The sequence below is a fragment of the Lichenostomus cassidix genome, chromosome 2 (genome assembly GCF_008360975.1).
Source record: "Lichenostomus cassidix isolate B80296 chromosome 2, HeHo_3.0, whole genome shotgun sequence".
Taxonomy (NCBI): Eukaryota; Metazoa; Chordata; class Aves; order Passeriformes; family Meliphagidae; genus Lichenostomus; species Lichenostomus cassidix.
In genome coordinates this window covers 138,629,722-138,751,617 of record NC_139482.1, presented here as the reverse complement: position 1 = coordinate 138,751,617, position 121,896 = coordinate 138,629,722, and the positions used below count along the sequence as shown (strand labels likewise).

The window sequence follows — 121,896 nt, the reverse complement described above, 5'->3', positions numbered from 1 at the left end:
TCAAAATACTTAAAAATCACAGTTAAAATAAATTAATTTATAATAAATAAGTTGCTCCAATCCATTAAAAACCCAAAGGCCTTTAATGGGTTTCACAAGGCTGAGAAAGAGCAGCTGAGCACATCCTCTTGTTATCTGGATGCATAAATTTAAAACCGTATGCATTCTAGCAAAGGCGGCCTGAGTTTGGAAGTGTCTGGAAGTGTCAGCCAGTGGAGGCTGGCTCAAGGCTGGGATTGGAAACTGGCTTTGTAGTTAAATTCCTAGAAGCAGGAAAAGCATTCCAGATAGCAGATAGTGGTGAAGGACTTTCCAAAGTGAAGAAAATAATCTTATCCATGATTGAATAGCTCTATTAAATGAAGAGGAAAAGCTCAGCACCACCTTGTTATCTGCACTTGACCTCTCCTGAGGCATCTGTGGCAAAAAATAAAAAGGGGGAAAAAAGGACAGATTAAGCAAGCCCCCGAGAGTGCTGCATTTGAAAGCGGAGCTTCGGGACAGGGACACTTTCCACAGAGCCATTTCAGGCAAAGGTCACATGTATGCATATAAAATCATCCCTGAAAGCAGCGCCTTTGTCCCGCAGCTATCTCCCAATGGAGCCATTGTCCTGCCGGGGCAGCTGGCACCCTGAGTTCAGCCCCGCTGCCTCGGGGGCCACGGCCCAGGGTGGCCACCAGCCCCCGGAGCCAGCCCGGGGCCGGGGCAGCCGCGACCTTCTCGGGACATCCCGGGACATCCCCGGCAGAACGCATCTGCTGGAGCCTCCGCCAGCGCCGAGCGCAGCTCCACGGCGAGCTTCAGACATGGAGAAAAAAGACTCGCTGGTACGGTAGGAGCATCTGCCCTCCCCTGCTGCTCTGGGCGCTTGCCTGGCTTGCCAAAGTCGCCCTAAAAAATGTAATTACAAACGATGTCAGGTAATGAAGCAGTATGAATGTGTTTTGGCAAAATGCAACTCGGAATGGGATTTGGCAAGTAGGAAGTCCTTCCAAAGTGCACCCCTTCCAAAGGGGTGGTGTTGGAAGTCTCCTGATCCACAAATAAAAGAGAAAATTTTATTTAGTGCACAGCGAGGAAAATGTATTTTAGAAACCACAGTAGTTCTTGTGTAGCTTGTTTTGCCTCCTGAAGAGATCTCCTCTCTTAACCTTGTTAATATAAACTGCTTTTCATATATATTCCTACCTTAAAGCAATATCAAAATTGGCATGCAGCACAGACGTGAGCAAAGTATCTTGTGTTTTGTTTGTATTTACCTCCTACAGTATTAATATTATGCAAGTACATAAATATGAGTTTAGAACTCCTCCATCACTTGGCTTTTGATTTATAGTAAATTTTCCAATGTCTAGAGCTTCACTGGTAAAGTCCTGGGCTTAAAGATGATCTGTCTCAATAAGGTTCCTGTTACAGGTACCTCTCCCTAGTGAGACATAAAAAAGCTTTTTTCTCTAGGGGAAATGCATGGATTTCTTTAATCAGGGTAGTAACACCTCAAGGATATGTATTCTTTTCCATAACTTCCTATGCCGCAACTGTAAAGTGCTGATTAGAGAGGCAAGTTGATAAGGAGCAATGAAACATTGCTGCCTCATAGTTCCCCTCCTCATAAAGGACTCAATGGTTTTGATTATTCTGATTTTGAAATATTAATCCTGGGTCCTTCTTTCAGGACCTTTCTTTCAGGAAGTTTCTTTTGCTTCTGATTTGCTTAGATTTTGACTGTTATTTGCTTCTAATTTCTGCTGATGTATGCAGGCTTCCTGTCAGCACATCAGTGCTGTGCTGGCTGTTCCTAATTGGCACATCTGTGACAAGAACTCTGAGCTCTGCAGGTGGAATTGGGATGCTGACTTGTCTGATTGAAAAAAAAAAGAGAAATAGGGCATTTCAGGGGTGTCGAGGTTCTGCCTGAAGTTTCCATGAGTGCTCCAGCCCTCTCACTGGATGTGTGGTGGAGTGTTGGGGAGATGGGCTGGGGGCTGGCAGAGAGCGCTGGTTGTGCCTGGTGGGTAGGGAGAGCTAGTGGGGGGTGCCTGTACCTAAAAGAAAGCAAAGGTGACTCTGCCCCTAACATCCCTGTCCACACGGTACCTGCTGGACTGCTCAGGGACAGATACAGAAATTTTTAGATTAAGAGCTCCTCATGAAGTGCAAGGCTGTAGAAATGTTTCCTCCAAGGAGCCTCCTTGGCCTGTATAAGATATTAAGAAAACAAAGGAGTGTTCCATTTGAATAGTAGTATTAATTCTACAAAACCTTAGCTTATTTCAGAGGTTGTAATATGAAGGTTAGACTATGAGTTTAATGTCAGTGTATCAGGGAGGTTTCCAATTATTCATCAAGGATGCCAGCTGAGTTTGAATGCCAGACAGCTTAAGATATGTTAGAATCATTCCTTAAAGGTGGAGCTGTTTATAGCAGTGCCTGCGCTGCAGCCTTTACCAGAGGATGCCAAATGAATCCTTTGACATTAGCTGAACTGGAAGTGAGGGTAATGAATATTTGAGATAGATGAATGAAGGGTGGCACATGAGACTGCTCCTGGCAGCACTGGAACCAGCACCAACTTGTCCGAATTCCTGTGTGCTTTTGGAGGTTATTATTTATGGCACTTCCCCAGATGAATGGACCACTTATGGAAACACGTCAAAACCTTCTATTTCTGACACACCAGTAACACAAATTGGTTTTCAGCTGCTTACAAAGCTGACATCATCCTTGACCTATGCCACACCTTGCTGGATAAGAGGTTTTGAGCCCCCCAGCATGGCTCTCCCCACGCCACCCACACCAGCCCAGCTGGGATGCACCCTCCCTTGTGCTCATCACCGGGTGAGATGACAACTGTGTTTGCAGGGTGCCAGACCAAATGATCTCACAGGCTTTCTTTGTCTCAAAGCCCATGAAACTGTGTGTGCTCCACACAGTTAGAATAAAAGAGAACACAGAAATATAGAAATAAATATATATGGGCTCTATCACTATTGGAGAACTATTTTCCTGTTGTGTACTATTGTTTAAATTCCATGAGAAAGATTCATGGTAAATGGTCTTTTGTCCTAGAGAGCTTCACGTTTCAAAATATTGACGAATTGCGTAGAAGTTCTAGTTGATAGTGCTGTACATGAATAATTGGACGAAAAGAGATTAAAAAGACAAGATAATAGGTATGCTCAGCTCCTCTCCTCTCGCCCTAAGCCAGGAAGAACTTTTCTCCTATTGCAGATGGATTACATCTGTGGTTGGAATATTGTGTCCTCAGATACCTCCTCTTCTAATTCAATTCCTACCCAGACATTCTCTTTTCATTCCTTTGGGGGGCTTCATGCCCTCCTTCCATGCTGTTTTTCTTGTGAAAGTACCTCATAAATTTTATCCAAAAGCTTTCTCCTTTGTTTATCTAATTTCATCATTTCTTGTAGAGATTTTTACCAGGAAGCTGTGTTGAGTTGGCCTTGTCTGGCTGCCACATGCCCACTCTCTCATTCCCCCTCCTCAACAGGGTATAGTGAGAAAATAAGATGGAAAAGCTCATGGATTGAGCTAAAAACAGGGAGATCACTTACCCAATTAGTGTCATGGGCAAAACAGACTCACCTTGGTAAAAATTAATTAAATTTGTGGCCACTTAAAATAGATTTAGATAGTGGGAAGCAAATTAAAAAATTAAAACAGCACCTTTCTTTCCCCTTTTCCCAGTTCTTCTTTCCTGGGTCCTCCACCTGTCCCCACCATGCCAGGCAGCACTGGGGGGATGACCAGTCCATGCCATCCCCTCTCTGCTGCTCCCTCCTGCTCACACATCTCCCTGCCCTGCTGTGAGGCCTTTCCATGGCCGCGGTCATTCAGGACAAACCTGCTTCTCTAAGGTATTTTCCTGCCGCTGCAGGGGAATCTCTGCCTGGAGCACCTCCTCCCCTCCTTCCTCGGTGACCTTGGTGTCTGCAGAGCTGTTTCTCTTACTTTCCCCCTCACTCATCACCACCTGCACAGAGCTTTTTACCCTCTTCTGTTGTGTTCTACCCGAGGTGCTGCCATCTTGGGTTCATGAGGGCCTGAGGGCCTCAGCTGTGTCCTGTGCTGGGACAGGCTGTGTCCAGCCCATGGCAGCCCCAGCCTCTCCAAATAATACACTACTGCAACATTTCTGGAGTCTCAGCCTCTGTTCTTCTGTTTCCATGTATTATTTTGGCTAGTGAAACATTTTAACCTGAAAGCCTTCTAGTTTTGAAGACCTCTCTGGCTTTGCTGTCACTTACCTCTTCAACAGTTTTATCTTCCCTTTTTTTAAAAAGAAGTTCTTAGAAACCCATCGTTGTCCATAACATAATTTTTCCTCTGATGTCATCTGATGTAGAAACCTGCAGAAACACCACTGGTGGGACACGACCAGAGTTGTTCCTGCCATTCTCCTGAAGCCCTCCCTCCTGCAGCACCTCCCATGCCCATCGCTGAAATTTCACATTTTATTCCCTTCACAGATTTTTGTTCCCTGCTGCATGCTGTTAATGGCATGTTCAGCTGAGGTCCTGCCTCTCATACCTGTAGTGCTCAAAGAACTTGGGATATATGGATTGTCCTAGGTAATAATGCTTTCTTTGTGCAGGCTTCCTAATCTAAGCCAAATTTCCAGCTTCTGGCTCTCTATTGGTACATGTGGCAGTGGAGGTGGCTATTGGGATGAGGCAGGATGAGCTGCTGAGGCTGCCAGGCTACACATGCACTTAGCAAGCACCAGCCCACTAGTTCCCAGACACGTCCGTACCCTTGTGTTTACACACAAACCATCCCCCCCGGTCATTCTTTTGCCAAAAGTGGATAATTTGCAAGAGGAAAATGTGTTAACCTGAAGGAAGGATGATTGTACTGCTCTGTTTGTGCCATAGCAAAAGCTGTCAGAGCCAGCAAAGGCAGGACTTCCCAAATGGGCTCCACAGGGAATCACTCCCTCTGCCAACCTGGGACACGATTGGAACACTTCCCTCAGCTGTTTTTCGAACAGCATAACAAAGCAGAGGGGAGGAATACAGCCCAGGGACACCTCATCACATACCCTGAATTTTCAATTACTTGACTCCAGCAAGTGGGCTCTGCTGAATTGCTCCAAACTGCCTTATTTAAGTGCCAGTCCTTGATGCAGGAGATTTTGTTGCAACAGGATGCACAGCACTTGTGACAAATAGCAGTAAAAAGGGCAAAGACAATGAAGTGAATTGCAAGGCCAGATTTACTATCCACAGAACATTTGTGGATTTGAACTTATTGCTGTATATTTCACCCTGCTGAAAAATCTTTTAAGTTGTATTAGCTGTATGTCCCTGGTGCTGTTAATGAATGTGATAGCTTTAAAACAAACCTTTTCTATCCAGTGACAGAGAGTGGGGGAAGAATGGGACAAGGGTTATTGGAGCTGGGACAGGATGGTGGTGAGGAAGCCATGTCATGGCAGCAGCAAAGGGTGACCAGCCCTGTACCAAATTCAGTGCTGGAGCTACCAAAGGGGACAGGGAAACTCTGATTGCAACTGCAAGGACTGTAACAAATTGCTGCCCCTTCAGCTGCACCAGCCCATGGTTTGGGCTCCCAGCATCAGCCTCTGCTGTGAGTGGGATGGTGGGAACTGGCACTCATCTGTATCAGAATCAGTCAAGGATGTTCAGTGCAATACTTAAAGACTTCACAGCCTATATAAAAAGAAAATATGACTTGGTTGAGCAATCTCTGGAGAAAGAAGGATATGAGTTTGTGCCTGCAATCTGGTACCTGCAGTAGGTGACACTGGAAGAGAGGTACGACTTCCTCAGTCATTTGAGGCATTCCTCAAACGCTCTTTGCATACCCAAAATTAATTTTGGCTGACACAATCATAAACATCCAGTGGATGAAAATATGGTAACTATGAGGGTAGGAGAAAATGTCCTGATGAAACAATATTTTGTAAATAATTAAGTTGCCATCACCTATAAATGCTTGCTTTTATGTCTTTCCATGCTGAGGCTGAACAGCTAAAGTGACAGTGAAGACAACAGGCAAACCCCAGAAAAGGTCACCCCTCCAGATGGGACAGAGGGAATGCTGTAAGATTGGGTGAAATTCCTTGGAGGTGATGACCCTTCATCTGGGAGAAATGTACGAAGCTCTTGAGTGCCTTTTGGATATCCAGAACAATAGGATTCCTTTCCCTGCTCAGGGAAACAGCATTTCTTTGTACATTCCTTGTAAATGACAGGATTGTACCAAAGAATCTAAGTCCTCTCTTACAGGAAATAACCTGAAGAGTTCTAGTCTCAGCTGGCTGCCAAGTCCAAAAGCATTAACTCAGGTAATTTGTGCTTGACCACATAAATTCAATGCACCTAAAGATGCTCGACTGTTTTGACATTCCCTAACATATAATGGACTTGTGCAGTTGAGTACAACTGAAAGAGCATAAGCAATAGGGCAGAGATCACAAGGATGTTTTCCTCCTTCCAAACACCACAACAGCAGGAACAAGGAGATTATCTTTTGGAATCTCCAAAGCTCTGTTCTCCTAATATACTTTGTCTCTTTTTGCCCTCAACATTAAGATGTTTTTTTCTGCCCTTCCATTGCTGTGCCAAGCCAGCCCAGCATTCCCCACAGATGGTAGGAGATGGCAGTGACAATCATGGGATATTAGGTACCCTTCACCTGCTGTGCTCTCCTGGCAGTTGCTGTTGGCAGCATCAGGCCTGTTTGTGTGCTGAACCTGCCACTTCTCCAAAAGTTTCCCATGCCTCTCCCATGCCTTTAGTCCTGCAGTCTGACTGTACTTCCACCTGTCCATATACAATGGTGCTTGGAGGCTGGCCTATTTGTTTTATTCATCATGCATCAGAGTAGGAAGCAACAAAAGCAGTTGTTTCCCTAGTATAGCTTTTTTTTTTTTTTTTTAAATTCAATACTTTCCAAAGCCATGCTGATTCATCTGCAGAATCAAGCAGATGCCTCAGCAGGCTTAGACTCCTAACAGGCAGGGGTATGAACATGAGGTTCTAGTCCCATACTGATTTTCAAACCAGCTGTCATGGCTTCAGCTACCACAGAGGAAGTTTGTGCTCCTGATCTGTCTCAGTGCAATGGGAACTCAGTTCGCCCAGGGGTAGAGGGGTAGGGGTGCTCCTCCTCTCATGAATTCAGCTATCACCTGAAGATATTGTTGTTCCTTGCCTCTTTCCATCATCCATCCTGGCTTCTTTGCCCAAAGTATCTTGGGGCTTTTTGTTATAAAGGTGATTTAACTATAGTGTTCCTCCTCTCCCAAAAGGCTGAAATTTTGAGCTTGCACACCTGAGCAGGGACAGCAGGCACTGGAAGCCCTCCCTGCAGCTGGCAAAGGAGATGTCCTGCTCTCTTCATCAGAGCAGTAATTTACTCAAGTCTTTTTTACATGGGTTGGATCAGACATTGCCATCAAGGTTGTTTGATTTCAATGTCTTGGAGAAAGGTTAGCCATGGACAGTGAAGGGATAATAAATTAAATAGTCCCAGCTATTTTGCAGGCTCTCTGTAGATGCCCGGGAATGTCTGTCTACGCCATGGAAACCTTCAACAAGTATAATTTCAAACTGATTTCAGTCTTGTCTGCTGTGAAAAGGACATTTACCAGGGTGGGGAGCCTTCTCTGAAGGCTGAGCAAAGCAGAGCTGCTTTTGCTCTACGGCAGTCAGCAATCATTAAACCAGTGAATTGTTTCTTTCTGAAAGTCTTGTTTTGCTAAATAAAAAAACTAAATTATGAGTTAAACAAAACTCAACCCAGTAAGATTATTTGCTTTAAAATAATGAAGTCTATTAATGTCTAAGTGACCTGAGTTTCCCTTCAGTTTACTTGTCTAATCCATTATGAAAAACACTTTATTCCTTTCCAAAGTTTTATGCTGAGAAAGTGAAAAAAGTATTTGCCTAAAACCCCCTGATAATCCTTATGCAAACCCATGCAGAGTTGCATATTTTTGATTGATAGCATTTTTCTTCATTATTTTTATATTGCATTCCTGCGGACTTTGAAATTTATTTAGTTACACATTATGATATGGATTAAAAAAAATAAATCATTCAGCAATGGATCACATTGTTTTGTTGTTGAAATGTTGCTTACACTTTTCTCACCCGTAGAAAACAGGGAGTACTGTTCCAACAGGATGTTTTTCCCTTTGTACTTACATTTGTCATCTTTGCACTCAGCTGAAATCAGAAAAAAAATGTGACCTTCAACTGAACTTGTGGTGACATGTTTCAACTTAGGAAAATTTGTGATGCTTGGAAAGTGGCCCATCTGTCCGAAATGACCTAAAAAGCAAGATGCGATTGTTTGACGCTTTTGTGCTTTGCCATTACAACAGGCAGCAGCAGATGCATGTTAAGAAATGCAGGGTGTTCAGTGAATGCTGCGGTGACACAGCTCCCCTGGGAGCAGAGGGACTGGGGGGACAGCAGAGCTTGTTGCTGCCCCCTCCCCATGGATGCTCCTTAGTTCCACTGCCCAGCTCGGAGCTCAGAAGCAGCAGCAGCAGCTTGCAGCTCGCTGTACCTCACAGACACAGTGCAGCCAGGGCTGAGGACCAGAGCAGGAAACTCATCCAGTTGTAAAACCTGTCAAAGGAAGGGAAGTTTTTAACCTGTTTTGATTTGCAGCGGATCTCTAGAAGTGGTTGGGGTGAGAGGATGGAAGTGAAAGAGAGGACTTGACAGTCCTCAGGACTGGTGGCAGACAACTTCGTATCTGGATGCTGTTTCTGCTCTGAAGGAAAAGGGCAGAAAAGCCAGTTATTTCCAAGGTAATGGAACACCTCACCCTCTCAAGTCAAGCTTAAGCTATCAATTGTAAATCATAAAGATGTGTCTTTCAACTATAAGATAAATCAGTACACTCTAAAAAGGGCTGCAGATGGAATTAAGTTTGTTAACATGTTAGCTGTGTCCTCATTTGATCCATTTTTCTATGAACAAAAGCCTGGACAGTTCCTGTTGCATCCTCTGCCACATAAATATTCATGGGGCCAGTGAATCCGATCAAGCAGTGTAGGCAGTGTTTAATAATTGTTATTTTTCTTTTTAAGAGGACATTTCTTCATCAGCTGTCCTAATTTCTTCAGTATTTCCTTCTCTTTATGCTGGACTGATTGCATTTAGTGGTGTAGTCCTGCAGTCCTTATGCAAATAAAATAGATCTGCTTGAATCAGGCTCATGCTCATGCTCATATGAAGCAGGTTCAAGCCCCAGAAGGCTGTCAGCTTTTTGCTTTTTTTTTTTTTTGTTTTTTGTCTTAACTGCAACACTGCCAAGGTCTGTTCTATGTTCACGCATTCATTTGCATGCAAAAAAACCAACTTTCATAGGTGCAAACACACATCACCATAACAGCAGCCAATTCTTCAGCCTTAGATACCTCATACATAGAGCCAGGAGGAAAATGTGCCCACCTGAAGGAATGTCCCTATTTGTTGTGTAGGTATCCTCTGTTTCCAGCCTGACCCCAGTTTGACCTTTCTGCAGAAGTATTGATGCTGCAAAGCATGTCCAAAGCCTCAGCTGCAGGCAAGTTGAGAACAATATTCCTAGTGACATATCTCTTTAAACTGAAATCAAAGAGGATTTTGCTGTTTTGAAAATATCAGTGGGTTTTTTTTTTAGATTAAGTAGGAGAAAGATATTAATTAAAATATTTATTTTTTGATCCAAGTGCTGAAAACATGAAAAAAAGTATTTCAAACAAACAGAAACTCTTGTTTGCAAAGAAAACAAAGTAAACCAAACAGTATTAATTATATCCACATTTTATTTGTAGGGGGGAGACTAGCACTTGGAAATTTTTTAATCATATCCAAGCCTTGACCTTGAAAATGTGCCAGAGTAGAGTTTGAGCTGAGGGTAAATGTAATCAAGTCAGAGAGATATATTACAGGGTTATTGTAGAAGTCCCCACAAGAAGTTTTATACACCCAGAAGATTCAAAGCTAATATTCTACTGAGAAAGGTTTGAACATGGTAAATTATGTATATACAAGTTGCAAAAATAAACTAGAAATATGATTTGAAGACTAGAAAACCTTCTTTTTACATCTTTGAGTAGCCTTCCCATCTTTGTGGGGCTCTTTTTATGTTGTTTGTTAGTTTTTTATTTGGTTGGGGTTTTTTTCTCATTTAGCTTTAATTCATTATTTTAAAGGGGCTATGGTTTTTGTGGGATGTAATAAGTTGTATCACTTGCAAAATTAAAATAAATGAACAGTGATTGTGCGTGGCACATGCAAGGTATCATGCATGGTCCTTGAAACGTCCAGACTGCTGTCTGTGGGGGGTAGGTGGGTGGATTTCACACCACTGAAATCTACAGCTCTATGGAAAAGAATGATGGAAAGCTGTTAATGGGAACCTGTGACACCCATATCAAGCAGTGGAAAACAAGCATGAGGACCTGAATACAGACCATTTTATGGGCTGTGCTAAAAACACATACGGGCTCTGTGGCTCCACATTTCACTCATTCATATCCTCCCTGAAGATGTGATTTTTCATCACAGAACAGTCTTTATTCTGCAGTTGCTAGAAGTTTTACATATGATTATCTTAAGAAATATAATTCTCAATGCATTTTAATGAAGTACTTGTGCTGCTTCATAATAGTAATGTTATCCAGAAACTGAATAGGGTATATGTTAGTTTCTTTAAAGGTAAGGAAGCCATAGATGTGGGACTGGCATTGATGCTGCTGCTGTTGTGTACGTGGCTCACAGTGAGAGGTGAAATAGCCTGTGCTGGAGTGGGTGGTGTATCAGCTGTGGTACCACTGGGAAAGACAAGCATTCAGGCACCCAAAGCTTTCTCTAGGTCACTGAAAACTCTTTCCAGCTGACCTAGCTGTTCTGCTAGAAGACATCACCTCACTTAAAAGCCTTGTTCTGCTTGTCTGCCACCACAAATGGTGATTGTATGTGGAGGGTGCACTTGAGCTCAGACCCCTCCACAGGCATCATGGGCAGCTTCAGCAGCTGCAGTACTGTCACCAAATCCACAGTCCTCACTGAACCACTGAGGCTGGTGTATCTGGTGTGGGGTATGAGAAAATTTATTTCTCTACGGCATTATGTCCTCCTTTTTCTCACGAGGCTGCTCACCTGGGTTTCAGTCATTATCCCAGTGAGTATACATGTGTTTTACATAAGTAAGCAGAGCTGGGGACTTGGGTCTTCTCCTGCCCAGTGGTTCCTCTTCTGTCTCTGGGCTGGCTGAACTCAGCTTCAGACAATCATGAACCCAGTACCCCTGTGTTTTGAGCAGGACACGTACATGAGGGTGAGGTGAGGAGGGGTGCTGTATGCTCTGCTGGTCGACGTGCTTTGCTGGTTGTACTCAGAGAGTTTGGGGCTATATCTGGGTGCTCACCCCCCAGCCCTGTGAACCCTGGAGGCATTATATGGGATGTCAGAAATGCTGATGGGCCTGTATATGCTTAAGGCACTCGGTGCTTCAGGGGCTGGGCTGCAGCAAACTGCAATTTTGAAGACCTTAATTTGTCCATGATTGTCCCTGAGGGTCTGGCACTGCTTTATGGATCTTTCTGGCCAAGAAAGTCATCCTCGGCACAGTCCTACAGTGCACCAGGCACTATGATTTGCATACCATTCCCCTCGGGGCAGTGATGAGCAGACAGATAATTGGAGACTGGTGGTGTTTTGAGAAACTGCGGTGAGGAGGGTGTACTTTCATGTGAGCACAGCCTGGTTTGTGGGTCTTCCTAGGCTCATGGGGTAGCAGAGGGCATGGTGGTGCAGCTCCTTGGCAGTCAGTCCTGTGCCTTCTGCCTCGACAAAATGCAGCTGTTATGTGTGTAAGAACAAAAGACTCTTGCAGAAGTTTCTGCAACTCTCAAACATGAATGGATAGTATGACCCTTGCCCATGCTGAGAGTTCCTTTTCCTGTCTGCCCTACCTCTACCCCCTTAACGCATCCATGTGAACATCTGGGTTCTCTCCTAACATTTATGATCACGTCATAACATTTGTTCCCAAGCCAGCTGCCAGCCATTTGAAATCCATCACTTGCTGAAGTGTTTTAACTTCCACAGGTAAAAAGAGGAGTTCCCAGTGACCCCATTTTGGGGTCTTCAGTGATGCTCTTACGAGTTGAGCAGATACAGGTCCATCATCCTGCAGCAACTCTTGTATATTTTTTCCTGCACACCCAGGCTGTGAGATTGCTCCTGAGCTCATCTCTGCTGGAGGACCACTTATCATAGGTCATTGCTCTCCTGCACTGACTCTTACTCATCCTGCCCCTCTTTAGGTCACCAAACTGCAGACCATGGCTGGTTTTGCTGTCCCTCCTTTTACATATATCTTTCCATCTTTCTCTGTCTTGTTTATCAGTCACTGTGCTGGCTGAGTGCCAAAGAGATTTGGTTTTCATTTCTAAAGATCTTCAAAGTCCACCACCATCTCAGTGGTGCCAAGCTGTAGGACAAGAGGCAACAGGCAGAATTTGGAATACAGGAAGTTCCACCTGAATGGGAGGAAGAACTAAATTACTATGAGAGTGACTGAGCACTGGAACAAGCTGTCCAGAGAGGCTGTGGAGTCTCCATCTCTGGATATATTCACCACCCTTAGTAATGTTTGATCAGGGAGGTTGGACTAGAGGACCTCCAATGGTCCCTTCCAACTTTAACCATTCTCTGATTCTGTAATAAAAACGTGGTTTAAAGTCCTTTATACACAGAAATCAGCTCTGCTTGGTATGCTGTGCCTCTGATTTTGTTAAAAAGACTCAGGGTATCTTCAGCAAGGTACTCAGCCTCCCATGCTCACTCTGGTTGCTGGACGTTCATCTGGTTTCACAGTGCTTGAACCTGAGTAGGCTTGATGTGGATACTGCTTGAATTCCTATGGTTTGCCAAAAGGTTTTGTTCCTTGAAATTACTATTTCATGCACTCAAGTGACTGTTTTTCTCAGCCACAAGTATACGTGGATGCTGTGTTTGGGAGGGTGAGAGCTCTGAGACACTTTAGAGAAGTCCTTCACCTTTCTGTCTTTCATGCTGCTGTCAAGCCTACTGGAGGGTTTTAGCCTGGTCTCCCAGTCACCTAATGCATCCAGCATCCAGTGCAAAAGTGGACAGACATAGCTAAAAAGGCTCATTTTATTAGAGTCCACTCTATCCCCAACCTCTGACTCAGCCAGTATACTTTATTTCTCTGCATTCCTTTTCTTGTTAGAAAAACTGCTCAAGAAAAATTCCTTTCAAATAAGACTGTTAAGTACTGCCTTGCTTATATTAACTCTATGGAACAGCATTTGATCCCCTTTCCATAGCATTCTTTTGGAGAAATCAGCTGTTCAGGAGCTGGATGGGTGCCCTCTTCACTGGATAAAAAACTGGCTGGATGGCTGGGCCTAGAGAGTGGTGATAGAGTTAAATCCAACTGGTGTGCAGTCTCCAAAGCGCAGTACCGGGGTCAGTTCTGTTTAATATCTTTAATGATGATCTGGACAAGGGGATTGAGGGCACCCTCAGTGAGTTTGCTGCCCAGCAGAAAAGGACCTGGGAGTGCTGATTGACAGTGGCTGAATATGAGCCAATGTGTGCTTAGGTGGCCAAGAAGGCCAGTGGCATCCTGGCTTGTATCAACAGTGTGGCCAGCAAGACCAGTGACCAGGCACTGGTGAGGCTGCACCTTGAATCCTGGGTTCAGTTTTGAGCCCCTCACTTCAAGAAGGACATTGAGGGCCTGAAGCATGTCCAGAGGAGGGCAACAGAGCTGATGAAGGGTCTGGAGCACAAGTCAGATGAGGAGCTGCTGAGGGAGCTGGGGGTGTTTAGCCTCGAGACAAGAAGGCCCAGGGGAAACCTTATGCTCTCTACACCTCCCTAAGAGGAGGCTGTAGCCAGGTGGAGTTTGTTCCCTTCTTCCAAGTAACACGTAATAGGATGAGACAAAATGGCCTCAGGTTGTACCGAGGGAGGTTTAGATTGGATATTAGGAAAAATTTCTTCACAGAAAGGGTTGTCAAACTGCCCAGGGAAGTCACTATCCCTGGAGGTGGAGTCACTATCCCTGGAGGTATTTAAAAGACGTTTAGGTGTGGCACTTAAGGACATGGTTTAGTGGTGGACATGGGGTTGGACTCAGTGATCTGAATGTTTTTTCCCAATCTAAACGATTCTGTGATTCTGTGACTCTATGAATGTTTGTAACTGGAAATGTTACAGCATGAACGTCTCATACAAAGCGCCATCTGGTGCCTCGCTGAAAGCTTTGCCTCCCCTGTTAAATAATCAGTGTAATCATACAAGCCTGAAAAGCCTAAGGCCAATTTTTATGCACAAAAACTGAGGAAGAGATATTTAATATTCTGATGGTCTTGTTAAAATTCCTTTTTCATGTGTTTCATTTAAACCTTAAAACTTCCACTGAATCGCTGAATTCTTGGGCTGGGAATACATTATTTCAGCTTTAGTCCTTTCTTTTCTGATTAGTAAAATGGCAATTAGTTGCTGAACAAACTAGTTGCCACTGATCCCAGCAGTGAATTTTTTCCTGAACAAAATCATTAGACCTTGTTTATGCTAATAAGTTCCTTGTGAATCTGTGGGATGGCTTCAGGCACAATCCTTGTGACAAAAAGAACATTGTGCATCTGACTGTTCAGTTCAGAGCTACTGGAAAATGTGTCTTACATAACACAGATGAAAAAGATCAACAGTTTCAGAGTCATCATCTATAGTTCTAAAGGACATTACAAAGGAGGTTAATTAATTTAATACACTGGTAACATGGGCTAGGAAACATAAAATAAGCTCTTCCATTTATGTAAAATTGTGATGTTTACAAGCTCCAGAGAGGTTCCATGAATGGAAAAATGAAATACACATGTTTAAATCAGTAGAAGTCATTCATAATGCCGTATTTTTTGGTTTTGTTTGTTGTTGGGTTTCTTTTTCTGAATGGAATTTTTAACATATGTAGGAACTTTCTTTCAAAAGAACTGAGGACCTCTGTGTTAGAAAGATATACAGGAACAGCAAAAGCTGAGAGCAAAAATTGAGAGCATCTCTGAAATTAACACTTCATGTATTAGTTTGGGCACTCAAAATTGGCCACCTGATTTGAAAATTCAGTTGTGTTTTGCCTGAGTCCCTTAGTGATCCGAAGGTCCTAGCTTGGAGGAGAGCTTGGGGCTGCTGATTCCCATATTTTCCTCTGAAATCATGAACTTCATTAGTTAAGATACATAGGCAACACCACTGAGTAATTTTATTTGTGACACTTCAGGTTTCCCTTCTGCTGTGGTCACACACTGCTGTACTTACCTAGTTCTTGGGGATGGAGTTGTTTAACCACAGGATATACCAGAGGCTAAGAGTGAAGAATTTTATAGGAACAGCTAGTAAAACTTTTGATGATTACTTTTCTCTAGACCTCCATGCACAGCTTTTTGCTAGAAAAATAGTGCCTATTGCAACTCTTTTTTTTTCAGCCCAGCTAGTGATAAAGTGAATGTTAGAAGATGCATCTTGAATTCACAGTCTCAGCTTGTGCAAGGAAAAGGAATACAGTGTCCTGGTGTAGGAATTTTCAAGCTAATTACATTGCCTTGAGCCTTGCAATGCAAAGTTGCAGCTGCACAATAGAGCCACTTTCAGTTAAGAAACTGCATAAAAAAGGATCAGGTCCTAGCAAAGGCTGGCAGGCTGAGATTCAGGCAGCAGAGAAGGGGTTTTTTCAGACTCTGTCCTGTAAAGCTACACGGTGTGGGAGGGGAGTTATTTCAGCAGGTAAAAGTCACCTCTAAACAAAGCTCAAAATTGTATGTGTTTAATACTGCAAGATATTCTAAAGAAAACAGTACTGTGTCTCTTAATGCCAGTATAGAATATGGGACAGGTCCCAAGGGAAGCTCAGTCCATCCGAGGGCTTGCAAACCTTGACTCTGTCCCTTTAAATGTAATTGTTAGTAAACACTTCCATGAAAGAAGCTTTCATCAGAGAAAAAAAAAGTGGCAAACTGCAGCGGTAAATAATTTGCCTTGGCAAATAATATTTAAGCCACTGATTTGAACCGTAATTCTGTTCAGCATTATCATTTGCTCTGTAAATAAAAGTGCTTATCCAAACAGCCAAGCTTTCTGTTGTTGATGAAAATGGGGAAATGTGGGGCAGAGGGAACGTGTCACTTCTCTTCCTTTCTGGAAGTCTGGGGTTTCCAGCTATTCAGATGAAACTGCTTGTGTTTCCATCGATACGAGCCTTGCCCTCCCACAGCAGAACAGCGTTGAAAAATATCCCCCCCGTCCCCCGCCCTGAAGGTGCCTCCAGTTTTGAGGCCTCTGCTCTGCAGCCCGGTGACAAACTGGGGGAGCAGAACGAGCCGGGAGCCCCCCAGAGCCTCCTGCCCGTGTAGGGTCAGCGGCTGCGGCCAGAGCCGAGCGGAGCCCCCCGGGTGGCCACACCTGACACCCACCGGGGTCACTTCTGGGGGTAGCATCGTGAGATCTGCATTTCGCAGCCCTCAGCGAGCTTCCCCCCGCTTCTTCTCTGAGCCAGATGGAGACGCATTTGGTTTCCCTTTTAAGCATGTTACTTTTGCGAGGAGAATAAAACGAGCAGGAACAGCTATTGGCCGCAGCGGCACAAGCGAGCCCTGCTCTGCCAGAGGAAACCACATAAAAGCGCGCGGGTGCGCGTTCGGGGGGAGGGCGTAGCGAGGGATGATGCCTGAAGCTTCTTGCACTCGGAGCTGCGATTTGTGAGTGAAACATGATGAAATCACCCCCTGGACAAATCACACGAGTCTGTCAACCTCACCAGGTGGGATTACTCGTAGCTAATAGCCCGAACTCCCCGAGCAAACAGAGAGCTCTGCGCTCACTATAAAAAAAGGCGACGGTGCGGCGCAGGCTTTTCAAGAATTCCCTGGTATGGCTAAGCAGGGCTGCGTCCACTCGCACCAGGTATGGGAGGAGAGGAGCGTGTTTGCTTTTAGAGGAGGAGTAGCCCGTCTCTCCTGAATAAGTTCCTACAAAAAGGAGCGTTTCAGCTTCAGAAAGAGATGTTTTATTCATAAACCCTTTCTGGTTTATGTTACTCTCCAACGGTGACGCTGTCAGCTGCTGCTCCAGTGATGGGAACTGCCGTGCTGGGGAGCTCGAATGTACTGAGGACCATCCCTGCCCTTTATGCATAATGCTCTTAGTGCAGCAGTCCTGCTTCTTGCACAGTTTGCTTACTTTGCTGTTTTACTTTTGCAGGTTATATCCTTATTTGCTTTTGCCTTTGGAGTAAATGTCTGCATGGGATTTACAACAAACCGATTTAGGAGATCTGAAGAATGGGATGAGGGCCCGGTGTCAGGTACAGTAACAGACATAAATTGTACATTACCATATTCCCTTATGTTATAGACGGTGGTTAGAAACCATTCCTACTTTGTAACAGTAGTTTGCTTGTTCCTTTTCCCTCTAGGATATAGAGAAGAATAAATAACTCGCTGAGCCCGAGTCAGTTGACCTTTGGGACTCACCTATAGGTCTCCTATTTACTTAAACTTTTGCTCTGTGTGCATGTGACTATGGAAAATTTAGCTTATTTTAGGACTGAGCACTGTCAGTCTCACAGAGACTGGTCTCGTCAGCTCCTCTGAAGTGTTTGCAGTGTTTTGTACTCTGCACGGTTTCCTTCTAGGTCTAAGAGAAACTCCCTGATGGCTTTAAGGGTGTTGGGTTTATTTTGGTAGCTACTGAAGCGGTTTCTAGAAACTTGATTAATGCTTTCAAGAGGCACTGGTGAGAAAAGCTTTTGAGATTTCTGTGGCTCCTGAGGTCATGCTGGTTTGTGAACAGTAGACGGCAGACATCTGACGGCGGAGAGGGCCGGGAGAGGAGAGCAGGTGTTCGTGCAGATGTGCTGTCACCGAGTCCTGTGTTTTTCTTATGCCTTCTACTTTTTTCTTTGGAAGAAAGCAAGAACATGCCTCAGGAGAAGCTATTATTTGTGTTGTGGGGCGGTATAGGGTTCTCTGAGCTCAAGCATAGCCCAAATGGAAAATGTATGAACCAGAAAACTAGTCTTTTTTAATTAAAAAAAAAACCCCAGGCTTGACTTGTGCCTCTGTTCCTTTGGCAGGAGAAAGGAAACTTGCGGTCATTGACTTAGAGCTGGTTAACGTAACTAAAGTGAATGGGTTTCATTTGCAATGCCCGTCTGTAATGATAGCTTGTGAATTTAAGTTATAAAATCGTTTACCGTGGCCAGAGTTCGTTGTGTTCATGGTAATGTATCTGTGTTCTTCTGTCCTTGTCTTTGAGAAATCGGTGTCTAATCGCAGCCACAATCAGGGTTGCTGGTCACTGAGTAGGGACACTTCAGGTAATCAAAAAGATAGTGGCTGTTGCTTTTGATCTTTATTTTTCAAGCAAATTGTTTTTACTGATATATTTTTTTTAAAATCTTCTAGGATGTTAACTGTAGACCAGATGGGTAGTGTATGCAATAGTGATGGGAAGGATTTGCATTTCAAGTGTTCAACACCTGAGTGCCAGTTGCTTTGCTTTCAGTGGTGACTGTCTCGGGCAGGGTTTTTGCTCATGTGGGTTTTGCTGAAGCCCCAAAGGTCTGATATTGGGGTCCCATTGCAGCTGATCGATGCCCACTCTGCTGAGTCAGCCAGCACTGTTCAGTGCCACCAGGGCTGGGGACAGTAGCTGTGTGCTCCTTCCAATAGCAGGAGGATTAGCTCAGCATTCCAGAAAAGTAGGAAGAAACACAGGATCTCTTGCAGAAGAGATGGGGTCACTTCTGGAAGTCTATTGAAAATTTGCTTACAGGTGGGATTGGCCCAGCACCTGGCATTGAAGTAGTCTGGTCAAGGGTGCAATAATGAGAGACAAAACTAATGAAGGATTTTGTCCATTCTGTGTTTATGTAGCTCGGTTACTTTTATTGTAGGCAAAAAAACAATTATTGTAGGCCGAAAAAACAAAGAAACCCCCCCAAAAAACCGTAATAGCAAAGAACAAAGAAGTATAGTCGCAGTAAATTATAGACAGTAAAAAGCTACACTGGAGATATGCATTTTTTTTTAGCAGACTAAAAGAATTGTGATCAAAGAACCTAGTCACTCTTAATTGCATGACTTCCAGTTAGAAGAGTAGTCCAGTGAAATATATGGAAAAAAAGATTAGTATAAATTCTTTTTTAACTTCACTCTTCTTTAGCTTATTTGCTTCCAAGTGTCTTGGTGTTGATAATTAATTATATTGACAAAACACTTTCTTTACCAAGGATTATTGTATTTGTTATTACTCCAGAGGTATACCATGATTGTAAGCAAATTAGTTCTCATCAAGTACAGAACTCTGCTATGAGCCAAAAACAACGTTTTTTCCTAGTCTCTTGTAAATGCATGCCAAAGTACCACCATAATGCCTGAAACACCCCTTGTTCTCTTTTTACAGTGTACAGATGTATGTCTTTATACACTTGAGGTGTTCAGTATTTGTACCCAACAAATTATTTATTTGAAATAAAGTTTTTACTTAAAATTTCTAACAGATATTAGAGAACCAAAGCTCACATTTCTTCATAACTTTGTAAGTTATTTGCTTTATGAATTTTCTAGCAATCTTTTTAAGCACTTTCAGGGGAAATGGCCTTAGTAATCTCTTGAAGCATGATTCTTGGTCATAAAAGGATAACTTATGCTTTGGAAGGAAAAACACTGGAATTTTTCTGTCCCTTCTCACTGGAGTTTTAAGCATGCCATTAAAAATGGAATCATACCTTTCTTCTGTTGGCACACCTAAAATGTATTTTTTTCCCTTATCTGACTTTTCATTTGGATGTAACTCATTGCAAAAATGAAATGCAAGTTCATAATACGAATATTATCTAGCAGAACTAGTGCTCCAGATGTTTTGTATAAGTATTTGGTTGTTCCTTATTGGTTCCATATGGGATCCATAGGATCCAGAATGGCAAATTGGTACCAGGTAGTCTCCTTCCTATAACAATTCTGTAAGCATGTCTATATTGTGTAGTCCTGTTTTAAACACTACTGCAAATAAATTTATTTTATTATTTTTAAACCTCTTAATCAGATGGAATCAAAGGAAATAGTTTGATATGGCACTTTCTAAGAGAAATAATACCTTTGAAATGGAAATGTAACAACTGCCGTGAACTGAATCACAAAGGCACTATTATTGCCCTATTTAACTTCACTTTCTAACCTATGACACAGAAGAAAACTAGATGGCTGTTTTGACCTTAGTGGCAACAGAAGGAGTGTACAGAAAGCAATGTGAAAAGCTTTATGTATGAAATACAGAAGGAAGGATCATGCTGAGGTCCCTGTGCCTGCTGCACAGTCTGACTGCAGGAACTGTGGAGGGATGCAGGAATTTTTGAAAAGGACTTTAAACTGTGTAAGTTTGTTCTGTACAGGGGTTTCTGTTAATTTGAAAATGCTCACCAGGGATAGAGCTCCGGATGATATATTTTCCTACTATTTTGCATGCGCCAGTACCTGTGCCATGGCATTGTGCACGACCTGAAAATCATGGTCTGGCTGCAAAGGCAAGGTCAAGCATGAGAAACAAAGGAGTGATCTTAATGTATTCAGAGAAATTAACCAAATCCTCGTTTGTGCTGTGATATGGAAAGTGTCTTACATTGACTTAGGAGGTGTGACTTGAATTTGCTAAGTGATTTGGGATAATTTGCTACATCAGTAATGAGGTGGTTGTCAAGAGATATGAAGAAAATAAGACAAGGTAGGTGGGTTAAACCTTTCTTACATGAAACGGAAACCCTACTTGCAGTTACAGAAGATGGAGCTAGAAGGGGCCTTGAACAGCCATGTAGACCTCCGTATCACAAGACCTGGTCAGTTGTTACAGAAGTGCTTCTGACAGATCTTGGCCAAGCCCTTCTTCAAAATCTCCAGTCTCAGAGATTGCACAGCTTCTGTGGGCAGTGTGTTCTGGTGGTTTCCTGATACAAATGAGCTGCTCTGTACAACAGGTAGACACTCCTTGAGCTGCAGTTAACTGTCTGTTATGTAATCTGCAGTCAGATTTACACCTTCTCCTTCCTAAAGACATGTTGTTGTATTGGTTTGTTTGTTTTTTTTAAATCTTCTGAAAAGATCTCCCTCTCAGCCCTTTGAAATGAAAAGGGTAATGTCCCGAGTAACTTCCAGGTAGCTGGAAGGATTATGTGCTGGTATGTAACACCTTCGAACTCCTAATACTCTTGATTCGAAGCTTACTGGATCTGTGATAACATATTACCTAGCTTCCAAGAGAGAAAGTAGTGGAAGAGGTTAGATAACATGAATATATTTTTTGGTAATAGATTTTCAGAAGTATTTGACCAGAAGCAGCTCTCATTAAAAATAAGGACCAAGGCTTCATAGCCCTGAAAATATGAGTGTTAACAGGATTTGAAACAATTTTCATGTGATTGGTTTCTATCATAGCTTTGTGACCTACTTATGTGAGCAAAGAAAATACTGATCTGTGTATTGCCAGCACAGATACACAATCTTTACCTCCTTGGAATTCCAGATGGCCAAAATACTGATGGCTCACTTAGAGCGTGCTTGCAGGGTATGTATCTGTCGAGTGAAACTTCACTGTGTGTATGTTATTTGCCATGAGCATTGCTGACCTGATTGGAAAAAAACCCAAACGTTAAAGCAGAGAGACAAAGTTATCTGCTACTACCTTTTCCAGCAGTCACATGAGTGTGCCTAGACACTGCCATGATCCACGACTGCAACCACGGTATGTTTGGGTTTCTTACCTGTGATCTTGCTGTAGCATTGATTTTCTGACAGGATTACTCCCTGAAGTGGTTTGTGCTGGTGTCCAGCCAGTGCCACTCCAGGGGAAGTGGTGGAGCAGTAGTGCTTGGAATGGGAACTGGTGAGACATCAGCTGCTGCAATGTCACCTCCAGACTCTCCCTTTGTCATCTTTTCCATCCATTCTCAGTGGTTGGTTAATGCCATCTTATTTGGGAAGAGATTTCCCTTCAGTTTATGTGGAAACTAAACTTTCAGCTATGTAAAAGTGCAGGGGGAAAAATACATAAGAAAATATCAGAGCAAGTATTTCCCAAAAGTGCCATTGCGTCAGTACTCTAAAAGTCATACTGCTAATCACAGTGAGGTTTGCCAAACCCGAAACCAAACCATGGCCTAAAAGAAAACAGCACACAAGACAGTTTCAAATACTTAATTTTAATAGGTTGCTCAAGGAACAAAAGGCATTGTGAAATTTTCCTTGGAACACCTCTGTATTTAAAGGATGACATACATTCCTTACTTTATTTCATGAAATACAATTAACCCTAAAGAAAAGCACACAATTTTCTTATTTCATATAAGCTGCTATGTGGAAGTCTCTTATAAGAAAAGCTTTAAAAATACATAAAGTGTATAAAATAGTAAGGTTTAAGAAAAGAGCAGATAATATATCAGCTTTGATACTAATGGCCCTTACTAATAAATTGATTATTGAAGTCTAATACATTATTCATGGTTTTCAGACTGGCAGTCATTCATTTACTTATACACATAATAATTATTAATTTCATAAATACTTCTGGTTTTAAGTTTTTATAAGTTGGTGCTTTGCAGAAGCCCTCCAAAAAGCCTTGCTTTGTTTCTCTGTTAATTTATAGAGCATTTTAAAGTTTTCTTTCACACTTCACATTGATTTGACACCTTCCAGTGTAGCAAACCAAGTCCTGCTGTCTGCATGTAGATTAATTGGAGTCCTTTCCTATGTAAACTGCCCAGCCAGCCATGAAAATGTCACTTGGTTTCTGAAAACAAAGGCCTGCTTCTGTGGAATAGCTACAGCTCCTGGAATGGGGCCTTGGAGACTTCAATACATTTCTGCTAATGATCTCTTGATTGTTACAGAGGTAAAGCCAGGGCTGTTTCTTTGCAGGATGTTATCACAGCATGCTGCTTCCTTTTTTTTTTTTTCCCTCTACCAAAAGAACAACTTTTTGGGAAGTTGTTCTTTTTTTGTTTCATTTCTTCAAGCAATTCTTCTCCTCTCCTTGCTCCCTTCCCTTTACCAGACCAAGTGTCCAAGGTCTTGCTCATTCGAGTGACTTAGGGCTGAGCTGCCTGTCCCATCACTGCTAGCCTGACAGCCTGTTTCTTGTTCCACACAGTCCTGTCAGATTCCCCCTGGATCAATACCTCTGGCTCCTGCAAAAACAGATGCTTTGAACTTCAAGAGGCAGAGCCTCCTGGCTGCCGCTGTGACAACTTGTGCAAGAGCTACAACAGCTGCTGCTTCGACTTTGATGAGCTGTGCTTAAAGACAGGTATGATGGGTCTCCTGTCCTGCACTGCCAGGCACTGCTGACAGTGGTCAGCACCTGCTTGATAAGCCAGCACTCCTTGCCATAACCTGCATTTCCTCCTCACCTTACCTTGGCTGGGCAGGCTCAGCTCAGCCCAAAATTCAGACCATGTTTCCTTGCAAGGAGCAGTAGGAATGTGCACCTATCACCCCTTGTTGCAGGGACAGAAAAAGCAAGGTATTATTCATACCACATAGAAATGCAGATCTTCTGACACTAAATTAAGAGCAATAATCAGTGTTTAGGCGCTGAACTCTGACTGAAAACTGATCTCTAGTTTACAATCAAAAGCCATGGTAAAAACTGGACATTGGTCATTTTTTGTCAGCCATCCTTTTTCATCCCAACTGATAATACTGGAGCAATTCAGGCTCACTTTTGAGGGTGCCTTGGAAGGTGGGAGCATTGAAGGGGTACAGGTCCTCTTGGAGCAGGGGACAGCCTGGACTTGCTACCCAAGCTCCAGACCCTGATTTCCTGGTGTAAGGATGCATATATCACACTGGTAGAAACATTTGACTTCGATTCATTGGACCTTGGGGGATGGAAATATAGCAATGGGTTCACTTTCTTTTTTTGGTTGGTGGTTTTTTTGGTTTGTTTTTTTCCTTTTTGCCCATGAGTCATAGGCAAGGAAAACTTCAAAGAGAGACATGAATTATTTTATACTTCTTAGCAAAATGCATTTAAATTATTGTATCCATCGCCTTCAGTGTTTGCACAGTGGTCAGAGTTGACACAGGTGCCTTTTTATTTTTGGCATTGAACTTAACCTTGCCTTATTGAAGTATTACACTTACTAAGCAGCCAGAAGAAAGTCTAATGATTAAAAATATCATTACCCATGGATGTGCCATGCTTGAAAGTCCTGACTTCCTCAGTTCTGTTTATGATCATATAATTTTCATAGACTGGCACTAAAAAAGGGTGAGCTAATCTGGTATGAAAAACAACTTTGGTCCCAGGCTAAAAATTTCGGCGTTTTAGGCTGATGCTGTTCCACCCCTGGTGTAAATGGCTGCCGAATGAGAGGCTCTTTTTGAAGACTTTCAGCACGATGTCTGCTACCAAAGGGCAGGATTTCAGTTCCTCAGCCTCTTGTCCACAGCAGACTCCTATGTTCACATATGCATATGGATACTTGCATAGCCCCTGGGACTGTTGTGCTAATGGTCATATACTCCCACAGGCATTTATTCAGGCAATTATCACATGTGTAATCTGTAAATATCACATACTTAGAGAAAAAAGCTCCAAGTGATGGAGGAAAGGGGACAAAGGATAAAAGAAATTGCTCTGATGCGTGCTTTTTTACTGGGTGCATGTTGTCTAAAGTGACTTTTTAAAATTTCATGGTTGGGCCTTAATGTGGAAACCATTTGTTTAAAACCATAAGCTCTTTTCCAGAGCAATGTACTACCCTTGAGAGAGCACCCAGTTTAGACAAGCCAGATCTTACTTTCATTTGCAAGATGAGAAAAGCTGAAGTTTAAACAGCAGCCATGCCCTGTTTTTTCTTGAAGAACAGCTCTTAGTTTTTCCTATGTTTGCAGCTGGTGCTGAATCTGCAGTATAGGTGAGGAACTGATGGGAATAAGGCATCACTTTGTATCAACATAGTCTCTTCTCTGCTCTCTTTATTTTCTACTGATTGAACTGGGGACTGTAGTAGTTGTGAGGACAAGCAAAGATTATTCAAGAAATACCAGAATTCTCAGTTTGTGCTTCAGGTCCCAGCATTTATCTAGAAAGAATTTTTTTTTTTTTTGTCTTTTCCACATTTTTTCGGCATTCAGATTGTACAAAGCCTGGAATACAGCACCTGAGGGTAGCAGAAATACAAGTGTGGTGGTGGAGGAACCCTTCTGCACTTGCAAGTGACAAGGGTCCTTTTTGTTTCTGGTTGACATACCTACTTTAATGACTAGAGTGTTGTCATTATGGCGTGAATGAATACTTTTTGTTTTGATTACAATCTCTCATTCTTGCTTTTATTGTGAATATTTTAGCTCGGGGCTGGGAGTGTACCAAAGACCGCTGTGGAGAAACCAGGAATGATGACAATGCTTGTCACTGCTCTGAAGACTGCTTAAGTAGAGGAGATTGTTGTACTAATTACCAAGTCGTTTGCAAAGGTACGTCTTTGGTCTTCCTACCTCTTATCTTTCCAAACCCAATAGTAGGCAGCCCTGTGGGTAAAAGGAGGAACACTCCTTGTTTTGCTTTGATTTGGATTTTATTTTTAGGAGGTGGGGGAAATGGGGAATCGCATTTGTAATTTTCTGGACACTAGCAGAGTTAAATACATACCATTTGTAGAAGGACGTTATCTTTGCCCGTAGAGATAGTGGTAGAAAGACAAGAGGCGCAGAGGTGGATGAAGAAGAGTTTAAAGCAAAGCTCCAAAGTGTTCAGATGCATTTGTCTGCATCGCAGGGAGTGCAGGGATATCTGATGGTCTCAGAATGAACAAGCATTCCTAGATATGTTATCTCTGTCCCAAAGACCTCTGTCCACCCCCACCACAAAAGCTACTGCCCAAACTACTTGGCCTGACATCTTCAGGCTTTGTTTCTCGTTGAAGAGAAGTTGCAAGAATCCAAGGGCTGTTATTCTCAGATGGGTGGCGTGGGCTTCAGATGACCATGACACACCGTGGCTGCAGAACAGCCTGCACTGCTTGGCGGCTGGATGGGCTATGAAGACTTAGTTTTCATGAACTGCTCTGCTCTTTTGGAGTGTATCCTGCCTGTCTAGTGTGGCTGCCATTCACAGCAGGTTTTCTGATCCTTGGTAATGAGCTCTACAGGTGTTTGCTTTTGTACCTCAGCTAGTTCTTAGGTTTTTTCATTCATTAGCTTTACTGGGGCAAGGGTTACGGTTTGAAATTGTTTCACCATTCTAGCTAAATGCATGTGTTCACAAAATTATAATACTCCAGATCCATCCATACACTGAACACGGGATTTTTTTGTTTACTTGGGTTTTGCTGTTGGGAATCCAAACGAGGTATATATTTTCCAGCAAATCCCTGTAGATTGTCGTTCCCCTTCCCAAAGAAACCTGAAGCTGAGACCACTTAAATACTGGTATAGTTTCCAGTTCCTGCCTTTTTTGAGAGCTCCCTCTCACAAGGGTCAATACAGGAGTTTCTATGTCTCCAGCTTTAATATATATATATATATATATATAATCTTTGTTTAATTGGCTAATAACAAACGATCTGAACAACCCTGGAACTCTGACAGGATAAGCCTTATGTGAGAACAGTGTTTCCTCTTTATTCAAGCATTTGCCTATCTGAGGATAGTGTGTTTGTTTTTTTTTCTTGGAAATTGTCCCTCCACCTCCTGTCATGGTCAGTTGGAATTGCTGCAGCACACATTTCCTGTAGTTTTTTTCTATGGTGGTTTTTGTTTTGTTCTGTTGATTGAACTGCCATTCCTTTAATAGTGCCAGGTTCAGGAAGCAGGCTTGTTAGGTAATAATTTGTTCTTTTTCAATTGACCAGTAAAAGTGCAAGTCATGAGCCACTCAGACAGTATTCAGCAGTGAAAACCTTAAGAAAATAGTTGATAACATGAAGTAATTTTAACTAATCTAGCTCTGAAAGAGTATTTAATGCTTTTTTTAGCTTGAGTCTCACCTGATCCATGAGCAGATCATCTCTCTAAACCAGCTGGAAACTATTTAGAGTTGTTTTTCTTCCCCAGAATGAATTTTATTTTGTGTCTTTAGCCAGCTGAATCAGCTCATGTAGACATCAGAACTGATGGGAAGAGGCTAGGAATTCACAGCCAGAACCAGCACTACCTGTTTTTGACAGATCAAAAATAAAAAAATTAAAATAGATGACCACTGTGCCTAAAGCATTACCACTGTCTCCTGCGGTCAAAAGGACACTTTTAACTCCAGTTTTAAGAGCTACTTGTAGAAGTGCTAGTTTGGTTATTTTTATTGAATAGAATATAACCAGATCACTTGTTCAGCTTTGTGAAGTTCTCATTCATGGGACGTATGACAAGTCAGTCCATTAACTGGAGCTAGACTTTTTTTATATATATATATCTATATATATATATTTTTTTTTTCTGTGAAACCTGTAGCTGTATCCACAGATTTTCATATTTTTTGAAACTCTAATGTGACTTTTCTGGTAGGAGAAACCCACTGGGTGGATGATGACTGTGAAGAGATAAAGGCTCCTGAATGTCCAGCAGGGTAAGTGTTTTGCTTGCACCTGCAAAGACAAGTGCAGCAAAGCCAGTGGTCCCCAGCTCTGCCCTGGACCTCTGGCCACCACATTTCTGCACTGGCCCTGTCATGCAGGGTGAATGACTGTGGGTTGGATGCTTTCCTGGGTTTCACTGTTTGTACATTTCGGCTCCTAATATTGTAATGCATTTGCCGTTATTTAGGCTCATAATATTGTAGTGCATTTGCCTTTGAGCTGCTGGGTGAGTGGTGGTGTATGATACGTGGGTTTGAACTCTTGGTCTTCAATCACCTGCTGCTGGTATTGCCTGCTTCATTTACATGCATAGGGAAGGTAGCCAGACTCCTCTAAAGTCAGTGGAAAGGCTTAGGTTGTTCTACTTTCAGTAAAATTCAGGTTAAGCCATATGTGAACACAGTTCAAGCCATTTCTCTTTCAAATGAAATTTTGTGCTTTTAGATTATGTTCTTAAATAAAAGGATTTCTAAATTGCAGTGGGGTACAGGCTTGACTTAGCTTGTATTTGAGCACATGAGTAACATGGAGAAAGTAAGCACTTTTGAAAGCAGTTGTCTCACTATTATCCCTAAAGGTAAACAGCTGCTTGAGTACTGTGTTGGGATGCAGCTCAGCCTGTGCTGTTAAGAGGATGGTTTGGAGAAGTTTCTCCTGGTGACAGTGACAGCTGCTAATCCCTCCAGCAGGTGGCAAACATTAAAAACCCAGGTGTGTCCATCTGTGACACATATCTGCCTGCTTGGGCTTAACTTTCAGTAGCAATAGTAAATCAAAAAGGTATTAAAGGGACATGAAATTCTGTCATCTTTAGTATGTTAAATGAATTGTGAGGCACAGTTCATTCTGAGGTCACTCAAAATGCCACATAGACTTCTGTTTGAGAAAGAAGACCAGCTATCATGAGACATGTGATTTTTAACCCAGACATTGTGTGCTGGGGTGGGTACTTGTGCACACTAATTTTCCTTCTATAAGCACTTGCTTTTATGGGTTATATGTTTTTAGCTGCTTGGGGAAGATGTCTTTTATGCTGGGTATCAGCCCTTCTGACTGAGTGAACACTGGCTGTTACTGAGTGAGGATTATCAGTTTCTGTTGGTCTGTTAAGTATGTTAAAGACTATAGCTATACAGTTTATATAGTAACTGAACTTGTAGATTTCCTGGAGGCTCAGTGAGCGAGCGGAAATTGAAAAAACTGAAGTTTTGAAATGTTGCCTTATATTGCTGCTGCTTTTGCCTTTAGCTTTGTCCGTCCTCCTTTGATCATCTTTTCTGTTGATGGTTTCCGTGCGTCATATATGAAGAAAGGGAACAAGGTCATGCCCAATATTGAAAAACTGAGTGAGTACATCTAGTTTCTCTCAATAAATGAAAGACAGTCTCTTGCAGCCCAGTTCTTTCATTCTTCGTTGAGGAATAGAAGGGTCAGCATGGAGATGAAATGGCAGAGGTCCCCTTTAAATTAGATGGTATCAATTGGTGACTTGAAAGCACCCTGATTAATGCAGCACACAGCTGCTGCTTTGGGAAATGCTGCTCAGAATAAGTGACCTTCATGAGGTTTTATCAGCAAAGAAAAGCATCTTTAGTACATGATACGTATCACGCACACTTACAGGTTAGTTGTATTTTTCATGAAAATTACAAAGTTTTCCACTTGATTCAGAAATATCAGAGGTGTGGATAAGTGGCTGCATGAGCTGTAGTTGGATGTGTCTTAGCTGGCTGGGGACATGCCCTCCACTCACTTCTCTCGAATTTGGCATCCCCCTGGGTTTGTGAGTACTGGATGCACTGCTTATGTGAGCCTCTCTGCTTTGCATGGTAGTTGGTGTGTGTGTGCCCATACTCATGAAAGGTATTGGGTTTTTTTCCTGTATATGTGCTGATCCTCATATTTGTGTAGCCAGCTATGGTTGGGTTCAATGATCTTGAAAGTATTTTCCAACCTGAATGCTTCTGTGATGTGGGGGCTGAGACCACAAAGCCCAGGGTGAAACTGCAGCTTTGGTGTATTTGTCACTTCAAATAAACCTGTGTTTTCTCATGTTGCTTTACTTAAAAAGGTACTTCCAATGACTCTGGATGGAGACTAGCTCAGGAAAAAACCGAGTCTATGGGAATGTAGCTGGTTCTGTAGTCACCTGGCCACATTATTTCAGTTCTTTCGTGTGAAGTACAAAGAGTGCGTGAGCAGATTTACTAGTGCCCTTACTGCTGTTAAGCAGCAGAAAGTTCATTTAAATTAGTTAAAATTTAACTAGTTTCTGCATCATTTTGAGTCACAGAAATTACTTTCTCTGGTTTCATTTTCCATGTCTAAGAGCTTTGCTTCCTCATATTTGCATGTGTATTGATTTTTCAGGATCTTGTGGAACACATTCTCCTTATATGCGACCCGTCTACCCTACAAAAACATTCCCCAACTTGTACACCCTTGCTACTGTAAGTCCCTGGAAAGGATTTTTTCATGATAAAATGTTGCAGTGGAATAGAAATGGTGGTTATGGGAATCAAGATTTTAAAAAATATGTGTCTTTATGTCTGTCCTTTTTTTGGTATTTATTTATTTTAAGTGTTTTCTTCATTTTGAAGAAAGAGTTTTAAAGTATTTTCTTCTACTCTGGAGTGCTGAAATGCAGTGTATCTCACTATAATACACTGTGACAGCTTTCCTGTGCTTTCTTATGCCTGCTTTTTTAGTTATTTGTACTGCTGTGTAATTACAGGTCAAAGTTTTCCTAAGGGGAAAAAAACCACCCCTGAAATCCTGCCCAGAATACAACCAGCAGTTGTTCCTTTGCTGGAGCAGCTGAAGTCAGTGGGGCTGACTTAGCAGTCAGTTTGCACTGTGCAGCTGCTGAGTGTGTCTGGATGCTCTGCTGGCCCTGCAGTGGCAGTGAGAGGTGCCATGGCTGTGCTGTGGTGGCAGGGCTGGCAGCCTGGCACCTGTGTGACACTCCACCTGCAGCTGCAATTGTGTCACCTTCCTTTTTTGGTGCAGCCACCTCACAAATGTTTGGATGAGACAGGAGGGTATGGAGAAAGAATAGGTTGGGGTGGGAGAGGGCCCAGAGAAAGGAATTTTCCACTCTTCTCCCTAAATTGCTTTTACTGCAGGACAAATTGTGATATAAAGCCATGGTTTTGGGTGACTTGGCTCAGTATTTTTTCTTGGAAATAACTTATCTCACAGAAACGCTCATGAAGATAAATATTGTAAAATGGAAATGCTAAGTGTTACTCTTGCAGGCAGAGAATGAATTACTGTGTCCAGAAAGGGTGTTCATGAAGAGGAACTGAACGTACAAATCCATCTTCTTTTGATACATTTTTGCTTTTTCTTTGATGACCTCAAACTAACTTTTAAACAATGTGAAAAACTTGAAAGTACTGAATAACAGGAGTTTTTATGCTTTTTAGCACAATTCAATAGTCTCTTACTGCTTTCATGACTACAGCCAGATTTAAATGTGCTTATCTGAAAGTATAAAAAAACTTTTCTGGTATGTAGTTAGAAAGATACTTACTTTAAAATAATTTAGTGGTATTTGCAAATAGCTACAAAGCATTGCACTTGTGTGCATTAGGGTTTTACTAATTAATCTACTTCTGCACAAAGGGACTCTATCCTGAATCACATGGGATTGTTGGCAATTCGATGTATGACCCAGTGTTTGATGCCAGCTTCAGTCTTCGAGGGCGAGAGAAATTCAATCACAGATGGTGGGGAGGTCAACCAGTAAGTTTCAAATTCCCTCCTCCTTCTTTCATCCTCCCTCTTCTCCCCTCCCCCTGTGCTGTGGAACATAGCCAATAATAATAATTAAAAAAAACATATGTGAACAATTTGTACCTAATCCCTTCCCCCCCACCCTGGCTGCCCCTCTGTCTATCAGTTTAATGTAATGTTTTTAGTTGGCTTTTGCTTTTCAGAATAATAAATCCATTGACTATGGAAAGGTGCTTGTACTGATAAGTATAAATTAGATGCAGCTAGGAAAAGCCCCTCACTTGAGGCAGCAGTGTAACACTATAATTTTGTTACTATAGCATAATGTTTCCTTTTCATTCTAAGTTTCTCGGGTTTTTGTACTAGTAATGTTCTTGAGCAGTTTTAGTATAAATATTTTGCCAGCGTTGCATGGCACAATTTTGTAACTATTAGTTAAGTCCACAAGTAATCACTGTTACCTGACTTACTGCAGAGGCTATGGAAACTTGAGAATTAATTTCTGCCTTGAGTACAGCAGCAGAGGGTGAACTAGGTTTAGTCTCTTAGATAAGTATTGAATTTGGTTTGTCTAGCTCTGAATCCTTATTCTGGGCAAGGAGATGGAGTCCTTCAAAATATTCTGTTATTACAGCTAGGATAGTCTCCTTGTTTCTGCTACACTTTCCCCTGTTAGTACATGTTGTGGTGGCTTGCTTTGACAACAGAAATAAAACCAGTAAGTTTTAAGTGCAAGAAACCAGGGTGCATGCACATTTCATTGCACTGATTGCTTAGGAACTATAGTTTAAATGCTCTCTGACCAGTTACCCTCACAAAAAAGTAGGATGGTAGAGTTGAGGAAATCAGAACGGGTTTGGGAACACCATAATCTGTCATTTGCTTGCTAAATTGATCAGTATCATCCCCCAAATCTCTTAAGAGAGAAATATGCCAAGAGACTAAAGGAAGTTACTTGGATAGTTGTAGGCTTAGCAAGTATGTGTATTGGCTGCGTGTCGTTTAGTCCACAACAAATGTTAGACAAGGCAATTTAGAGCTGCAGGCAGATATGTGTCTGGCTGTAGCTGAGCCAGAATGAGGTATTTGTGCTGTTGCACAATCTTGTCAGTGAGTGTAGGCACTGCCTTGTCTAGCTATCACCTGGCTTGGCTTTTGGCATGGGTGGTGAGGAGTGGAGAGGGTGAGGAACATACCTATTATCTATCCAGATGTGAGCAAAGAATCAGGATCAAAACTAGGAGCAGTGAAAACACAAAAGTGTGTAACCTCTTTATCTCAGCTAAGGCCAGAGCCACACAGTTAAAACCTGCTGCAGCCTGGAGTTGAGCTCATATACAATCCTGTGGCTCAACTGCTGTGTGACAACGCATTAAGAAGCTGGAATTTAATTAAGCATCGTGAATTTAATTCTGCATCTTACCTTAATCATGTTTAGGTAGGAGTTAGTGGAGAACTAACTGTTGGGGCTTGTACAAATGTCCCTACTTTCAAACTCTGATACTTCAGAAGTACAATATGTGTCTTCATCACCTGCTGAGTTGTGTGGGTGGCATTGTTCATTCCCACACCTATGCTACTCCAGCAAATAAAAGACTTTGAGTGAAAAATGTCATCTGAAAAGAGTTCAAGGAAGTGACACAACAGTGGGTGACCTTATGTTGGATGAAATCCTCAGGATGGGGTATGTATGGGGGGTGTTGCTTACCCAAGCAGAGATGATAAATTAGTTGTTTTGAATAATTGTTAAAAAGGAAGCACACATAGTGTAATAAGCTTCAAACATCTTTGGCAAATTGGAAGCAAATGCACAGAGGAAGCGCTATAATATAATCCCTGTACACATAATATGAGGGAAACCCATAAGTTTGGCAAACCTGATAGAGTGGCCACAATGGCTGGGTAAGGAGGTGATAGATCTCTTGCAGAAATACATTATAAACTATGCTCTCTCTGCATGTGCAGGAATTGCACATTTGATAAGACAACTGCAGATTTTTATAAGAGAAGTTATGTATTGGTTAGATACAGTCAGTTTCTAACTCCTTTTGATAACTTTCTTCAAATATGACAATGATGGAGACTGCCCAGAATAGCTGGGTGTTGAAAGATAAGACAGTACGATTAGGGGGATAGGAACGGTTACCTGGTCTGTGTATCATAGGAGTCCTGTCTGTCATATCACATATTCAGCTGGCTCTTTTTAGGGTCTCAAACTGAAGTAGTCAAAAGCTGCAGAGTGGGATATGGTTTGCACAGGATTGAGAATTGCTGTTTTTCTGTGTAAGAAGGAGGAAAAGTGTTTGAGACTCCCAGCCTTGTATTATGGTTAAAACTGCCTAGAAGAGAATGTAATTTAAATTGATAATCTCTGAAATACTTTCCTGCTCCTGGAAACCAGCCTGCTGTATTTGGCTTTATGAAAATGTGGGGGGTTTGGTAGTCTTTCTTTCTTTAGTTGTTCTAATACTTGGTCTTTTGCTGGAAAACAGTCAGATTACCACGGACATCAGTGGGATTTGGCAGATGAGTATTTGAATGGTTTTGCTCCAGGAATTATGAGAAATTAATAGCATTAGGAAAGGAAGAAGCAGAGAGAAAGTAGCTTGGAAGTGTTTCAGGGTGCTGTAGCTGGTTATGTGACTTCCTGATTTAGTATACAACATTGATTTATTATATAAGCTTAAAACCACCTTGTTTTCAAAACAAAAGTGTTTCATAGGAAACAACCACAAAACTGTTCCTCATACTGCAACAGCATCTCACAGAAATGGTGAGCATCAGGGCCCATGGGGAAAAACTAAGTTGACTGCTCATTTTTCATGACACTGACATTCTGTTTTCATCCCAAGTAACTTTAGGCATTAAATTTAGGCCCCAGCTGTCTTTGGCTTCTGTTAAGCAGTAGTTTTCCATGTCTTGGTTTGATGGGGGTTTAGGCTTACAGTACAGACAATACATTGCTTTTTTTTTAGTGATCTTTCATGATCTTTAGAAATAACCCATTGGCCTCTCCAAGGTCATAAGATGAAAGGTATAAAACTGCTGGTCTGTGGTTAATGGGACAGAGAGACTCCTTCAGAAGGCAACCTGGCTTGGATCTGAGTTTGAGTCCGAAAGATGTCTTTGTCTTCAGAAATACCATAATTATAAGAGTATTGATGGATATTTAGGGTGCCTTTTATGTGGCTTTAATTGCACTATCAACCTTTTAAAGACTACAACCCTCAAAAAGGTACCAGCTTGAGATGTTGAGTTAATCCTTAAACATGGCCATGACATTCCTAAGTAACAGACAGCATGTGGTGAAGCTGTCTTTACAGTCTTCAAGGTATGCCTGTGGACATTAGCTGACATCACCCTGCACCTTAAGTTGATATTCCTGATTTATCCAAATTAATATATCAGTATTTAGAATAGAGCCAGTATTGCAATTCTGTTGATTTTGCCTGTCTAATGATTACAGAAGGAGCTTCAGAAAACTGTCATCTGCCTTTCCATCCTGAACAGGTTTTGCAAACACTTTGTTGATTGGTAGGGGAAGCAGGAGAGTTGTCTATAATTCCGTTTTATAAGTATTTCTTTTTATTCAGCTTGTGCCATGAACAAGCAACAGGACTCTGAGTCTGTCTATTTATTTAGTAGACTTCATGTACCAAAAATCTTCTGTCTGGGCAAGAAGGCAATGCTTAGTTGCCAAGTCTGTGAGAACATTTGTGTCCTGTAAGAAGTGTGGAAGGAGGCTACTCCATTTTACCTTGTTGGCAGAACAAATTGCAAACACTGCAGGAGTGGTGTTAATTCTACCTGCTCACACCAGTCTTGTACACATTTCTTTACTAGGAAATGCTGTGATTTCCTCCTTCCCACCTTTGCCTGGATGTGGAAAGGATTTCCCACTCTTGCATTACCAACTCTCCACTGCAGTGGGTGTGTGTGCTTCCTCTGCTCCTGACAGGAATCTCCTTCCCTGCTTGGTCGGTGGGAGCAAGCTTGCACAACTTGTTCCAAGATTGGACTTCAGAGCTGTCCTTCCCATCAGCCCTGACCCAAGATGTGCTGCTGCTGCCAACCCTTTAATAGTGCTACAGAGACTGGGCAGCATTTGCAAAGTTGTGGGCTCTTGTTTATTCATGTAAGATTAAAACTAGGGAGGTGTCCCACTTTCTGTGCAGGTTTTCAAAGAAAGGTCCACAGCTGTCTTGAATAACTCGGGGTGAAGTACCTTTGTACAAATGTGTCCAGTAGTAATAAGAAGAGAGAGCCTTGGACTTCCATGTTCCATATGGCATTGACACCTAACCTATTGCTTAGCCTTGTCTACTTTCACCCATAAGTAAAGGAGAATTGTAGTCATTCAATACAGAGGGTAAAAAAATAAAAGTAATTCAACTTACAGGAGATATTTCCTACATATCTAGGAAAGCATGTGTATAATTTCTTCGGACACTTGCCAGCATACTAGGTTTGAATCTGTGAATGCACAATTTAACAGGTCTTTCTGTATTGGAAAACCTGGATATTGTTGATTTCCTGTGGCATGGCATGAAGACAGAGTGGTTGGTCTTACTATTTTTCAAATATTTATTCCCCTTCTCTCTGCTTACGTGAATTAATGCAGAAATATGGCCTTTATATAGTTTGGAATACAATTAGTCTTGTCCCCTATGCAAGCCAAGAGTGGATATTTGACATAGTTAAATGTATGACTATAAAATTCTAACGTTTTACCAGTTAAACCAAATGTATTTATGTATGGCAAATAAATTACATAAGCTCACAAAGGGTACTGACCTGGCAGAACAATAACCCTTATTTGCTTCTTAATTTCAGTTGTTTTGAATGGACAGGGTTGAGAGGGCATCTGGTAACTTTTTTTTTTCCATTCTGCCCTGCAGCACGACTTGTGGTCTGCCTTGAAAGACAATGAATTTAATTTAAAGACAGTGAGAGGTGTTCACTGGTGATTAGGCTGTAGTAAGAGTTTGCTGACAACATTCCTGGTGGAGTTATTATTCTATAGCCAAAGTAGTAAATAAATTTATGTGCTCCCATCAGTTGCTCAAGTCTGTTGTCTAATTTTGCCTGTCCACTTAGGGGTCTGGGTAACAAAGGGTATTTTTAGTAGAAATAGCTACCATCAGATTAATCAGCACTGTCACAACTCTGAAGCATGCTGGGTATTTTGTTTAGAGCTTGGTCAATGCAAATAGAGATTCTTCCACTTCGATGGCAGCTGCTTCTCTGCATGCTGAAAGACACCTCTGCAAATGTATTCCTGAGTAGCATTTTTAGGTATGATGGTGGATAGTGTTGAATTTTCTTAATTTGGGTTTAAATAAATCAAAGGGCTGATGGTGGGGTTTTTTTCCCCTTCCCCTTAAAAGGCAAAGAAGAGCAGAGGTCCAGTAGTGGTTTGTTGTAAGCTTGAGCTGAATCAGGCTCTGCCTGCCAAAGTCAGGATGGAGTCATTCAGACTTGACTCAGATGTTGTAGACAGATATGGGCCTTTTGATTTGCTGATTTTTTTGACTTTAACAGATCCTTGTCTCAGCTATTGATCTTATTTCAAGTGCAGCAGACACATGTACTCATCTAAACAGCTAATGCCAATGTAAATGGCTGCATTCCTGAGGTGAAGTACTTGGGAGCAGGGCAGGTGCAGTTATTCCCTCTCTGAAGCCAGTCTGGATGCCTTTAGGCTGCCATTACTGCTCTTAGGACTGCCCTGCTGGGAGTGATCTCCACTTACGTGCATCACCCCTGGTGCAGAAAGGTGTGCCTACTGTTTTCAAGTGACATTCATGATGTGCAAGAATAAAAAATAGCTACCACTTTCTCAGAGACATGCTGGCTACCTTGGCAGTGTACCAATGATCCAGTTGTTTGTCTTTTGGAATGACAAGTATTTTACTTGCCTGGCTGGGGAGAGTGTCTTTTGGCACATGTTTAAAATCACTGCCTAAAGTACACGGGGTCAGGGGGGAATTCAGCTGTGCTAAGACAGGAGCAGCATGGGACATCTTCAGCTGCTGAGGTAGAACTTGGCAGGGCTCATTTAGACAGTTCGGGCCTGTGTGGGACAAAGCACTAGAAAGTCAAACTAGAGTTTGCAGATGGTAAAATGAAACACAGAATTCCCTATGCTTAGTTTGTTATATTCCCAAAGATATCCCAGTAATCATTTAGACTTTGCAGGAACACCAGCTTTTTCAAAGAAAAATAAATATGCTGTGCAGACAATGGTTTTGCAAGTAGAAGGAGACAGAGTATAGCAGTGGTGGGAGCTGACACACACTTCATGCTGAATGTGTCTATTTGACCTCCTTTCTCTGCCACGACTGGGTTTTTCTCTATGAATAAATCTGCAATGTGAAGGAAAATGTAATTGCTTGAAGTGTGGGCCCTTTTTCACCTGGGAATACCATGATGCACTAATGAATATGTAATGAATAAGTAACTGCCTTAACTAGATGCAGTGTCCACGCTGGTTATATACCCTGTGCTGACTTACATGGCACAAGCAAGCATCCTTGCACTGCAATCACACCTCTGACTGCAGTGTGTGGGCTCAGCAACATGGTCACTGGGTTGTAGGCACAGTTGCTCATCTTTCCTGTTCACTTACCATCTTTCTGTCCCATCCTGTCAGAGCTAATACCCTGTGATACTGATATTGAAAAGAATATCCCTGTTACTCGATCACAACTCCAAAATTCCTATATAAATTCAAAGCTTTTTTTTTTTTTTGTTTTTGGCAGTTACTATGCAGCCACATCATCTTATCATTGTCACCATGCAAACCATAGTGCTGGTGCAAGGCTGGGGCTGCAGAGGCAGGGGGAGATGGCTGGGAGACTCCCTGTTTGGTGGCAGCTTGAGTGTATGCAAATATGAACCAAGTCTGAAATCAGACTCTTGAGCAGAAGCACCTGAAGATGAAGAGAGGGCTGCAAACACGTGGCTGTTCTGCTCCTGATCTTGCTGCACATATTTAGTAAAACACCATATCTACAGCATTACTCTGGATGTATTCTTCACTGAAAAGAGGATACATTATCAAAAAGCTAGAATAAAATGAAAATAAATGACCTTTTAGAGTTGTGATTTTAATTTTATTGGACTGAGTATAGTCAGATTTGGTGAAATAGAAGACGGAGAGGTAAGCAGTGTGTCCAGGGCAATGGAAAGGCAAACATGACCATTTTTCCCATAAATAACATTACAATATCCAAATTTAATTGCTGTTAACTCTAGCCTCATTGTGCAAATGATCTTTCACTAGATTGTGCCAAATCAATTTCAATTAAGACTGATGTGTGAATAATTCAGGCATGACATTTGAAGGATGCATGTCCAGATGACAGTTTAGAAATGCCTGTTTGAGCAAGGTATAGGGACTTTGAATGTATTTTCAAAGAGTTGATTTAAAGTAAGCCAAAGACTGTAATTATTATGTAAGGGAGCTATATTTTGTTTTAACTCCTCACAAAGTGTATACTTTGCAGTATGCATAAATAACAGGAGAAAATAATCTAGCTCTGTACACAATGCTGGCCTTTAAGCCATTGCCCCTTTTGAAATGAGATTTGACATAATTTGGATAGTTCCTTCAAACTCATTTGCTTTCCTTGATTGTTGACGTTTCTAATGTTTTGACATTCACAATCCCCTGTCTTGTTGTAGGATAGAGTCATAGGATAGAAAAGATAAAGAGGGTGATGAGGATAACCAGGAGTATGGTATGGCTTTCGTTAGAGAAAAGAGCAAAGAAACTCGTATTTGAAAAGAAATAAATAGAGGAATATAATGAATGTTGTATAGAAGTGGGAAGGGAAAGGATTAATAATCTGTTTCAAAGTGTGAGAGCAGAACCCTAACCCCAGTGAAACCAGCAGGTTTTAAACCAAACAAAATCAAAAATGTAACACTCACGCAATGTGTGCCTACATTGTGGAACTTTCTGCTACAAACAGATTTATAGGTAGAAAAATACAAGGAACTTGAAGGATTGAAAAAAGAGTTTGAAAATTTCGTGGAGATTTTTCCCTCATTTCCATCAATCACCCCCTCGGGTGAGCTCAGGAAGTTCTTAAACATCTATGTAGGAAGGTGTCTCTCCCTGCAGTGTTAACACCTCATCATTCTGCACCCTTTTTTGTGTGCTCTCTTCTAACACATTTTCTGTTGATGGCTACTGATTGTAGGATTCTGGGGAAGAGGGACATTTATGCAGACACTGATCAGTATGTTCCTTTCTAGCTGAGTATTCTCCAAAACCTGAACACTAAAAGGGTCAGATGAGTAATGGCTGGGTTTTGAAAATTAAAGACTGGAGGAATTTCTGGCTGTGAATCTTAATGCTTTTAATTAAAAGCAACATAGAGATTTAGGGGTGAAAGTGTGCAGCACGGCAGCTGACCCACTGCTACAGAGTTTGTCTCACTCCATGTTTTCAAATTAGGGCCAAGGTTGAAAACTGCGGTTTTCACTTTTAGGCTCAGGGTAGAAGAATGTGTCTTGAAAACATTTTCTTTTGATTTCAGAGAGTCATTAGAGATCTGAACACAATTCTAATCCTCTTATATTTTCCTCATTAGATTTGGATTACTGCAGCCAAGCAAGGGGTGAAAGCTGGCACGTTCTTCTGGTCTATGTAAGTACCTTCAGTTTTCTGGAGATTTTTAACTAATAATGCAGAATTAATTCAATGTAAGTGTTTATTAAGTTGTTTTCCTTTCTCTAAGCATTTGGTGGGTTGGAGACTCTACCTGTAACCCTCTGTTGTTTCATTGGTGCAGTGTTTCTGATAACTGAAGCTGATGCTGCAGTTTGCTGCTTTAGATTCATGCAGTGACTTTTAACAACTGTCTAAAGAAAAGATGTGTGGCTATGTGAAAAATTACTGTCTTTCATTTCACAATGTGGTTTTTTGCCTCGTTAGTATTGCTAGCAATGTTTCTTAGTCCTCTGAGTGTGGAAGTCTCTTATTGTCCTCTTATATTGATTGACAACACCAGTCTAATTGACTTAAAGGTCTGATTCATTCATTTTACAATGCAGTCTGTCCTTTGAGCAAGATATCCAATTTCCCTGTCCTAAGAGACAACCTTGAGGATCTTTGCTATCAAAAATAAATGAATTTTGATAAATTTTGGGTTCTGAGGAGTGTTCATGTGGATCAGTCTTTCTATTGCAGCTTGTGGCAGGATTGCAGGGGCAAAGGAAATGCTTAAGCTGCAAGGGCGAAGTAATAAGGATTTTTTTTTTTGGTTTTTTTTGTGATTCCATTAGAAATAATACCTTTTGCTTTTTTAAATATCATAAAGCACATGGAGGGAATAATAAAACACACCGCAAGCTGATGATAGGTTTAGGCTTGCAAGGTGAAGATTTGACTGAGTTCCACTCTAGTGCTGTACAAACTAAAGAAATAAATGTGATTCCTAAGCTCTACAGCTGTGTAGTCTCCATAAACACCCTGGCCAGTGCATGCTTGGGGATATAGAATGTAAGGAAGGTGGACAAGAATAGGTTGTATGAATGGCACTAGTAAGGGAGTGACACAGCCACTTTACATATGAATGAAACATATATGCCTTAAAACTGCATTATTTAGTTTGAGACACAATATTTTTGAGAGAATTTTCAGGCGGACTCTTTCAGGAAAACAGAATCGTTCAGAAGATTTTGGTTGGAAAATGAGTTAATTAAAATAATGTATTTTTTTCATACTACATAATTAATAAAAATATTAAAAATGGCCAATACCTGATATTATTATTCCAGTTTAAAATGTTGCCTTATTTTCAAATTTTAGTCTAAATTCCCATTTTTATGGTTCTTACAATCAAAAGTTCTCTGTGTAGTTGGAAACTGAGGACCGCTCTTTGTCTGCAAGGCATTAAAAAAAAGGTATTTCCAAGTGGCTGTTGCCATCACTCCTTCTCTGCCAGAGGTTTCCAAAGAGTGCTGAATTCAGTTTATTGTCGTGACTGATGGCGGTGTCTGATTCCTGCCTTGGGATTCTGCTATTGATCTCATGGAATCTGGACTGACTGTGCTATTGTATTAAATGTGTGGTCACTGACCTGCAGAGCTTTCTTAAGATGAGATATTTGTAATTTTAACAGCTGTTTCTAAGGTTAGTCATTCTCATAGCATGAACTTGGCCTCAGAAGCCAAGTGAGAATGGCAATCACTGTCCAAACAGTAAAGTAGGATGGGACTGTTTTGCAGAGTGAGAAGCTGTGAGGGTTGCTCAAGTCCTTGTGCTGCTGGCCTGGTGTTTCAAATGGCTCTGTTCTTGTTCACACCAGCCTAGCCCTTAGTTCAGCTACTGTTAAGGCAATGGAAACTTTTCCAGTGTCTGCAAGACTACCAGATCAGGGTGGTTATTTAAGCCTGTACTGCTGTGAGCAATGCAGTGGATTTTAGTTGTGCCAGCTATCCAATGGCAGCATGATTTGGCATACAAAATGTTCATGTGAGTTAAAGCTACCAGAATGGATCTTTTATTTACTCCTTCTTAGAAGAGTTAGATTTACTGCTTTGAGATCTGACTACATTTGGAAACTTTTAATCATCTCTCTCTTGGAGCATGTAGACATCCAGGAGTCTGATGTGATTCTGTTAGCAAATGAGGAATTAGTATTTAGCAACAAAGAAGATGCAGCATGCTAAAAGCAAATTATTTTATTATGATACATTATATTCATGTTGGAATCAGTTCGTAGCAAGGTTTTGTTGATGCTTTTTGTATCCTATGATAACACAGTATATTTTTGTATTTTGTGGTCCAGTGTCATCCCCCATGAGCGCAGAATATTAACAATACTTCAATGGCTAACCCTTCCAGACAATGAAAGGTAATTTCACTTATTGTCATCTGCTGTTGCATAACTGCTAGTTTGTCTTCTCCTTATAAGTAGCTGGAAGAGCAAGGGGAAATTTAATTCTAAAATTTATTTTTGTCTGTTACAGGCTATCACTGATTTAAGGATTTATTTGGGGTTTGTGTTTAGTGTGAGTTCTATGGGATATGGGTGGTTTTGGTTGGTTGGTTTTGTTTTTTTGGTTGGTTGGTTTTTTGTTGGGTTTTTTTTTTATATCAGCTCTTAACCATCAGCAGTTTGATTCTTCCAAATAAATGTATCGCATGAATTTATTTCTTATTTAAAAAAAAACGTAGTTACATGAATTAGCTTGGATTGTTCTTATCCTACTGAGCCTAATATAGTTAACAACATTACAGACAATGGCAGTTATAGAACTGGACACTGAGCACTAGGAAAAGGTTAAGATTTTAATTACGAGTGTGTTTTAGTACACAAGTTCCCACATGCTGTTGGCTGGAAGGCTCAGGCGAGCTGCTGCTGTGACTTCTCCTGCAAGACTTAGAATGAACAAGGCACCCCATGTGCCTCCTTGCATGTGCTCTTGGGTTTAATAAAGCTGAAAAACAACGAATTACACCACGGGCACAAAGGACTGCTGAATGATTCTAGGGTTCTACGACTGAGAAACAGTTCTTTTTCCATAGAGCTAAGTCTCATTGGAAAGTTGACTTGATTTGATTTGACCTGGCAGGCCTGTGTTTTTGTGATGTTGTCAAAGGAAAGCCAACCTGAAAAAGCCCTTTCTTTCTTTCAGGCCTTATGTTTATGCCTTCTACTCTGAGCAACCAGATGCTGCTGGCCACAGATACGGTCCTTTCAATTCAGAGGTTAGTACAGATTTCTTTTTCTGCAGGAAAAAGCAGGTGTCTCTAATACTTTTCCCCATATAATTGATGCTGCTCTGGAGTAACATTTTTAGCAACGTTTTTTCACCTGTTTCTGCAGTATGCTTCACCTCTGCCAGAGAAAACAAAGTTATCTTCTAAAGGATTTATCATGTAAAATTCACTTATGGGAGAAGGAGCTACCCATTTCTTTCAGGAGGCTATTTCTTTGTGTGATACGATAATGCAAATTTATTTAGAAAGATTTATTTGGCAAAGATAGGAATGTATTTGGGTGCAACAGCATAATTTAACTTTCCTCTGAAAATTTATTCTTCTTAAAAGTAATTAAAATATAATACAGAAAATAAGATAAAATGCAGAGAAGAAAAAAAGCTTTCTTTAAAGCTGACAGCTGGCAGTAGCCAAAGTAATAATTCCAGTCTGTCAGGAAATGTAAAAAGCTGCTATTTCCAGTTTCATATAGGCCCTACAGGGGTTCAGAAAGCTTTTCCAATACTGTTCCCTCAGGACCCTACTGTTGAGTTTGGAAAAAGTTTTAAAGCACCATAAGGTATTTTAATGAAAAATTATGTGCCACATGCTGCAGTAGTTTAACCCCTTGTTTGACTTTGTGTAGCTGGCTGGGACTGGTGGGTATTGTTTCCCCTGCCAACACTATCCAGGTAACAAGAATGTAAAGATAATGCACTTTTCTGGGATTTCTGCGGCGGGAAAGTAAATTCTGTGCTCAAATATCCTACTTTGAGTGGCTGGGATCTGGCATTTCCAATGATCTCTGGCATCTTGCAAAGGTCCCCTAGTTTCAGTGAAATACATGCCTGCAGGCTTTAGGAGTTTTTATGTAAGATCTTCAAAGAGTAAACAAATGTTTGCAAATCTTCAAAAAGTGAGGAGTGTATCAGATGCCTACCCTCTGGAAGGCAATGCAAATCTCCTTTAGCAGCCATGTACCCAGCAGTAGTTTCTTTTGCATCTGGTGGCTGTTCTTGACTGGAGAAGAGAGCAAAGAGAAGCAGCATTAATATTTTTTAGTATGGTTATTTGGGCTGTTTAAATAGTTTGCAGTGGTTATGAAGTTGCTGTGGGTAGCAGCCCTGTTGGAGCAGTTTGAGCCATGGTCCCAGAGCAGCTGGGTGTGAGGAATTGATTCCAAGTCAGTGCTGAAGCACCATATTGGATGGAGAGAAGCAGTCCTTTTTCTGGATAAGCATGGGTTAAGGTCTGCCAGCACTCGCAATAAATTGACAGACATGGATATGTGTCCATGTTATCATTTGGCTCAGAACAGGAGTCATGTCTGATTCAGTCAGGCAAGGTATTGGTAATGAGAGCTCTCTGATTTAATTATGTATTACTCAATAATGCTTTGTAGTTCCTATTAGTGAAATGTTAAAATTACTCTGTGTGTCTTATGACTGAGAACTCCTAGTTTTATTTATCTGGATACAACCACTTCGTTCTGCACAGAGTTGTGGAACTTTTTCCTTGGACTTAAAAGGGACTCTTAAGATGATGACATTGAAAATGTTGTTTAAGTTGTGGCATTTAACAAATCTGTTTAGCATCCAGTGTGGCAATCTAGTTTCAGGTTAATTTTAGGAGTCTAAAAGGTAAAATGTAGAAAAGTGTTTATCATAGGAAAAGTCATTATGAAAGCCAAAAGCCCCCAAAGGCTCTTCCTGTGTGGGCATTCTTCTGGATGGTTATCTGAACGTTGAGCTCCAATTGCAAGGCAGAGCTTAGGCTCTTAATAAGTGTGAATTAATAGCTTATGAAAGTTTTGCAAATAAATAGTTCTATGTCATTTGTGTTAAACAGAAGAAGACCATGACATTGATTTTTAGCAAATTGAAAACAGATGAGTTAGCAGAAGAGCATGTATGGGTTTGCAGTTCAAACAGTGGACCAAATTTTGTGAATGGAAATAAAAGTAAATGAATACAGCTGTGTAAGTACACAGATGTTGAGGTTTGCTAGGGGCCTGGTTTTGGGATAGGAAAGCTAGGAATTATTTTATATTGTTTCTCTTGACATTGCTTTCAATATAATTTTTAGGAGCTTTGAAATTTACATACATCATCTGGAAGAAAGTCCTCAGAAGGATCCCTTTCAGCTAATTCCTTGATACCAAGAGCATTACTTCCATTTGAAATAATTTTTTTCTTGTATACTGTTGGCAGCAGTTAGACATTTGGAGTATTGCTGACCATGTTTCTTCATGCAAAGGCAGATCAGCCAGACAATAATGTTTGAAAACAAGCTCTTAAAAACTCTGTGTTATATTTACAATGAGCTTTCTTAGTTCTTCTTTTGAAGAGTGAATATTTCATGCTGAATTTTTCTTGCTGCAGTTAGTAGTTACAGGAATAGTTTTATATTTTGAAAACATCCAATTCTTAAAAATCTTCAATAGAATAAATTGAATTTTTATTTCAGCTTATTATACAAAATAATGTTCTATCTAAATTTATTTTAAATGTATAATCTTAGGGGTCTAATGGCATCCAGATAGCACTTAAATCATCCCAAGACGTGCACAGCAGCCGATGTGCAGAGTGTCTGAAAAGCTAGAAGCAAAGGGGCTTAGATACACTTAAACTTTATTGTTGAATTGCCAGTGTTTTTTATAGAAATCAAGTTGATATTATGGCTAGCATCCACAAGTGTAACTTGCATATCCTCTAACATGCATTTTAGTGTAAATGAGTTGGTTGTCTATGTTTTGGCATTCGATGGTTTGGTTTTTTTTATTTTGGTTTTTTGCTTTGGGGTGGGGGTGTTTTGTTTTGGGTCTGTTTGGTTTTTTTTTTCCTTTAAAAACATTTTAGGAAGTATTTCAGTGGGTACCATTATGTTTCCAGGAACAGTTATGGGAGTTATAAAATATATGCTTGCTTTTGATTTACTTCTGCCTTTTTTTTTTTTCTTTCCCTCTGTGCTTCTGCAGTTGAACTCTGGTAGGTTGGTCCATCCGGGTCAAGAAGCAGAGCTTTGGCTGGCTAGTTACCCTTGTGATGTTACAGTTTCCTTCTGTAAGAGGGGAGGGATTCGTTTCCCTCCTCCATAACTCTGTTCTGACTCTTCTCAAGCAAGACTAAGAATTGGCTGGTTAATAAGAACTTCGCTTTTTTTTTTTTCTCCTAGCTAACTTTTTTTTTTACATAAAATATTCTAGAAATATACTACCATAAGAGCTCTAAAATACATCAAAATCTGGCAGTGCTAAGCCATTTCTGCTGCTCATCTAACATGCTGTCTTGAGACAGTCACTTCAGTGTTCAGACCTGGGTCTCCTGCACTCGCGTGTTTCTGGCATTGGGGAGCTCTGTCTGAGCCGATTTAGAGACAGCAAAATGAGAATCCTTCCTTTCCCTGCCGCTCCTCTCATCAGGACTGCACAAAGCTTGAAGCCTTTTAAAAACAGAAAACTCTGGTGCTGCTTTATTAAAATGCCTTTCTGGAGAAAGACGAATGAGACTGGACTAGAATCTCCTTTCCAGCTGCTTGCGTTGGAAGCAATGAAACAGCATGGCAGATGGTAACATCCCCTTCCTCCCCTTCCCTGTTCATGGAGCTGTGTAACTGAACAACTGGGAGAAGCTGCCTAAGTACACAGAAATTAAACAGCGTCATAAATCTCCAACTCTTCCCCAGCCCACTCAGCGTGCTCCATTACACACAGCAAGCTGTAGTTTATCTCCTGGTAGGTGTCAGCTGTCAGCTCTTCACATACCATCTCAAGTACTGTCAGGAGTCTGAGACTTGGGTTAAAGTCAGTGAGAGTGGGACGGTTCAGAATTATGAGCAAGTTGATTAGTGGGATAGTAGTTCATTCCAGCTAGATCTTATTTTTTTTCCTTCCATGTTTTTTTTTTATTCCATGAGTCTGTCCTAGGTAATTGTGCATTTAGGAGCAATAACATCACCCAATGAGATGCCACACTGAAAGTGATAGGAAATTGAATTCTCAAAATGCCCATAAAGCTGGCGATAAGGCAGGTGGCAGCACAGATTTTTCACGCAGTGCCACTGATGTGCCCTGCCCAGCTGATTTGAAGGATCTGAGCTCCATGTTAACTGAGTCTCACCTTCGTAGCTCTGATCTGCAGACCCCAAATAGTGGCAAATGGGGTTCTGTTGATTTCAGTGAGGTGCAGGGTCTGGCACACAGTAGTGGTATCTGCTAGTGCTATGGATGAGGGTACTTGGTCTCACTAACTTAGCCAAAAAGTTGGTGTGGGAAACCTTGCAGAAGTCATTTAGACTGGACAGACTCTAATACTCATACCTGAACCATCATTCAAGTGAAATGTTGCATTTCCACCAGTACTCTACACTGGACACTCATTAAATTGTGTGCAATGAATTTTGCTGTAATTGAAATGAACTTAAATCTTGATAATATTAATAGATTAATATTTGATAACTAATACCCTCTATATAACTATGTATTTTAAAATACAGAAGCCCCACCTATCTTCTGAAACACCAATTTAATTTGCTTTTATGCTGTCTGCTCTTGTAACTGCTATTCCGCTTTCAGTACAATTTGGTGAATTCCTCCTTAAAAAGGGGTACATCCTAAATTGTCCAAAAGCCTAAATATTTGATAAGGCTGTAGCATTTATGCTTCAGGATTTTCTGGCACAGGTAGCTTTACTGTCTGATGTGAGTTGAGACAGGCTTTTTTTCTGAGTCCAGACATCTCTCCCTGCCAGTACAGGAGAGTAGTTATGGCTCCCCTCTTACTCCGCCTAAGAGACCTAAGAGAAAGCTTCCTCCTAAGAGGAGACAGGAAAGACCAGTTGCAGCTCCAAAGAAAAGAAGAAAAGTACATAGAGTGGATCAGTATTCTACGGAAACTCGTCGGAAGAAAGTAAGTTCCAAAAATTTATGATGGAAGTGCCACTTTTTAGGCAGTACTCTGTCTTTATTTTTTCAACTTGGGAGTTCACTCCATGCTTCAGGTTGGGATTTTGCAGCCAAAACTTTTATAAATGTACTGAAGGACCCAAAGGATAGCAGCCAAACCAGACCAAGCCTTCTGGGAGCTGTGTTTTTCTTGTTTCACACTGTTTGCATTAGGGAAAGTTACCTTTATAGTCTCTTTATATTTTTAAATCCAGCCATCAGCTGGAGTCAATGTCAGAAAAATCTCTGGGAAGACACTGCCACTGCTGCTAACCTGTCTGAGCTATTACAAATTCTGCAATATGTTGTAGCCTCTGTAAGTCCCAGCTCATGGGAGCATGGTGATTATTTGAGATTTTGTATCTAGTCATCATGGTTTTGGAAAAAGCCTGGAAATGTGACTCATAAAATCTAAAGGGAAAAAACCATTTGTTTTAAAAATATGCATTTTAAAGTAATTTCGTGACTCTGCAGGGTAGAGATTCTAATTACAGGATTTTTGAATGGAGTATTTGCAAAAAGTGGTGCATAATTCTGTTTTCACAAGGAAAACATTGAATAGAAATTGCTTTATTAGGAAGAAGTGTAAGTGGGTGAAAAGAGTATTCCTTAGTATACTGTCTTTCTCCACCTGGCACTAACAATCTATGTATTTCTCCTTTAAGCTTGGAACAAAAGCCTTTACACTGCACAGGATCCTACCAAAGGCTATAAATGTTCTTCTCAATTTTTTTTTTGTGGGGATGTTTTTTGACTTGTTGCACAATTCAACTTTAAAGAGTTATTTTGAGAGGCATTATTTAAGTGTAAAATCGTGGCAGAGAGGTGCATGCAAAAAAAAATCACATATGAAACTCCATGAATTTTCCAGAGAACTTTTAACACAGATTTACCTGAGAGGAGAGCTAATAACTGTGATGGATGATATTGCCATTACTCACTAATTTGCCATTCCAAGCTATACCCTTCTGAAATGAAATAGAGTCAAAGTAACACTCCTAGTGATGTGAACATATGTCACTCTTTTTTTGCCTTTCTTTCTCTGAATGAAGAAGTCATTCAAACTTATCCCCAAAGAACTCTTCCTGATAAGTCAACTGTGAAAATTTGTCACCAATATTTCAGAAGAAAAACCCTAGTATTAAGCAATTGTTGCCCTCATATCTGCAAGTTAATCTTTTGATGCTGTTTGTGACCAATGAAATGCAGTACAGGATTGATCCTACCAATTATTTAAAAAAAAGTTAAAGTGAGATTCTTTCTTCCTTTTAGTCAGACTTCTTCTATGAGAAAACTTGTGACAGAATACAGCTGGGTTTTGTATGTCTCAGATCCCATCCCCAGCACTTTCACAGTGGTACAAAACTCCTTATTGTAGCACCATCATAGAGATCCGTGTATCTTGAAAGATAAAATGTTCCTGTACAGTCTTCCAAAGTCTTGATAACAACAATTAGGTGAAGAAAGGTATATGCAAGAGTTTTATTTGTTTGCCAGTAAATCTTTGAAAGTTGTATCTGGGAAGGAGCTGTAAGAGGAGGTCAGATTGCTGAAGAGGGTAGCTAAACAAAATTACCATCACTTGAAATCCTTGAATTACTGTTGCTCTAACTTTTTTTTTTTTTTAAAAGAAGACTCAAGCTTGCTGACAAAAGTAAACATTAATGGGAAATCTGTCTGGATTTCCAGCTTCCTTGAATAAGCTTTGAATTCTGAGTAAAAGTTGTATTTCCTTGTATGATTTACATAATATAAATAGATTTTCCTAAAAATGGAATTCCCATTTGTAGAAGAAATTCTTTGTGTTGAGAGTGAAAGAATGCTGAAACAGACAATTTTCTTTTTCCAAACTTGAAGTTTTCAAACTTTTAGCTTAAGTGACTACTTAGGCTTTCCTGAATTAAAGTATTCCAGAATTTCACCCTTTGTCTGAACCACTTCCATATGTTGCAGAAACTGTGTCTCCTGTTCCCCACTGTGATTCCTTCTCCTGTAAGTCCCTTCTCTGTGTATTTATAGTGCCACATGGGAGTTGACATTTCCTGTCTCATAAGGTAGCAGATTCGTTTAACATCTATCCCTTAATGACTCAGACAGAGGCAGAATTTCTGAACCATCTCTTTCTGGGTCACACTAACGCAGTGTTTATTTTAGAAAATTCTGCCAAATTCTATTTTTTTCTCATCCAGAATTTATCATCATTCTGTTTGTCATTGGGAGGATTTTTTATTGTGGATACTTGAACCAGCCAAATAAAACAGACAAGTGAGGAAGAAGTTGCCATATAGTGACAACAAATGTTTTCTTTGCAAAATCAAAACAAAATCTGAGTCTTCTGCCTAAAATCTTGCCTTTCCCTTCTCTGTGCCATCTGGTAAAAAATGTTTCATTTTCCTAAGGCTGAAAACACAGTTCTGCATCTTGCTTTTTTCTGATTTTTTGGGGTTTCTTTTCTTAATGAGAAAGAAACTTAAATGAAGAAATCACGGTACGGTGTCTGTGTCCTCTGGGGCCTGCTGACAATTTTTCCAGAACTCTCATTTGAGCTGTTGGAAACTGTTGGCTTTGAAGCTGAAGAGCACTCCCTCTTAGCCCCATGTGCTCCTCAAGTGACGTGCATGTTGTCATCATAGTATCAGATAGTCCTTTGAACTGAATTTCACTAAGTGACTTGGCATGTGAATCCCAAGTCCAAAGCTTCATTTCATGTTCATTTTTTGACTGAACCATTCACATAAAATAGTCTTCTAACAGTACTGCTCTCTATCTGTAAGAAACAAACTGAACCCCAAAGTCACATGTGTTTTTCTACTATCTGCACTTTGTTTTACCAACTGTACTCATGTTCATGGGAGGCCTAGGATCAGCCATAAAGATCTTTTGCTGTTTTGTGTCAGCATCTCAGCAGGGCTTTCTCATGATGAAATCATGGTGTGGATATACAAAAGGAAATGGTACAATAATTGTAGGAGTAACAGCTCAGCCAAGGCTTTGCCTCTTGACCTGGATGGTTTTCCTATCAGAGTTTTGCCAAAGGACCACCATTTGTAGAAGAAGAAACATTACAATGACAGAATTAACTTTTTTCCGTTCTGAATATTTATACAGATGATGGTGAATCCCCTGAGAGAGATTGACAAGACCGTAGGACAACTAATGGATGGACTGAAACAGTTGAAACTACATCGATGTGTCAATGTTATATTTGTTGGTGATCATGGTAAAATTTAAACCATAATATTTATCAGAAAATAAATGCTTAAGCAATGTAGCTGTACATATAATAGGTGACCTAAATCAAAGTTCCATTTAAGATATTTTTGTGCTGATGTTTTTCTGGTAGTTTTAACTCTCCCAAACCAGCCAGTTGGTGTGGAGTGGTCACTCAGCTCACCTGTTACTTGTCATGGAGGTACACTACTCTTTTCTAGGAGTGATCTGGATATTTACTTCTTCACTCAGGGCTTTTCAAATCTTGGCATTTCTGATATCACATCCAAGTGTAGCTCTTCTTGCGTGTATTGGAAGGCTATAATCTGCCTAGAGTAATCTTCTTGTCAGTTTTTATGGAATGAAAAATATAATAGCCCTGTTCTCCTGTACATGAGGAGAAAAGTAGGACTTCAGATTGAGTCATTGAGACATTCTATTGCAATTAGTGGGTCATCTTATCATGCTGGAAGAAAGACTGGGATATCTGTAAGAGACTGTGTCCAGCTTAGATGGAAAAGCCGTTAAAATAATGGAGGAAGGAGGTATAAAGATACTTCACATCACCTAACAGCAGAGATTATTTGGTAGGTCTTATTCCTTCAAATATTAGAATAAACTTTGCAATAGAAGAAATAGTAAATACTAGCGAAGATAAAAAAAGAAAGTTTTATTAAAAAAATACCCATGTTTGCTTAACTTTTTTAGCAATGCCACCAAAGGTCTTGTTCTTTTTACATCTTTGTTCATGACAGTCTCACAAGAACTGATACATCAGTAATAAAATGGCATATGCCTCCTTTCTGACTGTGGGTAGAGAAGGGTAAGGGTCAGGAAGGATTTCCAGGGGTGGCAGTTTTGTGCTGAGAATCTCCTGTGGCTGGCAGTACATTCCTCTCCACCACAAATGTCTGCAAGAGAAAATTGTTTATCTGCGGCTGCCTTAGAACAGACCACCAACAGACAATACCTTTTGTGTGCTGTTCCTCTTAAAATCATTTGTTTAAAAAGAAATAATCGCCAAAGTAGTACATTAAACTAAAAAGAGACTTTGATTTTTCCACAAGCTTAATTTGGAGTTGAGTCAGTGTACGCATGTTATATGTGGTGACTGTTCCTACAGTGCTGAGACTGGTATTTCTCTTAAATAGGCACTCCTTGTTTGAGTTCTACCAGTGTGTTATATTGGAATTAGATGTGTGTAAAGAACAAGATCAGTAATCCATAAGGAAATAATACACAGGGTATTTGGGGTCTCCTTTTTTTTTTTGCTGTTCTGGAAAATGTGTTTATTTTCAGAGCGGATTAATTTTATATTTTCCTTCTGCAGGGATGGAAGACACAACTTGTGAAAGAACTGAATTTTTAAGCAACTATCTGACTAATGTGGATGATATAATTTTGCTGCCTGGATCTTTAGGGCGAATTCGCCCTAGGTCTAGCAATAACCTAAAATGTAAGTTAATTTAATTCTACCTCTTATATCCTGAGAACTAGACACTATTCCTTCCTTGAAATGATGCTGTCCAAAGGGTGTAAATTTGCAGTGTGTTGGCAGGAATTTCAGAGGGAATCCTACTGAAGACCAGCTGCTTGCTCCCTTTCCAGTGTGTAGTTCATAGACCCCACAGTGGTAGAACTTTCAAGGGCAGGGCTTAAATATTCTGGGTGAAATGCCACTCTTTTATATCAAGGAGGAATGAGAACTCCAAGCCAGTTTCACATGCCAGCTTATGTGTCACTATGAGTTTATTCATGCATTTTTCTCCTCTGTCAACAAAAACTGTATTTGGGGGATCTCAGCACTGCACAGCTTGGATATTAAAAGAAGCATCTGGTACATTTTATGAGCTTATAGGAAAAAAAGTGACTTATTAATTTTGGATTCAGTAGTTCTATCATAGTTTTGGTGTGGATGAGTAGTGTGGGTTGTTAAACAGCAACAGACTGGAGATGCTGAAGTCTATAAGGAAGATTCAGCGCATGCATTCAGGGCCAGTGTTGCCAGGAAAACTTGTTGCTGTTTTGAGCCGTGCTTTTAGAAGTTTACCCTTAGTGTTTGGGGTTAACTGATCTTTGACAGTAGCTCCCAGGCCTCAGGCAAGAATCCTGTGGTGAAACTAATTCTTTGATTTCAAGCATTACAGACCAGCTCCCCACCTATTGCCTCCAGGGCAGCAGTACCAGGACAGAGCTTATGCCAGCACCCTGGCTGCTTTGGTTCAGCATATGAGGGCAAACCTGGCTTTGCCAGTGGTTCAAGCTGCCATGCAAACTGTTTAACTCATAAATAAATCATAAGTGCCCATGTTTTTGCACTATATGCTTCCAAGAGTGGCAACTTTTGGTAGAGGGAAAGATCAGACAGCTGGGATAGCCAAGTATTCCATCACAGCACTTCAGATACGCTTTGGCTGAGGACAAATTTCATTGAAACATTCATCTTTGAAGATTAAATACGTACGAATAGTAGCAGAAATCAGAAGAATATGGTAAAACTTTCTTAGATACTGATTTGTATATGCGTTTCTTTTACTACAAACTTTTTTTTATCCTGGGTATTTATACTTGAGGAATATATGATGAGTTTGTAAAGATCTGTTGAAAGTAGTGCACATCTTGTTCAAGCTTCATAGACTAGCATGAAACTGAATTCCTACCTCTACAGTCTACTGAGAACAAATTCCAGTTCTGAGAAGTCTTTTTTTTTAAGATCTTTCAATCCCTGACTTCCCAAATTGCTGAGAAAAATAAGATTTCTTTGGAGGATGAATGACAATATCTTTCAAAAAGACCAGTTTGTCTGACTGACCTCTGAGTCATACCACTGATTTTCCCGCAATAGCATTTTCCTCTTTTGGCCTCTGTCTGCAGCTTCCTAGTTTGAATATTTGCAATTGCTTGTAAATCAGCAGTTTGAACATAGAACAAACAAGCATGTTTCTTACCTTTAGAACGGGGGTTTAGCCCCTTAAATGGCAAGTTACCAACTTTTTTATTCTTTATTGTTCCATAATACTGTCTTAATACTGCAGACACACCTTTGCAATGCAAAAGCTTCCAGCTTGTGTCTTGAGATTTAGTAGAGCCCATTTCAAGCTCAGCAAGATCATGCCTTAAGCAACCAAAACAACAGTATTTAAACAACAGATTCTTACTTCCTAAGATTTTCTGTTAGCCTGTTTTTTCTCTCATGACTGAAAAATGCTTTCCCCATCCCCCAGAAGAAAACAGTTAGTATGGACTGTTAACTGGGTTTGGGCTTTCTACATCTTTCGTGTTCCCTAATTGCCCAGAGAGTATCCAGAATATTTTACTGTGGCTTTTCACTTACTTAACAGTAGCCTATGACATTGCTCAAATGTTAAAAGTGACCAAATAATGCTGCATATTTATCTTGCTACTTTTAACAGAGTGTATTTTTGCATTCAAATGTGCTTTCAAAATTTTTCAAGGAAAGTCATTGTGTTTTGCGATAATTTTTTATTTTAAAGTAAAACAGCCAAAAGTCTTGAAAGTACGTGTTTTCCAAAAACAAAGTAAGTATTAAGCTAAGGCCTAGATCATAAAACAGTGAGAACATTACCTAAGCAGCTCTATATCACTAAACCATTCACGTGGCATATGCAGGACAGCCAGGGAATCAGGCCCATCCAGCATGGGTTTAGGAAAGGCAGGTCCTGCTTGACCAGCCTGTGACAAGGTGACCTGCTTCTGTGGATATTGTCTACCTGGACTTTCATAAAGTCTTTGATACTGTCTTCCACACTGTTCTCTTGGAGAAACTGTGGCTTGGGCAGGTGCACCTTTCACTGGGTAATAAACTCTGGATGGCTGGGCCCAGAGTATTCCCCCGGGCTCAGTATCAGGGCCTGTTCTGTTTAATATTTTATTGATGATTTGAAAGAGAGGATCAAGGGCATCCTGAATCAATTCACAGACAACATCTAGCTGGGCATGAGTGCTGATCTGCCAGAGGGTAGGAGAGGAGCTCTGCAGAGGGATCCGGCCAGGCTGGGTCAGTGGCCCACGGCCAGGGGTGTGAGGTTCAGCAGGGCCAAGTGTCAGGTCCTACACTTGGGCCACAACAATCCCCTGCAGTGCTACAAGCTGGGAAAAGAGTGGCTGGAAAGCTGCCCTTGGAAAAGAACCTGGGGGTGCTGATCAACAAGGACTGGACATGAGCCAGCATGTGTGGTCGGCAGGACCAGGGCAGGGGTTGCCCCCCTGTATGTGGCACTGGTGAGACCACATCTCAAATCCTGGGTTCAGTTCTGGGCCCTTCACTCGAAAAACAACATTGAAGTGTTGGGGTTTGTCCAGAGAAGGGCAGTGGAGCTGGTGAAGGGTCTGGAGCACAACCCTCCCTGATAAGGAGCAGCTGAGGCATCTGGGGGTGTTTAGTCTGGAGAAAAGGAAGCTCAGGGGAGACCTTATCACTCTTTGCAGCTCCCTGAAAGGAGGGTGTAGCCAGGTGGGGGTTGGACTCTTCTCCCAGGCTACAAGTGGGAGAACAAGAGGAAATGGCCTCAAGTTGCACCAGGGGAGATTCAGTTTGGATTTTAGGAAAAATTTCTTTATGAAAAGGGTGGTCAAGCACTGGAACAGGCCACCCAGTGGAGTCACCATCCTGGGAGCTGTTTAAAAGATGTGGCATTTGTGGACATGGTTTAGTGGTAGACTTGGCAGTGCTCGATTAAGGGTTGGACTTGATGATCTTTTCCAACCCAAACGATTCTGTGATTCTATGATATATACAGAGCACTTTCAGTAAAGGTCAAGGAAGTATTAGGAAGTATGCTTGTGTAAACTTTGTGAATTTTTTGCAAATTTTTAATCTTGTCTTCTTTTTTTTTTTTTTTTTTACCTTTGCTTAACAGATGACCCTAAAGTGATTGTTGCCAACCTTACGGTAAGTATTTAGGACTGGGAGGTATATGTTTATACTTCACTGTTCACTTCTTGGTTTGTGGCATTATTCAGCTTTCTTTGCTCACTCTTGAGGCAGGAAAATCAACCAACCATTATTACGAATCAAGAATATTAAATGGTGCCTTTCATGAGCACAGGTTAACATTTATCATGTTTTCCACTGTTTGCTGCTCTAGTAGCTTTTATAACCTTTTTGGGCAGTGCAGAGACAGAATCTTCTGAACTGTCTTTACTCCCTGAATTGAGTCTATTTATTCATTATTTCAGAACTGGAAAGTAATCTTTTAGGGTAAACATTTTACTAGCACTTTGAAGATGCTGAAAAAGTGCATTTGATAGCCTTCAACTCTAACCTTGCCTTTAATGGAGGAAAAATGTTGAAAATTAAAATAACAAAACCTCCCAGATTTTGTAACCAGATGGCTTTAAATGTATCTGCAGATGAGGCATATTTTTGAGCATTCAGGTTTCCTTTGGAACTTAAGCTTTGGTTCAGTTAGAATAAAATTCTTCATCCATGAGTTAAGTACGTGTGATGTTTTGGTTGACGGTTTCATAAAGGATGTCACGAGAATGAAACTTTCCAAATATATCTTTGAATGACTCCCTGGGCCCTGGCTGCATGTCTGTAACGTACAGAAATGACTGGACTGCATATTCTAGATGTACACATTGTTTTCCAGGCATCAGTGATGACCTTAACAGCTTGGTTTCTGTAGTCAGAGGTTTTATGTGCACCTTAAGCTAACTGACAACGTGCTATTTGTAACCATCTATTTTTCAGTGTAGAAAGCCTGACCAGCACTTCAAGCCTTACCTGAAACAGCACCTGCCTAAACGCTTGCACTATGCTTACAACCGAAGAATTGAGGATGTCCATTTGCTGGTGGATCGCAAATGGCATGTGGCGAGGTAAACCCTTGCTTTTGCTTCCATCAGGATTTTCAGTCTTTTCTTGTGAGGAAATGGGACACTTAGGATTGCCTTGTCTGTTAGCATCCTGCTCCTGTACCCTGTGAGCAAGAGGAGTTTTGAACTCCTAGTGAGGTTCAATCTTATATTTGGTGCATGAGAATGTGGTTTAGAACACAAAATATTTTAAAGTGTGGGAAAATCAGTTGCTGGATAGAAGGTAGAAATCCAGAGTGATTTGCTCAAACAGCTTTTTGGGTTTTGACTGGTAAGCTCAAATGTAGGAGCTGATAAGCTTTTTTAATGAGGTTACTTAAGCTTACTTCTCCTGGGGAGCAGTGAATATGGGAGGAAGGGGCAGGCTTACGTGGTGAGAGGATGTTAAGGAACAAGAGTCTGAGTGGATGCAGTGGGTCACTGGAAAGAAAACAGAGATATTGGTAGAGCGGGTGAATGCCTGAGAATACGTGGAAGGATATGACAGTGTGGCCATCAAAGTGCTGTGCTGGCAGTGTATTGTGTTTCAAAACAAATCCACTGAAAGCCGGGATGTTTTAGCTCAGGCAAAACTCTGATTTGGGCTGCTCTTACCCGTATGACTGAATTTTGGGTTATAGAATATGGGCAGTGTTTATTAGCTACAAACTGAATGAGGAAAAACAAGTTGGCACATACATGTACAGAGTGAACAGGAGAGGAGTAGCCTTTGTTTATGAATTGTGCACGGCTTTCCATTTGAATATGCTTTGACATGTGGTGTGTATTACAGTATGAGAGTGGCAGGGTCTTTATGCATGAAGCTGACTCAGTGGTTCTTGGAAAATGACACAGCTTTTGGCTCATGGTAGTCGTTATGAGCTTTAAATTATGGTAGGGTTTTGCCCATATAGCTGCCAGGCAAACACACAGTGTGTTGTAAGTGCCTTTTGACATCTGTGCTTATCTTTCCATGAATTATGCAAGAATCGCTCTGCTGAAGCAGTGAATGAGAAACCCCATTTGCTTTCTTGCATAACTCCACTGGCTGCTGGCAGGCTGCCCTGTGGCTGGAGTTATGTGTATTTCAAAGAATCACACTGAATTTTAGGCCTTTAAAAGCTTTAGTTTTAAGAGTTTTACTGGAACCAGTGGGATTGCCCAGGTTGGTTTATGTTCAGTAATTTCTTGTTAATCACATCAGTCTTTCTTTGGCTTATTTATTAATTTTCAGAGATCTCATTCAGCAGTAATTCATTTGTTAGTGTAATTGTAATTGATAGATACAGGCAAATGGTAGTTACAGCCCTTATTGCTGCAACCCTAGTAACTTACAAGGCCAAAATTAAACTTCGACTGAGCATTATTTTATTGCAGATGAAGAAGTTAATTTGTAGGCTTATGTGATCCTCTGCATGTATTCCCTGCACACAGCTCTATAAAACTGTATAAAAGTACTCTGAAACAAGCTGGTGATTATAATTCCTATGACACAATACTTATCTTTCCACATATTTTGTAGAAAAACCCATCTCAATAACAGGTTGATAATTAACATTCCTATGGTGCAGCACTTACTATCCCAGCTGTTTGTCTTCATGAAAATCTTTCTTTTTTCAGTTTTGTTTCTGCTCCCCATTGTTGTATGTTGGGCTGAAGGCAAACTTGCAAAAGGACTTTATAGCATTGTATGACATTTGCAGCATTGTAACATCACCAAAGTGCTTTCTGAGCAGCCTCTGTTGGCCTTTTGAGGACCGGAAGAGTACTCACCAATGGTCCAACACCTCCGGTCTGCTGGAGATTATGTGATATGAGAAAGTCTGAGAAAATGGCATATACTAAGTTTTTTTATCAATAATTAGAGTTGTTTCTTAGAGTGGGAGTAAAGGGAGAAACCCTGGGGATGCTGTTTAAGCCTGCAGTCCCTACTACAGCTATTCAAGAAAGATGAACAATGCACTGCCCTGTAACCTTATCCTTCCTGCCCCCAAAGGATATTGTCAGGTCAGCCACCTTTGAGGAAATTTTCTAATACTTTTTCAATTTAGGAAAGCTGTGGATGTTTACAAGAAACCAACAGGAAAATGTTTCTTTCATGGAGACCATGGCTATGACAACAAGATAAACAGCATGCAGGTATGAACAATGTCTGGGAGGGTCATGGAAGGCAGAAGAAATTTAAGGTCTCTGAAATGTAAATAGGCAGTGAAACCACCCTACATTTTAATGCTCTTCTTTGGTTTTTTTTTTTTTTAAGACTGTCTTTATAGGTTATGGTCCTACCTTCAAGTACAAGACCAAAGTGCCTCCTTTTGAAAACATTGAACTTTACAACGTCATGTGTGGTAAGCTGCCTGCTTGAGAAATTGCAAAAGCAGCAAGTTACTTTAACAGGTCTTCATTAAGGCAACCATGAGCTCATGCCCTGACTTCCTCCCAGTGTTTTTTCCCACTCCCCCTTTCCCAAGCACTTGCCAGGAGGGCTCAAGGCACTTCTCAGGGGTCTCAGTTTGCTCTGGAGCTGGTCAGTAAACGGGGTTACTGTAGTTTTGATGTGTACAGCTTGACAGAGATGAAATGGACACCCCCACAATGTGTGGTGTCCACATCTCAGCTATCTAGGAAGGAGGTTTCTGTTCAGAGGCTGCTTCTGTACCTGCAGATCTCATGCAGCAGCTAAGATTGATGACTTCATTTTCTATGGCTTTTCCTGGTGTGATTAGGTTTCCTGAATTTGTACTGAAGCCATAAAGAAGAATCTGATATGTATACAGATGTTCATTAAGATATTTTCTTCAGTACCGTTTTTTCAGAACAATAAAACTTTAAAGGTGTAATTCACAATAAAACTTCAAGGTGTTTCAAAGATGTAATTTACTTTCTTTTTTCCAAACATGTAATACCTAAGGGGTAGTTAGCTCTTATTTATAAGTCACTGTGTTGCAGGTGTTTGGTATTAGGTCCGGCCATTGACTGTAGTTTTGCACTGGAAGCTGAAGAAGTAGTTATAATAAAACTTTGTCCAGTTTTAAACTTTTCCAGTGTCTTGATGCAAATTAATGGTTTGTCATAAAGGCAAAGATACTTTTCAATGTGGCATTTTGCAATGTTATGATTTGGACAAAAGATCAGTGTTTTTATTACATTAAAAGCTTTCATTAACTTGCTGTGGGTGTAAACAGTATTACTAATAAATGTCTTGGCTCAATAGAGTTGCTGCTGAGTACATATTTGGAGTCTGACCACCATTCACTTTTCCTTGGTGGTTTCACAGATCTGCTTGGATTAAAGCCTGCTCCCAATAATGGCACCCATGGAAGTTTAAATCACCTGTTGAGAGCCAATGTGTATAAACCAACTGTGCCAGATGAAGTTGCTAAACCACTGTATCCTGTAGCTCTACCTTCTGCATCAGATTTTGATATAGGATGCACATGTGATGATAAGGTAGGTGTTTAGGATCTGTGGAAGCCTCCAGTATTAGCAGTAGTTTTTGGTAAAGTTGTAGCCATTTTATTTATTTTGAGAGGGTTTGATGTATAAGAATTCCCCAGATCTCTCCTGTGAAATCTTTGTGCCCTCTTGGAGCAATTACGGAACAATTTTTGTAAAAGAGGAGACAAGAAAATCATCACTGTCTTATAGCACTAGTTTTGTTTTGTTAGATGTCTGGTAAAATGAGATATCAGAGTGCTCCAGTGGTCCTAATCTTGTTCCTTTTGTTCTGTTCTTGAGAAGAACAAGTTGGACGAACTGAACAAGCGGTTTCATGTCAAGGGAACAGAAGGTAAGAGCCTGATGCCTCAGTTAATAAAAGCTGATTCCATTTTCTTTTGTAAATTACTTTGTGTCACTAATACCAGAGCAACTTCTGGTGTGGTTTCGTTAATGTGTAGTAAATTCTCTTTTTGAGTAACTGGGAAAGTAGCACACAGATACATGAGATTCATGGGGAGGATGAAGTGCTCTTCACGAGAAGGAACACTACCTTTTGCTGTAACCAGGACTAGTATTGTTCAAAGTGATGTGAGTTTTGACTCTTCCATTCCATCACCTTTAGAAGTTTTAAGCTCAGATATGAAGGCAGAGACATGAGGAAAGGAGAGGGGGCATGAGGCTGTACTCTGTTCAACCATAGGCTGTAAATGGGGAAAAAACCAGACTGTGTTTGCATGCTGTGTTTTGCCATAGTTACCCAGGCTTAGGTTTCACCTAGAAAGGATGCTACAGCTGCTTTGACAATCCCTGACTAGGTCTTAATGCTTGGCTCTTAGGGTGCATGTTACAGGGAGGAGCACGTGCTCTGTTAGCTCAGGCTGCTCAGCTCAATTCTGTTCCTCTTCAGTGTTTAAGTCAATGTTTCTCCCAGGAGAAAGTATTCCCTGCTCTCCTGGACACTAGTTCCTGCACCCTCTGGCTGTGAGCCAGCACTGATTTCTGTGTGGCTGCATTCTCAGCTGCATCAAGACTGTGGTCCAGGTTAAAGTGGAGCAATAGGAGCAGAGGAGAGAGGATGGGAACTGCTTTCCTGAGCAGCATTACTGACTGAAAGGTGAACCAAAGCAGAGTTTTCCTTCTCACAGTGGTGATTGAGTTCAGCATAACAATGCACAGCATTTCCCTTACTATAACAATTGTCCATATTAGCAAATCCTGAAGCTTTGGAGTTTAGACAAGGATTTTTGAGGTACCTCAAATTGCATTGTTCAGATGATTAAGGAGATTTAATTCCCTTATGAAGGTATTTTCAGTTTCTCTCTTGTGGATAGGCAATGCAGCCTATCCTTTAGTTGCTAAAGGTAACATTATTCCTCTTCTTTGTGAGTTAAATTGCCTTTCTGCAGCTTTCATCTTGTTAGACTGATTTTCCCAATTAATGAAAAGCTAATCCTCATTGTGGCAGTTTCTGGCATCAGGAAAAAAACACCCTCACTGTTGTGGTTCAAATCTCAACACCTTTACTTCGGTTTATGGTTTTCATTCTTAACTGTAGTAATATAAAAATAGTATTTTTTATGTATTTTAAGATGTAGGCATATAAACCATTTGCACTTGCTCATTTGTCAGTTCTCTGTTAATTAGCACAGTGTCCTTATTTGAATGAGCAGTTCTTCTGCGGGCAGGTTTTGTTTTCCAGCTCCGTGACAAGCTGTAGCACCTGTTCACAGATCTTCCTGCGTTTATTTAATTCCCTTCTCCCACATGGTGCACCATGTTGTTACTTACAGGCAGAAGAAAAAGATGACTTCAGCTTCTCTGGAATAAAGCAAGTTTATCACCTTTGTCCTTAGACTAGGTTTTTCCTACTTTTTTTTCTTGTGCCCTATAAAAACATCCTCTGTTTGTACTCAAGCTCTAATAAAACATGCCCTTTTCTTTCAGGTTAAATGCCTATCTGGCAACTGTGTTAGGTCGCTTTCCTTGTTTCTGTGTTTTAATTTCCAAAAGCAAGCCAAGTATGTTTGCCAGAAGGTTATCAAATTCAATGAACTGTACAGGGTAATGCCAGATTATCCAGGAAATTTATTTTTCTTCTATCTCTTTCCATGTTTTTGTCTGTTTATAAGCAAGCTTGTCAGAGTTATCTAAGGCCATTTAACCATAACATATCACCAAGACAGAAGAAGGGTACTTATTACAGAGCTGGAGGTGTCTTTTTGTACCCAAAGTTAGGAAAAGGTTTTTTTTCTTAGTTTGTTTCTTTCATACTACTGACCAAAAATAGCACATAAGTCTTCAGAACAAATCTGTATCAGCCAAGTGGGAGAAAACTGCTCTTCTAGTGAGTGACCTCTTTAGCCTCCCTTTGGAGAGGGACTTTATGGAAAACCTAGGAAGGAGAGGAAGCCTAGAGAAGAGTGGCAGGACTAATGGAATAGGGACTGATTTAAAGCTATGAAAAGTGTGTATATCATTCATGTGTGACTGAGTTGTGGACGCAAAGATTTCTGAAGAGTCTCCTGAGTTTGGAAAAACACCTTCTCTCCATGCTGTGACACCAAAAAGCTTTCAAGCATAGAAGGGACTTTTAATCTCAAAGGGTGTTGAGAACCTAGGATGGGGATCCCTGCCAGAACAGCTGAAGATTTGTTGCTCTCTCTGTCAAAAGATTTCCATAGTAGTTATTCAGTTACTCCTATTAATGATCACTGAAAAATCAGCATGTGATGGAAAGCCAATCCTTTTTTTTTTCCATCTTTAAGCTTTTTAATAATAGATGTAAATGTCTTTTGATCTCTAGAGAAGCATCTTTTATATGGACGCCCTGCAGTACTGTACCGCACAAAATACAATATCTTGCATCACCACGACTTCGAAAGTGGCTACAGTGAAACATTCCTGATGCCTCTCTGGACATCCTACACTATTTCCAAACAAGTTAGTGCTGTCTCTACTCTTGAAATGTGCTTAAAAAATCCTGGGGAAATTTCTTCGGTACCTGTGTTCTTGAAGTCCTGAAATGTCTCTTCCCCACAGAAATTTTCCCACCAGAAATTATGTCAAGTACCACTGTAAACAATGCCCAAATGCTTTTATTTCCTTTATGAGAGAAGAATTGTAAGGCAGAAGGGTTGTGTATTTCTTGTCCTTTTCTAATTTTAAGTTTTGTTCAACGTGGGTTTGTTTTACTATGGGTGACTTCATTTGAATTGTCTCCCTTGGGGATTTCTGCTTCCTGGAGAAGGGGTTGTGCAGCAATGCAGGAGCAGGATTTGGTTGTACAGCCGGGTGGTTTATTTTACTGCATACAGGGCCTTCTGTGTAGTCTCTCAACTGTAGGAAATAGTTTTCTTTAATCTGTCAAAGCTGAAATCACTTTTTTTTTTGTTGTCTCCATGTTCCTCAATGCAGGCAGAGGTGTCAGGTGTCCCAGAGCACCTGGCCAGCTGTGTGAGGCCTGACCTCCGCATTTCTCCAGGAAACAGCCAGAGCTGTGCTGCCTACAGAGGCGACAAACAGCTCTCCTATGGATTCCTCTTCCCTCCTCGTAAGTTTAGATAGCTTTTTAGTACCTAGGGATTTTGTAATTTTCTTGTTTTGTTAGGGAATACCTGTGGTATGAATATACTCCAGGCAAACCTCATCAGATATAAAAAGACTAATTTTGAATTGAAACACCAGTAAGATACACATATTTTTAATTTATAAATCCAAATTAGACTCTTGCATATTGTAAAAGTTACTACCATCCTATAGAAATGGTGATAGTAGAAAACCTGTGTAAACAAGTGTTGTTAATTCTTCTGATGCAGTTGCTTTGCTTTAGTGTTGGAGCAAAGATCTTCTGGGATTAGTAAATGTTGAAGGGGCACAACTGTCTCACAGTTGTGAACTTCATCGCTCTGCCTTCCTCACTCAGTGAAATACTCTTTGGTGGATTTCTGAAATGGAATTACTGGTGCAGAGGCTTGCTCAGAACTAGAAGATAATCCCACACTCGTCTCCCAGGAAATTGATGGCCTGTTTCACAAAAGCCTGAAGAGTAGTTTTCTGCCTTTTGAGACAGCAAAAATAGATGTGCTGTATGAAAATACTTTGAACTGATTGACAGTTGAAGTAAAGATAAAATCCTTCCTTTCCAGGTTCAGCTGTTACATTAAAGGCAAATTTTGTGTATGTAGTGTGCACTTCTGAATATAGCATTCAGATTGCTCTTTAGATTACAGTATTTCCTTTGGTTAATCTCTGAAGCCATCTTGAAAATATTTTTATATTCTTTGAAATTCTTATATTTCAGCTTATTAATATTTTTCTGTTTCACTGTTTTCAGAATTAAGTTCTTCTGCAGAAGCAAAATATGATGCTTTTCTAATAACAAATATCATTCCAATGTATCCTGCCTTCAAAAGTAAGTGCTCTTTCCACGACTATACTTCTCTTTCCCAACAGGCTTTTTTTTAACTGTGTGTTGGATTATGAAATTAATTGATGGGAGAAGTTTAGAACAGAGAATTCAGTTACCTGTAGCCAGCAGATAATACATGTGGGCACCTGTATAGTGCTAGGCGTGGGCAGGCAAAATACCACAGGAAAGGATTAAGTTTTAAGAAAGGTTTATTTTGTTTTATGCCACAGTAATTCACTTTCTGTAACACCATTCAGATTCTTTGTCTGTAGCCCAAGATTGTTCAGAACATACTCAGGCAACAGCTCGTGCCTGAGAGAGTGCACAAGCCTGGGAGTGTGCTCTTGGCATGTTCTAGTTCAGGGACAAGTGATTAAGTTTGTTTTTGGTGGGTTTTTTTTTTTTTCTCTCCATGCCCTTAGAGGGAGACTGAACATACTTATAACCTATAAACAAAAAAGAAGAGGAAACCAATATATGGAAAATGAGAGATGATTTAAACCTGTCTGAAACTTTCAGTGCTGCAGGGTTATATTATTAACATTTCTTTGTCTGCACATCCCTTTTCTCTCTAGTCTTGCCAAGAGGTAGGAAAACCATCAGGCTATTCTGGTGGCATTTTTGGCTTGGCAGGGATTGAGAAGCCTTGGAAAAATCTCAAGAGCCTGTTCTTGTGAGATTTCCAATTCAGATTTTAGGCCAGAGAGGTTTGGATAAACATCAAAGCCTGTGGGAGCCTTTTTCTTTTTAACCAGAAAAGAGTGTTTTTAACTGAGAAACCTCTGTGTAGGACCAAGTGGAGATATTTGCTGGAAATTTGAGCAAAAACACTTAACTGATTACCAAGTGAAAAATTATCGGGGATTTCCCACTCTTAAATCACTTCATAAAAATTCTCTTTATGCTAATGTTAATCTAAGTATTTGGTTGGAATGCTAATCATGGGAGAACAACCCACCTCTAGCAGCTCATTTTGTCTAGTGGCCTTCCTCTTCATCACAAGTGAGTGAAGGATTCCTTGCAAAAAAATGCTGGTACTAATGTAATTTCTGGGAAATTACAAACCACTCCATATGTGCAGGTTGCAGTGCTGAGAGCCAAGTATAAACTCATTATATGGATCTTTCTCCACAACAGGTTAAACAGGAGGTTTATGCTGTGCTAGCTTTCGTGGCAGTGCTGGCTGCAGAGGCCCCCTCCTCTGCTTTGTTTTTGTAATTCACTGTCCCATGCTATCCCCACAGGCAATAATTCTGTGTCCATCTTTTCCATAGTGAGACTGGCTTAAGCAGTTCCTGTTTTGCTGGAGCTACAAAAATGATGTCCCTGTGCTGGCATTGCATAGCCTTGGTGTTGCTCTGTTTGTGGTTGCACATACAGAGTATGTGGGAAGTGGAGCAGGGATCTGATGTAGATACAAAACTCCAGGGGGAGGGGGAATCTTTCCTTTTTGGACCATTTTTATTGCTAAGGGATATGCATTGGAGGAGTGAGCAGCTGGAGGAGTGGTACTGCTACGTGATTACCACAGCTGAGGCTCTTGTTAGACCACTGCTGGTGAGGCCCTGGGCATCAGCCCCAGCTGGGACTGCATGTGACACTGGGCAGGGTTAGGACAAGGTGTACAAGAGAGTTTTAATGTGTGGCATTGCCACCAGTTCCAGGGAACCACAGACTTAAGGGTCTGAGCTGGCAAGACAAGAGTTAAACTCTTACAAGACTGAGAAGTTTTGTTTACACACACTTCTGTTAGTTAAAATAAAAAGGAAAAAAGAACTAAAAGAATGGTGTAAATGGAGATGCCAGTGTGTTTCCCATCTCTGCAAGAATCTTAACTTGTTAAGGTTGAGGAGAACATGGTGGGAGAAAGTGTGTCATGCTCTTCCCAGGGGTTGCTGTAATGACATGACTTTGGTCATCCTTGATGGCACCTAGTTTAAAAGTTAAACATTTTGTATCAAAGGAGAATTTAACTGGATTAATAGGACTTTTCTATTTCCCTTTCTTTTAAAGTGTTTGGTTTTAGCTTTTAATCACGGTGCTGTATCCTTTTTAAAATTCATAAAAAAACCTAAAAAACAACACTACTCCAGCACAGTTCCCTGTAAGCAGATAGCAAAGACAAAGGCAGTGTTTACAGGGATATCAAAAACTTGTGAATAGCTGTTTCTACAACTTGGTGAAGGAACAGCAGAATCTCTGTGCAAGGCCTGTGGCAATGCCAGCCTGGGAGTGGTACCGTGCATTTCCTTCATCAGTGGTTGGGGAAAAAACCAACAGAGAACAAAGAAGTCTGAATAGGCTTTACTGACAAAACTGAATGAAGCTGCAGTAACTCTGTAATGCTTAGTCTTTGATTTTCCTTACTGTCATATGAAAATTATCCACTGGATTTTTATCTTCAGGAAGGAAAAACTGTTTATAATCTTGACATGTTTTGACTTACCCAGATCTTGGTCTGTTGTGGGGTTTTTGTTTGGTTGGGTTTTTTCTGTTTGTTTGGGGTTGTGGTTTTTTCATTACTTTTGGCTGATTGGTTGGTTTGGTTTGTTTTTTTCCCCACAGAGGTATGGAACTATTTCCAAAGGGTTTTAGTGAAGAGATATGCCACTGAACGAAATGGAGTCAATGTTATAAGTGGACCAATCTTTGACTATGACTATGATGGTTTACATGACACACCTGACAAAATAAAACAGTAAGAGTTTGTCTTTAAATTGGTTTGCTGTTCCTTCTCTTAATGATGACTTTATCTTAAACACTTATCTGCATATTATTGGATTTTTGGGAGGAGATACAATTTTCTAGCTCTTTCTAAAGTTACTGGGACTGAATGCCCACATGGGTAGGACAGTGGTAAAAATAACACAAAAATACAATGGAAATGACAATTAGCAGTTAACTGTTTACCTTGACTTTGAAATTGTGTTCATCCTTGAGGCAAAGCTGAATTAGGTTCCATGTAGTCTATTGTCTCTAAAATTCTCCAGAACTTAAGAGCAGTGCTGTTGAGTTACATGCTCTTTTGTTAATTCAGTAATGCATTCTCTCTATGTCTCTGAACTGAAGAAGTTTTTCAGCATTACATGAGGTCTTTCTGTAGCACAGTATGAGCTAATTGGATTCTCACTTTCAATAATGTTCAGGAATCAAACACATCTCAACAATGTATGTGTGTCCTCACACGTAGGAGAGGAAAGACCATGTTGTTTGTGTAACCTCCCAAACAAGTTCATCCTTTGTGGATAAATATTTGCTTTATTCCCCCAGGTTTGTGGAAGGCAGTGCAATCCCTGTTCCAACTCATTACTATGCCATCATAACCAGCTGCTTGGATTTCACTCAGCCAGCCGACAAGTGTGATGGACCTCTCTCTGTTCTCTCATACATCCTTCCCCACCGGCCTGACAATGATGAGAGCTGCAATGTAAGTTCTGTTGCACTACTGCAGCCCTGTGGTAAACCCATCTCTGGGACATGTGAAAATCTATTACTATTAGAAGCAAGTGCTCACTGATGTCTTGAATGGAAGCACAGGGTAGTGCCTCTGTTAAGTGTCATTAGCTCATTAGACAGAAACACTCCTCCATGATACCAGCAAAAATGTGGAGCTATTACTGCACCTAAGATTGTCTGGAAGAGCTGACATATGCAGTAGGTTGGCAGTATTCGTTATTGCCTGTGGGATTCTACATTTTGTCAGTGTAACTTCAGAGCAGGTTGTGGGGAGGCTATATGCATAGACATACTGTGCTGGCAGGCAGCCTGGTGTTTGTGGAGATCAGATTCCATATGCAGGTACAATGCAGTCTATCTGCTACAGCAGTCTGGGTGCATCAGGCAGCATGTTTACATCCAACCCACACAGTATTAAAAGTATATGCTATAACCTGCCAAGGCTAAAATGGCAATTTGTGCTGTTTCCAGAACACCTTGATTCAAGGGAAAAGTTTGGGTTCTTACTACAGAGATGGCCAAACATCCTCCTGGTTTCTTTCCTGTCTTCCATTGGGATGCAGGATCCTCTACTGTAAGAATCTTGATGAAGGCTTTGGTTTGGTCAGCACTGCAGAAAGTGGCATGCACACTTGGCAGGTGATGGTGTGGCAGGAGGGTGTTGGGTTCCCCATGGGCTCCAGCGCTCTGTGAGGACAGCAGAGCTCCCAGGCAGCTGTATTTAGACTTGTCCTTCCGCCTGAACTTGTTCTCCCATTACACAGCTGTGTGGATTCCTGCACACAGACACTTCACTGTGGGCTGCCAGGAGACTGTTTCCTGAATGAACACATTAATGTTATGAATTTTGTATTGGCAAAAAAGTTAAGACTCCTGTTCCAGCTACAGGCAGAAATAGTCATTCCAACTCTGTACACAATTCACCTGGAACACTGTTGCTTTCTCACTCATCAACCGTTTCCTGAATGAACACATTAAAGTTATAAATTCTGTATTGGCAGAAAAAGTTAAGACTCCTATTCCAGCTACAGGCAGAAATAGTCATTCCAACTCTGAGCACAATTGACCTGGAATGCTGTTTCTTTTTCATTCATCAAACATTGCCTGCTTTCGGGGCCACTTTTTAAACCCATGCTTTTGGAGCAGTCTCTGTCTCTCTTGAGCAGGTCTGGCTTTCCCTTGTTTAGACTCTCAACTGCTTTGGGCAGAGATGTCTTCTACCAGAAGTCTTGAAAAGTCCTACATATGTTTCATCGTGGTTTTTCTCTGGACTGCTTTTCTCTGAATCAAGATCCAGTTAATGATCTGGAAATTACTATTTTGGCAGTTATTAGTGTCTCTGCCCTTTTAACTCTGCCCATATGTATTTTATGACAAAGTAATTTATTTTTTCCTCCCTATTATTGTGTGTCATAGTCCTCTTAAACTGCTGAAATATTTTTTATGAACTCTTTGCAGTAATGGCCTCTTTTAGTCTTTGAATTCTTATCTTTCAAAGCAGGCTTTTCTCTGTAGGTCACGTAGGTCATGCTACTTATGGTGTATGTATTTACAGTTCTGAGAGGAACTTCAGTGCTACTGCAAGGTCATTAGCAGATATTGGTCCTTGCTTTCTATGTAGCAAAGAACCACTCCAAAAATATTTAAATGTTGCTCTTGAATGAAAATACAGTTAGGCAAATTTTTGCCATTGAAACCCAGCATCAGTCTTACTTTTGCACATGGTGTTCCCATCTTATTTGTTCAAAGAAGTGATTATGTAAAACCTCCCCATACTTCATGGATAAAATGCATGGGATAATATAGGAAATTTACCTCAATTTCTCCAAGGTTTTCTTTTAAGATTTGAAGAAATATTAGCTTTCCCTCTACTCTAGGAGTACACACGTTCTCCTTCACACAGCTGTTGAAGAACACCACTACTCTTCTCATCTGAATTCGTTCCTTTTCTAAACTGTGTTTATTCATGGTGAGGTTATGCCCATTTATTCTTGTGTCAACATTTTTCTATGGCTTAAATAGCCCTTCTTTGGGATTTACCCTAGAGATGATTTATGACGATTCTCAAGGCATATACTTCTCTCTATTCATGGAAGACCCAGGATCTTTTTTGCCCTTGTAAGAGAGGATGAGCCTGTTGATAGACTCTCTATGCATCCCATCCTGTCTTATCTTTTCTTTTTTTTTCCTGGATCATGAATGAGATTAATTACTGCAGCTCAGATCTCAACATGGAAATGGTTTTCTTTCTAGTGGACACAGCTCCTCTGATACTACCAATGATTTGCCAATAATTTTTCTGTAGCTGTGTTATAATGGTGGCTCGCATTCATGCACAACTGATACACTCAGGTCCTTCTCTTCTATGTGTCAATTTGGATAACCCAATTTCATGCTATACTGGGGGCTTCTGCATCTGCATTCTCTACTATGCTATTCCAGTCTTCCTCTTCCTGTTATAAAATCAGGAGTCCCTGATTGTTGGTGCTTTTTGCTAGCACAATAATGACCTTGGCACAAGTAGCATTTGTGAAAATATTACACAAAATCCTTTCCAAGACCAAAGTGAAAGGAACCCTAGAAACGACTAGAAACTTCATCCAGGCCACTGTTTTCTCTTTCAGCAAAACATTTAAATTTCTTTCCTAAGTGAGTTCCTCATCCATGATGTCTACATGCATCATGTTCAGCTTTCCATTCGATTTTCAGAGAGATTCTCGTCCAGAATATCTGGTAGTTTTTCCACTGGATTTTGGATTAGCCTCCTAATTGATTGCCTGTTTTTATTTATCTCCGTGTTTTCAATTGTTTTTTTTCCTTCTAAAACTCTACATATTATTGAGGTGAGACTACACTACAGTTGGAGCACACTGTAATTTTAAATGTATACACTTCATTCATTGTTATGTGGTAATACAATACTTTATTAGTTGATCACTGTATTTAAAATCCTTGCTGCCTGGACCTGTGGCTTCATGGGCCACTTGTGGACTGGAAAAAATAAAATATAGATCAGTTGATAGATTTTCTGGAGTCATGCAAATGCTGTCTTGCTGGACTAGGTTTAAACAAGCCTCACAGTCCTGTGATTTATTCATGTTGCAGATCTTTTGCAAACTGCTTGTATTCAAAAAAAGTGAGCTTTGTAGCTCACTCACGACTTCCTTCTGAGCTCTGCAGATTTCCTGTTCAGAAAAAAAGGCTTGAAGAAAACAAAAATGTCGCAGCGATTGCATTTGCACTAAGAACCCTGTTGAGGCCTGTTTGCAGACTGCTGATTGCCAGGCTGAAGGCTGAGCAGGGGCTTCCTGCAGCCGTGGCATTCCTGGAGCATGGCACTGCAGGCAAAGGGGAGTGAGCAGGGCATGCTTCCTTCTCTTCCCTCATAATTTACATCTTTCTTTTCTTGTTCCAGAACTAGTTTTGGGCCTCAGGTTGTTAGTGATACCAGGAGGAAAGCTGGTTTAGGACTGAGAGCTTCGAACCAAACCAGTTCTGACTGGGTCATGGACGTTTGCTTTAGAGCAGCCAGCTGTGATCTGTCTGGTACTCTGTGTCCTCTCTGTGCAAACGATCATGCTCACCCTCCTGGCCTCTGTCGGGTGACCCACTTACTTCCTGCTCTGTGGCACAGCTCAGCATTGCACAGGCTCTGGCATTGCTGGAGCTTAGTCTTGATCCATGAGAGGATCACTTGATGGGAGGACCTTGCTGAGACAGTCAGAAAAGGGTTCATTTCCAGGAAGAGACCCAGGAATAGATTTTTATCAGCAAGATTTCCAAGTCACACGCGTGAAGTCTAAATACCTGTGATACAACCTTCCATTCCTAACTCAGCAGCAGTGTAGAGGTACCAGCCAGAGAGGCCAAAGGGGGAAAAGTCCTGTTTGCTTTGTCCTTCTCCCACATCTGCTCCCGTCGTGCAGTTCTCAGGCCTGGGTGCAATGCTCGTGGCACATGTTGCTGGGCTGCTTAAGGCACACAAACAGCCAGTCACTGCAGTGTTCTGCCGGGCTGATTTTCTGATGTGTTCGCGAGTTACCTTGGTTTGTGGATGTCTCCAACATGTGCTGGTGCTGGCACAAGGCATGAGGCAGCAGCTATCCCCTAAGAGAATACAACCTGACCCAAATCACTCTGGCAGCATAGCCTTCCTGTTTCGTTGGTTTTGGGGTTTTTTTGGGGTTTTTTTTGTATCAGGAAATGCTTGGTGAAATTCTTCTTTCTATCAGTGAATAATATGTATGTTCCAATAGCAGGAGTTTTCAGGTATCAACATAAACCACTGTCTCAGCTGTGTAATGAATTGTAAAGGTCTCCTAAAAGTAAAATGAAAAGATTAAAATAATACTGTGTTAGATGATATGGTAGTCAATTGAGAATAATGTGTAGGCATAGCATTCAAAGCCAAACAGCCTAGAGTTTGGGCTTTGGTAGTACCAAAGTGATTAATACAGAGTTCTTTCTGTGAGATAAAAATCATGGAGTGACCAGTGGATGTTCTGAAAACATACAGCTATTCTTCTGAAACACTTGCAGCTTGAGGCTAGCTTTTTCTAGATGATTATGGTCATTGTCTCAACCCCGTCCTAAAATGGGTACTGAAATAAAACTGTAGGATTCATCTTTCTTGTTAATTGTCTTGTTAATTGGGACTCGTTTACCGTATTCATTCTTTAATTAGGCACAGAGATTCTTTAAATTGAAAAAATGTGTAAAAAAGTTGTCTTTGCTTTTGGAGATGAGTTTTAACAAGACTTGTTATAAAACTTCTTTTTCCCCCAGAGCTCAGAGGATGAGTCAAAGTGGGTTGAAGATCTTCTTAAGATGCACACTGCACGTGTACGTGACATCGAACAGCTCACGAGTCTGGACTTCTTCCGAAAGACCAGTCGCAGCTACACAGAAATCCTCTCCCTAAAGACATACCTGCATACGTTTGAAAGTGAAATTTAGCTTTCTAACCTTACTCAGTGCATCCTTTTATCAACTGGTGTATATTTTTATATTGTTTTTATATTTATTAATTTGAAGCCAGGACATTAAAAAATATTAGTATTTTAATCTTGTATCAAATCTTAAACATTAAACCTTTTTGTCATTTGTTTTGTTTCTCTAATTTTAATATAGGTATGTCTCTTGGTTGATTTAGTAGTGCTTGTAATACTGCAGTTTGAGTCCTTCCTCTGAGCTTTTTAGTGGTGCTGCAAGGTTTGATGCGTGCATCAAGGAAATATTAATTTCTCATGCTCCGTTACCACACTTGTAGTCCTGTACTGTGTATCAAAATACTGAACATGTAAAATTACATTCATTTACTGATAACTGTGTGACAGACATATTTAAACACTATAGACAAATAGCATCTTAAATATAATAAACCACACATTCAGTTTTTTTAATGTGTTTTGATTTCCTTTCACAGGGATGTTCAGAGGGGCTTGCTGAGTGCTGACAGATCTCTTACTGGGTAGAGCCCTTCTCAAGAGCTTAGGTTTGCTGGTAAGAGGACTGCCAGGGGCCCAGGTGCCCTACCTGGTGCTGAGCAGTGACACCACAAAGTAGACACCCACAGCAGTCATTACTGGTTAGGTTTTGCTATAGGGGCAGAGCAGGGAGGGAAGGATGTTTGCTGTCATGAGCTAGCAGGAGTACCCCATGCTTGAGGCCGCTTGGCCCTGCTCTGAAACTGTGGAGAGGATTCAAGTTGATAACATCTGTTACCACTGGTAGGGCTGTGTCACACCCCTTCCCTTCCATAGCTGCTCTGTGCTGCTTTCTGGGAATACCTACTCCATCACCCTTTGCTTTGACTTTGGGGGAAATTGAAATAAGAAAGATGTTGAAGAAGGTGACATTGCCAAACATGCAGCAGTGGGCTTGTAGCTGGGAAGAGAAAATCTGATTTTTATCATCTTGTTCTAATGGACAGAGTCTGAGACATGTTACCCTAGTCTGAGTCTGAATGCTGGCCCTCATTCTCAAAGGAAGTCCCTTGGCCTGATTGCACAAATATAACTTCCGGTACAGTGAAGTCCCTACAGGGCACATCATTTAGAGCCATCACCTACCTGGTCAAGTGAGTCAAGTTTCTTTTGCTTACTTCAGTGCAGTAGCAGTCTCATAATCCTACAAGGCAAGCCCTACAAGTGTCACTGAGGGCAGAGTCCTAGGAGAATGGAATAGACACTGTTGTGTGCTGATATCTGGATAATGGCCTGATGCAGCTTGGAGAGCTTTTATACAAGACATATGCTATGGAGCATTAGTGTTAGTGTAGCTAGAGAAATTATTGTTTAGAATGCCTTTGAGTCTGAACCCACTAATGGCACTATAGTAAAGCCTTCATTTGGCGTTATAGATTTCCTTCTCTCTACAAAAGTTGTGTCTGTTTTCTCTTTGAGGGCTGCAGCTGCTAGAGGGAAGAGGGAGGGGCTGGAAAGTACCTCAGCATGTACAGAGACAAGTGGCCAGGTCTCTTAGTAAAATTAATCTGGTACAATTTCAGCAACTTGAATCCCTGTAGCGTCCATCTGAGAGAAAGCAGTAAACTGGAATCAATCATGTTAACATAGATAATAAAGTTCTTGTGACCAGTAGACAAAAATTTACTATTCTAGGTGCCAAATTCTGTTTAATTTAAAAAAGCACAAAACTTGAATGCTTTGAAATACCTCCAAAATGTTAGGATGGAAGTTCTAATAACTGCACAAAGCTATGGGAAACATCCTATTCTTGCAACTTGAAAATTGTCTTTTGTGGTTGTCTGGTAGCACAGAAATATTTTCCTGTAAGCTTTCAGCAGGGCTTCTTGCCATGATAAATTTTATGTTCTTACATGTACTACAAAGGGTATTTCCTTTGGATTTAAAAGAGCTTTCTCTTAAGACCTAATTCCTTCAACATGAAAGGATGTGAATTCAGTGATGATTTAATGTGGTGGTTCATAAACTAAACTGAAGACCACCACTGCTGTTTTGCTTTGACATTAATCTGTTGCTCTGTTTGTTTGGGTTTTTTTTATTAAATTGAACAAATTATGTAATTCTTCTATTTTCTCCCAAAATAACATGAAATTTATACCAAAAGAACATTTAAGCTCTAAAAAATTATCTTGTGTTCAGAGAAGTTTGCTTCTGAAATGCAGTTAGGGACTGAAAATTGTTGGGAGAGACAGTTTAACTCTTGGTTTCACTAAAGGATGATGATTAGTGTGTAGGGAAATATCTCTTTTTCTGACTGAGTTTCTTACTGTGACAGTAAATGTAAATAATTTACTTCTACCTACTTCAGCCTTTGGCTCCTTGTTCTTGCATGGTGTTGCTGTTTTATTTTACTGTGTTAGCAGAAATAACTGTGCTGAGAAATGTTTGTGGTGACTTCTGCACATGGCACTTTTCCCATTGAAAGATGCCTTATCGACACAAAAGCTCTAATGCAAAGCTAAAGCCTTGTAAAGCCCTCTAAGCACATGAGCTCTGCAGGAACAACAGATACTTTAAAGGAAACTTGTAATTTCCTTTGGCGTTCTTCAGGGTGAATGTTAGCTTAGGGCAGAGGGAAGGAACCTCTCTGCTTTCCAGTCGTGTTAGACCAGTTTGAGAAGATGAAATACTGCTTGTTTGTGTTACATGTTGCCTTTTCTTGATATTACTCTGGCTTCAGCAGGAGTTCTGTTGAGGAGAACAAGCGCTGAATTTTTCTGTCAAGCAAACACTATTTTTGAGGGTTTGGGTAATTAGTGTTTGTGCTTGGTGATACAAATTTGAGGCATGTTCAATGGGTTAGAGGCAGTTCAGTTGAGCAATTGCCACAACAACAAAAGCCATAGGTGTCCTGCCCACCTAGCAAAGTCCTTTTGCTCTGGGAGAAATCCTTCAGAGGTAGTTAATGCAACTGGAATAACCCTGCTACAGGAAACTTAGTTTTTTTAACCCCTTTTCCACAGTCACACATCCTTATTAGATAAGCACTGAAAGCAGGTCAAGTAACCTGACCAACAGAATGGTCATGATGGTAAAATTATAGCAAAAGTCAGCATCCTGTCCTGGCAGTACAAGAGTACTTAATGACTAATGATTATGTTCTGTCCTGGTCAGCTAACAGCTTGATCAGATTGATAGTTTGTATTTGCTGTTTCCCACTTCTCCATGTCCAGCCTTTAGCCTCTTTATGGGGTTAGGTAAAATATTCAACAGTTTCTGCTCTTGTTTGAGCACTGGTTCTGTTTTGGTAATAGCAGATCAGTTTGTGTTGTGTTATAAAGCAATTTCAGCTCCATATGAGCAAGAAAATGAAAATATGTAATCATCAGGTCTGTTCCATCTTGTGAAGGTTTTCTGGAGTTCACGGGTATATAGTGTGAGCAATAACCATGTTTAATTAGGCCAGTCTTGCTGTTTCTCTGGAGGCTGCCCTAAAGCAATCCTGCCATGATCCTTTGCTTCTCAATGCTTTATATGCAGTCAGTCAGCTGAATATGTGAAGATTTAAACAAAGGAAAAATCACATGCACTTGTAAGAGAGTCCAGAAAACACAACCAGTGATAAAGAGAGAGGAGAACAAACCATGCTTCAGGGTACAGAAGAGATTAAACAGTCCAGGAGATGCTGCTAGAAGGGAACCAGGGCTGGAGAACATTTATTTGGCAGGTTTATGAAGTCCCTGTCCCCTTGCATTTGGCTTCTTCCTATAGATCAGTCTTGTCAAGTACACCAGGTGAAATAGCTCTCATTTCTGAACACAGCAAGCAAGCAAAAAACTTTTCAGGAAAGCTGAAGGAGTTCCCCTCTGAAGGTGTTGCTAGTTGCAGGAGCGGAACAGGAACTTGGGGAGTGTCTGGCAGGGACAGTGAGGACAGAATGCAGGACCTGACCTGAAGGAAAAAATTCATAGTGGCAGGAGCTGATTAAACAGCAATCCTTTCCTTTAGTCTTACATGCACATCAAACATCTTTAATTATGTTTAAATTTGTATTACATTTCTGTGTAGATTACCTCAGCCCCTCTCTTAAGGAGACTGAGGAGATACTGCTTGCAGTGCAATTGAGAAAATTCCCTCTTAAAATATTTTTTAAAAAAACTGGCAAGCCCAACAGAGGGTCAGATTCACTTGCTCTGCTCTGGGAGAGAGAGATAAAACCAGACTCCCAGAGCAGGGCAGGGTGTGGGTGCTGCAGAGCTGCCACCTCCTTTCTGCTCCAGTACAGTGCTCTTCCAAGGAATTTGGCACTTATGGCAGCAGGGTTTATTCTGTTGGTTTGGCATAGAGAGAGACAAAAGAAACTTCACAACCTTCCTGGGAGGCTGCTGTTACCACAGGTGTGGATGAAAGTGTGTCAGGGAGAGGCTGGATAGTCTGTTTAAAGGCATGCATAGAGTATGGCAAGTAAAGCTGGTCACAGTGCTGTGTGGGGCTTAATAGGTGACATTTTGAAATAACTTCTGATAGTGCTATCACTGATGGGAGAGCACAGGGTAACTTTTGTAAAGCAAAAACTTCAGAATCGTAACTGAAATAAAATTTGAATACATGGCAATAGAAGCCAAACTCCCTTTGGGAGCAATAAATGATGCTGAATTGGTTTTCTATCAATTCCGTGCATCAAAATGTTTTTGATAGGCCTGGGTCCTTACCTAAGTCCTTCTGTGTCCCAGAGAGATGCCACAGTATTTGTCTGTCTACCCTGTCTGTAGTCCTAGTCCAGGTCAGTTTTTGACTAGTTTTAATTTCCCTTACTGTAGTCTCAGACCACTGTTGCACTTGACCTGAGAGACATAGTATAGTCATGAAAATACAAGTATACTCTGACCAGGATAGACCTGCCAGCAAATGATTAATACCACGTTAACTGTACATCTTCCAAAGGGGGGAAATGTGTTTGAAATGTTTAAAGTTCAACCCTTGTTCAAGAGAAGAGAAAAAAAGGCATTTTTAAACATTGCGGAAAAATACCTAATCTCGTTTCTTTGCACTTGTTGTGTAAATACAAGATAAGAGCAGTATTCCCAAGGTTACTGCAAACAGCCTGTCACTGCAGAGTACAAACTAACATTTACTAAAATATATGTTGACATAAAAAGAGCATTGCTGCAGTCAGCTGTGGTGAAAAAACCCACAGGTTTCTTTCCAAGTCAAAAGTTTGGGATGTAACCTACTCAGTCCTGCCCTCACAAAGGAAAATCCCTGCCCTGCTTACAGCATCCATGGTATGTGCACAGTTGTTCTGGAGCCTTACCTTACTGCGTTACCTTATCTGTTGTTTTCTAGACACAGTGGGGAAAGGCAGGTGGAGGTCACCCAGGTTTCATCTGAGGGTTTCACCATGGAGACAGCAGCAGGCAAAGTTAGTGACTGTGGATTACCACAGCTGTAACTGATTGACCCTAAAACTGGAATTTACTAGAAAAGAGGTGGCATTATTTGACATCATAAACCCTCAACAGAAAATGATTAAATCATTTTCAGGGGATGTTTTCCTGAGTTTTCTTTTTCCTGGCTGTGCACGACAACTATGCAATTATTTAATCTTTTCTATGTGGAGGACTGATATATCAGAGGAGGCTAGATTCAGATGGAACAGGAGCTTTGTAAACCTGCCAAATAAATCTCTAGCCCCAGTCCCTTTCTGGCAGCATCTCCTGGACCTTCAACCTGTTCATCCTCTTCTGTCTTTTCAAGTGGGAAACTTCTCTTATCTCCTTACGCAGTGATTTTTTCTGCTGACCTTCCTGTTTTATTTCAGCTTTCATCTGTTAATCATCTGTAAATAGCTTTAGTGCTAGCCTACCAGCTCTTATCTCTGTCAGGTCTTACACATTTCTTCTGCAGAGAAGAGGATGTGGAAGATCCTGATATATCCCCATTTTCTTTTCCAGTGCAGTTAAAACCTGGGGCCAGCTTTTGCAGATAAAAACCTTCTTCAGAATTTTTAAGCTCATGGCCTTTACCCAGGTGCATGTCTTTGTTTGAAGACATTTAATGTCACCGAGGATAGAATGTCAAAGCCCTGATTAATCAACCAGAATGTTGCCACATAGACCATGACTGACTAGGCCATTACTAACTGAGAAAATTAGCTATTAATAATGTCATTTTCTCTTCTGGGACTAGAAAGTTCAGACCCAATCCACATGAGTCAGAGTTCAGGTTCTATCTCAGCGCTGACTGTGACAGATCACCTCATCAGCTCATTTTCAGCTAATGATGTCTCTAGGACATTGCTGATGGCTGCAGTTTCAACTGCTCTCTGCTGGATGCACATTGTTATTTGTACTTGTGGTCTTTTCCATGTTCCTAGCTGGTTTTTGGGATGTGTTTTGGGGTGCATGGACATGGTCTGGGTCAACAGTAACAACATCCTCGTCTTCCATTGTACTACCACATGAACAGTTGTCCCTGCTTTCCCATGGCCATGGGCTCTTTGCTGGACTCACGACTGTAGAACACTTACTGTACACCCTGCAGAGTCCAGAGAAAAAGACAGTAGGAAGCAGGTTGCAGATGATGTGTTATCTTCTCCCGGGCTGTATCTAACCTGTGTGGGCTGCAGCCTGGGCAGATGTGATAAACATGTGATAAACATTTCCCATGTGATGAACATTGAATCCCCAAACATTATTTGTTAGCAAAACAAGAAATTACTTTCTAAGATTCTCTTTACTGGTAACACAAGAAGAAACACTGCTGTTTGAGGGATCTAACAACTGACATTTTTTATAATGATCCTTTTAAGGCAGTGAAGAAAAATCATTTTGCAGAAAAATAGTTCTTTTTGTTTCTCTTCTCTGTTGAAGAAAAAAGCCATTATATGCAGCGTGCTCAGCTGGGATGGCAGATGTCTAGATTGATCTAAGAGTGCACCTCCATGGCTTTCACCTTCTGTGCCTCATGATCAAATTCTAACCTTTCTCAAAAGGTTTCCATATGCATTCATGAAACCTGGGAGCCCTCCTGTGGTCAAAATCATGAGCTATTCTTCCAGTTGTTACCCCAAATCTGATGTTGTCAATTCCATTTTAAACTTTATCCTTGGAGTATTCATTGAGAAAAGTTCTGTCAGTTAAGGAAAAAAAAAGTTTAGATGGTTTCCTGGGGTTTTGTGTGGGTCAATCTCATTACATCTCACTCCCCTAGACCATTATCTAATGCTATCCACATCTCTTTTCTGAAGTTGGGGTATTGCCTGACAGTCTGCACATTACTTAAATCTTTTTTTCCTCCATACTCCTCCTCTCTATTTGCTGCCCTTTGTGGGCTTCTCCCTTTCTGCTCTGATCTAGTCAGGTTCTCATAATCAGTCTGTCTCAGAACCTTCCAGTTGTGCATTAAATAAAGTAATCCACACAAATTCCAAGTTTACTGTCTTGCAAATTGGAGAAGTATGTGATTCCAAGGGCTTTGGTATGCTCACTTTTAACGTTGTGCTGGAGTTGTAGAAAAGGTGTTACATTTCCTCAGGGACTTCATTCTGTGGCCTTTGCAGAGCCCTGCAGGAAAATTCTATTTCCACAGGGTGAATTGCTTCCTTTTTGACAGCATGTCATTGTACATGAGAAGCAAAACTGCCAGGCATCTTGAGCAGGTTTATGAAGGAGTAGGAAAGGGTGAGGTTAAAATGAGGAGAAGAAAAAAGGACAAGAGGAGAAATAGCCCCTTTGCTTTTGCCTGTAGTGGGGCTGACACTGAGTGTTTCTTTCCTGCTGTGTAACTAAAGGGGAGAGCACCACACAGGTGGGCTGTCTCACACCCACTCACCATCCTGCCTGGGGCTGCATCACACATCCCAGCGTGGTCCATTGCAGATATTAGATTCACTACAGGAGTGACTGCAGAGAAGGTCTGAGATTCTCAGTTCTTCCCTCTCTGCCCTGGAATTTGTAAAGGCAGTTGGGTATTCATGAGGGTAAATACTTCAGGGCTTGTCATTTGTAAGATACTACAGCACAGACCACAAGGGCTTGAAAAGGATTTGAAGCTCCTGTGTTGTACTACTGTTACAACATTTGAAGATACATTGGATCATGGAAAATCCCACCCAACATTTCAGCATCAAGTTTGCAGTGAGCAATTCTCACAAGGCTAGTTTAGGTTGGGGCAGGGTTTGGAGCTTTGTTTTTATCATAATCTTTACCTGACAGAAAAAAAAGTATTCCAAACTCCACAGTGTTAAAGGCTGCATTTCTGAATTTCATTCAAAAGAGTGTACAAATACTTTCAGTAGTGAGTTTTTGAGATCACTGCATCCCAACTGGATGCTGAAGGCAGCTGGTCTACGAAACCTCTAGTAAGAACTGCAACAGGCAGCTGGGGTTAAGCTCTTGGCCTCACTGCTCTAAGTGAAAGCTAAATCCAGAACTGTAATGATAAAAAAATGGCAAGTCTTAATGTGTTCATGGTCAGATTATATCTTCATATCCTTCTTACCCCTTTTGTGTCAACATCATTCTTATCCTAACAAGCTCACTTTCCTCATTGGTATTTAAATAATCCACCCACTCCTTTCAAAAATATTTTTTTAGTTAGTTGTTTCCTTTGATTTTTGGGTTGTTTTGTTTTTTTTTTAACCTGCGAGCACATTTCTTCTGAATAAGAAAATAAGCTGTTGCAACTGATTCCTGAAAAAGAGGCTGTATTTATTTATGAATTTAGATTTATGTGAGGACATGGCTACATTTATGCCCTAGGTACCCTTGCTTAATTCTAGTTCCATAATAGGGATGTCATAGAGGGATGTCATAGAGAGGACTGTATTTTCCATTCTCATAATTAAATGTAGACTAGCAAATAAAGCTTGCACAAATGTAGACTAGCAAATAAAGCTTGCTCTTCAGCAGCCACTCAGCCCATCCCCGCATAATTTAGTGTTAGTCTTTGCCTAAGGATTTATTCTTGTGGGACTTCCCAGAGTGCTTTAACAAGCCACCACTTCCAGCACAAGGTGAAATATCTTGGTGTGGCTGAGGCAGATGCTGTGATATTCCTGGACTTTGGACACAAAATGCACTACAGTTCAGCTGCACTGAACCAGCTGAAGAAGTTACTGCCTCCTCTCCTGGCAAGGGTTATTGTTTCCTCAGTGCCTGAAGAATTGCTTCCCTCTAACCCACTTCAGGAGAAGGAATAGTTTATTTCACTAAAGAGTTTAAAAGCTAGAGTTCTACTCATGTGGCTCATTTTACTTGAAGTGGGTTAGGAAGCAACACAGGATATGCCTAGTTGGAAAAAAAGAGAGTGGTAATTAGTGATGGAGTGACTGAGATGATCTAGTGGGGACTAAAGATATTTTCCTTAGAGACAGCTGGAATTAGGGGAGATGATACTTCACAGTCCTTACCTGCTTAAGTCACAAAGCAGCCTGATTATTTTAGATCAGCTTTACTAATGCTTCAAACTAATCCAGTTACCCATATTGGTGCAGGCTTGTCCTGTAGTGGCAGCTGTCATGGATGAGGCAGCTGAGTCTGTTAATGCATTGCCACCCAAAAGTACATCTTTAGCACTTAGGCAATTGTGTCTCCTCTGCTCAGCCCGTGCCCTGGCACTTCATCCTGGGGCTGCTCCCAAAAGCAGTAACTGGGGGCTCAGCTGAGGGGCTGTCAGGTGTTAACAAAGTGAACCTCTACTGCTGTTCATGAGAAGCAGAAATGAGGGTGTCTGTAGAGTTTTTCTCTACAGATACGTGTTATCAGCTGCAGTGGGCCAGAGCTAAGCAACTTTCCGTTTTGCTGTGCTTTCTTCTAACTAGCTCTGTCCCTGCTCAGTGCAGGGGGGATGACTCTAAAGTTCCCTTCTAACCTAAACCATTCTATGATTCTATGACTCTATGATTCCAAGCATTTCTTGCTTAAGTGAGCTTCAGTCCAAAGCAAGAGGACTTTGCATGTGTTGAAATAATAACTTTAAGGCAGTTGCATGAATACCTAATTGCTCAATTAGCCACATGACTTGATTTTTAATAGTGCTGACTGTTTCTGTGGACTCTGATAGGATTCCTTACTTGCTTGTAGGCCTGAAAATAAGGTTCTCACACTGCACAGCTCTATTTGGCTAAGCATTTCAGGAGCTCCCTAAGTCCAGGTATTTGTTTAATGCAACTGCTTGGAATGATCTGTGGGTGAAAAACACACTCTTCTCGGGAGTGACAAATATTTCTGACCCGGTGATGTGATTGCATCATTTGTGTGATCTGCTACCTTCAACAACCTTTGTCTCTATGGACTTATTTCAACTCATATCATCATTGGGTAAAACTCTGGACCTGACAGGTGCAATAAATAGCAGGTTCCACCCAGTGTTCTCCATTGGAGGGAACCTTCACAGATGCATCAATAGACTTGTTTGGAGGAAGCAGAAGATGCAAATGCTGGGTGTATATTTTGGCATCTATACATGTATTTTAAGTCCTGTATATGCCACTTTTCTGAAAGGAAACAACCAGCCTTGAGGAGATGTGGGCCTGATAGTAATGCAGTTTCAGCATCCTCCATCACACCGGTCACCATTTAAGGAAAATCCTTGTTAGATGATTTTACTCTTGCCTTTGCAAGTGTCCCCTGTTCTCACTTCACTTTAAATGAGCCAAGAGCTGGTTTAACCACTTCACTGGCAGTTTGTTCCCCTTTCCCAAAGGCCTCCTTCTTGGAACTTTTGTTTCTGCATGAAACATTTTCTTTGATGCTTCACAGCTTGCTTCCAGCTGAAGATCCTCGCACTGAACCCTCACAAGCCCATTTTATGCAATGACATTTTTTCTGTTCACTTTTTTTTTACTTTTTCAGTGGGTATACTTTCAAGGCTGAAAGAACAGAAGAAGCCATTTTTGTAGCACTTCACTGCAATTGTCAGTGTATGCAGGATCTCTTCTTCAAAATGTTTTTAACATTTGAATGAAAAAGCTTCTCCTATTATCTGAGTCATCTGGGTTTTCTTTGATACCCTCTATTTGCAATGTAAAACACAGTATTTCCCTCTGAAAGGTGCTTAATCTCTTCCTGTCTTTCATCCTGCTCTTATGCTGAATCTTTGTTAGATCATGACTCTCCTCTGTGAATTATTTTTTGTCGTCCCTATCTAGGTAGAACATTGTCAAGCCATTTACAAACAAATTTACTGAGGGAAAAAGATGAGTTTTGCACTGGGTCCTACATGTGGTTTAAATTTGACATTGTCCTGGTTACCCAAGTGATACAAATCAGTAAATTTATAAGTGTAAAACAGTCCCAAGAAGTTCCTTTCAAACCAAAAGGAATTTCAGTGCTCCAGACCTTTCTAGGAAAGATGAGTATTTAATGTCAGCATAATTTTTTTTCAAGGATAGATAGTCTCTGACTGGGACAGTAAAACAGATAGAATCATAATAAACAACAGTTGAATCTTTCCAGCCTGGCCAATTATTCCAAGCTCTGGAGTCTCAAAGGCTGGTTGAATCAAGAGAAAGAACCAGTAATGTTATTCATCTGATGCTAATTTCCAGGAAAGTCTCCTGGAATTTAGCCTGGCATTTGAGAAGATGGGTGCAGTGAGAGACAGACTGGCTGTGGCACACCCAGTGACTCTTGGATGCTCTGAACATGCCGAAGCCATCGACGCAGCACCCCAGGGCATCCCAGGTCACAGGAGAGGCACAGCACATCGACCATCTGTTGGGACCAGAGCTGCCTCCAGAGCCTCTGAAAGCCACAACTGAGGGACAGCAGTGAACAAGTCTGTAGTATGGAAGCTGCTTAGATAAATTTTCCAGCTGAAAATAGAGGAGGACACATTACCTTAAGGTAGCTCTAATTAAAGTGAAATTTAAAAAGTGTTTTTCTAGATAAAGCTGGATGCTAGAAAAGGAAAATAACCCTTCTCATCATCTCTGCTCTTTCCTATAGACACTTAACCCTTCACAGAACTACTCCTTGGCAAAATACTTGGGTATTGTACAATTGATGTGCTGTGCCAACAGCCTTGGCTTTAAATGTATTCCAGTAACTGGAATGTGGGTTAAATCAGTCGTTTCAAATCTGTGTGTGTGTGTGTGTCTGTGTGTGTGTGTGTGTGTGTGTGTAATCCTGGAGGATACTTAAATGTGTGTTTAGCTCACATCTCTATACTTAAATCCCTTTGATTTTTGAGGGCACTTGATCATGTGTTTAAAGCTGCAAAATATTTTTCAACATTGGATTTTCTTTTGGGAGAGAAGTACATTGGGGTGTAGAAAAAAGTACATATAAACTGTGAGTCCTTTCATATCCAGGCTTGCCTGCTGTGTCCTACTGCAGCCTCAGAGTAGGTCCCAGGCCTGACAGAGGTCTGTTCCAAGATAATTCCTGTTATCCTGAAAATAAGAGGCTTTGTATTAAAATCTGTTTGATCTCTTACACCATTAATTATGAACTCTTCTACATAGTGATACCTGCTGTGACTATCATATATGTTCCCTTTGGAAAGAAATCACAGCTTCCAGTTTTCCAAGTCTGTCTAACCATGTCCTTGGCACATCACTTAATCATTACTCCAGTTCCTAACCTGTGCTAAAAATAATGTAGATTGATTTTCCAGTAATGGTAATGTATCATTGGAAACAACCTTGGTCTTTATAAGTATGTATTATGTCTGTCATCTACAAATTATATGTATAAAGGTACTTGCTCATTGCATTTCTGTATAACTTCTGCTTGCTGGAATAGTAACTGTTTGCTCTATTAACTTAAGTTTATTACAAAATGCATGAGTTTAGGGGGCTTCTTGTTTGTTTACTTAGCTCTGTAAGTGTGCTCACCTGCCATAAATTCTTATATTCGCTGTTACCTAAAATGGCATATAAAAAGAAATGAGGAAACAATGATGGAGCTCTAAGAGTGCCTGCAAAGTAGTAGTGATTAGTGTTCAGTGAGCTTAGCAGTTCATGAGCTATCAGGTAGTGAGCTTTCAGTAAGAAGCAAACAATCTTTGTCTCTTGATGGGATGTTTGGTATTGTAAATTATTGAACAGTATAAAAATTGACTTTTACTTTGGTTAGATAAAGTGTCTTGGTCTGAGGTCCTGGAACTTGAGAAAAATGTTTCTGCAAAGGAGTGGGGGGGGAGCAAAGTAGATATTTGTATTTTAATTCCTATCTTGATATGGGCCACTGACTGCCCTGTAGGGTTTGTGCTGGTTTAACTCACAAGTTTCAAAGCTTATTAAAGAACCTCTTTATCTCTTCTAAACCCACACATTTAACTTGCAAGCACTTCACAAAATATGGTTTTACCCTGTATTTTAAGTGGTACATTAATCTCAACTGATTTCTCCTAGTACAAATGAAACTTAACATGTTGAACCTTGGAAGATTTTTAAGCACTTAACACTTAAAATACTTCTTCAAGAGTCTTTAAATGTTGAATTAAAATCTCTCTTTTCAATGAGGTAAAAGTTAAAATACATGTGTAAGAGGTATTAAAGTTGTAAAATGTAACATCTTGTCCAAAGATATAAATACTAAGCTGACATATTTTTATATACCTGTTAATCTGTTTTACATATACAGCTCAGTCTATTTTTGACCTGTTGTGTTCAAATGTACCAGTAAAGCTAATGTGTTAGGAAAATAAGATTACCTCAGAACATGAAAAATCAGGCTGCAGCTCATGGGGATATCTTCTTCATGAGGAGGCTCAAATCAAGTCCCTTTTGTTTCCCACCTTAAAAGATTAATTCAATACATTAATACCCTTATTTTTTTCTAAACTTTTTAGTAGAGAAAGTCTCACGGCTAAAATATTATTAAGCAATGCAAGGCATGTCTTAAAGTGATAAATTTTCATTAGTAATGTTCCTTGACATAATTCTTGGAGTGAGAAATAACTATATGCTTGGATAGGACTTGGATAGGACATGCCCGGGTTTAAGCATGTCTGAACAGTTTCCAAAGAGATGCCCAACTACTTTGCTCCAACACACCTTTGTCCTTCTCTGTGAAATGTTGTTGCAGCCACCTTGGCAGGCTCCAAGGTTGAGAAGAGAGAGCTCACAGAAGAGTCTAATCATAAGAAAGGAAGAAAAATCCCAAGAGGTGAGGGAAGCCCTGAGTGGACCCCACCACAAGCATCACTCCTTGATCAACACAGTGGTTTCAAATAAAAGCTCAGTGAGCTTTTTCTCCAATCTTTATTTCTGTGTATAAATTTATAGAAGTAGGGCCATATATCCAGATCCCCTTCTTTACAGGGCTCACATGCCCCTCGGAGAAGTTTGCCCCACTACCTTCTGAGGGTCCCCATGGGAGCTGGGGTGGCAGTGGCAGGAGTGGCTCCTGGGCCAGCCAGGCAGTAAGGCAGGGAGAAGGTGGATCAAGCCATGCTTGGGTACATTTTTGCAAATTATCTCTGCAGCTGCTTGTACCACAATTTGGAAATCCCATCTTGTATACAAATGGATCTCTCATCCAACCTGTATGAAATTCACAGTTCCAGACCACTATTGGCTGAGGGCAGTGAAGAACCAGAGCAAAGGCTTATCATAGAATTACTTAGGTTGGATCTTACTTTGAGATCATCATGTCCAACACAATGGTGATTTCCCACTATTTCCTCTCTGGGCTGTCACTTAAGTGTTGCAGAAATGGGCAGCAAAGCTCTGTTTTGCAGAAATGTGTCTATGGTTGCATTTCTTTCTTTTCTAGCCACAACTATCTTAATATTTTGTCACTGTTGATTTATTTATTTATTTATTTATTGATCCTGAGGAGGATGTACCATGGAAATATTATTTTAAGGCTTCTCATAGGTGGAACATACTTTTTTTTTTTTTTTTTTTTTTTGGGTAATATTCAATGCAAAAAACTTGTCTGGAGAGGGTGGAATTGCAACAATGGGTGAAAAGCCTTTGGTCTGATTTTGAGCCTTGTCTTGATGTGATGTTGGCTGTCAGAAGAGTGGGTGATACCCAGTGCTCTTGGAGAATCTGTGCCTTTTTCTGAAAATGAGTGCATCCAAATGCCAGAAGAGGTTTTGAACTTCATGGCCAGGCTTTAGTGGAAGAGAAATCATGACAAGAAAGCTTCAAAGGAATTTGGGATTAAATTAAAAAAGTCTGTAAACAAATCTCACTCCTGCTCATTGTGACCTTATGAATAGGTCCTTTCCTTCAAGCCTAGGCTTTGTCCTGCTATGTCATGCCAGCTTCTTCAGCTGCATCCAGCCTTCCCTGTCCCCTCTTGGCATCTGGGAGAAGCACCTTGCTGCATGTCCCACCTTCTGCTCTGTTGAAGGGCTCCTGCTTTGCCAGAGGAGGATGTTCCCTCTGCTCACCACATACTCTGCCTACAGCTTTCTCTCCTTCCCAGGATTTTCAGAGAAAATGTCACCTGCCCATCTGCCTTCCCCACAAATGACTCTGCCTGACCCACAGCACAGCAGGGATGTTTGCCAGGACGAGGCAGACTGGTAGCATTTCTCTCTGTTGTTCAGCCAAATCCTTTCAAAAGTACCTAACATATTCACATTCGACCAGCTGTGAGCCAAACACATACCATCTGTCACAGCAATTTAAAACCACTGTTCTCACGGCCTGACTTCTTGGAAATCATCATAAATACCATGGTTTAAGTTACCATAGGAGTCTGGACTTTGGAGTAATTTTAAGGATGCCTCTTGGGAGGCACCAGAACTGATATCAAGAGTTTTTCAAGGGTGGAGTATCAGGCTGCATTAGAAGCTAAATGAACTGGCAGAAAGCCTACAAAACCCAAGGGTGTCCTTGTAAGGTCCCAGGTCCTGCCAAGTTGGAGGCTGGGGGAGATGGACATGAAGGGTGAAAGCCACTTTGTGCTGGCCCCACTTATGGTGTCCATCTCTGCTGATCTGCTGCTCCCCAGGCACTGGCATGCAGTGCAGAGGCCTGGGTTCAGTGTTCAGCACATATGCCCTTGGTTAGGTCATACCTGTGTTGCCTTTTGGGCTCCTGAGGTGCCCAGAGAGCAGCTTTGTAACTGAGTCTGTGCTGCTGTGGGTATGGTGCAGAGGGGTTGGCAAATCTGCCACATGGGAGGGGTATCTCCTAGTGAGCATCTCCATCACCCTGCACAGCTGATGAAGTGGCCTTTTCACACACATCCTCTGACACCCCAGGAGCACTGTGTGCCTGGCTTGGGGTCTGTGGTGGAACAGGGCTATGCACACAGCCAGGAAAGGTCCATCTTCACACCTTCCCTGATGTGCACTGTCCCCTGGATTCTGCTGCCTGCCTCAGAGACACTGCAGTGTTCCTTTGGGTCAGCATTTATAAACACATTTAGCATACAACAAATTTAATTTATACTGTTGCATTACTTTCCTCTCATTCTTCAGTTCTAAATCAAAATCTCCTTATGGAGATTTAAGTACACAGTGACAATATTATTACCTTTATTGACAAAAAAAACCTCCTAGAAATATGATTCTATTATTCTTCCACTTTTACCATCTAACAGTGAATAATTACTACTCTTAGGAAGCCTTTTATCCTCTGATATGCTTAGCAAAAAAAAAAGACTCAAAGACCCTCCCTACTATCATTTCAATGGCCAACCCTCCCCCCCTTTTGTATTCCATTGTTTCCCATAATCTACCTCTGCTGGTATCTGAGATACAATTTTTATCAGCAGTTCCTTCCTTATTAATGATGATATATGTGGGGTTTGTTTGTTTAATATTTTGTTTCTGGGTGAATTGTGGAGGGGGATTGTTTGTGGAGTTTTTTGCAAAAGCTGATTTAATTTCCTCTCTAAGACAGCTTGTGCTTTTGTTTTGCTTTTGTTTTGCTTTTGTTTTTAACTCCACTTGACCTCTTTTGTGCTATGTGAGAATGTGCCTTTTGGGGCACTCTGTAAATTGTGTTTAAATAGTTCCCAATTATCACTCACATTTTTCCTGTTTAAATTCTTTCTCTGAAATAATTTGGCTCATAATTGCTTTCAGCTTTGTGTAATTTGACTTCTTGAAAGCCCTAAGTACATAGAATTGCTGGAGTGGATTTCACTCTGTCTGCATGCAATTAAAGCAAATCAGCTTCCCCAATTCCTTTCTTTGTACTGTCAAGGCAACCCCCGTGCTGGTAGTGCCTCCAGTTGGGTCTGTATTTCTTAAGTAAGTTTTGGTAGGTGTTGTTACATGTCTGTTCCTGTAAGAACTGTGTGCTCTCTAGTCCTCCATGTTGTATTTGTCTTTTTGTCTTTGGGGTTTCCCTCTCTTGCTTCTCAAGCTGAAGGTGTTCCTTGATGCTCTCTACCATGATCAAGTGGCCTACCTGTTTTCCATCACTACAAAGGAGGACTGGGAGAACAGCGGAAGAGCTGTGATAAAAGCCAAATTAATGTTTCTCCTTGCCTTGTTATGGGCAAAGTACAAGAGAAATTGCTTTTGCTTCTCAGAGCTGCAACTTTGCACAGCTTTTTGGTGCAGGAGAGCAGGGCTTGCCATGAGACTTGCCAAAGTGATTATTATCATTATGCTTTAATGCATTAACCTGGTTTGATTTTGGGGCTGAACCTTCTTCCTACCCCTTTTGTGGAAGGACAGAGGCCCCAAGAGGCAGGAAAGGGTCAGTGTGGGATCCTCTCCCTGTGAATGGCTGGTGGAGACAGCTGTACAGGTTGAGAAGTCCCACATTCAGCTCACTCTTCCATTTGTGGAGCTCTGTTACTCCCCTGCACAGGTGCCTCTCTGCAGGCACACAGTGGCTCTCATGGTTTGGGCAGACCAGTCTGGGATGTTTCCTGTGCTCCTGATGATGCTGTTTCCCTCTCCAGGGATCCTACAGGAGTCCTGCAGTGAGAGGAAGCAATAAGCATTCCCCAGCTTAGTAGTTGTGGCTCCTTGTCTTGGGTTCCAGATGTAGTGGATGTTTCAGTAAAATAAATTGCTATGTTTTTAAAGAAAAGACGAGACCCCAGCCTAGAGCTCCACGTGGTTGCCTCTGAGTTAGAAAATAATTTAAATTTGCTCTCCTGTGTCTGTTGTGAGCTTAGGTCCTGGATGTTCCTGAAAGCAAACACAACATAACATTTATCCAGCCACAAAGTATTTATTTGGTTATTCTGTTTGCCAAGAAACTTGATTGTTTCTTGTGTGCTTTCAAACTTCTCTCCTCAGCCATATTTCATTGCCAAGCATCCAAGATTTTAATTGAATAATCTTAATTTGGTCCATAAAAATCTGTATGTTTCATAGGAGAAAAATTTTATGCCAAAAAAGTCACTAATGAGAGTTGATAACAGCCTTGCACAATGAAAGAAGGCATGGTACAGGGTGAACAAAAAGCCCCTTTACAACCTTAGAAGGTTGTTTCCTTCTGTTTAGCTTAAGGCTCTATTCATTTTAACTGAATTGTGTCTCTAGTTCTACATTCTAATTTTTCCTCCTCTGGGAAGGCATTGACCAGTATCGTTACCTGGGTCACCACGTTGGATCTCAAGCACTGCTGCTGTTTACTCCTTCCCCAGAATGCTAACTTTGGTTTATTTACACATTATTAGTAATCCCTGAGGTTTGACTACTTTTTTCTGAACAGTATGATGAAAGTAATTTTCAGTCTTCTCGCAGTAAAAATCCACAATACCTTCAAAAGCACAGCTGCTGAAGCAATGTATCCTACATTTGCAAAGATTAATTTGCATGGTTTAAACATCACTGTACAGTAAGGGCAATTGTTGTAATAGTTGCAAGTTGATCTGTCTCAGAGTTTGTTCTTGGTTCCAAATTTCTGGATGTACCTACCAATGACAAATTTAAAAAAACATTGTTTGTGCATATGATAGGGAAACCTTCAGTGCTTGCTAAACACAGGTATCAGTGGCAGTAGCTGCTTAGAGAGTGGAGTAAACAACTAATATGAACCAGAACAAACTGTGAAAAAAATCTGTGTGGTTTAAGAAATGTCTCAGTTATGACTGTCTGTTTCAGAAAAAGCCTTTGGTTCCCAGTGACCAAATGTCCCTACATCCTGATAAGGCTAGTGCAGGTAGGCAAAATTGTCTTTGAAATATGATTTCCTTTTGCCCAGTTTACTCTGGTTTCAGGCAGAGTGAACTGAACCAATGAAAATCATGATTTCAAGCACATTTTCCTGTGTAATTAAGAAGATGGTTTAACCACAGCAGCTGCAGGGGTTGAACTGGGGCTCTCGAGTCCCTGACTGCTGACCAAGCCACCTTGGCAGTATCAGAGGCTGCTGAACTTTTCTGCCTGGCATGGAGAGAAAGGCCACCATTGCTATTTCTGGGAAACACATGGAGTGATGGGTCCTTGGTCAAGGTCCTCCCTGCTGCCTTGGACTGCCACACACCCGAGGTGAGGACAAGCACAAGGTAATGGGGCAGCCTGGGGGGCAGTGCCCTGGGGCTGCTGGCCACAGCTTGCTTTGGTGGGCTCAGTCCGAGAGATGTCCACTCCCTGAGGTGGTTCTTCAACTGCAGCACCTCTTGGACACACAGGTTCAAGGATATTTATGCAATTTAGGACACAGATGGTCAGTAATGTAAGCAAGGCAGTCCATCAGGGAAGTATTTTAACCTCCTGGGGTTAGGGACAGGAGATATATCTGAAGACCCTGTCTGCACTGATGTGGACAGTAAGTCCCACAGAGGGACTTTAAAATAGGAGTTCCTTTTAAGGTCTCTGGTGGAGTGAAAACTAAGTGGAGCTTGGGAATTCAATCCATTGCCTCTTCTGAAATGGACTTTTTTGTCTGGATTAAAACTAATTCAAGGGGAAACTACCGTGATGTCGCTGTTGAGCCGCTAGCAGAGAAAAGGACCCAAGTTCTCAGTGTGGCAAGAAAGAGGAAGTTTATTATTTTGATTTCAATATATATAGACTTTTCAGAGGTCGCCCAGATTGGTCAGTCAGAAACCTCCCCCTAGGCCTGATTGGCCAGGCCTGAACTGTCCAAATCTCGAGACACTGTTTTAGAAAACATCCAAACTTTATCTTTGTTTATAAAACACAGCGGAATGTTCTCACGAGAAAGACCTGTGCTAGCCACACGGTGAAACTTTGTGGCAGGCCTCAGATTAACTGTTTGTGGGGAAGAAAGTGTGAGGAGATCCCACCATCCACCAAATCAGCTGCTGGGACAAGTTGGAAGAAAAAGCTTGCATCCAAAACCTGACCCAAAACAGTACAAAAAGTAATTTGTAAGTCTCCTTATCTGAAAGGTCACGATGGGCATACTCAGAAATGGAAGGATGTTGGGAAGAGTAAATAAGGAGAAGAATGCAAAGGGATAGAGGTGAACTAAATATGCACCACTTAGTGCCCTAGAGACTGGCAAAGAGTTTATGTAGCTCAGTGAGTCATAAGATACCTGAGGAAATATCATCTCAGTGAGCAGTGCTGTGCAGTTGACAAACAGGTTTAGGGGAAATCCAAATAAAGCTGGATTTCTTTGTTTGTGGGTTTTTCTCTTTTCTTTGTGTCTGTTTTTGAGTTTTCACAGGCTTTCTGAATTCCTCAAGGAGCTTCCAGGATGAGATGAGGTCTAGTCTTCTTTCTCTATTTCCTCTAAGCAGGACCTGATCTATCATGAGTAAAACATACTTTGTGTTATTTGAGACCCATAAACTCCCAGATTCCAAACACACTCTTGAAAAAGATGGGGGAAAAAAAGCATAAATACTTGTTCTCACATATTTCCTTGTCAAGATGATAAGAGCTGCTATCTCCTCTCAGGGAGCAGCAAGCTGCAGAAGGACACAGAGCCATCAGCTCCCTGGAAGCTGAGCTGCTTTGCCTTCAGCACCCCAGTGGAGATGTGCCAGCCCTGTTTGGGAGCTGGTGTGTGGTGAGGACACTCCTGTGCTGTCCACATGTGTGACAAGCTCAGGGTCTGCACCAGCAGCTTCCTGCAGGCTGGCTCTGAGCACAAAATGGGGCTGTGAGTGCCTCTGAGCATCACTGGGTTCACATACGCTTGGAAGCGCAGGAAGCAAAAGAAGAGATTTTTTTTTCTTCTGCCCTGGAGGGAATTAGGATTGTCTAATTCCCTCCAGGGCATTCATTTCTCAGACATGGAGGCTGAGCAGTGTTGGAACAGCACATTGTGTGGAGTGCCATGGGCAAGCATTAGCATCAGCACAGTGTTTGTGTAAACCAAGTATAGATGATCTTCCTTGGATAAAAAACATCCATGGCTCTGCTATTTCATGAAGCCACATACTACAGATATATTTTTTCCCAAGAGTACAGCTTTGCTCAGCCCTATTTTTTTCTCAATAAAGGTCAAAGATAAAGAAGAATAAGAAAAATTTCTGCTACAACACAGCAAAATTGCATTGGTTTATTGGCTCAAATCCATTCTTGAAATAACTGTCTCTTTCCTTCATTAATGTTGCACAAGAGATAAATTTGTCTCCACAGGCTTGGCCTGGGAGTACTGCTGCTGTTTCCATGTGTCAAACAGTTTTCTGTGGTGTGCAACATTCTCCTCTCTGCAATCTCTTTTCCAGAGTTTTTAATCTTACTTTTCCTTGCTCCCTCCCTCTCTGTGTTTGCTGAAGTGAGATGCCTTTTGCAGCACTGGGATGAAGGCAGAGGGTCAAGAGAACAGAACATGTAATCATAACTCCTTGCCTCAGTTTTTGGCCCTGCCACTGATTTTCTGTGCAATTTAGAGCAACTGACCCACCTTTCTGTATCCAAACAATAACGTGCCGTTTGCTTCCCAAGCAGCCTCAAATGCTGCCCAAGAGCCTCACCTAGTCCAAACTGGAAAGTGCCAAAGATGAATTTCACATACAATTTCTTCTGAGCTTTTAAATGCATTTGCAAGGGTTCACCTTAGGGGTGGCCAAGGAGCTCCAAAGAGGCCCACTTACTCCTTCTGGCAGCTTGAAATCCTCCTTTCTTGCCTCCTTGGTCTTTGCAAAATCTAAGTCTGTTGCTGCCTTGGAGACTTTCCTGACATTTATCTACCTCGCCATGAGATAGTAAGGACAGAATGAGAGTTTTCCTTTCCAACGGCACCATGGAAGCCTCAAGTGTGTTAGTATTAAAGAACAGGTCTCTTACAGTGTGCCTACACTGCTTCATGGGGTCATGACTACACTATTTGTACTAACTGAGTAAACTTGTTTAGAGACAGCTTGGGCTTCCCTACCTTGAGGTATCCACCTACACCCTGAACAAAAAGCTTGGCTTTCAAGGTGCACTGGGCTTCTGAGCATGGCTCTGTGCACTGCTGTGTAGTCCTCAGCAAGGTCATCTATAGATAGTTAAGGCATTTCTGCACAGCACCTCACTGTGTCCTGCAGATAAACCCTCTGTGTGTGTGAGTACGTGGGTGTACATGTGTTACAGCAGCTTAAACAAGTATCTGCTATTCAAAGATCAGTATGTAATTAGAGTTTGGATGAACCTAAAAACATAAACCAAGAATTCAAGGATGCCCAAAACATATAAGAAAACTGTATTTGGGCAAGACTCTAAGTAATCATTTGTGGCTAGAGATCTCTGGTTTGCTCTGCTCCACCTCCTCTAAGTGAGGAGGAGAACCAGACTTAAAATACAGACTTACAAGACTCAGAGACTTGAAAAAGCAGCCTGGCCCATAACTAGTTAAACAATGAAGCAAACAAGAAGGCAAGCAATTAAACTTTTTTTATGAGTAGCAGGAGAACCATTGATTGTGAAATTCATTGGTAGGCAAGCTTTCCTCCCTTCCCTACCACTTATAATTATGCTTTAATTGTAGCTACTGGCTGTGGCACAAAGCTCATACATATAAACAAGTCCCAGGATATGCTGCAAAAAATACACTGTATGGGAGACATTAGCAAGAAGACAATCTGGAATCAGGAACTGGAATAGTATTCCCACATGGAAAGCTGCGGGTGGTATAAAGAGCTCTGTATCCATATGGTTAGTTTTGCGTATTATCTTTGTAATGACATTAGTACCCCTCCATTGCTTTTTCTGGCACATGCCTGGTCTTGGGTCAGTTGGACCAATAATTACTAAATTGTGGTTTGCAGACCACTGGTGGTCTACAATCTTATGGTAAGTGCTCCACAGCTGGGCTGCAGAACCAAGCTGAACAGCTTTCAGTTGTTTTCAATTAAAAGTTTGATGATACAGGGTACATGGTGGTCCATAAGAGGGTCTTAGCATTAATGGTGGTCCCATTACTTTAAAAGTTTGGAAACACTGGCTTAAACAATCATGCAGATCAACAGTCTATTTGTGTTATATTGCTTGAAGTTAAATATTACAGCATGTCCTCTCCTTTCATGTGTTGGGAGCTGTGTTGCCTGCTCTGCTTGTCAGTTTTAAAAATAAAAGTATCATGAAGTGTGACAAACGTTTCTTCATGGTCTTGTCTTCCCAGTTTATGATTTAATTAGCTCATCATTTCATATGTACTACTGTATTCACATATCAGAAGTATTTGTTCAAAAACCTGTAGTATTTTGGGAAGAAAAGAAGAAGGATGTTTTTCACATTTTGTTCAGTTAAGTGGGAGTTGGGCATATGGAGAATATAGAGTTGAGAAGCAGAAGGACTTTAGAGACAGTCATTGCAGTCTACTCCCAGAGGTTAAAGTGGTAAAAAAAGGAGATGAACTTTATTTTATTGGGGAAGTTTTGTTGGTTCTTTTATTGCTTCCTTAGGTTAAATACTGGAAAATTGTCTAAACGGGAAAGTACATCAGTTTAAACTGGATATTTAAGATTGGGTAAAGGCAAGGTTTGTTTGATCTTTATTAGCTCTGCGCTAGAGACTTACAACCCTGAAGAAATCTGTTTAAAGCTTTGTCACCCAGCAAATTGGAGTAGCTAGGGCTTGTTCTCTTCCCATACCTTGGTGATTACCATAGTGTCCATCTTTCAAAACCATGGCTCCCCTCAAACAGCGGCTTTTTAGTGACCAGCTCTAGACTGTTCTGGACTGTGCAAGCTGCATTGTTCTTGTGAAAACTGCAGGGAAAAAAATCAGAATTCCTTGTAGGAGATGAAGAGCATAAACATGACCTTTTAGTTCAGGGCAGAGGGCATTTAGCTGGGAAGGAAGTGGCCTGGCCTCTCCTCTCTACCTCCAGAACTGTTCTCATGTTTTATTCAATGCCTGGTAATGTTACAGAGCAGGGACAGGAGCAGGGACAGCAGGGACAGTTCTGTCTGCCCAGAGACTTCTGACCTCCTCTTGCTTTACTTATCCACCACTGAACATGGAACAGGGTGAGTTCCCACCAGGTCCTGATACTGTGCTTCCCAAAAAAATGTTTTTGTTGCTAAGATATAACTCATGAGACAGCAGCATCCCTGCCCTTGTTGCCTGGAAGAAAGCAGAATTGTTATTGTCTGTGTAAAGGTGGCTGAATCTGCTGTCTCATGGTCCCACAGCAAAGCTGGCACTTCAGTCTGAACCTCTGAAATGTTTTAGGAGGTGCAAACCCCAATTTTGGCATTCCAGTTAATTTTGTGTGTCAGTGAAGTGTCCAGCTGCTTCCTTTGATAAGACTGTGTACAGCCAGGACTGTCCAATGTCTAGGTCTGTAAACTAATCCAACTTCAAACTGAAGTCCTTTGCCATGGCAGTAAAACAGAAGGTTCAGAGGTCTTTAACAAGCGCTGTCCTAGAAATAAGTTTTGTTTGGTGCTTTTTCCTTACTTATTGGAATATACTGCTGACTTTCTCCATTAGGAACCCTTTTGTAAACTTCCAGCCTAAACTTTGTTGCCAGCCTGTGCCCATGTGCTATTGAATGAGCTTTTCTACTTCTCTGTGTTTATTGAGTGTGATCATAGTTTTTCTCCATGAGTGTTTGCTCCAGGCTAAGCCAGATGCTTCTAATATTGTCTTGTAAGGCAGGCATTCCTTTTGCCTGTTTCTTTCATAGCTCCTCCAGCTCAAAATCAACTTTTATGAAAATGGATATTTGAGAAAAAAATGCCTATCAAATACTGTTCCTCCAAACAAAAATCCTTTACCTGTTCTGATTGAAACCTGGAATATCAGTTATATTCTGTACTCACAGAAATATTTCTCCTTCTGTATGCCATGTGTATGCCTGGCTGCCTCACTGTAGCATCTGGAATACATGTCAATCATTCTCCTCTTCTATTGTTCTCAAATCACAATCCCATGTTTCCTGTCAAATACTCTTAATCCCCAAGATGTACAGCTTTGTATTATGTACCATGAAGTTTCAGCCTGTTTCTGCTCCTCCAGTTCCCAGGTAATCCAAGTCTTCCTTGGCACTGCTTTGCTCTCTCTGGAGGTTGATCAGAACTGGCATGTCTGAGGCTCTCCCTGAGCTGTGTAAGCCAGAACCAGGCTCACTGAACATCTGCACCTTCCTGCAATGAAAACAGTGGCATGTCCTAGCATTTAGGGACAGTAAAGCAAGGCAGTATGAAACCACTTTTTTATGGACTACCCATGTAGACCAATATGTTGTTTTAATTTGCCCCAAACCAGAATGCTCTTTGGTTGGCCAAAACACAGTGGTTTTCTTGCTGGATCTGAATGGCTTTGCAGCTTTCAAAGTCCCAGAGGCTGGACAGTCTCAGCTGCTGTTTCCTTCTCAGCTGCTCTTTCTTAGGCACTAGTGCTATCCCATTTTCATGAGCTCTAGGTGTTTGTGTGGAGGCTAATTCCACATTGTATCTACTATATTATATTTCATCATGATCTATATTGCACCAGAGCTATCAGTACAAGTAACATCATGCTGGGCACGTGTAATTAGGTTTCCTTCCAAGAGGTGACACAAATATTCTGTAAATACTTGGAGAAAGTTTATGCTGAGATTTTAACCTTTCTCTTAGAAACCATTTGCTGTAAGTGTTACAATTTCTGTTTCAGGTAAGTACCTGCTTTTTGTGTGCCATCTGATATTTCTTGACTCTCTATCTGAAACAGTAAAATTCAGAACTGAAACAGAAGAAATCAGAGGCAAAATTGTTCAAAGGTTAGAAGTGTCTGCAACATGGTCATGTTAGGGGCAATTTTCTTTCGGTGGCAATTTCATTGTGAGATGCTGTGGAACTTTTTTTGCTATGTATTGCAGGTATAATTTAAGAGAACACTCTCAAAGGTTTTGGGTTTTTTTCATGCTGTTGTCTTTATCTTTACCACAATTAAAATACTGACCTTTTTCTATGAAAAAAAATAGTTTTGGTAAAATTATTCACAGTTCTCAATACCTACAGGAAGCAGATCAAAAGCAGTGTCACTCTGCAGAGAGATTGTAAGATGCAGTGACAGGGTTGTGCACAGACTGGCTCACTGCCCACAGCATAGTGAGGACATCAGGAATCAGGTTTTACATTTCCTTCTGATGTAGGTCAGATTGAACAACACAGTCCTTTGAGCCTTGGCCTGGCCTGCATCACATTGGAGGTGATTTCACAACCCTGTTTCTTATTTATGTATTCAGTACAATCCTGGGACTTGGGAGGTGGATAGAACGACTGCCTGGAAAAATAAAGTCTATTAAAACACATCTTGATACAATTCTCTTGTAATGATTTTCTGGATGCAAATTTCAAGCAACTTCAAAAACATGAAATCAAACAGTGGAAAACAGACCTGCAAATGGCACACAACAGAGAAAGCCCTGAAGGCTGGAGGACTATTCCTCACTGCCTGTATCTCAGATGCCAAAGTAATTTATGGGAATTGTCCCCTGTGCAGAGCTCCATTATGTATACAGAACATTTTATGAAGATTCACGTAGTCTTTGGGATCTTTTCTGCTGGGTCATGACCCAGATATCTTACTAATACATTTCTGTCACTTCCAGCTTCCCAGTCTCCTTATCTTGTATAATTGCATTCTTATTGTCTTATTGTATTGTCTCATCTTATTGTACTTACTGTACTTGTCCTGTTGTATTCCTAGAAGTGAAATGTAAATGACACTTTCATCTGAAATACAAGAACAGCTAAAAATGACATTGTGAAAGCAGAGGCCCCAGGGAGCTTCTATGAGAGCTCATGTCAAAAACACAACAGGGGAAAAAGAGGGTCTGAGGGATCATAGAAGCTAAGATGTGGCTGATGTTATAAGTAAAAAGAAAGCAGTTTCTGTGACACAAATTGTTGAATCACAGTCCATATAACCACTGCCTATTTTAATGATTATTAATCACTGCAAGTAATTCTGGCTATTTAAATGCAAGAAAACTGTCTGGAATTACTTTACTCATTCATTTTTTTCCAAAGGGACAAATTCAAGCCTTAACTTATACTCCCATGAGAGAACATAAGTCTCAAAGCTGTAGAAATTAGAAGTGCTTCAAACCAGGTAAGGTCTGTGTACAAGTCGTGTGTTGAGGATGATGAGAACATTGTCAATGAGTTACTCACTGGCTTCCTCTAAGGGTAACTGGGAAGTGAAGACCTTGGATGTACAAACTGTGGATCTGGCAGAGAGAAATGCCTAGAGGAATCAGGATGGTGTTCCTATGATGATCCAAAGTGGCTGTAGCATCTACTGACCTTTTCATATTTGGTTTGTACTCAAGAAATACATCTCCACTACAGCCATTCCACCTCCTGCCTGGCTGATTTCACCTTATTTCAGAGTAAGCATAGATTATTTGGCTCTTACATTTTAGTTCCATGTCTGTCCACAAAGGGAAATCAGCTCCTGCTGTCTTGGCCCCTGTCATTTTGGTTTGTCATCAAGGAGCCTCCTCCAGCTCCTATAACCTCTTCAGCAGTGGGCTCTTGGCTTTCACAGTACTTGTTTTGGCCACAAATCCCAGGTAAGATGTGATGTACTGGTTACTTTCTTCTGTGGGGTTTGCAACAACAAAATTAATAATATAATTAATACTTCATGACATCAAGACACCTTCTAATGGAAGGTTGTTGGAACTAGATGATCTTTAAGGCCTCTTCTAACACAAAACTTTTTATTATGATAATGATTTAACTCTTAAAGCAAATAGAGAGTGAGACTGATAAGGGAACCTGTTTGAATCACACCTCACACAGGCAACTTTATCAGTGACATTTCTAGGCTGGGAAGGATTGAATTTGTCATAATGTTAATTGTTCCTTTTAAAAATTGATTTAGTTTTAAGTTCAGATATTTCCTTTTGTGGCAATAATTTTTGCAGGCTGATTGCCTGATCTCCTGGCATTGGAGAGGCTCTGTTGACTTTCTTCCATGTGTAGTGAATATGAATTGGGCTAAATCCCAGTGTTCTGCCAGGATCTAGCTCACTGTTATCCCATGTTCCTACATGCCAAATGCATTCCCATTGCCTTTGGCTGCAGCCCTCTTTTCCCAAAGGCTTCCTGCAAATTCCTCTCTCTGTGGTTAGGTACACCTCCATCAGAAAGCAGGGTGGATTTAGGATTTTTGTTTCATGGTAATATGGGAAACAATTGTGCATAATGGGTAAGACCTTGCCAAGTGACATTCTAGATCTGCACCAGGGTCTCAGAATTTCTTCTAAGACTTCTTTTTATGAAACTGTGTTTGCCTTAGGCCATGAGACATGATCTGTAAACTGCAGGGATCACAGGAGGCCAAAAATGTGCATTGTCTGGAGTTGGCTCTGCTGCAGATGGTGCCATGTAACCTTGGGGATGAAGACACCTTTTCAGTGCTGACATATTACAAAGGTTGCACAGTTGTTCCCTGTCATCACTGCCATATGATATGGTCCCAGCTCTCTGTGGCTCAGCAGATTCTCCTACAGCTACAGCTTGAGCAACTCATGGTCACTAATATCTGGAAAAACAGAGTCCAGCAGCTCAGCAGGGTTCTGAGGGACCACAGCCCCTCTCCAGCCTTGTTAGTGCTGTGCTGTGCAATGTGGCCTCAGGCTCCTGGGACATGGAACTGCTGTGTGGTCTCCCCTCACCACACTGCTCGACATCTGGGCACACTAACCTCCTGCAATTAAGAAATGCATCATCTTCCAGCAGTCACTTAACCCACTGTCCATAGAGTGAGGCTGCTCTGAAAGTCATCCTTCCTTACCAGGAATCCTAGCAACTCAAAAATATGTGATGTTGAACCTCTAGAAGCTAACATTTTGACAGTGGTTACCCCCCTGGACGTGGAGGGTGTGAGCAGCCCTGCTCTGGGCTTTGCAGCACTGCCCTGTGCTGCAGCACTGTTGCAATCCCTGGCTCTTTATGCCATGGAAACTGAGGCAAACAAAGGCTGAGTAAGTAGAGCAGTGCTACACAGCAGGCCTGTGGCAGAGCTGGGAACCAAACGCAGACTTTCTGACTCCCAGCCCTGGACTTCAGCTACCCACTGAGCTCTGACGTGGGACGAAGTGAATCTCACTAGAGACATCAGATAACCACAGTTTAATTTGGTTTCTGTGTGCTCTGTACCCTGGGGAGATAGCAGACCTCTAGCCACAAAAGGCAAGTTATTGAGAGATTTGCTGTTAATTCCTCCTTATGAGGTCCATCTTGTTATGTTTGGAGTTGCCATAGGTTTCTGTTTGTTTTGCCTGTTTTTTTGCATGTGGGGCTTGTGTATTTTATTAAGCCCTTGGCTAGTATCTTGTGCATGTTTAAGGTTTTATAAGGGCTTCTTTCGAGGTTATTCATTATAGCTTTCAAAGGTGGCCTATTCTGAAGGCTTGCTATTGAATGCCAATCTTTGATAGATTCATGTCTCACACAGGGGAAAAGACCATTTCTCATAGGCTCATAATTAGTGTTCCCAAAGGGTTCCCCAGCTGCTTTTCATAGCTCTATGCTCACGTTGACCTTGGACTTCAAATTCTCCATGGCTGCTGAAGTACTGTCATCAGAGAAACTGAGAGAAACCCCCTTTTATTTTCACCACTTCAAGAAAAGTCATCCAAGAGACACATTACTAGTCCCTTGTATTTTGGATCTGCCACTGCTCTGCTGGAGACCTGACCTTTCTCTGCCTCATCTGGCTTTCTTCTGTGCCTTGTCTGTCATGCTGGGGGCAGTGGAAGGTTTTTGGAGACCTTAGTTATCACTTTAAGACTTTTCATGTTCTTAGGTTTTGATAGTTATGTCCTTAAAAATTCTGTTTCAGACACACAGGAAATTGAAATTAATTAGTTTGAGGAACAGGTATGGAGTGTGTAGAATGTTATACTAGAAAGAAAAAAGAGCTGCTTTTTCAGCACAAGTATGAATTTTATAATTCCATGTGAAATATAAGACACGTGAAATCTAGAAAGATTTTTTTGTCTACTTCATATGAATAATGCAGCACATGTTTGTTGGTTGTTGTGAGTTCTGGAGAAGCAATTCCTATTATTTCACTCTACATATAAAATCAAGAGCATAATTTCTGTTAGCACATATTCTTCCTCTGGGAAATGCTGAATTTTATTCTAATTGCAATTAATAAGATCTTAAAAAAACCCTTTTCTTAAAAGGATATGAATTGATAATAGACATAAAAAGGTTAATATTTTCCTTAAGGCTGAAAGCAGATGTACTTGCACTTTTTTTGTGGATGTCCCAGCGTTTTTTCATTAAAAATGTCCTAAGAACAGATGTATTATAATTTTTCAGCTGCCTCCCCCTTGTGGTAAATCTGGAAAACCTCTTTTCATGGTAATGGTGAAAAGCAGGGTAAAGCTCAGCACTTGCATTTCAAGAGGGGCTTTTTTTTCAGCTGGGGAGAGGCTTTAAAATGCTGAACAAACGTGAATTAAAGGAAGAACATATCAGTTCTTTCCAGGAATCAAAAGCCCAAATAAGGTTAAACTAAAGAACACAGATACCTCAAAGAATTTTGTGTAACAGCTGCAGCTGCCTTGAGGCTTTTCTTATTTCTCAAAACAATGTTCTTGCCCTTCCCTCTCCCCTCCCACTTCCAACAGGCCTGAAGGTTGCAGCAGGAACGTCTCCTCTCTTTTTATTTTGTGTTCCAAGTGCCTGGGAGGCAGGGCATGGACTCACTGCCAAGCTCCTGGTCCTTGTTCCTTGATGGAGTTATAGTCCTGTCACTTTGCATGGGCTGCAATACTGATCCCTTTGTGGTTTTTTCACACTGATATGGAAGTTAAAACATTCACTGGAGCTTGGAAGAGGAAAGATTTGGCAACCACATTGAATAATGGTTAGTGCAAGTGAAGCTATTTCCTTCACGAGCATCCCAAGGAAGAGATGCAAAGCTATATTCCACTAGGCACTGTGTAACCCAAAACAAGGTGGTTTGTGATCAGATGAAGATGATGTCTTGAGTACATCTGCATCATACACAGAGAGCAACCTCTTCTCGGAGAAGTGCATTATCACCATTCCCAAGACCATAATTTTCCCTGAGCTCGTTGTCCTTCTGTTCTCCAAAGGCCTTTTGTAGTGCCAGAGGCCCCTCCTGTTCCCTGAAAAGAAAGCATATTGCTTCATTTCCTCTGCAACGTGAGCCTCTGAAGTGCAGAGTGGACTTGAAAGGGTAAAGCTGAGGAGCAGGAGGAGGAGCAGGAGGAGAGCCTTTGTGGTTAAGGCTGTAGATGGTAACTTAAGAGAAATGGCTCATTTCCTGGGTTTACCACAAATTGTGTGTGGTGGGGAGGAAGCTGCTCATATATTCTGAGCTTTTAGTGCCTTGTGTGCTAACCAGAGAAAAGGGCCTCTCCTTTCCTTCATCCTTTGTGTCTTTCCCACTTAACTGGAAAGTCTGGGATGAGAAACTTTCTTCTGCATTGTATGTCTACACAAAGCAAACAAGGTCCTGGAGAAGGCTGGAGCCTGCCATAGTGCTAACAACAATTTAGATACATTTAAAAATTTGTCTTCTGTCCTCCCCTGCTGTTGTTGTCCCCATAACCAGTGGCAGTTTTCATGAGCAACTTCAGTTGGCCTCATCCTTTCTGGCTGCATGCCTGCCCTCAGCAGCAGATCCGAAGGTTATCCTTGACAAGGCCAAATGGATCGTAGCCACCAGATGTCCCCATTCTCCACGGTTTGCAGGAGAGCTGAGCCATGCCGCTGAAACCCTTTTTTTATTGTAAATTTGAAGTGAAATAGTGCTTGTAATTCTGGCCCCGAGTGATGGGCTCTTTTGTCTTTCCTCTAAGCAATGCAGTGGTGGCAAAGGCAGCCCTTAGCATGGTCCTGTTATAAGAACAACAGAATTTCATGGACAATTGCAAACTCACAGCCTGCAGAGTGAAACCATGGGCTGCAGAGTGTTAAAGGTTTATACTTTCATTATGTTAAAATTCTGATTCTTTTCCCCAGGGAGCTGCATTTTGTTTCTGAGGCAGGCAGGCAGTCTAACATGTTACAGTCTGAAAATACAGCTTTTGCAAAGTGGTGAGGGTACAGCATTTCAAGCATGTCAAGGATTATACTTGTACATGAAGGCAATTCAAAAAATTTAATTCTGCCACAATCTATGTAAGGATTTCTGGGTTTTGTCTCTTTGCACAAACTCCCAACTTTACACTAAAGTCCAATTCTTTAGCTAAAAACAGAGAGGAAAAGAAGGCCAAAACAATGCAAACCAGCAGTCTCCCCACAGGGTCTAACATGCTTATTTTTCTTCCCTGATGACCAGAGCACAATCCTGAGTATGTGCACCTTCAAGTTTCTGTTTGGCCTAACAGATAATTTCTTTCTGAATTTCTATGAATCAAGCAAGGTGAGGTGCTGAGCCTGGGTCTTCAATCAGCCAGATCCAGAGGTGTAGGAGAGCAAATCTCCTTCAGCTAACACATTATCTTCCCTTTACAATGTAATTTATTATATAATTCTAAATATCCTTCATCTTTTTCCTTCAGAAAAATTAAATTTGACATGCTTGCAAAAAAACTCCAGTTAGCTCCAAGCAAATGGACTGCAATGGAAGGCAGCAAGTCTCATGGAAAAACACAGAATGCAGAAGGATTCATGGGGTGCTTAGGGAAGGCCTCTGGCAATGGGATATGCAGGCACATTCGTAATTTACCACAGTGGAAGGCAACAGTGGAAGGCAATAAAAAGGAGCAGGGTAAGGAAAGCATGGAAAAAATATGGAAAAGGGTGGAAAACAGTCTTGGAACATGGTGATAGCACGGGAGGCTAAACAAGAGGAGAGACAGCTGTGTCCCTGTATGAACTGAACTGCAGAGCTTTGGGGGAAATAGCTCATTCTAACATTGAGCTTAACAACAGCCAGATTAACATCCATGAACACTGAAGGGTTTTAGGTCAGTGGGGCACTTTCCTTCATTATTTTAGTGTGACCATTTGCATGTCCAAGGCAGAGTAAATCCACTTCTTGGGATACAAATAGGGTTTTTTTTTTCCAGTTTGCTAATCTACAAATAATTTGATTAACTCAGTTGACCAGCAATGGCTACTCAGTACTGTTTCTCTGAGTGGAGACGTTTAGTGTGAGATTAATTTCATGTTCTCTAGCAAGCTCACTGGCAGGAAATCTGCTGGGGTCCCTCTACAGTCCATGGAGAACATGAGATTTTAAACGTGTTTGATGATAAAGAAACAGACTTAGCTCTAAGTTTACACATTTATAGAAATAAAAATTTTAACACCTGGGATTTAAACAAATATTAAAAATATTTACTAGGTGTTTGCAACTTAACTCTTCCTGTTGCAGTTGCATGGTAAGCCTCTTGACTGGTATCAGTGTAGTATCTCTTGTATTAGAACATATGTACATGTGTGTGTAATGCATAAACTGGGACTGATAATGGGAAAATCAGAGCACAATTTTCCCTCAGGTCACACTAAATTTCGTGCCTGCAATAGACAGCTCATATTACAAAATTTGGCATGGTGGACTAGAATGATTTTTGGAAACAAGAGTCCATGCAGAAAGATTTGGTACAGAAGAATTATTTTATTATTGCTTAAAAAATAGAAGAAATATAAATTTCAGTGTAATGAGTTCTCGGAGGAGAAAATAAACTGTTATTTCATGAAGTTCACATTTGTCATAATACATAAACAATAGGACTAGAAACAGTAAATAATTTTTTTTCCATCCATCTTCCCACACACCTGGAAATTATTGAAAATAGAGTGAAGGAAAATTATAGCTTGGACTAGAAAGAAAAAAATATAGAAACATTCTATTTTTCCTGAAGATTTTATTATACATTATACTACTCCCAGAATTATACTAGAAAACAGAAAGGGGGAGATCATAATCTTAGTGAAATCAGTTGTAGAATTCTACTCATCTTGGTGTTTTCACTCTGGTATCAGGCTTCAGTTGAGAAGGCTGTCAGCTGGTCTCCTTACATAGTCAGTGAAGGCGAAAAAATGACATATTTTCAATGTCTTTGCTGCCCTAGAGAAATTCAAAGCAAATTAAATGCAAGAAGTATGCTGCTTCGATGAAGTTCTAGAGATGAGAGTCCTGTAAGTAGCTATAAACATCTCTCAGGCTACATGTGCTGTGGGGTGTAACACTGGATATCATCAACATCAGTTATTGAAGGTGTACTTAGTCTACCAGTTGTTAACACCAAAAACTCTTAAGCGACTTATTTTTGGGGCAGTCCTTCACTGGTACTAGCCAAGAAAAGGTACATTTATTCAGAGAACATGGGATGACCAAGTCAACCAGCATATTTTGTGCTTGTTTCATCAACACATGCTCAGTACACATTGCTGTATGGACCCATACATAGAATGTTGAGTGATGCTCCCTGAAATGCTCAGATATGAATCCTTGGTGATACAAAAATTAGTTGCTGACATTTGAATAATTTAATTTTTCTCAGTCTGAGGAATTTAACTTTGCTTCTGTAGGAAAACCACAGCTGTACACCAGAAATGTTCAGGATTTTATCATTGGAGTTTACTTGTATAAATGTCACAGGTTTGACACACCACTGTTGTGTTTTTATTAAATCAGTGTCAAGAGTGTTTTCAGGAACAGGCTGAAATTAGCCCAAAGATTAAGGCAGTAACTGTCCATATTAAAGTAAAATTAATCTAAATGCATATAACCAGACTGATAGCAGTTGAAAAGCTGTATCAACTGAACTGAGGTAAAAACAGCCACTGAAATGGTATTATGTATATAGTCTAAAAGACAGGTAAACTGGATCAGATATTTGGGGGTTTTTTTCTCCAGAGGAAACCTTTGTGATCTCTTCCAAAAGATATTCTTCCCTGCTCAAATGCTACAGTAATGTAAGAAGACATTGAGACTGCTGTAATCCTGGTGTTTATTAAATGGCTACTAAGGATTTGAGCACTGTAGCACTTCTCTTTTGTGGAGGTTGCAGTGCTCATAACAATGCAATTACCTTTTCACAAAATGGGTTAAAGAGGTAGAAATCAGATAGAGCAGCAGTAAGAAAGGTTATGGGGGCACTTTGGCACTCGTTTACTGAAGTGCAGACTACAGTTTAAAGTGCTGGGGAAATTGTATGGGCAAAAGGAGTTACTCAAGTTGCACTTGAACTCCTGTGCCATAGTGCACATATTCCACTTTTCAAAGGAAGCAATGGACAATCCACAAGAATAGCACCAGCGTGAAGCTGCATTTATGTCTCTTCAAAAATATCAGAAATAAAACTCCTGCCTTTGGAGGGGGAGAAAACCCACAAACATAAGAGCAGTGGTTGATCTTAATGTACAAAGGGTGTTGGGTTCATATCCCAGATGAGCTTTTTAACTTGCCTGCAGAGTGGAAGATACTTATTGAACTGCTTCTCCCTGGTGCCTGCGCTTTGCTTGTATGATCCAGTAAAAGGAAAACTTAAGGAATGACATGAAAATCCAGATAACATTAAGGGAAAAGAGAGGGATAGAGGAGAAGCAATGCAACAATGATAAGCTGATGCACAAGTATAAATGATTTTGTGTGTGAATGGAACTGTCAAAATAAAGCGAATGAACCATTTTACTTCATAGGAAATCAGTGGTTAAATGCATTTCTCTTTAATTACATCTGACTCAGGATTAGCTGGGTTTTATTAATCCAAAAACTTTTCAAATTTGTCCAGACATTATTGCTGCATTGCTCAGTACTTGATGCATCTCTTGCAAATCAAGATGCCTGTAATTTGCAAGATCATCCTGAGAAATACTTGATAGCTTGCATCATATTAGAGAAGTATCACACAAACCAGCCTGATTTTTGGGGTGGAGGGGCAAAACAGGAGGAGATGGGGGGTGAAAGTGAAACCCCTTCTTCCATCTCTCCTGAATTCTGATCTGCTACTTAACCACTTCTCAGCTGCTTCGAGGAGTTCTAGCTGTGTCCTGTCTAGCTCTTGGCATTTCCTAGCACATAAAGTGTTATATTAGAAAGATATGGACCTTTTGGACCAGGTCTAGAGGAGAGCCATAAAACTGGTGAGAAGGGTGGAGTACCTCTCCTCTGAGGAAAGGCTGACACAGAGCAGTTTTAAACAACAAACAGTATATTCAAACTAGATAAAAGGAAGAAATTTTGTACCTTGAGGGTAGTGAGACACTGGAACAGGTTCTCCAGGGAGGTGGTAGATTCCCATTCCTGGAAACATTCAAGGTCAGGTTACAGGACTCTGAACAACCTGAAGCAGTGGAAGATGTCCCTACTCACTTCAGAGGGGTTGGACCAGATGGCCCTTAAAGGTCCCTTCCAACCCAAACTATTCCATGATTCTGTGATTAGGAATTAAACAGTGCAAGGGCAGGGAGTGTTGCATGTGTGCAAGAACATGCTCCTGATGATGGGCAAGACTATTCTTGTTCCAGCTGTTTGAAAAGCATAAAGCAGGCAGGAATGTGTTGATAACAATAGCAATGACTTCAGAGAAATTTATCATTGGTGCAGTTAGTGGAGAAAGACATGCAAGAGCCCAGGTGAGGACCCAATCTAACCTCAACTGAATCAGCATGCGTTTTCGGACCAGGGCCTCATAATTTCAAGGATAACCTAAAGGTTACTAAAAACCTATCAGCTGTTGATGCTTGCTTATAATTATCTTTACCTTAGGCTTCATTGGCGAAAATGAGGAGTCTTAACCCTCAGTTGAACTCACCCTGTGTCTCAGGGATTGCTGAATCAGAGTTTGGTGGCCCCTTCAGAGGAGAAGAACACAAGGCCAAATATGTTAAGATTTGGTTTTCTGCCTTTTTTCTCAAGACAGGATTTTTTCCTACCTCATGGTTATAGAACAGTTGTGGCATAAGTACAACTCTGCTGTCACTAAGAGACAGACAGACACTGAGCTAAACTTGGTGTCACAGTCAAAGCAGCTGAATATCTCCACAATTGTATTTATGACCTATTGGCACAATCCTGCTATATACATAATTTAATACACATGAAACTGCTACCCTCAGGCTCTATATTCCTTGAGGGTATTCCATTCAGTATCTAACCCAGACATGGTCACAGGCTGATTTTTTGAGGCTGCAGTGTTGCATGACCCAATGAAATACTTTGTTAGTTGTTCAGACCCAAATGGGAACTCTGAATCAAGAAATTATTCTTCACCACCACCACCACCACTATGTTTCAGGGCACACTAACTTTATTTACATCATCCTATCTCCCATGCTTACTCTAAAAGAAACCTCCTTTCTAATATGTGCTCCACAAATTATTCATCCTTCCCCACTGCAAGACACTGCATGACTTTTAAGGCAGCAATTAGGATGAGGTACATTAACACAAGATAGCATCTTTTGGTTTTAGGAGTTTGGAGACCTTTTTTCTTCCCATTGCTTTTAGCTGTTAGAAGCTGGTAGTTTACAAAAAAACAACTGTAGGAAAGAATATTTTGAACCACATAAAGTTTATTTACTTAGTAGTTATATTACAATATGTACAGTTTCTATTTACATATAGATCTTTCTAAGAAATGAAGCACCATATGAGAGTTAGTATTTTAGATGAATTTACAGATACATTATTTTTGCATCCAAATAGTTGTATCTATAAACACACATTGGTTAGAACCAAATTCTTATACAGCACTGACTTCAGCTGGTTTTGGATTAGACTGCTAGTGAAGTTACCAAAGATAAATTTAATTGCTGTCAGCTATCAAACTGCTGTGCTTCAGGATAAGAGATCTTACCTAACAGGGGTTATGTGCAAACTTAATCCTCAGACTCAGAGGTACTGACAGAACGTATTTTATAAGCCACAAGAGTGCAACACTTTCATCAGTAAGATTTTTACCATCATCAAAAAACTGAGTTTCATTAAAAAGAAAAAAGAACACTGCTGAAATGTTTATATGCAGTATGGAAAGTGAAGAGCCTGGAAGCTTATGTGATACAATATCATGCATTCCACAAGGAACACATTTAGTCTCAAACAGCCCAGTCTTACACCTACTGAAACTTGCAGGATGATCCCCTTAACTCAAGGGGAAAGTCTAGCTGGCTTTGTGACCTTTATGCCACCATCAAGAAAAAAGAAAGATCTGTCCAAGGTACAAAATTTCCTTCAAGTGAATGAAAGACATTTGGAGGGGGCAAATGTAAAACGAGGTATTTAATAAACTATGGGGGATAAAAAAGCACCTAGTTTGAAAGACCACTCTGAAAAACTTTTTAGATGTTTCATATATGCAGTTGTTACATTCACCCGACTGTGGGTCAAGTTTTATATAAACTGCTTTTACTTTTTATGCTATCTAATTCATGCTTTTCATATTTTTGCTTCGCTAGACGTGGGATCTAATGGCTGGAAGAAAACAATGTTACTCTGAGGACAGTTGTTATGACAGACACAGGTGTTGATCGACATCATTGGCTTTTTCAGGGCTTTGCCCTGGGGGCAGCGGAACTCGACGTGGATGGTTTTGGTGCTGTGCGGGGTGCAGCAGCGCCCGTCGCTGCAGACGCCGCAGTACCGCGGTCGGTACGTCTGCACACTCGTGCAGTTCTTGTACTCATAGCGAACAGCTCTCACCGACTTCTTGGTGCGGATACACTTCTTCCCTTTCTAGGAGAAACACGAAGAGAGGGTATCATTGCACAAGACAGACAGCATTTAACAACTTGCATGCAAAGATGTAGGTCTGCTCTGTAAAATTAAATTTGTTGTCTTTATTCATTCGACAGCAAGAAGACTCTGAGACTGCTTCTGTAGTTACTTACAGGTAACACCTGCAAGATCTGCCCTTCAACACCGGTGTGGTACTGGGCCACTAATGAAAGACAAATAGTTAAAGTACACTCTTGTCATCTGAGACAAGCCCAGTCTACACTGATTAAGAAAGTATAGTCTAATGAAAAACTTCTCATGCTAGTGTAATTCCATCAGAGAATAAGGATGTCAAAGGAGCAAGTTACAGAACTAGATTCAGAGGGGGAAAACCAGGGTAAAATGAACTACAAAAGTCATCACCCATTCCTGTGACTCAAGGCAGAACAGCTTTAGCCATGTCACTTTTAACAAATGATTGACTGAATTGTCCTTGGAAGTCTTCACTGACAGACACTCCACATCTGCCTCAGACAACCCTAACAGTTCACTATTCTTGCTGCTTGGAACATTTTCACTCCTGTCTTAATTTTTATGCAGTCTTAACTCACCATTACTTGTTACAATCTGCATGGACTCAAAACAGGCTGCAATATCTGAATACAGTTACGAAAACACCTCTCTTCTCTTGCATTTAGACGTTCAGTTCTGCTTTTCCCTAGATGAACAATGTTTTCTAGACCTCTAATCATTTTTGTTGATCTCCCCATCTCCTCCCACATGTTTCATCTCCTTTACAAAACACTGTATTTAAAACTGCAGAGGCTGTTCAGCAAAGGCCTTAGAAATGCTTTGCAACACTCAGAACATTAGACAAATTGATGGGCCTCTTACCTAGTATGTTATTCTCCCTGATAGAAACACTTGTCTAGAAGCAACAAAAAAGTTGTCTCCCTTAGATACAATATTTCTTTACATCAGAAATGTCAGTGTTGGGTTTGCTTTTGGAAAAAAAGCATCATAAGGATAAAGGTAAGGTTTAATTTACCAAGCAGACATTTCACATATTTCTCTGCTGTTCCAGATGCTCAACAGAATAAAAATTTGATATATCCATTCTGAAGCAGCTCTGATGTTTATGTACAGGTAGTACAGTTGGATTTGTGGGAAAAGTTAGAGCCTGTGAACTGTCAAAACAACCTGCACATGCAATACAAGTGATCTCTTTGGGATGACTTAAATTATCATAGAGTCATAGACCAGTTTGTGTTGAAAAGGACCTTTAAATGTCATCCAGTCTAAGCCCTCTGCAATGAGCAGAGACATCTTCCACTGGATCAGGTTGTTCAGAGCACTGTCCAGCCTGACCTTGAATGTTTCCAGGAATGGGGCATCCACCACCTCCCTGGGCAACCTGTTCCAGTGTCTCACCACACTCACAGTACAAAATTTCTTCCTTATGTCTAGTCCGAATCTACCTCTTTTAGTTTAAAACCACTACCTCTTGTCCTGTCACAACAGGCCCTACTAGGAGTCTGTTCCCACCCTTTCTGTAGGCACTCTTTAAATACCAGTGCTGTAGGGTCTCCCTAAAGCTTCCTTTCCTCCAAGCTGAACAACCCCAACTCTCTCAGCTTTACCTCATAAGGGAGGTATTCCAGTCCTCTGATCACCTTGGTGGTCCTCCTCTGGATTTACTCCAATAACTCCATGCCTTTCTTAGGGCCCCAGAGCTGGGCACAGTGGTCCAGATGGAGTCTCACCAGAGTGCAGCAGAGGGGCAGAATCACCTCCCTTGACTTGCTGGAGGTGGAGTTCAATCTACTGAGCAAACATGGCAAGTGTAATGCTTTACCAAAAACACTCAGCTTGCTGCACATGTGCTAAAAGATGTATTTATGTACAGTTGCATCTGGAGCATTGTAGACCATAATATTGCAACCTTGGAATTAGATGGAGAGACTCTGCTGCCTTGCCTCACTCTCTGCAGCATACCTTATCAGATGACTCTTCATTTTCACAAGGTCTTATCATGCAAAGTCGTGTCTGCTTCACCATTTCACACTGTTGATTCCTGTTGGTAACGCGGGTGGAAAAGCCCATTCCACAGCTTTTGGAACAAGCACTCCATTCTGTTGTCTGCTCAATACAATTGGCACTTGAATCTGACACATCGATCCCGAGTGTGGCCTCTTGTCTGTAGGCTGGAGACAAAACCCCACAGAACTTTATTACGTGAAAAACTCACATGAAACCTCTGTTTCCAATAGAGCTCTATCATATATGGGAAGGAACATGTGAGACAAAACAAGGTTCATAATCCATGCTTTTGACAGGATTTAGAAATTTTAAAAGCTGGAAATTAGGAATCCTGAATTCCTAACTTTTAGGAATCCTGAATGGCAACTTCCTACATCTAAATAAAAACCATCTAAAAACCAAAAAGGAGCAGATCAGTGTAATCAACAAAGCATTTAGATTCAGTTCACTCAAGTCCACAGCTGGAAGGATTACTGCCAACTTTTAAACTGGTTTAAGTTTAGAACCCTAACAGATTTTTATTCCTCTTTCTAATGGAAATACATCACAAATCTGTTCTAAAGCTGTGTCATAAAAATATTTATATTTATATTAGGTATGACTTGAGAGAGGCTGAATGATTTATCTAAACTAATAAACAGCATGCAACTAAAGTCCTTTTACTCCTGATAGTCATAAAGTCACCCCATCTTGTCAATTATTGACAGACTACAGCCAGAGTGATGGTGGGGAGGGAAGAGGGAAGTCATTTACAGAAGCTCTCACATGTACTTGAAGCCACACTCAAGTCTGACCATTGTCCTGCTCTCCTGGAAGTGTTAATCTGCACTATGCAAATATTGCTAAGGCATGGTTTGGTTCATTGATTAGCACAGGAGCAAACAGAAGGAGACAACACAACTAAGCCATCAGTCACAGCTCTTGCTGTTAAGCTCCTCTACAATGGCCTTTCTGCCTTTGGAATGGCAAAGATCCAAAAAAGGTGGCCTCCCAAGAGGGATGGTCATTGCTAGAAAGAATGCAGAAATTCATCTGTAGGCATTTTATAGATTAGCCTGCCACTGTCAGACAAATCAAAGAAAAGGAAAGGTAATAGAGAGGTGTCAGACTTTTTGTTTATACCTTATGTGTTTTATAACTGACACTTCATAGCACACTGAAAAGCTACTAGAGCTTTTCTTCCTAGATCCTTCCTCACTTGTTTTGTAAATGGATTAGCTGAGTTTTGGCATAACTAACTCCCTAAGATCACAAAGAGCAGTGACTGGAAGAGAATGCAGTGCCGTCTACTCTCAGTAGAAAGTTATGAAAATTCATGTTGAATTTTCCATGGGAAAATGGAGACGTAACTCGGTAAAAAAATGGGAAAAATACTATCTAGATTTTTTTAAAGCCTGAATTCTGCATTTTGGAATGGGCTGGGTTTTCTTACAAATCCATTCACGGTGCTCTTAACCACTTCCTCTCCAAGTACTCTGTAATGTTTTTAATGCCAACAAGAAACATGAGTGCTCTAGCACAGACAGACTGGAATTCATTGGCATTTTAGCTACCATGCTGACCCCTTGTAAGACCTGCAGAATTTGGGGGGAAAAGTCTCTTGTAGACTAAACTGTTATAATAGTATATATGTTGTAACATTTTCTTGCAGAGCAACTAGGAAGACTGCAGCTTTGATTTGTGTGTGTGTGTGTGTGTGTGTGTGTGTGTGTGTAAATGTTTGCAGGATTAGGATCTTGCCCCCGTTTTATTCTGGTCACAGAATTAATGTGTATCAGATAAACAGAAATTAAAAATTTTGGAACTAACTCAATTAACTTTTAAAACTCCTATGCACATTCATCCTCTGAATGTCTTTCCTTTTACCTGTTGAGCTCTGCCTTTATTCATAACTACTGACATACCTACTAGTCACTCTAAGTGACAAAAACGATCAGAAAAAAACTCGACCATGCAAGCAATGTGACTCAGATCTGGCAACCCTGAGGATATTTCCAGTATGATACCAACTCCTCCTCACAATGACTGTGATAATTAATTCTAGTTTCCTCACCAGCCATAGCGAAACCTCCCAAAATCATTTCACCGTCAGGGTCGCAGACCCACTTCTCACAGCACTCTCCAGGGACTTCGACTTTCCTGGGGAAGGGGCAGTCGGGGCCGGGCAGCAGCAGGTCCAGGTTGCAGCGGGGCAGGCAGCCGATCTGCCCGTCGCGGCAGGTGCACTGGTACTTGCAGCTGGGCTGGAACGTCTCCCCATTGCGATAAATCATCCCATCAAACACGCAGTTGTCTCCCTCCAGCACTGGTGGGAAAAGGGGAGGCGTTTCGCTGAGGCACTGGGCGCTCGGGCACTCCCCGGCCGTCCCAGCCCCTCGGCGGCCGCAGCGGCACCTCCCGCACATCAGGGCAGCCCCGCTCCGCCGCGGCGCTGGGCTGCTGAGGATCGGCCCGTGTTCTCACCGGCGGGCAGGCGGGACAACCGCGGGGCAGCGACAGCCGCAGCGGCTCCGGCCAGGGAGGGTGTGCCCGAGGGCTGCCAGGGGGGACGTGCCACCGCCGCCACCTACCCATGCAGATGCCGGCGGCCGCGCCGTCCTCGGGGCCGCGGTCGCAGTAGAGGCCGCTGCTCTCGTCGCAGGGCAGCATTGCGGAGCAGCGCTCGCCGCGCTGCCGGGCGCACACCAGGCAGCAGGAGCAGCCGTCCAGCACGGCGGGCACGCCCGGGGCGCAGCGCGGCGGCTCGGCCGGGCAGCGCCCGCCGCACGAACGGGGACATGCTGGCTCCCGGCCGCTCACCTGCGGGGACACAGCGGCCCCGGGGGCTGCCTCACGGGGCCGGACCGGCCGCCGGCTCTCCCCGGCCGCCGGCCCCGCCGGGCGCCCCGCACTTGCCTCGCACGGCCGGAGGAGGAGCAGCAGCAGCAGCAGGGCGGGCAGGTGCTGCTCACCGCCTGTCGCCATGGTCCCTGCCGCCGCTGCCCGTCGCCAGCTCGGCTCTGCCGGCAGAGCCATTGCAGCCACTTTTATAGAGGCGGTCGGGGACCCCCCTCCGCCACCACCCCCGCACGGCGGGCAGCGCGGCTGGGGCGGGGAGCTGGGGCGGGGGAGCTGGGGCCGGGCCGGGCGCTCCGCTCCGCTCCCCCCGCCACCTGCCCCGGCGGCGCCGAGCCGCTGCTCTGCTCTGCCCTGCTCTGCTCTGCTCTGCCCTGCCCTGCCCGGCGCCGGGCGCGACCCCTCTGCCCGGGGCGGTACATGGAGCTGGGACCGGAGCGCCCAGGGCAGAGGCAGCCCTGCCGGGGGTCGGGCTGGCCCAGTGCTTGAAGCAGAGAAGCGACCCCCGAGTGGCTGCCGCCCTCAGCCGGCCCCGCGGCCCTGTCCCGCCCTGTGTGCCCGCGGCGTCCATCGCCTCACGGGCCGGGCTGCGGCCACACGCCCCAGGGAGCCACGCTGCTGCCCGCAGCTCTGTGCGGCTCCTCCGCGGTCTCTGGCACCGCCAGGATGGCTTGGCAGCGCTTGGCACTGGAGACCAGCTGCCCCAAAGCCAAACACCTCTCGGGGCTACACTGCTTGTGGCCCTGGCGTTGAAGCGTTTTGGGCTTGGTGGGCATTGATCTCTTCAGTTTCAAGTCACGGGCACTGTTCTTTAGGAGAGGTACAGGTGTATCGGCTGATGGTAACAGCAGTTGCATAGCAGCGCTGCCGGCTCTGTGCAGCAGTGTGTTGGAGTGCTCACAGACTATTCCGATTCTACATGGTGTGTGCAACCGCAGGGGATACAGAGCCAGCAGGCCAGGCCTCAGGAATGCTTTGTACAACTGCAGTGCTCTGTGCTGTTATTTTAGCATGTGCAGGACAGATTTAAGCCAAGTGCAAGGGAGACTAAATCTGTTACTGGGTTTTACTCATCAGGAATTGCCCTCTGCCTAAGGCAGGCCTCCTTGGGTCTTGCTAGGATACAGATATTCTCTATCCTCAGTTGTCTGAGGCAGATAATACACACTGGATTCTGTTATGGCTTGTTAAAGAGAAAATATTTGAAAAATAAACAAAACTTGTCGACAGACTAGTGAAAACAAGATGTATTTTAGGTTTAAGACATGACACAAGTGGTACTCATGAATTTACAAGGTTACTGTAGCTCTATGCCAAAGCACAAGTCAACACAAACCCAGAAATGGCAAGATAGAAGTTTTGGTTTGGACGAAAGTGACCATTCCTTTCTTGATGCTGAGTGACAACAGCAGGGTTTCTGGAAAAGCCTGGCATTCTGGGGAAAGCGGACTTCGCTGGTGCAGGAATATGTAATCTTTGGACATGTAGTGGTCCTTCATTTTCTCGGTCACAAACAGCATGACCAGCCAAGGGGAACATTGGGTTGTTCAAACATTATTAGAAGCTTGGGCATGAGTCTGAGGTTGTTTAAGTCATCCACTGCCTGACAGGTCATTTTCCCTTCCTTATCTCCTTTTTTTTTTTCCCCCCTTGCTTCTTTTCTCCCTCTCTGACTTAGGCAATTAGTGCAGCTACTTTTTACAGCAACTTGCTTGTGAACAGAATTACCAATCCTCTTGGCCAGGCATGAAGATTTGCTAAAATGAAGCAAGGTTGTTGTAGTTTACTCAGAAGCAAGGCTGTAAGCCAGAGGGCACATACAAGACTTGGTTTTGCCCATCCCATTATATGTGAATGTGGTGAAGTTTTCAGTGCTGATACTCACAGTCACTGAAAGTTTCCTTACCTTTCAATGAGATTACTTCACACCACTCTTAAATATCTTCTGGTGTCTAAGAAAGGTTTCACCACATAAAACTGCAGGAAAAAATCAAAGAAATGGAAAAAAAATTGCCAGCATATTTAATTTTGGAAAAAAAATCCTCCTTTATGTGTATTTGATAGATTTATTAAAGCTCTATTTGTTTTTGAAATACCAATTATGAAAATGAGATTCTGCTACATTTTATTACAATAGGACCACATATCCTTTCCCAGACATTTCAGTTCCTCCATGCTTAATTTGGAGTCCATTGAACTACCAGTTCTCAGATACTGGTTTCTTTTCCTTACTGTGAATCTTTTTGTTTGTACTGGTCTTACAACTTTTTAAAGTGTGCCATACAGTTCTTATCACATGAAAGCAGCCTTTGTTACTTCTCACAGAGTAAAATAATGATCAGTGGAGGTTTCATGCTGGCTCAGCTGGCAATGAATAGAATTTATTCATGATACAAAATTAGTAAGTACAAATAAATATTTTAGTTTCTCTGTGTTTGCTTTTTAAAAAGAACTGTACTTAAGTGAGTTAATATTTGGTTTGCCACCTTGGCTGTAGCTGTTGCAAAGAGTAATCCCTCCTAAGATGTAAAGAAATTAACCTCTGTTTCTCACTCTGCAGGGAAACACAGTTGGAGAACAGTGTTGAGAAGTCTAAGTTCAGGAAGAGAGCCCAGCAGCAGAATCCCAGGATTAAGAATATACTTAAAGGTTTTTCTGCACTACCAAAATACTGAGGAAGGCTGGAAACAGAGGTTACAAATAAAACTGGCTCAACTGTTGGAGCGTGTCTGTTTGTTGATCCTATACCTATACAGAGGTGTCAGGGTATATATCAATCATTACAAAAAAATCAAGCATTCATGGTAATATCCCTCTGTTTAGAGCTAGCTGCCGGTGAAAGTCACAGGCAATCTGTGGCTCCACAAAATTATCATTCATTCTTTGTGTATGGCATGTGATCCTATTTTTAGAGAGCAAAATTGTCATATCCTTCCCTTTATCTTTCTGCTCATTTGTCCCACAATTTTTTACTGATACAAATATAAGGTGGATGATTTGGCACTTGTCTTGCACTGTCCCATAAATAATGCCCCCTCTGGTAGTTTACCTCATAAATGGCAGTATTTTTCCAGAAAATATTGCAGTTTTTGGTTTTTAGCTTCTCAGCCTAGGGTGACAGCTGCAAATTCCTAACATCTTTTGGCATTATAAATATTGTGCATGAGCTACATGTGGAACTGTCCCGATCATGGAGAAAGGGGCCGAGTTTTATCGCTGTATGGGTGTGACTCAGTTGTTTATTCCACACCACCGCTGTCCTTGCTGGGGGTATAGTTTTGGCAGGAAATGCCAGGGACAGGAAGGGAAAGTGCTCCATCCGCTCCAGAGGGAAGGTGTTGGGATCATTCCCTGTGGACCAAGTGCCTCTCCCACCACCACCAGTCCTTTTTCCACTGCTTTGAGCTGCAGCTCCAGGACCTGGTGCTGAAGGACAGCAGTGATGAGCCTGAGACATAGCTATGAGAAGAGCAGAGACAAGCACTGGCAATCCCGTTGTGTGTACAGTGACAGGGACAGCAGAGTTACTGCTGACCACTGGGGATCAGCATGGGCATGCCTGTTCTTGCTGAATAAACCAGGCCACTGCATTTTCCCCACAGTGATGTACTGAACCCAGTGTCTTCCCTCTTCAAAAGACATTCTGCTTCAGCTGAGAGATGGGTATTCCAGGAAAACAACTGGTTAGTTCAGTGGTTTACTCTGTTAACTCCACCATTATTTTAAGTAGGATTTAAGTTGTAATTATTTTTAATGTCATTATCAGAATTAATCCCACAAACTTAATCATGGCCATGCTTTTGAGATGAGATTAAAAATTAGTTAGTCTTTTGCTGATAGAAGCATTCTGCTGCTTTTTATTTTCTATAGTATTTTGTGTGGTGTTCTACAATTCCATTGGACTTATGCTATATTACTGTCAGTTTTGCAATACCTCAGAGTTGTGCAAATTACAGTGATTTGGATTTTTTTCTGAAATATTCTTCCTGTGTCATCCATAAAAGAAAGAACAGCTTTAGGGGTTTTTTTTTGGTTTTTTTTTTTTTTTTGGAAAAACAATGTTTAAAGTAAAATACTTTAGAGCATAATTTTTTAATATTTTACATACAACTGAAGAAAACTTTGGAATCAAATAACATTACATTTAAAATCAAAACATTATTTTGAAAATGTCATTTATGTCGGGATGGGGAGTTGCATCACTGAGTCAGACAATTCTATGTGCTCAAAATAAATTCACAAGCTCCAGTTTATTCTAATCTGCACATCCCACCTGAAAGGTTTCTTTCATTCACACCTATTTCATCTGTAAAGCCTTCTGGAAATACATATAGCACAGTCAGTAGGTGAAGTTACTGCATACGGCTTTGTTATGGCTTTGTTATTTTGGGGAAAATATGAGGAACAGCAGATTTTTAAAGAAAGCTATTATTATTTGCTCATTTATAATTTATTCTAATGCCAAAATGCTGTGGCACATGGCAAGAAATTTTCCCCTTTTTATTCAGAAGATGGCAGATGGAAGTGTTTGCTGTGATTTGTGCAGGCTGACAGTTTTAGAAGAAAGTTGGACATAGCACAAATAATAGGGTAGGAATGGATGATTTCCACAGTGCTTGGAGCTGTGATTCTTTAGAGCAGATACTCTGGTCACATGAACTAGATTTTGATTTTTATGCCCCTGGAATTCTCTGCACTCTTATGGCCATAAACCATTATTATTTGGTAAGGGTGGGATGATTGAACAAAGTGCTTGAAGATCGCATAAGAGCTATGCTACAGCCTTCCAAAATGATGTTTTGGTACAAGGAACCTGAGGGTAGGTGTTGCTTTGGTAT

The 121,896-nt window shown here is 41.3% G+C and overlaps 2 protein-coding genes across 9 annotated transcripts; one reads left to right on the top strand and one right to left on the bottom strand.

The window, feature by feature from the left end:
• The first annotated feature begins 584 nt into the window (after window positions 1-584).
• ENPP2 (ectonucleotide pyrophosphatase/phosphodiesterase 2) lies at window positions 585-73,780 on the top strand. Of its 8 annotated transcripts, none has more exons than XM_085053455.1 (26): window positions 585-830; window positions 17,283-17,385; window positions 23,223-23,378; window positions 25,427-25,552; window positions 27,578-27,638; window positions 28,897-28,994; window positions 30,019-30,098; window positions 31,276-31,395; window positions 39,987-40,042; window positions 42,189-42,254; window positions 43,039-43,111; window positions 47,856-48,008; window positions 51,152-51,263; window positions 52,584-52,709; window positions 56,134-56,165; window positions 56,970-57,097; window positions 59,125-59,212; window positions 59,334-59,421; window positions 60,351-60,523; window positions 60,815-60,863; window positions 63,318-63,454; window positions 63,929-64,064; window positions 64,848-64,925; window positions 67,488-67,620; window positions 68,193-68,349; window positions 73,164-73,780. In XM_085053455.1, exons 1-26 carry the CDS (start codon window positions 600-602, stop codon window positions 73,332-73,334), a joined length of 2,931 nt encoding a protein of 976 aa, XP_084909581.1. In that variant the 5' UTR covers window positions 585-599; the 3' UTR covers window positions 73,335-73,780. The 8 variants fall into 8 exon arrangements, with proteins under 8 accessions (XP_084909581.1, XP_084909580.1, XP_084909582.1 ...); XM_085053454.1 differs by having other exon boundaries at window positions 60,812-60,863; XM_085053457.1 differs by lacking the exon at window positions 585-830 and adding an exon at window positions 16,688-16,842 and having other exon boundaries at window positions 60,812-60,863.
• A 37,242-nt stretch (window positions 73,781-111,022) lies between these two features.
• CCN3 (cellular communication network factor 3) lies at window positions 111,023-117,222 on the bottom strand. Its single transcript, XM_085053453.1, has 4 exons — window positions 116,794-117,222; window positions 116,277-116,528; window positions 114,179-114,387; window positions 111,023-112,201 (listed from the first exon to the last, which is right to left on the bottom strand). Exons 1-4 carry the CDS (start codon window positions 117,185-117,187, stop codon window positions 111,905-111,907), a joined length of 1,152 nt encoding a protein of 383 aa, XP_084909579.1. The 5' UTR covers window positions 117,188-117,222; the 3' UTR covers window positions 111,023-111,904.
• Between the last annotated feature and the right edge of the window lie 4,674 nt (window positions 117,223-121,896).

Excerpts from the sequence above, each read along its gene's own strand:
- ENPP2 (XM_085053454.1), top strand. The coding sequence starts at position 600 with ATGGAGCCATTGTCCTGCCGGGGCAGCTGGCACCCTGAGTTCAGCCCC. Across the intron at positions 52,710-56,133 it reads GTCTAGCAATAACCTAAAAT|ATGACCCTAAAGTGATTGTT; the intron begins GTAAGTTAATTT and ends TTTGCTTAACAG. Across the intron at positions 64,926-67,487 it reads AATGTATCCTGCCTTCAAAA|AGGTATGGAACTATTTCCAA; the intron begins GTAAGTGCTCTT and ends TTTTCCCCACAG.
- CCN3 (XM_085053453.1), bottom strand. The coding sequence starts at position 117,187 with ATGGCGACAGGCGGTGAGCAGCACCTGCCCGCCCTGCTGCTGCTGCTG. Across the intron at positions 114,388-116,276 it reads GGGAGGTTTCGCTATGGCTG|CCTACAGACAAGAGGCCACA; the intron begins GTGAGGAAACTA and ends TTTTGTCTCCAG. Across the intron at positions 112,202-114,178 it reads ATGAAGAGTCATCTGATAAG|AAAGGGAAGAAGTGTATCCG; the intron begins GTATGCTGCAGA and ends TGTTTCTCCTAG.